Source organism: Macrosteles quadrilineatus, unplaced genomic scaffold (genome assembly GCF_028750875.1).
Source record: "Macrosteles quadrilineatus isolate MER2022 unplaced genomic scaffold, UCM_ALF_1.0 Scaffold_2__2_contigs__length_208266976, whole genome shotgun sequence".
NCBI lineage: Eukaryota > Metazoa > Arthropoda > Insecta > Hemiptera > Cicadellidae > Macrosteles > Macrosteles quadrilineatus.
In genome coordinates this window covers 54,470,974-54,615,152 of record NW_026542595.1, presented here as the reverse complement: position 1 = coordinate 54,615,152, position 144,179 = coordinate 54,470,974, and the positions used below count along the sequence as shown (strand labels likewise).

Sequence of the window (144,179 nt, the reverse complement as noted above, 5' to 3'; positions counted from 1 at the left end):
AACTAAATGTCTACCTGACGAAGCTACAATAAGTAGATTTTGATGTTCCTGTTTGATAGTTTGACAATGGTGTTTTCACCTGAGTGATGAAGAGTTAACATCCAACATGGAATCTGATGGTGAACTCCCGACAAGAAAAAGGAAGAGGAAGGAAAGGGTGATTGTCCTGCCTGGAGAAGAGTCATCGCCTTCGTCAAGTGATGAGGATATGACTCGTGTCAACAAGTACCCTCGTCCACCACTGCCCTCAACACCCCTGCAATCGCCACGTACGACTACTAGGATGCAATCTCCTGCTTCGGAGCAACAGCTTCCCAGTGGGGATTCTACTTCTCGGAAGACTCCTAGGGTTTTGTCTTCCTCCCAGTCTGCTTCAAGTTAAGTCCATAAAGCCAGGGAGCTTTTTTAAGTGCTATATGTTTATATTTAATAATATTAGGGAAATTATATTATTCATGTAATTCTACATTAGCAAAATAAAAGCAGCAGCATAGGCTTAGAAATCCTGTATTGATGACACAAATTAGTAAAGTTCTTTCGGTTCTTACGTTGGGCGGCCGAGCCATCACTAAAGTAGAAAATCTTCTTTAAATTCGGCATGAAGTCTTGCTTAATAAACTCTATTACTTTCTTTTGAAATACATGAACAAGTACTGTATTATGGATCAAACAATGTGAGATAAATACAAAACTTTTGTGGGTCAAAATGTCTTTGTTGCCACACGAGTAGACTGTAGCCATTGAATTATTCCAATGGAAACTTTGAGCTTCGTCCTGAAGCACGAATGAGTAATTTTCTAAAAAGTCACATTGCACAATCACTTCATCTTCACTTAGAGCGGATTTATTTTCAGAATAAAACATTGACTGTTGTTTAGCAATGAAGTCATGCATTTTCAGTTGAACAAGCTGTTTGCTCAATTCCTGTACAAACTCCTCAGTTGGTTTAGTTAATGTTTCAAATGTACAGCAGTCAACAGTTAGCATCTCTGAACATGCTAACATCTGGACAATAATTACAATTATTCAAAAAACATGACTGGTTTGGAGGATTACACATTATTTTTGGAAGACACTCTTTGTACGTTTTCAGTGGTTGAACAATCCCTAAAATTAAAACTTTGTTTCAGTTGGCACCAACCATCATCAGTTTAACATTCTGGTGTACCGTGCATACACAGACAGCATGTGTTCCACTTGGTCCAGCTATTATACAATTTTTGGTCTTAACTCAACAAATTTGGAAAACCTACCTTTAAATCCGGTGTGTTTGATTTAAACAACTGATTTTCTTCTCGCAGGTTTAATAATATAAGTCTTTTTCGGACATTGATAGGGTTACCTTCAGAGCTCTTTCCCATGGACACGTAGTCTTTCTTGCCTGGCATTAATCTACTAATCTCATCGCTGCAGTAAAAGCTGTCTCTTGAGGAAGTGTTCTACCAGGCTTGGAATCTGGAGTGGACAGTATTCCCTTTTCTTCTAGGCTATTTACTTTTTGGATTTTCTGGCTAAGTTATTGCTTACACCAAATTCACTTTCAACTCGCGCACATTACCAACTATTGGGTAATGAAGTCAATATCAGAAACCTTTCACTTTTGTTGGCTATTTTAAACTTTTCCTTGAATTGGTCAATTAGTTCCAATTCTGTATTTTCATTACCACATTATTTTTTGTTTGAATCACCTTGGCCAAGAAAAAAGGGTTTGCACTTAATTTTTCCTACTTTTTCTGTACAATATTTCATTGAACTGTCACATTTCTTCTTTACCACAGGTGATTCTCCTATTGAAGTTAAAGAGGCATTCAATTTATTTAATCCTTCGTCAACATCCATAACAATTGTGTCCTCTTCATCTTCTTTGCCTGCACTTTCTTCTTCTGCATGAATTTAATCCAGCATAGCTTGTCTTTCTTTGCCTAGTTTAACTCGACATGATGTGCAAATTTTCATACCTTCTTCCATATTGTAATCTTTGAAGTCTGTCATCCATGAGCTGATTGCCCTTAGGTCTTTATTTATCCAATGAGATTTATTCTTAAATGGGTTGCAACAAAACGTAGACCACTTTTTATCCATTATTAAAAAGCAACCACTCTTGCTAAATTTTTTGCCAGAAAATATATACCGGAAATTAAAAAAAAAACACTACAAAACAATATAAAATAACTGAAAATTTTCTATTATCAAACTAATAATTTAAAAACACTTTAAACAATACACATTAAGCGATTTCAAATGTGTACTGCTGCACTTTTCCAACACAACTAAAATTAACAGGATGGAAGATAAAACTAGATCAAGTTACTACTTGTCTGTCTGACTCATAGCTCACTTCCTGTGGCTACTACTAAGCCTTTCTTCCAGTCTTTATCAGTGTTTTAAAATATAAGCTAGATACTAAAAAATAACTTACCTTACATTATTAAAATAATTTTAGCCACTGCTCACGGCAAAGGCACATGCAATGGCCTAGGAGGGACAGTCAACCGGCTTGCAGCAAAAGCAAGCTTGCAAAGACCGTTTAATGAACAGATTATGACCCCTTTACAACTGTTTCTTTGGAGTGAAGAAAATATCCCGAGAATTAATGTAACTATTGCACGAACGAGGATTATTCAGAAGAAGAATCTTTTTTTGAAATTTCAACTGAAAGAAGCTTAACAATTAAAGGTACACACCAGTTTCATACTTTCATTCCTCACAGTTCGACTAAAATGAAGTGCAGATATTTTCCTGTTGTGACAACTTTTGCATAGAATAAATTGTTGAAGGAGGTAAAAGATAGTCAATAGATAAAATTTCAGGTTATGTTACTTGTGAATATGGTCGGCGCTGGTGGCTAGTGTCCTATCAAATAAGGACGATTATAGTGAAGATGTGGAATTAACATTTTTATGTCCTTCTGGTCCTGCTCCCTCATTTGTTTTTTTCACGCAAGCCAGATAAAAGAGAACTTTAAACAAATATTAACTCGAGTGAACCCGAACACAGCTACAGGAAGAACGTATGTAATTTCCCGTAACGAAACTATTGCAGCAACAATGAATTCCATCTTCTTATATACAGGGTGGTTATAAATTATTGTACACATTTTAAGATTGAATAAATAAATAACCAATTAACTTAAATGGAAATTGTGTTATTAAATAGCAAATTTAAAACAGTTTTATTACCAATGAAGGACAAAAATATTACTGTTACTCATACTTTTACAAGGAAACTAAACTAATTCCACGTGCTGTCCGAGGTTTGCACGCAAAGTTTGTAGTTTAAATTCAACCTCACACCAGGTGTTTCTGAGCATTGCTGGAGTTATGCTTCCAATAACCTCTCGAACTCTATTCTTGAGTTCCTCGAACTTTTTTGGCGAAGACTCTGTCCTTGACATAGCTCCACAAAAAAAGTCTAAGGGTGTAATGTCTGGGGAACGTGGAGGCCAAGGAATTGGACCATCCCGTCCAATCCAACGACCAGGAAACGTGTTATTTAGGTAGTCACGTACTATCTTACCCAGTGTGGAGGGGCACCATCTTGCTGCCAGTAAACATTTGGTTGTATATGCTCAATTTGCGGTATTGCACAAAGTTCAAGCATGTCGAGGTATACCTCTTTAGTGACTGTCGGTTCTGCGAAGAAAAAATTATACCAAGTAATACAGAATAAAACACATACAAGAACCAATAACCTAACTTTAAACATACCCCCCCCCCATGACCAAGAACAATCATACCCCCCACAAATACATCATCACCTTACATCATCAATGACATCATCATGTACAATCCTCCCCCCCATCACCAATATTCTCTTTAACTCTCTCTCTCTCAACAAACCCTCCCCCCCCAATTCTTTATCTCATTCTCTCTCTCTCTCTCACTCCCCTGCCCTCAATTCTCTCTCTCTCTCTCTCTCTTTCAATAACTCCCTGCCCCCTTAACTCTCAATCACATGTACCCCTCATCTCACAAATACCAAAACACTCACACCTAAATGAAAATTTTCAATTTAATTTTAATTCTCCATAAAATTATCTCCTATCATAACTACTGAGATAATTCGAACATGGTTTTGCGAAGTAGAAACATCATTAAAATCTAATTATGGTTTAAATGTATTCAAAGCAATTGTCCAAGACCCAAAAAGAGTGTTTAACATTGACGAGACAGCCCTATTCTTGTGCCCAAAAGGAAGGACTATTTTAGGTCGGCGTGGGAATTCTACATTTAATTTTTCAAAAAAAAAACCAAAAAAAAACAAAAAAAAATCATGCGTCACAACGACAATATGCGTTAATGCTCAAGGAGACATCATCAACCCCTGTATTATTTTTCCTTATAAGCGCCTGCCAGCAGCTATACAAAGAAATGCCCCCCAAAACTGGGGATTGGGTATTACAGACAACGAATGCATGACAGGAGAGGCATTTTATGAATTCATTAGCAATGTTTTTTTATCAACACTTGATTGACACAAATGTTTCACTGCCATTGTTAATTTTCCTTGACGGCCATAACGATCCATCTGCATGAATTTTGTGTGAAAAATCAAATCATATTGGTGACATTACCGCCAAATGCTACACACTTGCTGCAACCACTTGATGTGGCTGTATTCCGGCCCTTAAAAGTTAGATGGAAAAATATTGTCCGAGACTGGAAAATTGATAAAGCAGCTATACAAAGTGGAAGTGACCAAAGAAAACTTCTGTCTTTTCTTACAAGAGGCACTGTTTACTAAACAATTACAAAAATCCATTGTATCGGGGTTTAAAATTACGGGGCTCCTTCCATTTGACTAAAATGAAGTCAAGTATGGAAAACTTAGTCAGAGACAAACTCTACCTACCCACCAACAGACAGCAAGCCAAGAACCCTCCATGAACACTTATGTACACTTAGAATCTAAAATTAATGAGGATATTCTTATTAAGTTTCATCAAACAATGTTAAAAACAAGTGACTGGAAAGGTCCGAAAGAGGCTTCAATGTTGTTCCAAGTTTGGAAAGCAATCAAAGAAGAGAACAATCTGAAAGTCAATATGGACATCAATATGGAAGTTTCTCTTGGAGATAATCAATTTGCTCAAAGCCTCAAACAAGATTTTCTTCTCAGTGGGTTAGATCAAGAGGTTGAATTTACTGTAGATGATCCCCAAGAAATAACTTAAGAAGGAGAGGTCTTTGGAACTGGTTTAGATAGCATTGAAAAAGAGGAAAATTACAGTGACTACAGTAAGTTGATCGCAGAAGCAGAAATCATATTTACAGATGAATTTACCAATACAATGGAACATCACCTAAATATTGGAAATCAGGAAAATGAGCTCATCAAAGATCTGCAAGAAACTGCACCAAGATCCTTAAACACAGCTATACGTTCGCCTCTAAAAGACCAAAATCATGATACAACTGAACCACCCAATTCCGCCAAAGATTTTGACCATTAACGATTGCAAAGAGTCAACATCTACCTCAACTACAACGTTTATTCCGCAACTCAGTACATAGTCAGGCATGACACGTGAAAAGCCTTCACATGTGAGGAATATCTTCCACAATACTCACTTTTGGCCGGGTGAAAAGAAGGGTATGACTAAAAGAAGACCAGCAGTGAAAATACCAAGCGTGCTAACATAAAAAACGTGGAAAAAATATTGTGACGCAAGAAAAAACGAGAAGAAAATGAAAGAAGACGAAAAAATTATGAAGAGAATCGAGCGAGAATCAAAGAAAGAAAAAAATAACAGTAGAAACTGTAAAGTGGGGTCTAAAGATGACAAAGACTGGATTTGTGCACGGTGCAGGGAGAGTTACAACAATGAAAAGAAATAGAAAATACAAAAAAAATTGATTTAATGTGATGTGTGCAAACGGACACTGTACTATAAATGTATTCCAAAAGTGTACCTAGAGTCTTGGTACATTACTGACGAAATAATGGACAACAGAGCAATAGATTTTTAATCTCACATATGCATTGAAGATGATTTTTTGTAAAAATTAACATTTTAAAATTTGTACTGACAGGCAGAAATATTATTCTACTATTGTAAATTGATCCGTCTAGGCCTAGTTACTTTATATTGTAGGGCTAACTCAAAATTTTCTGTTATTGTTTCGGGCTATGCCTAGGCCATTCTATGTTACATGAAACTTAAATTAGTTTTTTTTTATATAAATTAATTTTGTCCACTTTTATATGCATCTTGTTTCTTATATAAATAGCCCTTACCCATAGGTGGTAATGAGAATGCTCATAGATGGTACATAAGTGCCCACAAGACGTATGTTTGAAAATTTTTTTCATATACCTATAGTTAATATTAAATCTTATTTATGATGAAATTGCATTAAATTTATTATTAGATTAAGTGGAAATGTATATTATTCCAGAATAAATTACTTTTAATGAATATAATCTACACAGGAAATTGGTATTATTGACTTAAAAGTGAACGTTGCCACTAATGTGTCCACAGGTAGTACATTCACCCTATTGGGACTTTCTTTTTTTAATCTCTTAAATATGTTTAAAGTTCGTCAAAGTCCTTAAGTCTGTTCGAGCAGACAGGTTTGTGTTTTTTTTTGTTTTTTTTTTTGTTTTTGTTAATTCGGACTCTATTGGATTTAGGGTAGGCTAGGCCTATCTTCTACTAACCTTGTCTGTGTGACTACTTAGTTTACTAGTTGTCTAGTTAAGTAAAGGAAACTGGAAAGTGTCATTATCAGGACAATTGGACAGAAAAAGAACTGGATTTTCTGGATACGACCAGGGAAAGACAAATTCCACGCTTTTTGTTCCTTTTGTAATAAAGAATTTGACATTTCTCATTCCGGAATAAATTGTGTGAAACCCCATGCAAAGGGGAAAAAACATAAAATTTATTCTAAACTCTGACAAATGGCAAACAAAGTTATCTACATTCATTCTCAGTTAACAAAGACGCTAAAGGGCCTACAAACATTGCCAGTGAAAGTAGGCCTACTTATGAAGAGAGGCCTAGTAGGGGAGACCGGGACTGGTTGTCACAAGCGTTGTAGTTCCTCTAGTTTCAAGTAGAATGTGCCGATTTGTGCTTCAGCCTATGCAGCATCCTTCCGTTGTTTGTTCAAAGTAGTAACAGACCCTTAAGTAAACATGTGGTTGTGTTGTGTCCAAAAATAATTTTTTCGACTGGCTGAGAAGTTTTTCTTCGTTGACATATTACAATACTGTACTGTAGTACTTAAGTCATTTGTTTATTGCTAAGGTGTTTATGAAAGCTCACATTTAGAGGTATATTTATGTGTGTTAGTCACATGTGACAAGCAACCCCATATTCGTAGACTATTTTTATTTTTGGAGAAAAAAATATGCAAAGGTCTGTCTATTTAAACTTAAGAAATATTTTCAAAGAATGCTATGAACACAAAACACTCCAAATCCATTCCTAAAAACATTCTCAAAGGAAACGAAATAAATAAATAATAGGTGCGCAAAAAAACACAAAAAATCAAGGCGGACGAAGGTTCTGAAAGTGAAGAAGACGACTCATGTTTTTGTATATGTTTGGACTCCTTGTGCTTGCACAGATGGATAAAAAATGTTGTCTGTTGAAAATGTGGAAGCTTTGTTGATGCAGATAGTGAATGACGACCCGACCTTAATAAAATGGACAGAATATGTTAATTTTTCAATAATTCTTCTATGAATACTTCTAGCTACTTACAGTGTTCATAAAATGTATTTGTACTTAATAAATATTATAGCAAAAAAAAATATTTTGTTAATTTGACTTTGACAACAATTTTCTCATATAAAATTTATGTGACAACCAACCCCAAGTTGTGAGACAACCAACCCCGACCCAGGGGCTTGTTGTCACACTTGCAAAAATATATAAAATATTTTTTGTTATATACTTTAAATCACAATAACGTTTTGAAAATTGAAGCAAATGTACACAAAAAGGTAAAAATGTAAATGGGATAAAGTTCAACTCATTTACTTAAGTAGAAAAAAATTTAAAAATTTAAATTTAAAAATTGTGACAACCAGTCCCGGTCTCCCCTACATCGAGTGATACAGACTGTAGGCCTATGGTCCTTCTGGAGGTGTAATAGAGGTGGATCAAAATAGGTCTACTACAGGAAAACTTTCTGAAGGATTTTTAGTAAGTGACGCTGTAGCCAAAGTGAAATACTTGACGATTAAATGCCTGATATTTCCCACGTAGACCAACTATAATTTTAATACGCTACATGAAACAAAATGGAGAGCCTGTTGAACGATTTCTCAAGTTTTTGCCACATATTGGACATAAGGCTCTTGACATGTTTAACTCTGTGATAGACACTCTGGAACGTTACGGTCTGGACATACAAAAGTGCCGCGGGCAATCCTACGATAACGCTTTGAACATGTCTGGAATATATTCAGGACTACAGGCTAGAATTCTTGACGTCAGTCCACTTGCATCATATATCCCGTGTGCAGGACACTCTCTAAACCTAGTTGGGACTCACACCGTAGATTCTTGTATTGAGACGGTGTCACTATTTACTCTGCTTCAAGAGCTGTATATTTTTTATTCTAGCTCTACACATAGATGGGCGGTGTTAAATAATTGCAAAAACACAACACTAACAACCAAAAGCCTTTCCACAACAAGATGGTCTGCTAGACATGACGCTTTAAGAGCCTTACAAGAATAATGGCCTGCAATCAGAGCTCTAGAAATATTGGAAAGTGACACAGATCAGAAGGCTTACACTCGAGCAGAAGCTAAAGGCCTACTAAGCAGATTGGACCCTTTGGAAACAGCTATAATGGTAAAGTTATGAGGTACTATTCTTTTCAGGCTCCATAAGGTTAACAAATATGTGCAAAATGAAGACACTGATGCATTGGCCGTAACAGAAGTTTTCAACTCAATGATATCTTTCTTTGAATAGCTCAGAAATCAGTTTGATGTTTATGAAAACAAAGAACTTGATGTTAGTGAAACCAAAGTTTATGAGCTGGATAACAGATGTAAGAAAACAAGAAAACTTCAAGATGATGAGACTCGAGATGGCGAAGTTTTCTTTACTACTGGAAGAGACAGCTTTAGAGTTAACACATTTATTACGATAATTGATCAAGTTATCAACAAGAACTTATAGCAAGAATGCATTTCTATGAGGAATTTGGGTACTTTCCTGTTAACGGGAACATTCATTATTATCGATGATTTTTTCTCGATATATCGATGTTTTTGTTTTCCGATCCAATACAAATTGACAACAACTAACTGATCTTTTTTAGGCTAAAATTTTCTATTATATGGATTAAGAAATGATACTGTTTCTAAGCTAACCTAACTTAACCAACCAAACTTGCTGTACCATTTAAAAATTCCGTTTGGGTTTGAATATAAAAGGCAAGTTATAAACACGGAATTTTTAAATGTTACAGCAAGTTTGGTTAGTTATGTTAGGTTATTTGATTTAGAACAGTTTCATTTCATTAATGTTTGATGATACTGAACAATATTTTTCACAGTTGTCAGCTGATAAGTTTCAATTTGTTAATATCGATATATCGAGAAAAAAATCATCGATAATGATGAATGTTCCTTTTCAGGAAAGTACCGGAATGTGTTAAAAGGTTTGTTGCAATAATCAAACTCTCAGATCTCGCGACAGATGAAATTGAAGTTCAGGTTAACAAACTTCTCAGTGTATTTGAAAACTATTTAGAGCCGGGAATCTTTGATGAACTTGTCCACCTGAGGTCGCACATGTCAACAAACAAAATCCTACTAATATTATAAATGAGAAAGTTTGGATGTTTGTGACAAGTGAACGTGAAAAATACTGGTCGGATTGGGCTGAAATTTGGCATGATGATAGCTCACATTCCCGATTAACATATAGGCATATTCTTATTTCAAAAATCCTTTCGGGCTCCGCACCAGTGGCTCTGGAGTTTCCCATGTTAACCTTATGAGAAATGGAATTATTGAATCTTAACAGCTGTTTTAATTAAACAAGTTGGTTCTGTTCTATGATGTTCAATAGCATTAAAGTTACAAGGATTACCAACAGGGTGCAGCACTATTATTTCATTTACATTTATGACAACAGCTAATTTGCAACCAAAAGGTGAGTGAGCGTAGCGAACGAACTTCAACTTGGAGGCGAGTGAACGTAGCGAACGAGCTAACCTGAAGGCAAGTGAGCGCAGCGAACGAGCTCCAAACTAAAGGTGAGTGAGCGTAGCGAACAAACTTCAACCAGGGCGTGATTGAGCCATGCGAACGAGATAATCTTGAAAATTAAGAAATTAAACGGGGCAAAGCCCGCGGGTTACAGCTAGTAGAAAATAAAAATGAAAAACCTATGTCTTTGTACAAGTGGATCATAGGAAACAAATTGGAAGATATCTATCCAAATGTTTAAATTTGGCTAAGAATGTTTATTTGTACTCCAGTAACAACAACGCATTAGCCGAGAGGTAAGTCAAACAATAACAAACCGTTTACTTTATATTACATTTTCAATGCCTCAGATTTTAATCTAAACTAAAATAACATAAACATATATTAAACAAAGTCTACTTTGTCAGCTTCTTGGTATCACAGTTTTTCATGGGCAAGTAAGATTCCAAAAATTACTCTAACTTTTTAATACTAACTTTTAATACTACTGTCAGCTTCTTGGTATCACAGTTTTTCATGGGCAAGTAAGATTCCAAATATTACTCTAACTTTTTAATACTGTACTAACTTTTAATACTTCATCTTTTATGAATCTTTAATCACTTCATAAAATTTAATACTCTACTTTTTGATTGCTTTGTTTTCTGTATAATGTTTTTCATAAGTGTCACAATTTAGTTGCATTTATAGGTCATTTTCCTGCTTAAGGAGGATCAAGGAATACCATACGTCAAACATGACCCAAACAACGCTCAACTCTCTAGCTCTCCTCAATATTAAAAATGATGTAGCCAAAACATTGGATTTCACCAACACCATCCAATCGTTTGCCTGGGCCAAAGCCAGGAAGAGGAAATTTATTTTAAACGATGTTAAAAGTTATTTCGTCAGTAAATACAGTGTTGTGTTAATAAATGTACTTAATTATACAGTGTTGTTTGTGTTAATTAAGTAGTGTGTTTTATTTTTCAACATAACCTTTTCTGTAAGTATTTCCTTTTCACACATTTTGGAAATTCACTGTTATTGACTGATTGATTTAAATAATTTTCTTGCTAATGAATGTGTAAGATCACTGTAAACCTAAATAATAATCAAGATATTTGTAATCTCCCACACAATTTTTTTGTTTTGCCGGAAAGGTAGGGCGCACCATTTAATATGCCGAGAAATGGCATAGGGCGTAAATAGTTGCTAATCCGGGCCTGGTTTTTGGTCTGTCTTAAACTATTGTACACTGTTTTGAGTCAGATGTTCTCTCCAAAGAGCTCCAGAGCGAAAGACTGGACATCTCTAGGGTTTTTGTAAAGGTCAAAGCAGTGATAGACTATTTTAAACTTGTAAGGAATGACGATGGATTTTCTCAGAAATGTGAAGAAACAGAAGAACTATGCAAGGAATATGCCACCCCAAAAAGCTTGAAAATATTAACTTGTCTCAGTCTACATTCCATCATCTAACACCCGAACAATCCTTTAAGACTGAAGTTTACTTTGCTGGGCTAGACACAGTGATCACAAACCTACAATCACATTTCTCAAAGAATAATTACGACAAAATCAACAGTATTGCTCAACTTCTATTCAATTGGAACACCATTAACAACAATACTGTTTTACAAGTCCAAAAGTTATATAACTTATCCTCAAGCTTCACTTCTCAGCTCAAGTTTTTCGTTTTTTTTTCGTTTTTTCACAGCTACAGTAAGAATTATTTCGTCAAAACGTTAGAAATATCACATTCGTGGCCTATCGCAATCGCAAGTGCCAAAAGGTCATTTTTGACGCTACGAAGACTCAAGACATACCTAAGAAGCACAAAGAGGGAAGAACGATTAAATGGACTTGCACTGATGGCTATTGAACAGGAGATTACATCTAAATACATGCAAGAAGAAAAACTGAATGTCTTAGTGTTCAACTATCTCTAGGGTTTGTATGAGCTAATCTAATTAGATTATGAGTATACCTTAAAACTCTAAATCTGCCCCATTACCCCATACTGACTAGATTGAGAAATCCCTAATTGACAAAGCACTTAAATCGCTTGGTGTCTTTTAAATTCAAATAATCATTTGATGGTTATATTGTAAACTAATACGGCACCATTTTATCCATGTATACTTTATTAATAATGTATACCTAATTTTGGTAATTTAGGATAGTGTACGGGTCAACACCACTTTGCCTGGTTGACCCGGACACTTTTATTTATTTATTTTTTCTATTGTATGATAGGTAAAGAGGGAAGTTTATACAGGAATAGGATAAATGAAACACGCTAAATCGAATGGTGATTGTTTCGTTTTAATATCTTAACCTATAACTGAGCAGTGGCCCAAAAACCATAAAATAGTGTTCGGGTCAAGACGTGATTACGGTATTAATTATGTAGAAAATGTTCAATTTTCCAAAGTAACTGAAAGAATGCTTATGCTCCATTAACTTAATATGCTCCCTTGTTATTAAACAAGCTTATATAATCTGGTTATTGTGAAAATATACACTTTTAAAAGTATAAAATATCATTTTATTTTGCAACCATTCAGCAAAAATACTGGTATAATATTAATTTTCTCGAAATATATTATTGGTTTTTAACTTTTGGAATATAGGCTTCTGCATATATGGGTCATTTGCAAAAAGTTTGACCATTTGCTGTCCGAGCTAATTATTATTTTTTTCTTATTTGCTACGCACCATAAAGCTTTCTTTAGATCTATTCATTAGGCCTACAAAATACCTTTGGCTACTAATTTAGCCCACATTGAACTTAAAGTCATTTCTTAATCATCATTCTTAACTTGTGTTTTATTTGTGTCTTATGAGGTAAGTCTTTATCTTAATCTGCGGAAACTGCAACATTTTCTCGACCAAAGCAAAATTATATGTTTAAGGAGTTAGTGGCAAAAAAGGGCTCAGTAAATTGAAAGAAGCCAGGTGTTCTGATTCTGCTTTAGAATAAGAAATCTGTTCATGAGTCATCTCTTAAAAATTTACATCCAACACCAGTTGAATATATTCAATGTTAATAATATAATGTTACTTTTTTTAGGAGAGAAACGACTGAGGAGGACGAAGACTGCATCCCATAAATGGCTCATGGACTCAATCTTTAGATAATCTTTAAGTCTTTAAAACTCATTGTTATTTTTAAGTGCAAAGATCTAATGAAAAATTTTCAAATACATACATGTTGGAGTATAATGCTGAATATTGATTAAGGCCTACACATTTGCTAATGAGGTAATTTTTCAAATACCTATAAGATAAACATTAACAAAATTAAATATTTTGTAATGGATGATAAATTTAACAGCAGTATTACCTTGCTGACTAAAATAGAAGAAAACTCACAAAAAATAATTCTTTTACCAACAAAGGAGCTAGTAGACCTAATAATCCTGTGTTAAATCGTGCATTGTCTTTTGATTTTGTCACTAAGGTAGGCCTAAGATTTATAGGCCCTATAAAAAATCCCTAAAATGCTGGCCTAAAGCCATCTTTACAAACAGTTTCAATAGAAATTAGTTAATTTAACAATCAATCAATATCGTTATATTTTAAAAATTTAATTAACCTCAATTACAAATTGTGTAACAATCCGTAAAATTGTCTGATAATAGGTATGATCGAGATTCATGTTAATATTAGACTAATATGTATTTGATTATTTTCATTTTGTTTGACGGTTTGAATAGCACGGAAATAACAAAATAAGTTTTTTTTTTAATTATAAAAGTGTCTATTGTAATTGAGTACCTAATCTTACATAGACTGCAGAATTATAGGGTCCTCAACCATTTCAGTAAGAAGTAATCATGCTCAACTATAACCATGGTTTAGGCCTTATAAAATTAATGAGTCTTGCCATTGATTTCAGTAGTAGGAAAGAGTGGAAGTTGTGATAAGATAATGGCAGTATTTGTCTGATTGGAAAGTTTAAGTCAAGAGTGGCCCTTTAAAATCATTTTCTACAAAAGAGTTGTATAAATGGAAATAACAAACAATCGTCATGTACCAATAATGTAAAAAAATCAGCATACAAATTTTATTTTTTGGAAAATCCATCGATAAATTCTTTTCTCTCAAGTAAAAAGGTATATATATTTAACGAGTTATTCACGTAAAATACAAAAAACTATGGATACAAAAACGTTACTGTATTTTAATTTGAGAAAATGTGAAAGACGTAAAAGTGGGTCGTCTTCGCAAGCTCAAACAACCAATACATTCTGGAACAGCACTGGCCAGGTTCTGAACCAGTACTGGCCAGGTTCTGGAACAGTACTGGCGAAGTTCTGGAACAGTACTGGCGAGGTTCTGAACCAGTACTGGCCGGGTTCTGGAACAGTACTGGCCGGGTTCTGGTTCTGGCCCAGGTTCTTGCCAATTCTAGAACCTGGCCAGTAACTGGATTGTTTTCACTAGGGAAGTTTGTGTCTGCCGCCAAACGCAACACACATACTACAACCTCTAGATGTGGCATTTTTTAGGCCCCTAAAGGGGGCGTGGAGGCAAATTCTCCTTGAGTGGAAGTTGGGGGCAGACAGGAGGCTATCTAATCTTCCGAAGCACTTGTTCCCCGATCTGCTAAAAAAGCTGTGTGAGGCGATTTCACCCAATCAAGGCAAAAATCTAAAGTCTGGTTTCTACAACTGTGAGATTTGTCCCCTGAATCCCGCACAAGTATTAAAGAAGATGGTAGTGCAGAAGCAGGGAGACGAAGTTCCAGAGTCGCCGACCAAGAAACCCAAAGAGAGAAACTGGGTAGGAGAAACTGTCATTGATTTCCTGTCCAACTTGCGTCATTCTCCTCATCAAAACCAAGCTAAGATGAAGAAAAAAGTCAATGTTCCTTCTGGTTTTAGCATCTCCACCCAGGACATTGAGGCCGAGAGGGTTGATGACCCAGGACCATCGACTAGTGACCAACATACCGGCACTTCAAAGAAGCGGGCTCAATGTGTCCCAGGGAAAAAGAAGAGGAGGAGACTAATTTCGTCGTCAAGTGAGGAGGGACATTTGTCTTTGATAGACTCATCTTATGAGTTTCAGATGTCAGGACCTGAAGGTCCGCCACAAAATGATGGTGAGCTGGTCTTCAAGGACCCTTGTGCAGGAGATTGGTTCCTCGTAAAGTTTGCGAAAAAAAAGAACCCAAAATACTTCGTGGGGCAAGTGGAGGATGTTGTTGCTGAAGACTTTTTGTTAACTTTGTAGGAAAAGAGACAACTTTCCTTGTACAATACTTTCCTTGTACTTTCTTTGTAGGACTTTGCGAGGGGTTTGTTTTTAAATGGGCAGAGCCCGAAGATAAATGTGTGGTGGACTACGATCAAGTGGTTAGAAATCTGGGACTGCCAACTTTCAACTACAAAAATGATCGCTTGGTGTCTTTTAAATTCAAATAATCATTTGATGGTTATATTGTAAACTAATACGGCACCATTTTATCCATGTATACTTTACCATTTTTTGTACAATACAGTGTGATTTGTTCATACACTGTGTTATTACTCTATGCTCTCCCCCCTCCTACCCCTCCCCTAACTCTAAATTATTTTCCAAAGTGATTCATATTGTACGAAGGTTGTTTTTTTTCAACCTCCGATCGCTCTGTGCAGACGCTACGCGGGAGGCAGAAGGCGGACATGCGCCATAGGCGATTGCGCAACTCTTCCACTACACCTGTCGCCATTGTTGACATTCGCGCGTCAGTTGGCGTTATGCTACAGCCACATAAACATGGCTGCCACCATTGATGCTCCCGCCAAGTGCGAATTGCGAAGTGTTATTCGTTTTCTACAGGCTGAAGGCCATAGTGCTGCAGAAATCCATCGGAGAATGAGTTGTGTGTATGGGGAACACTTTATGAGTGATGGTGTTGTGCGTGAATGGTGTCGAAAGTTTAAAGACGGCCGTAATGATGTGCACGATGAAGGGGGACAAGGACGCAAATCTGTCATTTCAGATGACCTGGTTCAACGTGTTGACAGAATGGTGAAAGGTAACCACAGATTCGCCATTACTGCTTTGTCTTTGGAATTTCCCGATGTTTCAAGGTCTGTTTTGTACTCTATTGTTACTGAACGGTTAGGCTACAGAAAACTTTGTGCACGTGATGTCCCAAAAATGTTGACGGATGGTCACAAAACTCGACGAATGGCGTCAGCTTTGGAGTTTCTTGAGCGTTACCATGATGACGGAGACGACTTTTTGAAATCGATCGTGACTGGGGATGAAACTTGGATTCAGTACGACACACCGGAAACAAAACGACAATCACAACGATGGATGCATTCAAATTCGCCAAACAAACCAAAAAAAATTAAGCAAACCTTTAACAACAGAAAGGCCATGGCTACTGTGTTTTGGGACCAAAAAGATGTGTTGCTTGTGGAATTCATGGAACCACAATCACTGCAGCTGTTTATTGTGAAACTTTACGACGTTTGCGTAGAGCCATTCAGAACAAACTAAGAGGAATGCTGACTTCCGGAGATGTTTTGATAAATGACAATGCCCGTCCACACACTGCTGGAGCAACTCAACAGCTTCTCGACCAATTTGGATGGGGCATTTTCGATCATCCGCCATACAGTCCTGACCTTGCACCCAGCGACTTTCACCTTTTTCCTCATCTGAAGACGTGGCTTGGTGGGAAGCGTTTTCAAAACAATGCGGAGCTCCAAACCAACGTCAAGGACTACCTAAATGCGGTGGCGGCAACCTTCTATGAGGACTGAGGAGGGCATACAAAAGCTTGTCCACAGATACGACAAATGTCTGAATCTCTATGGCGATTATGTCGAAAAGTAGCCGTAAGTGTACCTTTCTTTTGGTAATAAATGTATTATTTTATATGGACTTGTCTTTTATTTATAGCCTATCGCAGGTTGAAAAAAACAACTCTCATAGTAAACAAGTTGCTGATTACAATTACGTGTCCAAATGCGGACTGTAAAGGTTAGTTTTTAAGTTATAACGTAATTTAGGATAGTGTACGGGTCAACACCACTTTGCCTGGTTGACCCGGACACTTTTATTTATTTATTTTTTCTATTGTATGATAGGTAAAGAGGGAAGTTTATACAGGAATAGGATAAATGAAACACGCTAAATCGAATGGTGATTGTTTCGTTTTAATATCTTAACCTATAACTGAGCAGTGGCCCAAAAACCATAAAATAGTGTTCGGGTCAAGACGTGATTACGGTATTAATTATGTAGAAAGACCAAGGCAGGCAATAAATTATAACAATTGTTTCTTGGCATGAATGGCAGATAATTAAACAGAATAAATCAAAGACTGTTGCAGGGAATAATGTTGTTAAAGAAGTGAAAACTACGTTTAAGGTTAAAATTTATGATACCCTTTCTTTGTTTTCCCATTTGATATGGGATTCACAAGTTCAACTTGGAATTTTTTTGAAGTTTCACATGGAAAGGGAGCACCTGACGGCGTTGGCGGCTCACTCAAAAGAGCCAGGCCAAAAAAATTCCGTTAAGTCAGATCGAGTGTCAAAAAAATGCTCATTTGTTTTTATTTATGTGAAGGGGATTGTCCATTCAGAATTTGTTCCACCGGGCCAGACAGTAAATCAAGTGTTTTATCTTGAAGTCTTGAGAAGACTACGGAACAGCATCCGTCGCAAAAGACCAGATTTGTCGCAAACAGGGGACTGTTTTTTTTTTCACCACGACAACGCGCCTGCGCAAACGGCAATCTCTGTCGCCCAGTTTTTGGCCAAAAATGGCATGGTTACGCTACCACACGCACCCTACTCACCAGATCTGGCTCCGTGCGACATCTTTTTATTTCCACGGATGAAAAGGGGCATGAAAGGTCTCACATTTGACAGCGTGGATGATGTCAAGAAAAAAAACTACGGAGGAACTGGCAGCCATCACTGAAGAGGAGTTCCGAGCATGTTTCGAACAGTGGAAACAACGATGGGATAAGTGTATAAAGTGCAGTGGAGAGTACTTTGAAGGTGATAAGGTTGTTTTGTAAATAAAAAAATAAATATATTTATATTTTAAACAAAATTCCGGTTATTTTTGGGTACTTCCTCGTATGAATTTGACAAGAAAGTACAGTCGAACCTTGTTAGTACGAACCTCTATGACCTCTATAAGACGAATTTATCATAATCTTAACCTCCAGAGTACGTAGTTTTCAAAACAAACAGAAGCTTGTCTCAACATGAAACCCCCACCCATCCCTCTTCCTTCCTCAGTCATTGTTTGGAGAAACCTTGGAGCGAGGAGAAACCTCTATAAGAAGAATACCATTAAACCTCGATTAAAACGACCCTCTTTATTAAGAATACCTCTATAGTACGAATTTTTCCCGTACCCCTTGAAATTCGTCTTATAGAGGTTCAACTTGATGTATTCGAGAATGGTATAGGCTATTGTTTGCGACCTGAAAGACAGTTTAGTTTTTCATAATTATTATAGGCCTATTGTTTAGTTTACTATTCTTTAAAATGTTTCACTTAAATAGGCCTCTTTGTATTTGTATAATTGTAAGATTTGTTTTATTTCCAGTATTGTATTTTAGAGGTTCTAAAATTGTATGGCCATATCATTTGTGACCTGAATAGACAGTTTTTTTCATACTTATGATATTGTTAGGTACTGTTCAGTAGCATTTCTGCATTACAATTTTTTTATTAGCCTGTACAACAAACACATTTATATTAAGATACCTATATGTTTCAGTCATTACATTCCTTGAACACATTTTGGAACCTTGCCTCATGAGTGTTACTTTAGATCAAGAGTGTTACCGCTACTCATGAGTGTTACTTGTTCAATGAAACCAATTATATTTGGCAAAATGTTATTCCTAAAATCTGACAAAATTTTAAATTATGCAACCAGACCCATACCTTCACTCTGAAGCAACATTTATTGAATTACAAATTGTTTGGTATCAATAACGGGGAACTAGGTTGATTCTTTTTTTTTGTTTAAGTAACACTCTCGAGTTAAAACGGGTTTTTTTCCTAGTATTTATTAAAACATTTTTAATTAATGCATAAAATAAAAAATCAATACTAATATACATGTTTTTTAGACTTTAAAGTTATTTGAGCCTATTACACAAAGGTTAAGAAAAATTAAAATGGTAGTAACACTCATGAGAAATTCAGACGTAGGGGAGAGTTGCCGATATTGGACCGGTGCCTTGAATGGACCACCTTAATTTCTGGAAATGTAGGGAATTTAGAGTTTATAATGTTGGTCACACTGACTGTCCTAGGGTGGGAGAAAGTTCCGCGCCTACGCTTGGCATTGTGTAACGTCTGTGTGTTGAGTTACAGTAAATGTGTTTTTTTTAGTAGTTTTTTGTCTTTGTTTTATCTGGCGACTACATCTTTGGATGGTAAGTATCTTCATCATCAGTTATATCCTTTAAAACTGCAATAATCATGCTATATTTAGGGTTACTAACTTAGAAATTATGTCGAACGGTTTGTATTTAAGGTTAGGTTTTCTTAGCCCATGCGTAGTTGCCGATATTGGACCGCCACTGTGATGGGTCCAATAAATAATAAAATAAATAATAATAATAGTAATAATCGAACATAAAATAATAAATTAATTATCGGAACGGTACGGTAATTAAACCAATTATCAATATTAAATTCAATAATGGGCGCTCAGTTAGGAACATGGTGGTTAAATTAGAGTCAAATGGTTTTTTTTAAAAAGGAAATAGTAAATATTCCAAGATGGCTAGGTGAAAGCCCTGTTTGTCGCTGACCAAGACGAAGGGCGGGGTTAGACACACATCGGTGTTCTGCGCATGCGCACCCGGGTTGAGATTTGAGAACTACTGAAACGTTTTTGGGCTCCAAAACGGAACTTTCCGTTTTCATGGTGTTCTCCTATTACTGGGTTGAGTAACCGACGCGCAAGCTCGGTAACGAGACACTTCTTCTCTGTTCTTCGTAGACGTCGGACCTAAGTTAGTTCTTTTACCAACTTTTGTCTAAAATTCACTTGATTATCATCTGCCGGAGGTTTAATACCTGTAGTTTGGTCCGGTTTATATACCAAGTGATTGGACTGTGCTAGTGACGGTGCAACCATCGTTCTATAGTCACATTCGTTCGAGGTGATGATTGGTTAGGCCGGACGACGCCATGACACCCACACGACCATCAGACATGTGGATGCCACGCTCATCTACCTAGACGCGGCAAGTGACCATCTACCTACATTGCAGGCTGGACATCTCATCTCACCTCTAAGACTAAGCTAAGTGTCTATACTCAAACTTAGTGGTTATAGCTGATTAAATTAATCTATAGCCTAATGTAAATTTAATTTATTACTAATGATGTAACTTAACTTAACTTCATCTTCAACAACCAAATTATAATAACAGATTTTCTTTTGAAAATTAGCCTATTTAAACATGTCTGGTTTAGTTTAAATTAAATTAATAAAACAATCTTTTATGTGCTGATAATTCTTCTTTATTTTATAACAACGAAGTAAGCCCCACCAATTGAGAAAATTAACCCTGAGATAAGAGAAAGGCTCTTCTAGCCTATAGTGAAATTTAATTAAATTAGTTAAATAGGTAACTGGTGTAATTGACTGTGTGAAGGCATAACATTAGTCATCCATTAATACAAGGAAAGAAATTGCACCGTTACAAAATGGCGCTCCAACTAGTGGCAATAATTTATTTATAAAATTATAAAAGAACCCTGATGATTGAAATTAATTTGTAAAATCTTGATGATTAAAGTAAAAGGTGTAGCCTAAATCCTTATTAAAATAAAAATTGGTGATAATTTTGCTCAAAGAATTTTGTAAAATGAAGAGTAGAAAATGTACGTACTTAATTAGGCCTAATTATAAGTTAGCTAGAATATATGTTAGCTATAGTTTAACGGCATACTTACATGGATAGTGTAGAATCAGACTCATCAGATGACAATGTCCCGTTAGTAAAATTGATTGTTAGTAAATTAAAAATGAATGAGGATGAGCAAGAGAAAGTGTGTTTAGGCCTAGATGAGGAAATAGGAAATCAAGTAGATGATGTTGAGCATGTAAAAATGGGGGGTGATGATGTTGAACATGTAGAAATGGGGGGTGATGATGTTGAGCATATAGGAATGAGGGGTGATGATGTTGAACATGTAGGAATGGGGGGTAACAATGTATTAAATGAAAATAAAAGTAAGCAACCTGAGTTAGCGGATATCATGATAATGATGCAGAGTTAAATGGGGCAGATGGGAAATATGAAAAATGAATTAAAAGGGGAAATGATAAGAGTTAAAAAAAGGAAGTTGGGGAACAGATAGGGAATCTTGAAAGAAAGGTAGACCAGTATAGGGAGACAATGTCGTTAAGGGTAACAAATGTAGAAAATAGGGTAGAAGTTAATGAAACTAGTATTAAATGTTTAAATTTGGCTATCAATGAAGTTGTTTTAAATAATGAAAAAACAATAGAACAGATTAAAAATGTAGGGTTAGTTGTAAATAAAATAGAAGTAAACCAAAAGGAACTTAATGATAATGAAATGCGGGTCAATGAAAAAATAGCTCAAGTACAGGAAGCAATAACGAAACAAGTAGAAGCAAACAATGTTAAGATGGGGAGTGATATAAAGTCAATTAATGAAGAATGCGTGAACTTTAAATCTAAGTTCGAAACTGAACAACACGCTTGGAAGATTTCATTTAAACAACAGGTTGATGAGCAGTTAAAACAGGAAATCAGTAGTGTTAATAGCGAAATGTCTAGTACTTTTCAAAGCTTAAATAACAGGATGGTTAGTAAATAACCAACTATCAAATGAAATTGAAAAGATAAGAGATGATGTTGAACTCTCAAGAACTAGAGATAAGGGTAATTTAATGGGGGAAAACAAGCTAAGCAAAGGTGTAGTGAATGCAGAGGCATATTTAATAGATTTCTATGGTGAAAATGATAGTAAGACAAATCCTATGTATTTTTTGAAATTTGTGCAAAAGTTTAGGGAGGTATCCACTAACAATTGGGAAACCGATAAGTTAGTAATTTTGCAACATCTAAAAGGTTCCGCAAATGACTGGGCAAGGGAAGTTATGTTAAGTATTGAAAACTATAAGGAATTAGAGGATAGTTTTAAAAGGAAATTTTGGAATAAATCATGTCAGCGTAAATACGAGAATGAATTGTTCGGAGAAGGATATTTTAAGTTAGGGAGAACTGACCTTGTGAGATATGTTTTAAGATTTTTTGAAATAAATTCGTACATGGATAGGCCACTGAACGTTGTAGAGTTCATAAGGGAAATAGCTAGACATTTGCCACAAACTATCGGATTGGTGTTGACAACTGCTAGGGACATAACATCAAAGGATGAGCTAGTTGAGTTGTTAAAACAGGTTGATGGGGTTACTGAGAATCAAGGGGAAAGTATTGCAAGTAGAAGAGATAATAATGAACATTATCTAGCAAACAAAGAGAAAGGTAACAATAGTTACAATAGCCAAAATAATGACAGAAATAATCATAGGCCAAGTTACAATAGCCATGGTAATGGCAGGGGTAATTACAAACCATATTATAAGAGAACTGAGAAGGTAAACTCAAATACCGGTGACTTTAAAGGTAATAAGTCAAGTCAAGGTGAGGGTAACCGATCATTTCAAGAAGTAAGAAGTAATAATAACAAGTGAGACAGGCTAGCGAGCGATTGCCAAGAACAACACTTAATAAACCATGGTAGGGTTTTTAGAACTAATGATAGGCCTAAGGTATGGGATGAAATTAATACCCCGCAAATCGAAGGATTTCAGGTACTATCTGACAGCTATGGTGTCAGAATGGGAAGCAAGATTCTTGGTAATAAAGTTAGACGCTCGCCGCTCGGAAAAAAATTCTATTAACTATTGTGTGAGTGGAAATAAGATAGAGGATTTAAGTGAGATGTTGGATAACAAACCATGCGATATGTTGTATAATGTAATTGTTTGGATAGGTACCAACAATATTTTAAGAGGTGACAGTTTTGAATACATGTGCGGAAAGTACAGGGAGTTATTAAGTAAATTAATTAAGCTGAAAAAGAATATTTTACTGATAGAGTTACCGATACTTGCCAAATTATTTGAACAGAATAAGGAACATTTGGAGTTTATACATGAAATGAATGCATTTTAAGATCGTTTGACGGACTAAATAAGATTAAGGTATTACAGGTTAATGACTTACTGTTTAAAAATGGTATTGTTATGGAAGAGCTTTATGAGAAAGAAATCGTGTTAGGAAATCGTGTTTTAGTAGACAAAATACATCTAAATAAAAAAGGGCTTGAGTTAGTGAAAAACAGAATTGTTGAATTCATAATGGAGAAAAGAAAATGTATGTTGTCAACGAAAGCTAGTGCAGATGAGGTATTGGTAAATCACAATCAATTGTTAGGAAACAAAGAAATGAGGGATGAGTTACTTTGTGAAGACAATTTCAACAATCCAGTTAATAATAAAGTAGGGGCACTGCTACCGTACATTGAATTAAGAATAGGGCAAGAAATGGTTAAATGTTTAGTCGATGCAGGTTCTCAGGCTACTTTAATTTCTCATGATGTTTATGACAAAATTAAAGAGACTGCAAATGTAAACATACCAGAATTACCGGTGACAAATGTGTCAATACAGGGCGTGACTGGGGTTAAATCTAAGAAAATAAACAAGCAAGTCTACTTACCTTGTAAAATCGATGAATTTGCATTTGACATGCCATGTTTTGTAATACATGACATACCTATTACAATCATTTTAGGCTGTGACTTTTTGGAGGAACACAAAGCGAATTTAGACTTTGAAAATAGGTTCTTACGTCTTAGTCATGATAGGAAAGTGATAAAAATTAAGTTAATTGAAGAAGCAGAATCTAGTAAAGTATATGGTATTAAAGTAATTTGCTGTAATTACCTGAAGACAAAAGATTCTATTGACCAACTGGTATATGTGGAAAATCAATTGAGGGATACAAATATATTGATAAACTCGATCAATCAGGATGAAAGCTTACAATTTAGAACTGTAAATTTAGAACAAGATGACAAGATAGGTTATTTACTTGAGGAGATAGCCGAAAGAAATCCGGAAGTAAGTGATAGAGACCTTAGTAGATTGAACGATATTTTGAATGAAAACAAAAGTGTTTTTTCAGACAAACCTGGGCTAATTAGAGGTTTTGAAGCTAAAATCATTTTAACTAATCCTGATCCATTTGTTGGGAAAAGTTATCCAATACCATTTAATAAGAGAAGAGAAGTTCAACAGGAAATAAACAATTTAATAAAAAATGACATCCTTGAAAAATCAGATAGTCCATATAATAACAGTTTAGTAGCAGTTACTAAAAAAGATGGATCCACTAGAATATGTATAGATAGTAGACGTATCAATCGATACATTGTAGGTGATTGTTAGCGTACTGAGAAAATAGAAGTAATATTACAACGATTCGCCGGGACTAAATATATGACATCTATTGATTTAACTCAAGGTTTTTTGCAAGTAAAGCTTAATAAGGACTCACGTAAATATGTCAGCTTTGTTTTCCAGGGCATGAACCTAGCTTATAAAAGATTGCCTTTTGGTTTAAAAACTTCGTCTGCCATATTTATTAAGGCCATGTCACATATTTTTAAATCAGACTTTGATCATTTTTTGATTTGCTATGTTGATGATTTAATCATATTTTCGCCTACGTTAAATGAACACCTGACACATATACAACTAATACTAAATAGATTGAGAGAGTATGGGGCTACAGTTAAACTCAGTAAATCACAGTTTCTTAGATCAGAAGTAAACTTTTTAGGTTATATCATTTCAACAGAGGGAATTAAGATGGATCCAGAGAAGGTTGAAAAAATCGCAAACGTGAAAGAACCTAGGAATCTAAAAGAATTACAAATCTTTGAAGGTATCTAAAAGAATCATGCAATCGAAGACGATAGGAATGATGTTCAAAACTTAAAACGAACTTTCTGTTTACATGATGGGTTACTGTTCCAGAATAGTAAAGACGACGATGAGAATTGGAGGGTATGCATACCATAAAATAAAATACATAGTTTAGTAGATTTTACGCATAGGAAATATGGACATTTTGGTGGGCATAAGATTTATCTTATTTTAAGAGAGTTTTGTGTTTTCAAGCAGATGGAAAACGTAATTAAGAGTCAACTAAAAAAGTGTGAGGTTTGTCAAAAAACAAAGCATAGTAATCAAAGACAGGTGGGAAATCTGTTATCAGTAACTGCAGAAGAACCTTTACAGTTAGTGAGTATCGATCTAATTGGTGAACTTCCATCATCAAAATTTGGGACACGTCATATACTATATATTATAGATATATTTAGCAAGTATGTAAAGTTGTATGCGATAAGAACCGCAAATACAGTTACAATTTTGAGGAAAATTCAAAACTATGAACAAAACATAGGAAAAATTCAATGTATTTTAAGTGACCATGGCACACAATTTACATCTAAGAAATGGTACAGTGGTTTGGATGAACTAGACATTAAGTATATACATTCATCAGTATATTCACCGCAATGTAACCCGATTGAAAGATACAATCGCGAAATTAATCGCTTATGTAGATTGTATTGTTCAGAAAAACATACTAAATGGGCAGAGTACTTGCCTCAGGTAGAATATTGTTTAAACTATTCAATCAATAGTGTAACAGAACAGGCCCCATATACACTCATGTTTGGAAAGAAATGTGAAGGAATTCTGGATAAGTTATTAAGTTTCCCAGCAAAACAGTATGACCACGATAAAATAGTAATATTAACCAGGGAAAGGGTAAAAAATAAACTACAAAAAAGAAAAACCAATTTTAATAAAAAGATAAAAGCTATGAGTTTTGAAGTTGGAAATAAAGTTTTAGTAAGAACCCATTACTTATCAGACAAGTTAGGTAAAAAGATAAAAAAGTATTTTCAGCTTTATGAAGGACCGTATGTAGTAACCAAAATAAAATGGGAAAATGCTTATGAGGTAGAAGACCACAATTACAGGTAAAATAAGGGGTGTATATAATGTAAGGCAGTTGAAGAAATTCCATGAATAATGTAAATACAGATGCAATGCCTTTGATGTAAATATTTTCAAAAAATGTATTATATTATCAATATATATAATAAGATAAAAGGTTTGAATATCAGTAGGGTGATGTATCATGTAGTTGCTCTAATTAATGTTATGATACATATTTCTAAATATTAAATAAAGACGTAGTAGTTATGAAAACTGCTCATCAACGTCGCGATTAATAAGTTGAGTAAAAAAAGAACACATTTAAACAAGACGAAACATTGTTTGCTCAAATCTTGAGTTAGAATAATAGTAGGAAGAACTTGAGAATTCTACAACAAGATCAACAAAGAAGTAGATGAATGGGTACGACAATGTACAATGTAGAATAGAAAGGGGAATGATAATTATCAATAAAAAAAAAATAAATAAAATAAAAAAAACATGTGTTGTATATAACAAACCTGAGAATAGGTAGGTAGTTTTAAGGAATATTATAAATTAGAGTGATTTTTGTTATTGTTGATTTTATATGATATCACTATAGGAACAAGGATTTCTTCCGGTTCAGGGTACAATCCATTGTCTTTATTCTGCTCTTAGGTGTTTATATGTTATGTTAGGGTTTAAGCTATTTCATGTCACTATAGTAATGGGTACTATGTGTGTTCAGATATTGGGCGAGAAGCGGCACACAGAGACAGCACAGAGACACAGACAGAGTGTAGTGACAGTGTGCAGTGCAGTGAAGGACGCATTAAAGGACGCCCAAGGGATGGTAACATGTTAAACGCAGTGAGGTATGAAATGTTAAGTGATTTTTCTAAAAGGTTGTATAAAACCTAGTGAAACGAACAATGGACTTATGTTTGCATAATGATGGACTAATTCTGCAAAACAATTTTTATTGTTGCAAAATAGTTATGATATTGTGTTGTTTTCAAGTACGGTAGTCATTTAATAAGGCGATAGGGTCTATTACTGTTTTTTTTTGTAGCTGAATTGTCAATTTCATATATATATATAAGTAGATATATTCATGTCACTTCTGGGCCAAAAACGGAGCCACTCAAAAATTAAATGAATTTTCCTATTTTTCTATACAATATGCTATATTTTTACCCTTTTAGGTCAATTTCTAACATTTTCATATTTTTCTAGAAAAAGTATATAATTTTGATGAAATTTTCACGAATGTCTATATTTTCCATAAAATTTACTACAAAACAAAATGTTTTTAAAAACAAGTAAAAATTCTAAAAAAAATTATTAAAATTTTCTAAATATTTTATTTAAATTATTGTTTTTTGTAAATAATATTTTTCTTATTTGAGTTATTCAAAATCTGTTAAAAGTATTAAATTTCTCAGAAAATTCTAATGATATTTGATGTATTACAAGTCCATATTTCATTTTAAATAATTTTATACTTAAACATGAAATGTTATCAAAAATGATAATCTTAAGATAAAAAGATAAGTCTTGATTAAAATTGAAAATAAATGTCACCAATGAATAGCTTGTTAAAAATTAATGCTATTTAATATATTATACATTTCTGTATGATTAAAGATAATGTAAAAATCAACAAAAACAAATTGCGTTGTAAATATAATCTTATTGAAGGAATATTAGTCTATGGCCTAATTTGTTTGGTCAATCTTTTTATGAAAATAAGTGATTGAATAAAATAATAACTAATTGAATGTTAGTAAAATGCAGTGTGGATTAAAATAATTATTTTGATTTATTTAAACTAATCGAAAAGTATTTTATAATTAATGCTTAAAATGTATAATCAATGGTTAAATAGTTAGCTAATGAAACTAGCCGATTGAACAAAAAAGTGTCAAGTTAGCAAAAATCTCGTCATTAGCTATCATAATGGGTGTGGCTCTGTCGACTGGCTGATTTTCTATGTATATTCTCATTTTGTTTTATGAAGAAATATTTAAAATAAGAGTTTATTGATGGTAAAAGTTTATTATTTATTGATTGAAGATGAAAGAAGATTAACTATGAAAATTGTGAAACTATCGTGTTGTGAAGTGAAATGTGTTTGAAGTGTTCATCACCATATTTGGATTGTTCAAGTGTTTTTAACTAATATTTTAATAAGTAAAAGTGATTTATTGAACTATTTATAGACTATTTTTATTGTTTGCAATCATAACTTGTTTATAAAACAATCAGAATTTTCAAGGTCAAGTGACTGCTGCTTTGTTTGATAGTTTTTTGCCAAACTATATGACATTCAAGGACAGTGTGCTTCTAAAGCACGCTTTGATAAATCTGAATCTGAATTGTACAGTAAATATTTTGTGTAGAAAAATTTAAGTGACTGCGCTGTTTTATTTGACAGTTTTTTTTTTTTTTTTTGCTAAACCAAATGATGTTTAACGAAAGCGTGCATTGAATGCACGCTTTGATAAATCTGAAATGTTTAGTAAATATTATTTGTTTATGTTTGTGTGAGTTATTTTGAATTCCTATTCAGTAATTTAACTGTTAATATCGAATGTTTCAACTTATTATTCGATTGTTAGTATCGAATGAAATTATTTGAAATATATTGTATGTTATAACTTGAGTGTTTTTAAACCAATCTTAACCAAATTTGAAACATACACTCATTGAATATTAAAGAATGTTTTTGACTTATGTTAAGGGTAGTTTCATCCCTTATTTTGTATTTTATTTATAAAAATGTAAAAAATTATTGAATAATTCTAAAACTTAAAAATTATGAAAAGTTATGTTTAAAATCAATGTTTTTACTAAAATTTTCCAATTTAGGGTGAACTACCCTTAAACTAAAAACCTTAATAACTTCTTTGTTTTTAAAGATATTTTTATGAAATTTGGTATGATATATCTATAAGGTAAGTACAAATTTATTAAATAATAAAATTTAAAATATTCATTTCTTGTGATCTTGAAAATCAAAAATTTTTATTTATTAATATTTTTTTTATGAAACAAATTTTAAATTAACAATAGTAGTCTCATTATTCATAAAATATAATAATATTTTGAAAAATATGTCAAAAAGTAGTAAATAAATGGTGGTTTTATAACAATTTTATTTGATCTCAGTTATATCATTTTTAATTACATTATACTCTAATAATCTTTCAGACACAACAACTACATAGCAATTAGTTTTACTAGCAACAGTTATATCATAATCAAAATCCATATTTATTATTATATCATTTTTCGATCCTGAAATATTTACAGTAGTTTTTGTAGTATCAATCACATACAATGGTCTATTTTCAATGAATTCTGTTGGATCATAATACATTTCACTATTGTTATAATAAACCTTTTTATAATCTTGATACATTTGATATACAATTCTAAATTTTCCATTATTTATATCTAGATTTATTAATTCATCAGGATAATAGTGACCATTTAATTTTACTCTAATATTTTTAATATACATACTATCAAATTTTGAAGTGTCATATAATTGATCATTAGTTCTACCTTTTTGAAAACCAATTATTATAAATTTTGGATTATAGATGTTTCGATAAATATTTGTTATATCAAAACTAACTGTTTTCCAGTTATTGTCTTTTGTTCAATACATTGCCGATGATTAAAGTGAAATAGTATTTTTTCTTTTTTAGTTATTTCATTAATATATTGAATTTTACTTGTAGTTTTATACTCAATTATTGGAACTCTAATAAAAAAGTCATCAATAATTATTTTTCCAGCACTTGGTAATGTAGTATCATCAAAAGTTCCATCAACTTTTTTAGTTTTCCATCTAAAAATGGCATCATTATCTTCAGATCTAACAAAACATATATTGAATCCTCCTTTGTATATTGGAACATTAACATTTTCAAAGAAACCTAATCCAAAATGTGATAGATTACCCACAGCTTCAAATGTTTTTTTGAAATCTGATTGAAATCCATTACAGATGTTAGATACTGCTTCTGTTTTTGAATAAGTAACAGTACCTTTTATTGTACTTAATTGTCCAGGATATTCGATTTCCTCAATTAATTTATTATGTTTTCTAATTTCAATTTTTGAAAATAAGAATGGTACAAAATTATTAATCAACTTTACATTATCTGTAGCACCATAGTCTCTATCATCAGATTTTTTTAATGATCCTGAAATATAAAATTGAAATTTAGATGTACAAAATCCATCACCAAAATCAATATTAAATTCAGTTTTTTTGTTAGGTTCATTCAAATGTAGTTTAGATAATGGATAAAAAATTTTATATTCAGCTCTTTCAATTTCATAAGAATTAGCCATTTATTAAGGAAAAAATTTATAAACTCAAAGTTTTTAAAAACCAGTAAAATTTTTGTAATAAAGAATAGTTGTATAAATCTTTTTGGAATAATTTAATCAATCTCGTCATAATCCATTTTTTCTTAAAACTGTTCAATATTCAGTGCATGATCTATGATGAATTTTGCTGATATATTTTGATATTGTAACACTATTTCCCAATCCAAATCATTTTTATATTTATCAATAAAATCTTCATCAAAATTTTGATACTTACAAACCAAATTAATATAAGCATTAAGTTGATAATTAATAAACTCATCAATAAATTGTATACTTAATGTTTGATATTGTGCAATTTTTTCCCAATTTAGTTTATTTTGAAACAATCTGATCATATCTTCATTCAATTCATATTTTTCTGAAATAATATTCCAATCTTCATTGGTCAACATAAATTGGTTTCTGATAATAAAAAGATCAAATGAGTTATAGTTTGCCATTTATTAGGAAGAAATTTTTGCAAAACAACTTTTCTTTGAATTACATATACAACATTTTGCTTTAATCATATTTTTATTTTTTAATTTTATTGCTTGAATGTCTTTAGAATTGGTTTTTTGTTTACATTTAAGACAGTAAATTAACTCCATTTATATAGTAAAAATTATTCATCTTCTTGGTTTTCTGTATTAAGTTTATCTTCTAATGTAAAACTTGCTATTTGTGCTAATCCAGTAGTTACTAATCTTATCACTTCAGCAAGTTTACCTTCAAGTTGTTTTTCTAAATCTTCAACATATGTTTTTAGATTAAATAATGAATTAACCAATTCATTTAAATCCTGTTTAGTTTTTGAATGATCATTACCAATCTTAATAATAGAATTTAAAACTTCATTTAACTCAGATTTTATAACAACATCATAATCATTAATACTTGGTTTTACATTAACAATTCTTCTAGAATTAATACTTAAATAATTTTTAGATAAACTAATAGCATTAACCAAATTATTAGTTTTCTTAATATGGTTTTTTAAATCCTTATTAATATCATTAAAAATGGAATTTAATTTTGAATTAATATAATCATTTTTTACTTCAATTAAATCTTTTTTCTGTCTACCAAATAGATCAAATATATTTAATGAATCCATATTTATTAAGAATTAATTTATTGATTATGTTATCAAATCTTGTATTTTTATTCAACTCATTTAATACAAAAACACACAAATGACCACATACAGGTGGATCATCATAATTTTGAATTTGTGAATCATTAAAAAATATATTGTCTTTTCCTAAATATTTAACAATTTCCTTAAAAGGTTTATTAACAATTTTTCCATAAGAATCAAAGTAATGTTTAATTTTATCTTTTTTATAATAACATATCCAATGAGTTCCATTACCAGAAAGAGAATCTAAATTGACTACACCACATTCAAATTTATTAACAGTTTTTGGAAGCATGTCTCTCATAAAAACACCTCTAAAATTCTTAATATTTTGACATAATTTTTCTAAATCAGCTAAAGTCAATGGGTTGAAATTTTTTTCTTAACATATTTTAATGTTTTTTCATCTAATCCAGATCCTTTTACATTAGCTAATTCTTGATCTAACCAATTTATAAATTCTCTAAATTTTGGAATAACATTGCCTTTTACTACTTTAGCTCCTCTTCTAATTTTTGGTGTTAAACTATTTATGCCAGGAATATAATCAGCAACATTTAATATTTCATTTAATAAACCACCATCTTTTATTTGTTTAAGTTGATTATAAGAAAATTCAAGTCTTAATCCAGTATTTAATTGTTTATGTTTTTCTAATTTATTCAATTGTCTTTTAGTTAATAATAATACATCATTACCATTTTTAAATTGATCTATTTCAAATTGTATAGTCAAATTTTTATTTTTCTTAAAAGCAGATTTAATTTTAGATTTTTGATAATCAGTTAAATTTACCTTAACTTTCTCCAGTTATATAGGTTAAAATTTTAATCCTATTTCTAATCCCATTCCAAATTTTCTTTTTAACCACATAGCACCTGATGTTGGTAAAGCAACTAATCTTTCACCTATATCATGATCACTAGATGTTGCTATATCCCATGCTTTATCTTGTAATATTTTATCAGCAATATCATTTCTAGATTCTGTATCTTTATGATCTCTATAAAATATATCATGTTCTTTAGCAGCTTTATCTAAATCATTTATTCCAGGATCACCTCTTTTTAATCTTTTTTGTAGCTTAGTTCCAGGTCCTAGATATTGAAAACCAGGTACATGCAATTCAAATGGTAAATTATTTATAAAATCATTTAATAATCCTGAACCTATAATTGGTAATGTTATAGTTGGCAATATTCTTTTTAAATATTTTATACCATCTGGTTTTTCAATCAATTCATCTAATTTGGTTGAAATAAAATCCTTAATAGCCCTTTTTTCATTGATAAAGTTATTATTTCCAGCTTTTTCTTGAGCATATATATAATTGATTATACTTTCCAATTTGTTTAAATCATCAATATATCTGTATTCAATTTTATTTTCTGTATATTTTCTAATACCAGATCCTTCAATATTTCCTTTAGAATCCCAAATAAATTTAATCAAATTCATATATTTATTACCTTTACTTGATTTTGGTTTTCTAGTACTTGGATCATTATTTTTATAAATTGAATCTGTTTCCCATAAAATTTTTGAGTAATTATTTAAATCATCTTGACTATATAAATTATCATCTGGTTTGTCTTTATATGTCAATAATCTCCATAAACCTTGAGTGCCAGTATATGTTTTACCATTAACAAGTAAATTATCATTATCAATTACTGTTATTTTATCACCAATCATAAATGATTTTTTATGTTTATCCCAATACAAACCAAATTTATCATCTTTTGCTCTAGGTAAATATTTTTGTGCAATTGGACCAATGATTTTATTTAATATTTGAGGTGAAACAATATTTGGATCTATAAATGTTGATTCTTCTTCAATAATTTGTTCTCTTATTGGTCTAAATGGAGTACTTGAAGGTAACATAAATTCTTCTTCAGATTGTGGTATTGACATATTAGCAAATTGATTAACAATAGGTACTAAATCCATTAAATTTTTATTTTCATTTAAAACATCACCAATTTTATTTTCTACTTTACCAATTGCAGATGTTATTGGTTCATATGCTTTTTGTTTAATTTGTTTATAATTTTCATCAATTTTAATTTGATTTTTAAATTCTTTTATTAATTTTTTTTCAATTTCATCTAACTTCTTAGCCTTGTCGACAGTTATGTTATCCATTTATTAAAAGAAAAAATATGTTAACATAAACATAAATGATGTTAACACAAACATAAACCATGTTAACATAAACATAAATGATGTAAACATAAACATAAACCATGTTAACATAAACATAAACTATGTCGATTAAGCACAATCAACACTACACTAATGATTAATATAAATAAAACAAAAATAATAAGTAAATCTAAAATTAAACACAAACACATCATTTTTTATTTTCTGTAAATTTAATAAGAAAAATAAACACTAAAGATAAGGCAAATATTATTATAACAAATAGTTTATCAACAATTAAATCAAGCATACACCACATTTATTTAGAAGAAAATTTTATATTAGAAAACTTATTCATATATTTTCCTTCATTTGTTTTTAATATCAAATTCATAGTTAAAAATCCATAATTTTCTTTCCAACAATCATTACAAATATCCTTAAATTCATTAAATGACATATCAGAACCTACAAAATGATCAAAAATTTCTTTTATATAATGATTATTTTGCTTAAAAATACATAACATATTTAAATTATTCCTTATTAATTTAATGTCAACTTTTGAATAACATTGTGAAAGATAAATACATGATATGTTTTTATGTCTACCCATTACAAAATACTCTTTTATTTTATCTTGATTTTCTAAAATACAATCATCAAAAACAATTAATGAATTTGGTTTACAATCATTTAATGAAATTATATCTTCACATGAACCAAAGAAATTTGCAACTTTTTTGTTAATGTTCATTTCAATATTTTTAAATCTATGTTGTAGTTTTATATATGCAGGCTGCTCTAATGATTTACTAAAAACATATAAATTTGTGTATGGTATCAATCTTTTATAGATGAAATTTAATAGTAATGTTGTTTTACCAGAACCACTTGATCCTATTATTAACAATCTAATTGGTTGATTATTCTTGATTTTTTCATCATATGTATCAAATTTTATCTTATTTTTTTCCTTTAAAAATTTTTCCATTTAAATAAGATGAAATTATTTAAAATTATAGGAAATTCTTCAAAGATTGAACTAAGATTAGAACATCCAATTCATTTGGATGGAAATTATAGTATTGGTCTTTGTGGATTTTATTCAGATAATTTTATATTAAATGTACCAAATGATTATAAAAATGTATATGGTTTTAGTATTATTGATGAAAACAAAACAATTGATCAATATTTTAATATAAAGAAAGGATATTATACCTTAGAAGACATAAAAAAATTATTTACAAAAAGTTTAACAGAATTTAAAAATAAATATGATAAATTTAATGAAAATGAATTTTTATTAGAAAACAATGGTCCTTTTATTGTAATAAAATCACCTGTTAAAATTATAGTCACAGCTTTTATAATTGATCTATTAGGGTTAAAAGATGAAATGATTGAACCAAATGTATTAATAAAAGGAATAAAATTACCAAAATTAAGACCTTTTGATGTTATTGAAATCCATTGTAATTTAGTTGAACCTAGCATTGAAAATCATAAAGATCATTCACATTTACATAGAGAATCTGAAATTTTATATTCTTTCTTTCCAAATATTGAATATGGTTTAAAGATTAGTGAAAAACCAAATGAAATTGATTATGTTCCTTTAAAAAATATAAATAAAATTCAAAATATTAAAATTACTATTCAAGATAATGAAGGAAATTTATTGAATAATGAAAATGTAAGATCGATTGTGTATTTAAAATTAAAAAAAGAATCTTCTATACAAAATTAATTATTATAAATGGAAACAACAATTGATATATTATGGAATTTATTAAGATGTAAGTCACTAACATTGCAACGCGTTTAATTAATTAAAAAAACAAGTTTATAAAGGTTTATTTAAGGTTTAATTATCAAATAAACTATTAGATTTTATAGAATTTATTAAATATTTGACGCGTCGTAAAAATCTCGACGCGTCAATAAATGATAAAAAAATGAGTTTATAAAGGTTTAATTATCAAATAAACTATTAAAAAATATGAAATTTATTAAAATTATTAAAGTTTTTATATAATAAAAATCATGATGTAGTTTAATTGATTAAAAAAACAAGTTTATAAAGGTTTATTTAAGGTTTAATTATCAAATAAACTATTAGATTTTATAGAATTTATTAAATATTTGACGCGTCGTAAAAATCTCGACGCGTCAATAAATGATAAAAAATGAGTTTATAAAGGTTTAGTTATCAAATAAACTATTAAAAAATATGAAATTTATTAAAATTATTAAAGTTTTTTATATCATAAAAATCATGATGTAGTTTAATTGATTAAAAAAACAAGTTTATAAAGGTTTATTTAAGGTTTAATTATCAAATAAACTATTAGATTTTATAGAATTTATTAAATATTTGACGCGACATAAAAATCTCGACGCGTCAATAAATGATAAAAAATGAGTTTATAAAGGTTTAATTATCAAATAAACTATTAAAAAATATGAAATTTATTAAAATTATTAAAGTTTTTTATATCATAAAAATCATGATGTAGTTTAATTGATTAAAAAAACAAGTTTATAAAGGTTTTAAAACTAAATAATATAGAGTTTGAAGAAATAAATTATAAAAATGATAAATGTAAATTATATAGTTCTATTAAAAATGATATAAAACAACTTAATAAAAGAGAAAGAATTTAATAAATTGGAAAAAAGTAATATACCTATAAATTGTAATAATTCAACTATAAATATTACATATTAATTATATTTTGATCATTTTCTTTAAAACTATCTTTAACATATTTTAAAACTATATGTAAAAATGGCATGATACAAAAATTAAATGTTAAGTGATAAACATAATATTGGTTGTACTTAAAAAGATAAACTAAATGTTTATTTGATATTTTTGTTTTATATAAATATAATTTTTGATCATTTTTACTATTTATTAATTCTTTTGGTATAATTATTATTTCCATTTATTAAAAATATTTTTTAATAAATTCTTTAATTTTAGTTCTATATGGTTTTAAATTTATATCTTCTTTATTCTGATATATATTATAATTTTTATATCTAAATAAAAATATTTTACCATAAGTCATATTTGGATATAAATATATTATTTGGTTATCATTTATATTTAAAATTTCTTTTGGTATAATTAATGCATGTGGTTGATCGCTCATTTAGTAATATTTTTATGTCCCCAAGGTAATGTATCTACTCTATTTTCACATACAAATCTTTTATTATCTTTATTACTTAAAGCTAATTTGTTAATTCTCACTGTGTATAATTCATGTTTAAAACTTCTAATACATGTCATCTCTCTATATTGTTCCACATCATCAAACAAACATTTCTTAAAATCATTCATATTAATTGACTTATTTACAACACTTTTCTTGATTCCTTTACATTAAACTGGATTTTTCTTATCAAACTCATAACTGTATAGCTTTGATCTTAATCCACAATATTCTTCTAAAATTTCACCGTTTAATTCATCTTTAAATTTTCCAATTACTTTTTTATTCTTTTTATTAAAACATTCATGATCTTTCTTATAATCACTTGTATCGAAATCATTTATATTTTCTTTAATAATTTTATAAGGATCTTTCTTTAATTCCACAAAGTAACTATCAGTGTCCATATATAATCGTTTTATATTTGGATCAAATTTCTTCAACTTTTCATAATAAAATTCATACATCAATAGCTTTGATAATTCCAAAACTGAAAATCCTATATAAATTGGTTTATCAAATTTTACTTTTTCTTTAATCATGTGAGAAGCAATACAATCGGTATCAAATATCTTAAATGTTTTAAAGTTTGGGTTTTTAGCTAGTTTTAATGAATATTCTTCATTACCTAATTTTATATCACATCTATTCCTTACATTTTCCATTGTTTTACCAAATACAGAATTATTCATTAACTTAAAGAAGTCTTTTTCAAAGTCTGATTTTGATTGAGCTCTTAATTTTGTATTCAATTGAATATATTTTTTCATATAATTGTCTTGATCAAATGCAATCACTCTATTGACTCTTTTTAATTTTAATCCTTTTTTTAAGTAATATTTTAAGTTTCTTGAATGAACCACATAGTCTTTTTTATTAAATAATGTAGTACAAAGCTTATTATTATAATGTTCAGGAGCTAAAGGTAAATCCTTGTGATTATCATGTAATTCCTTTGGATATTCTAAATCAACATCTAAAATATAACCATAATCAGCATTTTTATCTAATTCTAAAATTGTTTCTATCCATTCATCTGTTGTATATACATGGGGATTCATCCATTTAATATCTTTATATGGTAGTTTTTGACTTAAGGCCCATCCATATAAATTGTTCGCATCTAAATATAACATATAATTTTCACGTTTATTAGGATCATAATTTTTGGTATATTTGTTATTTGCTTTACAATACCTTGTAACACATTGAGAAATTCCACCTCTTATACCTTTTTCAATCATCAAATACATATCATAATCGCTTATCAATTCTAATTCTATTTTTGTTAATTTTAACATAGAGTCCCATGCTAATGATGGTGATGTTAAATAATGTGCAGGATCTAATTGATAGTTCTTTAAACAAACTGATCTAAAATTTTCAAATATATCAGCTAATAGCATCACATCTTGAATATTGTATAAATCAGAATAATTTCCTAATGTTTTAACTTTTAATTTGTTCCAAACTTTTAGATAATGTTTATAGTCTTCATCACTTAATTTTCATCAGTTAAAGAACTATAAAACTGTGCTTTATCTAATATTTTATCATAATTTAATTTTTTAATATCATCTATAAACTCATAAGGAAATATACCTTTAGAAGATAATATTTCAAATGTTTCATCATCTTTTTCAATTATATCAATGTTCTTTATAAATTTAGTCAAGTGTTTAAATTCTTTCAGATTTTTAGCTAACTTATCAATTGATGAGGCCATAAATCTAAACGTATCTACAAATGAGAATTTTACAAATTTTCTAGGTTTATCATCTTCAAATTCATAACCATATCCTGAATTAACTGAATAATTTATATATTTTTCATCAGTATTTGCTATTAAATCAATTTTACCATATTTTTTAGCTAATTCTTTAATAAACAAATGTGTATCATAGTTTGAACTATTATGACAAAACACAGGTATATTTTGTGGAAATTTTAGATTTAAATTACAACTTGAATGTGCTGCACCTCTAAATTTTCCTGTTAAATGACAGTGATCTCTTACTTTTCGTCTTGTGTCATTATCAAAACCAATAGTTTCACAAATATGACAAACACTTGCTTTATGATATTCAATTTCTTCATTTTTAGTTAAACTCATAGGCTTTCTGTTTTTCCAATTATATTTTTTAGCTATATACTTTGAAATCTCATCTAAGTATTCAAATAATTTATTTGGTACATTTTTCAACTCTTCATCTGTTTTTGCTCTATAACAAATTGGTTTATATATTTTATTAGTCACTCTAGAAACTAAATAAATTGTGAATCCATAAGGTATATGTTTCTGAATTTTATTTGTATACGAGTTATTTGGATTATTTTCACAAGTATTAATCTTTTTCAGAATGCTTTCAAAATCCATATAAACTACATAAGGATGTTCAAGTTTTTTATAATAATTTTCAAATTTAACAGTTTCACCAGGAAATGGCATAATTGGTCGACAAGGTTCAAGAGATTTACAAATTATTAAATGTTCACTTAAATCTTTGTTTTTGTAAAAATGTGTTAAACATCTTCTACAAATGAATTTCTTATGTCTATTACTTTTTGTTAATTGAGTAGAAACAAATTTACTTAAATCTGTTATCAAAACATAATGTGAATTATTATCATTTTTTATATACAATAGATCAATATCTAATCTCGCATTGTAATTTTCAGATATTTGTAATGGAACGATCTTTTTATCTTCATCAAATCTGTATACATTAATTGACATGGATAGATAATTATATTTAGAATCAAATGATCTTTTTTCAAATAATTTTATATCTTTTAAACTCATTGGATAATCAAATTCTTTAAAAATTTCATCATTCAAGTAATTTTTATATTGTTTTACTCTATGTGGATGATCAAACTTTTTATCTTCATATTTATCAATAGCACATCTAATTGCATAAATAAAACAATGTTCATCTTTATTTTTGAAATTTATACAACACTTTTTATTTTTTATTTCAATTGGTTATTCAACATATGTACCACCATTTAATGAATTATGTTTACTTAGTTTTAAATTTAAATCTAAACATCTTTTTAATGACCAACCAGATCCTTTTGATGGTTGATTTAAATTTTCTCTTAATATTAATTTTTTGAATTGATCATCAATAAATTCATCAATGTTTAATATATCTGAACTTCTTAAAGGATAATACATTTGGGTTTTTTGACTATCACCATTTACTAATTGTCTTTCATATTCACAAGATAATGATAACTGACCTCTTTTATTTTTAAATTCTTGTTTTTCAATCAATTTTTTAATTTCATTTCTTTGTGATTCTAAATATTCAGATATATCTAAATCATCATTTGAATTTGTTAAATAATACTCTTGAAAATAACCTTTGAATGATGACACTTCCTGAATATTTATTACATTCTCCTTTGGAATTGGTTTATTTTTTAAATGATCAGTTAATAATCCAATCAATTCTTTTCTAGTTTTATCTTTTACTTTAATACCATTTTTAATTGATAGATTTTGAATAAATTTTAATGATCTATATTTTAGATTATTAGGATTTTGTTTGATATTATTTAATCTTTTAATTAGTTCATCTCTATTTAAATTGTCAACATTTCTAACAGATAATTTGTTAGCAATTTCTTTTAATTTTTCACTGTTAAATAGTGAATAATTTGTTGGATCATATGACTTCTTTAATTCTTTTAATTGATCTAAATTTTCGTTTTGATAATCAACTATTTTATTTTGTTTACACCAAAGTTTTAAGTTATTAACTTCAGTTTCATATTTAGTTTTATTTTCAAAATGTTTCTTTGAATTATAATGTCTATTATAATTTTTAGATAATATATTCTTATTACAATAAGGGCATAATATATTTTTATTTGTACGCTCCATTTATTAGGGGAAAAATTTGCACGATTTATTAAGAATAATTTTATTTGAAAATAATTGTTGTTGTAAAATATGAATATTAAGATAAATATTTATGTATTAATTCAAAAATTATAAAGTATTTTAAATAAAACTTAAACTTTTTTAAAACCAGCAATTTTTTTAAATAATACTTTCAAAAATTAATATTATTTTTATGAATTTTCTAATTTATTTATGTTTTTATTATGAATTTTAGTTTGTAAATGTTTTTGAAGATAACTAAGCTATTTTAAATCTCTACCACATTCACAATGGGTTGTGACTCTCTTCATTTTTCTAACACATTCAATACAAATTGCAAATTTTTTATCTTTACTATAATAATATTTGTGAAAATTTTCCATATCTTTTGTTTCCTTACAATTCAAACATACTTTTTCACTTTTTTCTTCTACTATAATATTATCATATAACTTTTTTCTATAAATTAAATCACATTCTTTACAATATGAAAGTAATCCATCTTTATATTTTTTATTTTTATAAAAATTATTAATATTTTTTAATTGTTTACACTTTGAACATTCCTTCTCCATTTATATAGTATAAAATTTTACAAATTAGTTTTCTTCAATTCGTAATCATAAAAACTACCAAGTATATCTTCATCATTCAAGTCTTTAATACTATATGTAACAGGATTTGTATTATTAATTCTGGAAACAAGAAATATTTCTCTTGACCAATTGTTTTTATATTTATTTGAAAAAGTTGATTTCTTGTTTCCTATTCTAACTCTATCATTTATTTTAAATTTAGATTTTGCAATTATTTTTGGTGGGATATATTTAAAAACTGTATCTAATAAATCATTTTCATTTTCTTTATTTACATCAATTGGTTTCATTTTAATTGTTGAATGATATGAATTATTATATTCTTTAACTATTTTTTGAAGAATATCAATCCATCTAAAATTTTTATTAATTTCAAATAGAACTTTCATTTTTTCATTTTGAGTCCTGTTATATCTTTCAATAATACTTGATTTTTCTTCATTTTCTGTATGATACAATTTAATATTATACTTTTTTAAAAGTCCATTAAATTCTTTATTTATAAATTCTAGTCCTTTATCTGTATGTAATAAGTTTGGTGATTTATGACCAATTTTTATTGCATCTTTTATAATTTGTTCAAATGCTATAGATACACATTTTGCATCTTTTTTCTTTAAAGGTTTTGACCAAACATATTTAGAAAATGTATCAATAACATTCAACATATATTTATAACCATCATTTTCTTTTTCATAATTTTTCATAATGATTAAATCAGCTGCCCATAAATCATCAATACCTAATGTAACTATCTTTCTTTTTGGAAATTTTTTTCTTATTAGAGCATGAATTTCTTTAGCTTCAATTATTTGATCTTTTTTATTTAATTCCTTTTTTATTATTGGTTTAATTTCCTTTTTAATTATTTTACTTTTATTTGTTTTACATATTGAACACTTCGTAGCAATTCTAAACAAACCATTCTTCATTTCAACAATTTCTGGATTAATATTTTTAGTTTTCTTCTTACATTTATGACACTGAATAAGTTCTTCCATTTAGATATAATTATTTTATATATAAATGGATATATGTTATAGATGTCATAATTTTAATAACTTTACAATTATTAAAAATTGTATAGGATGTAATATATGTAAAATAATTATTTCTGAAAAAAAATATTAATAGACGAAAAAATAAGAACAAACATCTTATAAATATTTTAAGAGAATTTAATCATTTTCAACCATATCGTACACAACAATTAATCAATGAAATCTATACATTATGTATTTTAGACAATAGTTTTGAAATAACACCTAAAAATATAAAATTATTCTTAAAACAAAGAAATTATACAAACTGGATATTTTACTATCAATTCTTAAACAAAATATTCAATATTGATTTTGAATTAAATTTTGAAGATAAAAGAAATATTACAGTAATTTTTAATGCATATTTCAGTTTTACAAAAAGAAATATATCATTTAAGAAACTATTACCAATGATTTTTAAACTTTTAGAATTGAATTTTTATATAAAACCAGAATTTGATGATATTTTTTTTAAATTCCTAAAACATCTATCAACTTTAAATGATCCATGCATAATATATCAACATAATGGTTTTTCTGATAACATAAGTGATACATCAGATATTATTGAAAAAATAGAATATTCATCTATCACACAACAGTTCTAACAAACTGTTGTGTGATATTTAAAATTCTTTTCATATATTTTCAATTATTAACTGTTTAAAATTGTTATAATTATTTTTGTAATAAATGGATCTATTAGAAGAGATTAATAATATTGGAGAATGTAAATTCAAAGAATATAAACCAATAAAAAGTTTAGAATTGAATACAAAATAAAAAATAGAAAAATTTGAAAAAGTTAAAGATAAATATGGACCAACAGTTATTGTTGAATTAGAAAAATGTAAAGTTCATTTGCCTCATAGATTTATTAATATATTTGATGAAAAAACAATTAAAGAATTAAATAAAAAAGATTTAAACTTAATTATTACTGAAATTAAAACATTCAAAGATAAAGAAACTGTTTTAGTTAAATTTGTATAAAAACTACTCATTAAATTTTAAAATTTTACTTGTTTTTAAAAACATTTTGTTTTGTAGTCAATTTTATGTAAAATATAGACATATTCATAAAAATTTCATCAAAATTATATACTTTTTCTAGAAAAATATGAAAATGTTAGAAATTGACCTAAAAGGGTAAAAATATAGCATATTGTATAGAAAAATAGGAAAATTCATTTAATTTTTGAGTGGCTCCGTTTTTGGCCCAGAAGTGACATGAATATATCTACTTATATATATTATACTGTGTATAGATGTAAGAATATTGTATGTATCTGAATATTTTAAAATTGTTGTAATAGATGAAAGATGAGATGTTGAAAAAATTTCGAAAAAAATGAGTTGACATTTTTTGTTCTAAATTTTGGGGGGTATCTGTGATGGGTCCAATAAATAATAAAATAAATAATAATAATAATAGTAATAATCGAACATAAATTAAAAAATAATTATCGGAACGGTACGGTAATTAAACCAATTCAATATTAAATTCAATAATGGGCGCTCAGTTAGGAACATGGTGGTTAAATTAGAGTCAAATGGTTTATTTTTAAAAAGGAAATAGTAAATATTCCAAGATGGCTAGGTGAAAGCCCTGTTTGTCGCTGACCAAGACGAAGGGCGGGGTTAGACACAAATCGGTGTTCTGCGCATGCGCACCCGGGTTGAGATTTGAGAACTACTGAAACGTTTTTGGGCTCCAAAACGGAACTTTTCCGTTTTCATGGTGTTCTCCTATTACTGGGTTGAGTAACCGACGCGCAAGCTCGGTAACGAGACACTTCTTCTCTGTTCTTCGTAGACGTCGGACCTAAGTTAGTTCTTTTACCAACTTTTGTCTAAAATTCACTTGATTATCATCTGCCGGAGGTTTAATACCTGTAGTTTGGTCCGGTTTATATACCAAGTGATTGGACTGTGCTAGTGACGGTGCAACCATCGTTCTATAGTCACATTCGTTCGAGGTGATGATTGGTTAGGCCGGACGACGCCATGACACCCACACGACCATCAGACATGTGGATGCCACGCTCATCTACCTAGACGCGGCAAGTGACCATCTACCTACATTGCAGGCTGGACATCTCATCTCACCTCTAAGACTAAGCTAAGTGTCTATACTCAAACTTAGTGGTTATAGCTGATTAAATTAATCTATAGCCTAATGTAAATTTAATTTATTACTAATGATGTAACTTAACTTAACTTCATCTTCAACAACCAAATTATAATAACAGATTTTCTTTTGTAAATTAGCCTATTTAAACATGTCTGGTTTAGTTTAAATTAAATTAATAAAACAATCTTTTATGTGCTGATAATTCTTCTTTATTTTATAACAACGAAGTAAGCCCCACCAATTGACAAAATTAACCCTGAGATAAGAGAAAGGCTCTTCTAGCCTATAGTGAAATTTAATTAAATTAGTTAAATAGGTAACTGGTGTAATTGACTGTGTGAAGGCATAACATTAGTCATCCATTAATACAAGGAAAGAAATTGCACCGTTACAAAATGGCGCTCCAACTAGTGGCAATAATTTATTTATAAAATTATAAAAGAACCCTGATGATTGAAATTAATTTGTAAAATCTTGATGATTAAAGTAAAAGGTGTAGCCTAAATCCTTATTAAAATAAAAATTGGTGATAATTTTGCTCAAAGAATTTTGTAAAATGAAGAGTAGAAAATGTACGTACTTAATTAGGCCTAATTATAAGTTAGCTAGAATATATGTTAGCTATAGTTTAACGGCATACTTACATGGATAGTGTAGAATCAGACTCATCAGATGACAATGTCCCGTTAGTAAAATTGATTGTTAGTAAATTAAAAATGAATGAGGATGAGCAAGAGAAAGTGTGTTTAGGCCTAGATGAGGAAATAGGAAATCAAGTAGATGATGTTGAGCATGTAAAAATGGGGGGTGATGATGTTGAACATGTAGAAATGGGGGGTGATGATGTTGAGCATGTAGGAATGAGGGGTGATGATGTTGAACATGTAGGAATGGGGGGTAACAATGTATTAAATGAAAATAAAAGTAAGCAACCTGAGTTAGCGGATATCATGATAATGATGCAGAGTTAAATGGGGCAGATGGGAAATATGAAAAATGAATTAAAAGGGGAAATGATAAGAGTTAAAAAAGGAAGTTGGGGAACAGATAGGGAATCTTGAAAGAAAGGTAGACCAGTATAGGGAGACAATGTCGTTAAGGGTAACAAATGTAGAAAATAGGGTAGAAGTTAATGAAACTAGTATTAAATGTTTAAATTTGGCTATCAATGAAGTTGTTTTAAATAATGAAAAAACAATAGAACAGATTAAAAATGTAGGGTTAGTTGTAAATAAAATAGAAGTAAACCAAAAGGAACTTAATGATAATGAAATGCGGGTCAATGAAAAAATAGCTCAAGTACAGGAAGCAATAACGAAACAAGTAGAAGCAAACAATGTTAAGATGGGGAGTGATATAAAGTCAATTAATGAAGAATGCGTGAACTTTAAATCTAAGTTCGAAACTGAACAACACGCTTGGAAGATTTCATTTAAACAACAGGTTGATGAGCAGTTAAAACAGGAAATCAGTAGTGTTAATAGCGAAATGTCTAGTACTTTTCAAAGCTTAAATAACAGGATAGTTAGTAAATAACCACCTATCAAATGAAATTGAAAAGATAAGAGATGATGTTGAACTCTCAAGAACTAGAGATAAGGGTAATTTAATGGGGGAAAACAAGCTAAGCAAAGGTGTAGTGAATGCAGAGGCATATTTAATAGATTTCTATGGTGAAAATGATAGTAAGACAAATCCTATGTATTTTTTGAAATTTGTGCAAAAGTTTAGGGAGGTATCCACTAACAATTGGGAAACCGATAAGTTAGTAATTTTGCAACATCTAAAAGGTTCTGCAAATGACTGGGCAAGGGAAGTTATGTTAAGTATTGAAAACTATAAGGAATTTGAGGATAGTTTTAAAAGGAAATTTTGGAATAAATCATGTCAGCGTAAATACGAGAATGAATTGTTCGGAGAAGGATATTTTAAGTTAGGGAGAACTGACCTTGTGAGATATGTTTTAAGATTTTTTGAAATAAATTCGTACATGGATAGGCCACTGAACGTTGTAGAGTCAATTCAGAGATGCTCTTGCACCAAGATATGGGAAAACTCCTATACACCTACCCTCTTCATGTGATGGCTGTGGAAAAAACTTCAAAATGGAACATGCCCTTAACTGTCGCACAGGAGGGTTGATAATAAGAAGACATAATGAGGTAAGGGATACAATTGGAAGTTTGATGGAGCTTACATGGGGAAACTGTGTTCGAGAACCAATGATCTCTGAGCAAGGGTCATTGGATGCTGCAGCTCTGAAAGCAGACTTTGCTTGTAGGGGTGTATGGGAGGTTCAGATGGAAGCATTATTCGATGTACGTGTCTTTGACACTGATGCTCCATCGTACTTGAACCTCCCATACGAAAAAGTTTTGGAAAATGCGGAAAGAGAGAAGAAGAGAAAATATTTAACGATAACAGAAACAAGAAATGCTTCTTTCACCCCACTAGTCACGTCTGTGGATGGAATGCTAGGGAAAGAATTTCAGACCTTGCTCAGAGCAATGGCAGAACGCCTAACAGAAAAATGGAAGAAACCTTACAGTTTAGTGATGAACTGGATAAGGGTAAAAACCATCTGTGCGACATTAAGGGCCAGCAGCATGTGTCTAAGGAGGACAAGAAAGAAGTGGAGGACCTTTAGAGAGTTTGAAGATGGGGCTGGGGTGCCAGCATTTTATTAATTTATATAGCAAATGTTTATTGTTTCCCATATTCAAATTGTATTATTACCTCACTGGAGTAAAAAGGAAGAGTAAAATTAAAAAGGAACCCAAAAATTCCAAGCTAAAGCACAATGAAAACAATTGGTACTGCTTGATTTGTGAAGAGAGTGTTCAAGAAGATATGATATTGTGCTTAAAATGTTCTTCTTGGGTACATACACGCTGTGCAGGTGTTAGTAATGCAGTAAACAAGTACTTCTGTCCAAAATGCCGCAGTTAATAATTTCAAATGTACTGTCCATGAAATATGGACTTTTTGATTAATTTTTGCAATACATAAACATTATTGGTTTTATATTTCATACAAATGAGTTTTTTGTTTTGATTGCATATTTTACACTTTATAACTTTATTTCAAGTCTCTTGCTTTGAACACTTTTGTATAGTATAGACCTAAATAAAGTGTTTTCTTGAATTCGATTTTGGTCAATGGTCCGATTAAGGAACCTGGTCCAAAATAGGAAACTCACTGGTCCAATCTAGGATACCAGTTTCCTAAATCGGACCATTGACAAGGTGTTTGATAATAATTTTTCCCTTCTCTGTTTACATATGTACAGACCTGGAAATGTGTATATTACTAGTAAACCCTCAAATGTTTAAGATGAACTCGTTCCTAAAGAAATTTAGCTAAGGAATGTATTTAAAAAAAATTAAACTGAGCAAACGGTCAAATATCGGCAACCCTGCCCTACATCTTTAAAAAAGTAAAAAAATGCATATAGTAAAACGTTAAACTCACGTAAAATATGAAGATTCGTATACAAGACTAGTTGGGGAGTAACATAAAAGAGCTAAATAATAAAAAATCTAGAAAATTTAAATTCCAATTTAAATTTTAAACACTTTTAAATGGTCAAACTTTTTGCAAATGACCAATATACAAAACAAACTGAAACAAAAATTACCATGTAAAATTTAAATACACTTATTTTACGATACCTAATAACTTAAATAATGCATTGTATGTTTTCATACAGTATTACATACATTAACTTTAACTGAACTAATTGTTATTAAATTGTATTCATAAGCTGATATTTTCTATTATGAGAGCTGCAAAGGGGTGGGCTTTGTATATTCTCTATGACTATGGCCAATGCTAATTTTAAATGCATTGTTTTTTGCGGTAAATATAACAAAACGTTCTTCAAAAGTCACGTCTCCAAAATCAAAAAGAAAATTTTAATGGTAAAATGTAATGGGTCCCTCAAATTTACCTTAAAAGTTGTAAAAAACACTCAACTGTTTACCATGTATATTTCATAGGATTTAAGGCTTACAGCCTTTTAACCCAAACCCACCTTTTTACTCCGGATGGTGTCATACATGTGACCCCCCCCCCCCAAATCTATGGTTCTCGTGACGCCTCTGACAAAGACAATTTCCAAAATTCCAATCAGGGAAGTCTTTTTTTATCACCATTAACCACAGGACCAAAGCTACCTTAATACTGTTAACCAGTATTTGGGTCATTTCACGCTATAGGGTCAAAATGCCTTCCCCTTGAAAGTTTTACAACTTAATAAGTTTAAATCATGAAACAATCTTTTTATAGCTATTTTTAAACACTAGTAGTTGATGAATCAGAGAAGAAACCCCCATTTTTTAATAGGTTAATTATTTAAAAATGTAAAAAAAATTTTAAAATATCATTCCCTCACCTTTCCCCACCAGTATCCTGACCTATTTAAGTAAACATTGAATAAAAACTTGCATTAAGAAAACAGGTTGATTGCTGATATTTAATTCTTAGCATAGTAAATTTTACTATTGTTAAGTTAAAATATTGTTGTATACATCAATATAATATAAAATTTTGATTAATAGGCTTTCCCCTTCTTAAACTGTCATTCCCTCACTGGGTGATTTCACTTCCAAATAAATCCACTAGAGTGAACTGTCATTCAATATTTAGGAGGGAAAAGGCAGCCTTGTTCTCCTTCTTCAGTTTGTTTGTTGTTTAGAACTCCCTCTTCATGATGAACATAAGTTGTGATTGTTTAAAGTTTTGAAGACAGGGCAGTGTTTTTAATCTACATCATTCCCTCATCTGCAACTATTAAAAGGTGAGTATTGCTAAAATATATTAATACTTCTTCATTTGTGTGTCAAATGTTACAAGTTTTAAAGATCATGTTGCTATGACAGTAGGCCTAACCTATAACCTCAAAAACTCATTTTTGTGAAGATTCATCATTCCCTCACCATCATTCCCTCACTGTGAGGGAATGATGACATTGTGAGGGAATGACTTATATATTTAAAAAACATGTTAAATCTTATGAAATTAACAATCGATTGTCTTTATGAGAATTAGCCTACTACTTATTTAATAGTATTTACTTAAGCATTTTGTAGGGTGAATAGTTATTTTTTTTACTTATAATAACTAAAATAATACCATTGAGCCTTGAATTTGTTATTAATATAAAATGTATTGAGTCAACAGTCAACATTACAATAAGATAACAGACAATTTGATCTTAAACTTTATTGTAAATTTTTAATAGTGTATTCCAGTCAATTATATGCAGCTTTTGGGTTTCAGGTTGGTTGGAACCCAGCAACTATTCTTAAAATCATGGCTAAAACAAAACTGACGAGTGAAGAAGCACGTTTGAAAAAAAGAGAATATTAAAAAGAGAAGAGAACTTTTGAAAAAAAAAATAATCCTGAAAAGCTCCGAGAGAATTAAAAAGGAAAATATTTAAACAAAAAGGCCAAAAAGCAGGTGAAATCACAAATGACCAACAGAGAACATCGAATAAAGAAAAAACAGTGGAAGAAAAATTCAAGGGCCTACAGAAAGAAACTCCAAGAAAATATTGTTTTAGAACAACACTTAGAAGACAATACTCCTCCTGAATCAGAAGATGGTGTAGAAGAAAGAAGTATAGAGAACTCTTTAACACGAAAGGCATTGGGAAGGAAAAGAATTAGAAGAGATAGAACAAAGCTATTCAGAGAAAACCAAAGACTTAAAGGAGAGATAACATTAGTCAGAGCTTGCGCTGAAAGGTACAAGAAAAGGTACCAGACATTAAAAAGAAAAAGTGAGAAGTCTCCTAAAACCCCCAAGAGCAAAGTTGCAAAACTGATTGGCAATGAAAAAGTTTCACCTGCTGTACGAAAGAAGCTTCTTTTCGGTGAAGTATTAAATGAAGAACTGAAGGAGAGTTACAACTCTATCAAACAATCTCAAAGAGGGAGAAAAATGTTCTACTCAATCATCAAAGGAAAGATTTGGAAAAAATACAGATTGATAAACCAAGCTAATGGTAACTTTTTAAGATACAAAGGCTTGAAAAAAGCTGCTTTAAAAGTATATCTTGAACAAGATTCTTACGTATTAAAGTGTAAAAAACGTGAAAATTATATCAAAGATGAAAAAGTATCTGCAATAAGGAAGTTTTATGAAAGGGACCACAACTCAATGCTCCTTCCTGGGAAAAAAGATTGCTAGACCAAAAATAAGGTTAAAGTACAAAAACGATTACTGTACGAGACACAAAAAGTGTTGTATGCAAAATTTCTTTCTGAGGTTGAGTTTTACGTAAGCTTCTCAAAGTTTGTGCAGCTTAAGCCTTTGAAATAAAACGACCAATTACAGAAGAATCACTTGAAGTTGAAGAAGCACAAGAAGATGCTATGTTTGAGATGCTAGGAGATAAGTCCATGAATGTTCATGAGGGTCAAACCGTAGGTGAGTAATTCAAGAGAAAATATTGCATAGCTTACTGAGCTATAATGATTTTGTAGTACTGTAACAACAATTAACTTTCGTCATAATAATGCAAAATTTCAAAATGCATCCGTATGTTTCGCATATTTAAATTTAAATCCATTTATGACCAAATATAATAGATTTTGCCCAATTATTAAAAAACAATTATATTTTCTAAACCATGCCAACATACTAGCTACAGTTTTAAAGGAGCTTTAACTAAAGACCTGATCAAAATTGTTTTATGTTCTAATACATGTATTTAAGTTATTTCCACATAGACCAAAGGTAAAAAATGTCAAGGGCTTATTTTTGTTACAGATCCAGCAGATATAAAAGCTGGAATTTTTATTTTGGCCAAAGTGAAAGACAACAGCAAGTCAAGCAATCATTACAAGTACGTGGCTGTTTGTAATGATGAGTTGGATGATAACGGTGAAATGGAAGTGATGTTTTTAAAAAGTTTGTGAAATAATACAACTTTTAAAACTGTTGAAAATGACATTGCTTTGATACATTACACAGACATTCTCTGCATTTTGCCTCCACCAAACCTTGTTGTCAGTGGGGACAGGATTTCTTATAAATTTGACCAATCAGTACAAGTTATTGAAAAATAATATGTTTGTTACCCTAAAGCTTTATCACAAATAATAATTAAACTATTATTGCACTAACCATGTGAGTTTTATTAAAACCGATGTCAACCTAATTCCCTCAATCTGTCCTTCCCTCACGCATCATACCCTCACATTTTCAAAACTGAAAATATATTATTTTGAGTAAATAAAAAAAGATTGATCTCTGCCTCTTTAACCCTTTCAGTGAATAATTCATCTTTATTCTTTTGTAAGACTTTTTTGTTTGCCTTTTAATTCCATTACCTGTTGTTGAATTTTAACTGTCATCTTGTTACTCTTTTATTAATTAAGCTAATTTTGAATAATAACACAATAAGAAAATATATAAGAAAGATAAATCCTGATATTTGTAGTAAACATTAAATAAAACTTAGTTTTTGTTGTAATTTTCCTGGTTTTCCTATAAATTTTTATGTTCTGATAGCATTATTTGAAACCAAAATCTCATAAAATCAAAAGACATATAGTTTACAATGTAATATTGAATTTAACCTTGATTTAGTTGGACGAGGTTATCGTAATATAGCCAATTTAGGGAAACTAATGTTTTGCAGCAAAACCTCAGGAACACATTTATGATCACTGTTGTGTTTAAACTAAAAGATTTCATCGAAATAGTCCGTGACTAACTGGTGCTGCTACCTAGTAACGCATTGAACAACCATCTGTAGCGCTATCTGTTCGCAATCGGTGGCGTCAGCTTTAATACCGGGTTTTGACTCCTCAGTCTTCAAGCACAGATAGCCGAGAAGGCTAGGGCGTGTGTCACTTGGCCAGTGGCATTCGTCTGCTCGGGTTCGAAACCCGTCCTGTGTGGCAAATAATTGGCGACCTGTGTGTTTGTAGCGATATACTACAACCACTGGGGCATAGTGAGGTGTTCTTAATCCTAGGTTTAGACATACACCTCGAAACATCGGATTGGGCGAATCTTTTAGCTAAGTGGTTGTTAGTGTATCCTATGATCATGCAGGTCACCAATGGCCGTTTTGCTATTTTTCTTTAAATAACCTTCCTCTCTATATCCCTTAGAGATCTTTTAAAACAACGATATATCGTTTCATAGCACTGAAAGGGTTAATAATCTTAAAGGGAAATATTTAATTGATTTTTTGGAAGTATTAAACCACACAAATTTTCATAATTATATAAAAAAAAAATTTGTCTCCAAATTGTTCCTATAGCGTAAAACGACCCATTTATTCACAAACAATTATATGTTTACTGCCTTTCGCAGAGTTAAACCTATGCAGTAATTTGAATGATTTATTAAACATAACATCAACAAACTGTTTTTTACACAAAGATATGGCGCACAGGGATATCTATTCTGACACATAGATAATATATTTCTTAATTTGTTTAGATATTAGAATAATTTGTTTTATATTATTGAGCTTTTTAGGGGCTTATGTCCCCACAAGCCACTAGTTTGTACATAAGATCTTAAGAGACAAAAAAAATAAAGCTTGTTAAACGCAATAGAGGCATCCATATGTGAAGGAGTGTTTCAAAATCATTAGGACAGAAAGCAGGGTTAACATTTTTACATAAAATATCACCTCTAAAGGACAAGAGGGACATATACAGAAGTTAAAATAGGTAAAAGAAACTTGAGTTTTATGTTTTTTTATAAACACGTGGCATAACCTCTGAAAAGACTAAAAAATCCAAGCTTGTTAAAAACAATAGAGACATCCATATGTGAAGGGGTGTTTCAAAATCGTTAGAACTTGGCTAAAATACCTACTTTGTATGGTCGCCATTTCATAGAACAGTATTAACAGTATTAAGTTGTATGTTTTTTTTATAAACACGTGGCATAACCTCTGAAAAGACTAAAACATCCAAGCTTGTTAAAAACTATAGAGACATCCATATGTGAAGGGGTGTTTCAAAATCGTTAGAACAGAAAGCAGGGTTAACATTTTTACATAAGATATCACCTCTAAAGGACAAGAGGGACATATACTGAAGTTAAAATAGGTAACAGAAACTTGAGTTTTATGTTTTTTTTTAAACTCGTGGCATAACCTCTGAAAAGACTAAAAAATCCAAGCTTGTTAAAAACAATAGAGACATCCATATGTGAAGGGGTGTTTCAAAATCGTTAGAGCAGAAAGCAGGGTTAACATTTTTACATAAGATATCACCTCTAAAGGACAAGAGGGACATATACAGAAGTTAAAATAGGTAACAGAAACTTGAGTTTTATGTTTTTTTATAAACACGTGGCATAACCTCTGTAAAGAATAAAAAATCCAAGCTTTTTAAAAACAATAGAGGCATCCATAGGTGAAGGGGTTTTTCAAAATCATTAGGTCAGAAGCCAGTGTTAAATCTTTTACATAAGATATCACCTCTAAAGGACAAGAGGGACATATACAGAAGTTAAAATAGGTAACAGAAACTTAATTTTTATGTTTTTATATAAACACTTGACGTAACCTCTGAAGAGACTAAAAATTTGAAGCTTGTTAAAACCAATAGAGAAACATCCATATGAGAAGGGGTGTTTCAAAATTATCATGAAAGTTTAACCAAAGGCTTGTGATTGACATTTGTAGCCTAAATAAGATATTACCTCTAAAAGACAAGAGGGACATATACAAAAGTAAAAATTATTTTAAGTATTCCATCAAAATAATTATAACAGAAATTAAGTTTTATGTTTGTAAATAAACTTGGGACATCAACTCTGAAGAGACTAAAAAATTGAAGTATGTTAAAAACTATGGAGAGGCATCCATATTAGGCCCCGTTTATGCACCAAGAGCGGGAGCGGTAGCGACAGCGGGAGCGATTTCTAACACCATTGAGTTAAATGGGGCTGTTTAGGCACCAAGAGCGACAGCGATAGCGGTTGACCTCCCGCTGCGGTTTCTAATTCGCCCGCTGTGTAGTTAGAAATCGCAGCGGTTGCTTGGGCGCAAGCCAGGGCTGCCAACTTGACCCACGCGCACGTGCACTTAGGACAAATAGTTGTGTTACTTATTTTGCAGAGTTTGAGTTGGCAAGACTGTGCCCCCCTTCCATTCTCCTTTAACCAACCGCTACCGCTATCGCTCTTCGTGCATAAACAGGCCCATTCACAGCGGGAGCGGGCCCGCTATCGCCCCGCTCCCGCTCTTGGTGCATAAACGGGGCCTTAGAAGGGGCGTTTCAAAATTGTCACAACAGTTAACCAATGACTTGTAAGATACCCCCTCTAAAGGAAAAGAGGGACACACTAGTTAAAACATTATGAATCAAAGTAATTAGGTATTACAGAAACTTAAGTTTTATGCTTGTAGATACGGGCTTAACTTATCACTTTTGGAGAGAACTTACAAATTAAAGTATGTTAAAAACAATTTTTAAATTTAATACTGGATACAAATTTTAACTAGAGATCAATTGGGTAAGATATATAAATGTTTCATAACTATTTTTACACGAGATAATGTGAGTTAAGAAAAAACTCTGACGGAAAGAAAACGTGTAGCTTTAGCTATAGGGTTATTTAGATTAGGCCTATAATTTATTAAAAACATGGTTAGCGATGGTGGTGAAATTCTTTCTCCTTCTGTAACAAAAGAAAACGCCAATTATTAACAATTCAATTTAAATTAGACTAAGTTGTTATATTAATGATTAAATTCTTAGGTCAATTTTAGGATGAGGAAGGCTAGGCCTATAAAACATAAACATTAACAAGATAAATTACACTAACTTCGGTCAAAAAGGGTGGCTTTTGGTCATAACATGTATATTTAGCAGTGTTTTATGGAAGCCAATGACAAGGAGGAATTTCTTGGTGGACATCGTCAAAGACCTTGCTCGGAGCAGTGATTTCGCACCAGTATCTGGGCCCCTCCGGTGACTCGTCACACATGCTTCAACAAATAGCAAAAACAAATCCAATAGAGTATGTGGATTTTTTCCCAGGAAGGCTACTTATTGGTGTCCTCGTTGCAACTGTGGTATCCATAAGGAGTGTTTCCATAACATTTTTGGAGGCCCTTTCAGGCTCAGAATAAAAATAAGAGCACACATCCCCAGTAAATAACTGGTTTCTGGCCGTGTATACATTTCAGTTTTTTTTATTTTGGTAAAATTTGGTACAAACCTGTAAACCTATGATTATTTAAACGAGTTTGCGAACTAGCATGTTTGCACTATGGGAACAGGGGTTTTATGGGGATAAAAATTGGCTGTTCCAATTTTTGACCCTAAAAACATAAAATTTAGCAACTTCTTTCCAAACTATTTTGTAGAGCTTAAAAAAACAAATAAAAGTACCCAGTAATTGGCAAATTCTTGTAATTGGTACCTACTATTACAATACAGGGTGTCCCGTAACTCTCTGGACACTTGTATATAGCGTTATTCCTTAGGTCAAGACAAACACATTTCACCATAGGAACATGGGTCTGTGGTGTCTAGTTTACCGACTGTCGGTATTTATGTGTTTTTTACAAAAAAACTAATAACTCCTAAACGGTTTGAGATACAGCTTTGATATTTTGCAAAAATGTTAATCTAAGACCTATTATCGTTAGAAATTATACTAAAAAATCATTAACCGTTTCAAAATGGCGGCCATTTAAAATATTTGATGCCAAATTTCACGAAAACCGTTAACTTTACAAAAACATTGCAAGAGACAAAAAAGTTTGTAAATTTTATGTAGTTTTCAATGATACCTAATTTGTTAAGATTGGATAAATAATAACAGAGAAATGTCTTCTTTTCTAAACGCATGACCACTTTTCTCCATTTAAACAATGTTAAACAACGTAAAAGGAGTATTAGCATTGTTTAAATGGAGAAAAGTGGTCATACATTTAGAAAACAACACGTTTCTCTGTTATTATTTATCCAATCTTAACAAATCAGGTATCATTGAAAACTACATAAAATTTACAAACTTTTTTGTCTCTTGCAATTTTTTTGTTAAGTTAACGGTTTTCGTGAAATTTGGCATCAAATATTTTAAATGGCCGCCATTTTGAAACGGTTAATGATTTTTTAGTATAATTTCTAACGATAATAGGTCTTGATAAGATTAACATTTTTGCAAAATATCAAAGCTGTATCTCAAACCGTTTAGGAGTTATTAGTTTTTTTGTAAAAAACACATAAATACCGACAGTCGGTAAACTAGACACCACAGACCCATGTTCCTATGGTGAAATGTGTTTGTCTTGACCTAAGGAATAACGCTATATACAAGTGTCCAGAGAGTTACGGGACACCCTGTATAATGGGTATAATAAGGTTTGTATTTGCATTTATACTCTGTGGCCTTTGTAAGTGTTTTTTGGGACACTTTTTTCCAACTGCAGCATCAGTCAGCCATTTACAGTTCTCAGTTTGGATGGAAAAAATTCTACCAAGTTATTCTACACCATTTTCGTCAAAAACTATAGTTCGCCTGTTAAGGTAAGCATAACTTTGTTCTTCCGTAGTTTACTTATTTATTTCACTATCATTTTCTTATTAATATCACTGGATTCTACATTAAATTCTTTATACTAACAATATGTCTTTATAACTTAACCTTTAAATTTTAGGAGGAGAAAGCTTTGTGCCAATTACTAGAAAGCAGAATGTGCTTTTCCCCAGTAATTGGCAGTTTGTGCCATTTACTAGAAACCACCCAAAATTGTAATTGGCATCATGAATTTGTTACCTTAAAAGTGCCAACTTGTCTAGGCTAGGTGAGGTAGGTTAACTTTAAAACCTTAAGGCCTAGTAAATAGCTTATTAATATTTATTTTAATACATGTTTTTTTTTTCTTTCTAGGAGCCAAAATGAGTCCGCCGCCGAAGAAAAGGCCGAAATTCCTTTATAGTGAAACTAATATGATGCTGGCTGTAGAGGCAGTGAAGAAGGGGGAGTCAGGATTTTCAACCAGCAAAAGATATCAAGTATACCAAGATCAACATTAATGAACAAAGTAGAAGGCAAGAGTCCACTTGGAAGGAAGATGGGTCCGGCACCAATTTTCGGGGAGGAGGGAGAATAGATGTTAGTGAATTGGATTAAAGCACGAGGATTTCCAGTATGGAAAGAGGATATTATAAGGTCAGTCCAGCAAATCATAAAAGAAATGAATTTGCCTAACAACTTTAAAGATGGAAAGCCAGGAAAAAATGGCTTAGCCTCTTTCTTAAACGCCATCCGGACATTGGGTCTCAAGACAGTTGAAAAATTGAGCCAGGTCAGGGCTAATGTGACAGAAGCCGGAATAAAAAACTGGTTCCAAGAAGTTGACAAATACCTAGAAAGTGAAGGTTTTAAAGAAATTCTAAATGAACCGTCCCGTATTTTCAATGCCGATGAAACGGCTTTTCAGTTATGCCCAAAAAGCAACAAAGTCATAGGCATAAAAGGGCAGAACAATGTGGTTGAAGTAGTGAATGGGCCTGAGAAAGAGAGTGTTACTCTATTAGTTAATGTAAGTGCAGATGGTACAGTAGCTCCATCCATGGTTGTGTTCCCAGGTCAATGACTTCCCCAAGGATACGGACATTGCTCACGTTTAACATACTACCTGAGCAGGTTTTGTGAAGAGAACAAAATTATCCTTAAATAGCATTGCACCCAAACTCGACACATGTGTTACAGCCACTTGACGTATCTGTGTTCAGACCGTTGAAACATGGCTGGGCACAGCTAGTTCATGATTGGCAAATAACCCACCCTGGGGAACGTCTCACTAAGTTTAATTTTTCATTCCTGGTGAAAAAAGCAATGGATGAAACAGTTAAAGATAAAACTGTTCAAAATGGGTTCAAAAAGTGTGGATTGTACCCATATGACGCCGAAACCGTTGACTACACAAAAGTGGACATCTTCATTGTTATAGACACACAGAAGAAAGCAGAAATCACGATTTCTAAATCACATTCTGGTGTAAAGGACAAATCTGAGTGTAGTTCTAGGCCTAAACAATTCATTGATGTTTTAGAGTCCTTCATTAATCCAGAACAACTGAACGAGTTTAAGAAAACGTACGAAAAATTTACACCAGTGTGGATGGGAGAAGAAAGATCCCAGGACTTGTATGTTATTTGGAAGAAAGCAACTGATCAATCAAAATCTGCTGTAAATATTACGGAAAAACAAATCATTTCTGAAGATGACAAATCTGAAAGTTTAGTGGATGACCCCGGCATTCCTAGCAGTTTGTGTGTAATGGAAAATGCATACTGTGATGTACCTGATCATGTTCCACCCACAACGCAAGTAGCTATAAAGTTCAGCATTCTTCACCGGGTTCTTCTACAGAAAACATCTGTGGAGAAGTCCTTGAAATCCATCAGCCCTCAACATCAGGCACTGCGAATTTTGGAGTCCAGCATGATTCACCAGTTTCTAGTGACGGATCTAAACCAGTTCCCGAAAAAATGCTAAAGGCCATATCCCCTGCAACTAATGGAAAGGGAGTGCCTTCACCTTTTAAGAAACATTTATTTTGGCCAGGAACACCTAAGAAAGCCGCAAAAAGACGTAGTACTGTCCGTATGCCAAGTGTGGTATCATTGAAAAAATGGCAGGAATATGAAGAGAATAAAAGGAATGAGAAGTAAAAGAAAGAAAAGGAAAAAGAAGAAAGGAAACAGAAAAGAGAGCTGTTGAAACAAGAAAAATGCAAGACTAAACAAGGAGGAAGAAAGCGAAAACAAATAAATGATGAAGAAGAAGACTGGAAGTGTAAGGTTTGTAACGAGCGATATTCGTCTGAACTGATAAGAAAATTTAGGAAAAAATGGATAGAATGTGACCAATGCAAAGGACAATACCACTATAACTGTCTGCCCAAAAAACACCTAGATCAATACGGACTGGATGAAGATGACGACGATGATGATGAAGTTGCCTTTGTCTGCCACACATGTGTTGAAGGCGAAGAAAGCAACTTAGCAGACTACTTAGAAGATGAGGAAGAAGATGATATGTAGTGCCTATTTACAGTTTTACTTTCAAAAGTTGTTGATAAATCAAGCCTAGGCATATATAGATGTATTTTCAACATTATTATTTTGCCAAAGACACTGTGCCAAAGACTAGGTTTCTGAGTGCCAATTACTTAAGACATATGCCAATTACTGTGCAATGTGTTTTTTTTTTTTACTTTTAATAAAATTTAAATTCAAGTTAAGGTTTATTTGTTAAATAAATTATCCAACCACAATCATAGTAAGTTTTTGAGTAATCCCTCATTTCTTATTTTTTTATCACTAAAATAAACTTTGCAGAAATTTTTAACCCTCCGAGTGTCCCTTGTTTTGGCCTTAATGTCTGCCTATTTTTTGCTCATTTGCAAGGTTTTATTAAAACGGATCTGAGAAGCTTAAAAACAATGTTAATTATACTGTTCTATATACCATTTTGTTTGGAAAATCATGGGCTTCAATATTATATATAAAACATAAGGAACATTTGTTAAAAAAAAAAATATTTTGGAAAATTTTCAAAAAAAAAAAAAAAAAGTTTGCGCTCAATGAAATTGTATAAATTATAGGCCTATAAATATTTGGAAATAACCACTTTGTTCTAAATTTTATGAGGATTACAAATATATAATCATATAGTGAGGTAAGTTATCAAATAAATAAGTTATGAGTGAAAAACAGATTTCAGTACATAGTGTTTAGCTAAGAATGCATAGCCTAACCATAGCTAGGAATCTGGCTGATAATTTACATCAATATCACTACCTACTTCTTCAGGATCATCAACCAGCCCTTCAAAATCACTGAAATCTTCTTATAATGCACCACGTATATCACTACTTTTGATTTTTAACACTAAAACAATGATAAACGTAATAAAACACATCAGTCATCGGCCCGAGGTTAACCAAGATGTTTACAAATACGCACATCAGCTGTCTGCTACAATATTTTCGGAACTAAAATGAAAAGCGCTTAGAGACAGACCTCCGGAGTAAGCTCTGAATCTGTCAAATAAAACGATAGGTACCTAACTCGATCCAGTTCAATCCGATTTTGTCAGTCATAGAGCCTTCGCCGTAAACAGTGTTTGTGAGTCGCTGCAGCGACACAAAACACTACACCAAGTGTGTTCAAATAACACTCGGAGGGTTAAACGTAAAGTTTTAACAACACTGCCAATTACTGGGTAGTTTCCTAGGCTAATTTGGTACCTATATTGAGGTGTTGACAGTACATCGATGGTAAGCGTAAATTTTACCATCGATGAATGACCTAAGTTATTGATGCTCATCCCTAATGGGTATCTACAGGGATCGTAAATTAACAAAACTAACTAACTTAAAGGCAAATCATCAAAATTAAATCCAAATTGCCTAGGCTACAACCAAATTGGTATGTGCCTTACTAGGCTGAATTGAACTGTTCATTCCTTAGTCCATAAGCTTAAACGGCGACGGTGCATTTAGACCTAGACCTAAGCTTGGCTTATGACCTAAACACAAACAAAGGTTCCTAATTCCAACGTGAAAAGTGAAATTTCTTCTCCATCTCAAGTTCCAAGGACTCTTCTAGCTAAGATCAGCTCCGATCCGACTGCCACCAAACCATAATAATTAACTTACCATTACCCATTACCGCATTACCTACCGACCAACCAAGACAAAGACCCACGCCCAAAAAAACACTCTCAGATCATCTTCGACATCTTCTTTCTTAGACTGTTACACTGTTTACTCTACTCGACGATCACACATGTAGCACCCTACCTAAGAACCTAAGGGACTATGTTTACTATGCTACTATGCTATAACCTAAAACCTAACCTCTTCTCTTCTCTTACTCTTGCTAACTTTCCACACAGACACAGAAAAGACTCAGTCTTCCTCCCTCCGCTCCGTCGCAGAGTCAAGGCAGTGTTGCCACCCTGGACCTGTGACAATTCCCCATCTGACTAAGAAAAAATCCCCAGCTAAAGCAAAAATCCTCCAATAATCCGCCAAGTCATAAAATCTATAGAAAGTCCCCAATTTTCCTCCATCCATCATCCAAACTCTACAAAAATCCCATTTAACTACCAAATATCCCGAATTCATACCTATCTATGCCATATTATGTGGGTAAAAATTCACTCTCCGTGATTATATTACACTATGACATACATATTTTATTATTCACTCCATATTAAATGTGCTGACGAGGAAAAATCGCCATTTTATCCCCAGGACCCCAGCTAAAGCAAAATTCCTCCAATTTTCCGCCAAGCCATAAAAATCTAAAGAAAATCCCCAACTCTCCTCCATCCAACTGGCAAATTCTATAAACATCCCCTTTTAACTACCGGTACCATGGTACCAATGATACAAGCGTCTACAGCCTGACTGATCACTTATTGCAAACGAAAAAAACTGGCCCATGAAGAAGAAGAACCATCTTGTTGATGACTGCGGTCTGTCGTCTGTTACTTAGCAGCGTAAACAAAGTCAAACAGACCACCCACTGAGCTAAAATTATAACAGACCACCAGATATAACATAACCTCAACCCTCAAAGCCAACTAATATTTTGTTGAATATTATTTCACCTTGAATCCTATTATGTTATATAAATATAAGCTATTTTTAATTTTGACGTTATTATTTATCTTATTGTTCTTTAAATTATTGCTACACCATTTGTTACTTTGATTTCCAAATTAGTAAGTTAGGTTCTTAACAAACTACACACGTTCATACTTTCTTGGATATGAGGGTTAGAGGATTAATCTAGTTTAAACCTACCAGGATAGTATAATCATAGTATAATTTTATGTTAACAAACCAAATTTAATTCTGATTAGATTAAACCAATGGCAAATCTATAACACTAGTCCTAATGTGTTGAATTGAATTGTCCTCTATGCTAGGCTTGGCTAGGAAATAGGAACTGAATGGGTTGTAATAATTAAGTAGGCTAATCACTGTTTTAAGTAAATTTGGGTTTCTTAACTGGGCTATGCTAATATCGATTGATGCTTCATGCGAATTTTTCACCATCAGCAGGTTTGGTTGGTTAGGTTAGGTTATGATAGTTTAATTTTATAATAGATATTTAAAAGTATCGATTATTGATCAATATTTTGAATTCGATAGTTTCAATCGATATTAGCATAGCCCAGTTAAGAAACTGTACCCGTAAATTTAATTTGGCGTAAATGTTCCGTCATCAAAGCTACGAAAATGTCCCATTAAGTATATACCCCAGTGGTATCTACGTTTTGATTTGATAGCTGGATTTTCCCCAGTGGTATCTACAAAAATCAATACAACACAAATTCTCAACTTAAAATTACAAATTTTTGAAGTAGATTGGAAAACGTTGCCTCTTGTATTCACTTCACTGGAATTGGGGGTTGTAATTACTATTGTCATTAATTTATTGTTTATACTTCCATACTTACATTACATTTCAAGTATTTAAATTTAACCTTTTAGCGAATTTCCCATATAGGGAATAAGCTATTACCGTAGTACTCATGATAAGACCTGGACCCGGGATTGATTTTTTTTTTTCGTTTTGAGGTCCCTAGAGGCCAAAAATAGCATCCGTTCAAATTCATATATATATATATATATATTTATATATATATTTATATATATATATATATATATATATATATGTGTCCGTTAGCGCGATAACTCGAGCAAAAATGATCCGATTTTGATGAAATTTGGTACAAACGTGTAACCCTACATTTATTCGAACGAGTTCGCGAACCAGCATGATCGGACCATGGGAACGGGGGTTTATGGGGGCTTTTATGGGGTAAAAATGGGTTTTTCCCATTTTTGACCCAAAAAACTTAAATTTTTGCAATTTCTTTCCAAACTATTTTGTAGAGCTTAAAAAAACAAATAATTTAGTATATTGAAGCGTTATAATGCGCCTAATAGTTACGGAGAAAATTCAAAAAAATTGTAAATTTAAAATTCCTATGTTATTCTTATGGAGGATAAGTAAACTGTTAATTGTAGTTTGCTTTATTAACATATTTTGCCCAAATTTAGAAAATGTTTTTATTTCTTACTAACTATTAACATTTTACATAAAAAAAAACACTTTAACCCTCCCTGTTGCAGCAAACCTAAGTATGTGTTAAACTGATTTGATTTAAATAGGGAATAAATGTAATATTTTTAAGGAGACATTTTAGTGTAGATCCAATTAGGCAAATGGAAATTCGCTTAGTCTGCAGGTTTGCTGCGGCGGGGGTATTTTATTTTATGTTTGAAAGGAAATACAAGGTGGTGTGTTGCTAGCCTACTTAGTGGTTAGTGTCTTCGACTTCAGAGCAAGAATGACAGGTTCGATTTCTGACACATCCACAACATTTGATGGGTTTGGACCACTTTACCTTGAATGTTTTTGTGATTAGCTCTCCTACAAAATGCCTCTGGTAACAGTGACAAGAAAGAAGATAACAATTTAGAAATTCATTCCAACTGCAATTTTTGTGTATGGCGACCACGGCCACTATTAGAGTGATTAGGTCATAACAAACAGTTTACAAGTACATTCTTTTCTTCTTCTTCGATGATTTCTTTTCGATTTATCGATATTTTGTTTTACTTCACAATCCGTATTCCTTCTGTTTTTTAATATCTTCAAACGCATTTAAATTACAAATTAAGAACTAACCTTGTTTAGGCAAAAATAATAGCCCATAGGCCTATATTGGAGTAGGAAATGAAACTAACTTCTAAACTAACATAACATAACTAACCAAACTTGCTGTAGGCTAAGTTACCATTTCAAAATTCCGTTTTGATAACAGAAAATGCATATGGGGAATAGGCTATCAAACGGGGCTAACGGAAAGTTGAAATGTTACAGCAAGTTTGGTTTGTTAGGATAGTTTAAGAGTTTTATTTCATTACAATATTTTTTTGTTGCACTTTACTTTAGGTCCTACACTCATTCGAATGAAAATATAGATTATTCTATTGTTTCATTCGATATATCGTTTAGTTAGTTAGGTTAGGTTAACCTTACCTAACTAACCAAACGATATATCGAATGAAAAAATCGATTAATCAATATACTTATCGATCGATCTGTTGGCACAAACAACCGAATGAAAATATCGACTGATACCCTGTATCCATTATTCGATATATCGTTTGGTTAGTTAGGTAATGTTAACCTAAACTAACTAAGTTAACCAAACGATATACCGTATCGAATAAAACAATAGAATAATCAATATTTTCGTTCGGGGTACACTTCCAAATCTGTTGGCACAAACAACCGAATGAAAATATCCATTGATAGGCTATATCGATTATTCGATGTATCGTTTGTTTAGGTACGGTAGGTAAGGTTAACCTAACCTAACTAACCAAACGATATATCGAATTAAACAATCGAATAATCAAAATTACTCATTTGGTTGTTTGTGCCAACAGATACGGAAGTCTTCCCAAAAATCGTATTACAATCTCTCAACAGTTTCATCCATTGCACTTTCATTGTAACTTATGTAGCCTGCATTCATGTAAGTTAAATAGCATTGCCTATGGTGAAAGACTCAACAGCCATTTTAAATGTTTAGATCTTTGCTATGGAGTGTAAAAGAATGCTAAGGACCAAGAATTCATAGGCTTGGCCGGGAGTTTAACCATGATAGACATAGGCCTAATGTCTTATTTTTAATTATCATTAAGAATAATTATCATGTAAAAATTGAGTAGGCATAGGCATACACTAAAAAACATTAAAGAGGCAAAATTACAAAAGGATAAAAGTACATTTTTATAAAGTTTAGTAAACATGCTATTTATTCACAGAAATGGATTTTAATCTATGCAGTCAAAATGTATAACACTACCAACAAGATTAATATTTTACAAAAGACTACACAATAGGATAACAAAACGTAAATATCACAATATCTACATGTCCAGCGATCATAAATAAATATCACAAGAAAAAGAACTTCTTTTGAATCATTACATGGAAACAAAATGAATAATTGCAAAGAAATATACAAAATCAAAATACTACACTAACTTTTGATGTAATGGAAACAAACAGCTAAACCAAAACAACACAGCCGACAGCCAGAACGATACGGATACGTCACGTCATAAAATCAAGCAGACAAAATTTGTTTCTTCTTCTTCAGTGGCTCCTGGCCAGTTTTTTTTTCGTTTGCAATAAGTGATCAGTCAGGCTGTAGACGCTTGTACCAATGATTAAAATATATTATTTAAACATACATACATTCACTCCATATGAAATGTATAGTAACTACTACAGTACTATATAGAAGTAGGTAGGATTGGGACTGATAACATTTTCAGATTTCCTTCTTAAATGATTCCCCCTCAGTTAAAGGTTGTTCTATTGATCACTGACTTTCTACTCCTCATTATTAGTTTTATAATCATACATTTATAATAGCCTATATTACAAAATGAGTCATGTTGTATATTCCTACTAAATCTCAGGACAATATTGTTAACAAAGTGTTTGCATAATCTATTCTGCCATTCCGCGGTTTTATTTGTCTGAAATCCCTCTTTAACTATATTAACCTTATTCCTGACTCAAAACATTGTGCTCAAAATCACAATTCTCCAATAAATTCGATAACATTTCAGTAATCCGCAAAAATCCTTCAACAGACACAATCCACCAAAAAAATCCCCAAGGCTTAGAAAAATCCCCAAAAGTGGCAACACTGGTCGAGAGTCAGTACTTTTTCCGATTTCATTTGTTTTTTCAGTTTCCGTTTGTTAAGAAGAATAAGAACAATCAAGTTTGGCTCTTTTGTTGGCAACATCGAACACAACTATATAAGGCACATTCTACAGGCACCATGGTTCGTGTAGAATGGGCCTTAGAACCTTAGATTAGAATCTTTGGATGACGTTCAGATTTGATTCACTGGATGGCCCCCACAGTTGGATACCATACGTCCAGTCTGCAACATTTGTGAAGCTATCACAGGGTTTTCATGATATGCTATAATGCGCAGTATCACCAGCAAAGATTGCAAATTCGACATTAGGATTTTCAGGGAGGTCCGCCGTAAACAATGTGTAGAGAACGGGTCCCAATACACTTCATATTGGGAAACTCCTGCTTGAATTTCGTGAAGTGGGGTAACAATGTCACCTAATTTTACTCTGAAGTGTCGATGGAAAAGGTAAGACCTCATGAGAATGAAAAATGTGTGGGGAAGATTAAGTTTTAGTTTGTAGAGTAAACCAGGATGCCAAACTTTGTCAAACGCTTGACTCACGTCAATGAACACAGCAGAAGAAAACTTCTTGGTCTCGATATCCTCTTTGATAACATCCACCACCCGTTGAACCTGCTCAATGGCAGAATGTTCTTGCCGAAATCAAAATTAATGATTAGGAATTAAGTTCGATTCATCAATCACAAAACGAAGGCGCTTTAAAAGTCTTTCAAAAACCTTTGAGGCAATGAGCCTTTGTAGGGGAGGAGACTGATAGGTCGGTACGAACTAACTTGATTTGGTGGTTTTCCATACATTGACGTACGTATCCCGTCAACAACTCGGTGAACCATAGCATAAACATGAAGAGACGGAATCCCAATCACCTCAAAATCTTATGTATGCTTTTAAAGAGGGATTTCCTAAAGGAGAGGATTTTATAGGAAATATGGTTTTGAAATTGAGATATTATTCTCGGCCAGGGGCCCATCAGGCCTAACTTAACTTTTTGGTTTATTAATTTATTGTTGTTGACAGTGCTTTACAGCTATTTCCAATGCTTCAAAGTTACTTTGTTATTGCATGGAATTTACTTATTGTTCATCATACCTAGCACAGATGGTTGGGCCAACGTTGGCCAACTGTGGGACAGTTGGTCGATGGTTGGTTGGAGCTTCCACAACCAACCATTCGTTGTCCAACTGTATATCTCGTAGTTAGGCCAACCAATATTTACAACACTGTGGACCAACATTGGTTCATTGTTAATGAAATAAATTAATATGCATTGCTGGGTATCATACATCAAGCCAACCGTTGTCCAACAGTTTTTCACTCTGTTGGACCAACAAAAGATACTTTTGTTGGACCAACGATGGTCCATAGTTGAGTTTACACGACTTTTATTCTCTGGATCTAGCTTTCACAACATAATTATAATAATAATGCAAATATTTTTTTAATTAATATTCTTTAACTTATATTTGCAACAATTTAAGGGGAAAGAGTAATTAATCATATAACAGTCAATTATAATAGTATTAATAATCTATATTCAAATACCAGTATCCTCTCTAACTCCCCCCCCCCCAAAAAAAAACTACTTATGATGCCTTAACAGATTAACAGAATCATATTATACTGTGTAGTATCAAAAATGTTTTAAGTATTGCGACCATTGCAACTGTCGGCTACTCTTTCACCATTTGAAAACTCTCAATATCATCAATCACAGATAGCTCAGTGGTAAGGTAAGTGCTCATAAGTCGAAGGACCCGGTCTGGGCCAAAAAATTTTGTTCTAGCTTTTTTTCAAAATTTGTTTTTATGATCTATTTAATCAATTTACTCAACTAATAATTATGCTTTTCATACGAAATCTTTATTATTTTGTGTGAAATAAAACGGTTGGTTGGATATCAGTTGTGTTATGGTGAGTTGCCCATCAGTATTTTTGGATGGTTGGGCCATTGTTGGACAATGGTTGGTTGGAAAACAGTTTAAAGAGGTGACATTTCTACCGTTGGCCAACTGTGTGGCTCCACAATTTATCAACGTTGGCCCAACCATCTGTGCTACATGGGTATTTTTATAGGATTGTAAAGTAAATAAATAAAATAATACATGTTTTACCTTTACGAGTATAAAATGAGCTCTTAGGGCATTTAAAAAAATCAAGCTCCTATGGTACCGATGGCATCTATCCTGTGTTCTTGTAGGAGGGTGGGTACCAGCTGATACTCCCCTTGGTGCGTCGATATTAGTAGATAGACGATCAATAAAGGATAGGGTCCTTGTAAGCCATCCTTTGCAGCCAAACCAACATGCCAATCAGAAATAAAAGTCGTGCGAAACCGCCCTGCATGCACTGGTTTGTAAGATTGAAAATGCTATCTCGAACAAGGTAATAGCGGTGGCTGAAATTTTTTTATATAGAAGGAGCTTCTGATAACACTAGTACTCGCTCTATTGTATCAAAGCTGATGGTGTCAAGGAATGTGGAAAGCACTGTTGTGAGGTGGGGAAGGCAACATACTTGAAAGTAGGGGAGCGCAAGCATCATCTTGTGGGTCGGTGAGAGAGTCCAAGGCCCAAAGAGAGTGTACACAGAGTGGCGTCTTGTCACCAAATCTGTCGAATCTGGGGGTTGACGATCTCCTTTCCGAGCTCAATACACAGGGAATGTACGCTCAAGGATATGCTGGCGACATTTTTGTCCTAATAAGAGGAAAACTTTTTAACACTTACCTTGAACTCATGCAGAGGGCATTGTCATAGTGGAAAGTGGTGTAACCAGGATTGTCTGAGGGTCAATCCAATCCAATGAATACCGTAATGGTACCATTTACAAGGAAGAGAAATTTTGATATTACTAGAGTACCAACTCTCTTTGGTAATCAGATCCAGGTTAAGAGGAAGTTCAAGTACCTAGGAACAAGGCCGGACGACAAGCACGCCTGGAACAGCCATTTGTCACATGTAACGCAACGCTATCAGACCACACTTATGATGATGAGACGGGCTGTGGGGAAGACATGGGGTCTCACCTTACAATAATGACTAACTGGCTATACACTAGGGTTGCAAGAACAATGATGGTGTATGGCTCGATAGTCTGGTGGACCAATGTAATGTAAACTACCGCTGTAAAGAGACTACAAAAGTTCCAGCGAGTGGCATGCCTTAGCACCACAGGAGCCATTAGAGGTAGGTACTCCAACTTCAGGCCTGGAAGTATTGCTAAACCTTCCACCTCTCGACATTATTGTGAAAGGGGAGGCAGGGATGGCATCCTTCAGAATGGGTTGTAGTGGCAACTGGAAGTATGCTTCCAGTGAGCATTAAGGATTGTGGACTCAGTGCAGATAGACACCTTGGAAATGTTACCAGACAGAATGGTGAAAATCACAGATCTAGAAAAGCCATACAATGTCATCATTGTTGACAGGGCTGCCTGGGATAAAGGTAAACCTGAATACATGAAAAGGGGGATCACTTGGTATACTCGAAAAAGCCAACAGGCACTGGGGCTGGAATATATGGAGTCAGACCCAAGGTGCAGTCATGCGTAAGCCTGGGGAAATTGGCTACCTCTGCATTTCAGACTGAAGTGGTTGTCCTGTCCAAGTGTGCAAGAGTGTGTTTGGAGCGTGGTCTGACAGGCCACAACATATGCATGAATTCGGACAGCAAAGCAGCACTAATGGCACTTGACAGTTTTGACTTTACCTCTTAGGCAGTATGGGACTGTCATCAGGCTATGAAAGCCCTGGGAGAGAACAAGGTTATCCTTAGTTGGGTTCCAGGGCACAAAGGTATTGCTGATGGCAACGAGGAAGGTGACGAGTGGGCAAATAAAGGAGCTGAAAGCCCGATCATGGGTCCACATCAGACGTGTGACATTGCTTACAACACAGCACAGAGAGATGTTCACCAAAGGATGGGCATAGAACATCGAGGAGGAGACAGCCTTCCACGTGATATCTATATGCCCAGCCCTACAATGTCTGCGTGAGAGATCCCTTGGCCTACTGTAAATCAAATGGCAGAACAGGAAAACATACTTAACAGGATCTCATGGTTCACTAAGAACCTGGGATTTGACGAACTGACGGAGAATAAGGAACCGTGAATGAGGATGAGCAATAAGCTGTTAGCTGCGAAGCAATCCCATGGTCTGCTTATAAGCCTGGCCAAGGCCGCCTTTAACTTCAGGCCGCGGCCGACGAAGTAGCTACGTCGAAAGTAGGGTTGTAACAACTGTTTTGTTTGGAAGCAGCTAATGGTATTTGTGTATATTTACAAGAGCCTAGTCGCTGGACTATGAAAATATTGACTTGCTTTATATGCGCAGATATAGGATATAGATTTTCAATTCATATTGTTTTGACTTTCAATTCTGTATGTTTTATTTTCAATATTTTAATAAATTTATGTTCATAAATTTAAATTTAAAACAATTAAGTGCGATTTAATGAGCTGATGTCACCTGTCTGCCATGTTATCTTATGGAACGTATGAAAGTAAACGCCCCTACTTGCCACGTTGCCAATTCTACCAGGCCGCGGCCTGGCTCTCTTAAAATACCCCCGCCGCAGCAAACCTGCAGACTAAGCGAATTTCAACTTGTCTGATTACATTTTTACTAACATATTTCCATAAATAAGACCTTTAAGACATATTTATTGCCTTTTTCAAATAACATTAGATTTCACGAGTACTTAGGTTTGCTGCTACGGGGAAGGTAAAAAGTGTTTGCCAAGTTTTATCAATATATATCCATAAACAAGTAAACTACAACAATTTTCATTTTCTCCATAAGAATAACATGGGAATTTTAATTTACACTACTTTTGAATTTTCTCCGTGACAGTCAGGCATACAACAGCGCTTCAATATACTAAATTATTTCTTATTTAAGCTCTACAAAACGGTTTAAAAAGAAATTGCAGTTTTTTTTTGTTTTTAGGGTAAAAAAACGCCATTTTTACCCCATAAAACCCCATATAAACCACTGTTCCCGTGGTCCGATTATGCTGGATCGCGAACTCGTTCGAATAAACATAGGTTTACACGTTTGTACCAAATTTCATCAAAATCGGATCATTTTTGCTTGAGTTATCGCGCTAACAGACACACACACACACACACACATATATATATAAATAAATAAATAAATATATATATATATATATATCCTACTAATATTATAAATGAGAAAGTTTGGATGTATGGATGTATGGATGTATGTTTGTGACAAGTGAACGCGAAAAATACTGGTCGGATTGGGCTGAAATTTGGCATGATGATAGCTCACATTCCCGATTAACATATAGGCATATTCTTATTTCAAAAATCCTTTCGGGCTCCGCCCCAGTGGCTCTGGAGTTTCCCGTGTTAACCTTATGAGAAATGGAATTATTGAATCTTAACAGCTGTTTCAATTAATTAAACAAGTTGGTTCTGTTCTATGATGTTCAATGGCATTAAAGTTACAAGGATTACCAAAAGGGTGCAGCAATATTATTTCTTTTACATTTATGACAACAGCTAATTTGCAACCAAAAGGTGAGTGAGCGTAGCGAACGAACTTCAACCTAAAGGCGAGTTAGCGTAGCGAACGAGCTAACCTGAAGGCAAGTGAGCGCAGCGAACGAGCTCCAACCTAAAGGTGAGTGAGCGTAGCGAACAAACTTCAACCAGGACGTGATTGAGCCATGCGAACGAGATAATCTTGAAAATTAAGAAGTTAAACGGGGCAAAGCCCGCGGGTTACAGCTAGTATATATATATGAATTTGAACGGATGGTGTTTTTGGCCCCTAGGAACCTCAAAATGAACAAATAAATCGGTCCCGGGTCCAGGTCTTACCATGAGTACTACCATGGTGAAACATTCCTTTTTTCCTTCCACCATGGAGTACGGTAATAGCTTATTCCCTATATAGGAAATTCGCTAAAAGGGCTTGGCAGATTATAGTTATTTGTGCAACTAGTGAGAAAAGTGATCAATTGACTCACTCGAGAGAAATCCTTACTCACGAGCCGTAGGCGAGTGAGGAATGGTTTCTCGAGTGAGACAATTGTACTTTGAACTCTAGTTGCACATTATACTTTTCCTACAGTTACCATAAAAAAAAAACAAATGAATTGGTGAAGAAACATAGCCTATTTTTACACAGAAGTGAACTTTTAATATAACATTTAATGTGAAGTGACAAATACAACAGTACAACAGCTGACCAGCTGATTTACAGCCAGTGCTGCCAACGTATTTCGCGCGCATACGACGTTGCCTGCATGTTACGCGCTCACTATTTCGTACCTTCACGTTGAAAATCTGGAGTGAGACAAAGTAATTAGAGTGAGACAATGTTAACATTGTCTCACTGATGAGCGAATTGGCCACTTTGCTTTCTCAAATCAGTGAGAGAACATGTACATTGTTAGGTAACTGTAGGAAAAAATATTACCTTCACCTGACAAAAAAAGTGAATCGTTAAAATACACCACATGTGAACAATAACCAATTTTTCAATAGAATTGTTATTTTGGTCACTGTTAGTCTTTAAATGTGATTTATTTTGTATTTTTTGACTTATTCTGAAACAATAGTTGTTACACTGAGAATTGGTTCATAGATAAGGACTTTTTTTAATTTTTTCACAATACATCAAAGCATAATCAAGATTTTGATAATGAAGCTCATGAAGCATCAAGTCAAAGCTAACAAATTAACTTCCACTGGATATAGTACTATTACTTATTTTTTAAGCAATTCTTGTTACTCCATGGTATAGCTGATTGAATGACGTTTTAGCAGAAGAAAAGTCAGGCAGGAGATTGGAGAAAGCGTAGCGTCCGTCAGCAGCAAGCAGGACACCAAGTGTATTGACTCCCACTGTGACGAATTTTGTATTTCCAAGTAATTGCTTCCTGAACTCTTGCGATCTAACTCAAATTACATTATACTTGATTTTGTTATGTGTACATTTCTATTCTAATTCTGTGTGATATACTAATCTGAGCTTTTGGACTATTCAACATGGATGATCTCCCAAGTGAATACGATGTTATTGTCATTGGTACTGGTAAGTTTAGGATTAGTTTTATATATTTACCAAGCTAGTTAACGAGTTAACCTGAGATCACAAGAACTATAGAGATATTACACTCCTCTATCTTTGGGGGCTCTCTTAGGGAATTTCTACAAAGAGAAGTAAGATTACTAATTTTCGTAGTTTTCATTCCAAGACCTAGGGCAGGGAACACCATGAATACTTGAACAGACTTGGTGTGGATCATAAACATAATAAAAACAAATGAAAGTTATTTGGATAATTAGTGGGAAAAGTGGCACTTTGCTGCACACGAGAGAATTGTTTACGCACTACCGGTAGCTGTAGGCGAGTTTGGAAAGTTTCTTAAGTGCAGCAAAGGCAGTTTGCACTCACTTTAGTTACACATTAAATTCCTCCTACAGTTTCTATAAAGCATATAAATAATTAGTATTTCAAACACTGTACACCATGTTCTTAGGTAAGGTTAAATCCAAACATTGAATGAAGTGGGAAACGCTAAACACCAGCTAACTTAAAGTTAATTGTAGTCGTAATATTTAAGCGTTGCCAACTTATTTTCAAGCGTTCTTGTATTGCGTGCCTAATAAAATCACACTGTTTTGTGCTGTTTGTTGGAATACTGGTTTGCGGCAAAAGTAAAAAGTGTGCGGCAAAAGTAAGTAGATGCAGCAAGCAACTTTCTGTGCTATAATCAGTGCAAGGAAGGCCACTTTGTCAGGAGACTGTAGGGAACTTTATTTAAAATTGCTTAAATGGAACTGCCTAAACATATGTTAACCCTTCCCAGACGGCCTATTGTATACTTACAGACAACAAAATTATTTTATTTAGGTTAAATAAAAACTAAGTAAATAATATTTTTTTTATATCTATAATTTATAGAATGTTGTACCGGTACCTAAATATAATCTGTGCAGCACTTTTATCCAAAATATTTTTTTATAGGCCTAGGCCTACTTTTTTTATATTTTTTTAACTCTTTTTCATAATAACAATTTTTTTTAAATTAAATTTCTTATTTTTCTTGAAAAACTTTCCTATTAGCCTACATCGGTTGAAGGTATAATTTAATAAAATGACGTTTTTAGAAATGATTAAGTTAATGATGTTATAACTTAGACAATCAACTATAACAATAACTGACATAATAATCAGCGGATATATCCGCCTACCGTCCGTAGAGCCCAAATATATAGCGGATATATCCACCTACCATCCGCTACGCACAAAATGCTAACGGATATATTCCTCTATAGCTAGTCCTGGAAGGGTTGATGCTATTGTAGGCCTACTAGGATTCGGGCCAGCAATGTCATTTGTTTTTGTTTATGAACCATACCGGCTGTTCAAGTATTCGTAGGGAACACTATAATATTTCATTTTAACTTCTCTAAAAACAAAATCAACTTAAGTTATAAGTCAACTTACATTAAACAAGTGTCTTATTTTTGTCTTAGTGTTTCAACAAAAGTTCTTTTGTTGAAAAATTTGTTGCATAGCCTACTACGTCTCAACCGATAAGTTAGTCAGCCCTATGTTTATGATTTCTTTTTTCTATTGTCTACGGCTGTAGCATTTTTAACAGAGATACATAAACAGTATTTTTGCTAGACTTCCGCAGAGCACCTACGATATAGGCTATTATCGGATAAATAACGATATATATATCGAAACTTGTTCTGTTTGATATAGCCTAGCCTACCGATTAAAATTTGTTTCTATTGTAGGCCTAACCATCGATTTCAAAATTGGTTTGTTTACTGGTACGTTTTTATTGGTATTTAATAAACTAAAAAACCTACAAACCATTTCTTCCATTTTTAATCTTTAATATTTGTGTAAACTAAGGAATACATTTTTTTAAATTTTATTTTTAATTGTTATCATAACGGTTTAACTAAAATCATTTCAATATTATAATATTGAACCAGATAACCAGATAAATATTTATATTTTTATCAGTTAACTTATTCATCTGATGGTATATCGTACAGTACAGTACTGCGGAAGTGTACCCGAAAGCAGTCTACGAATTTTAAAAGGCCTTTCTTATATTTTTAGGGAGTTTTCTATATTTTTTGGAAAAATTATTCCGTATGGCTACAATGGTTAAAAATTTAATTTTGATAGGACTATGTCTACCTAAACTTTCTGTTTTTCCACGCTGAATCGAAAAATGCAATATAATTTTGTCAATTCCTAAGTGACCGTACAATTTAATTAATAACAAACTTAAGTTGAGTAACTTCGTTGTGTAATCCAGATAGTGGTGGTTTGGGCGAGTCCAAGCTCTAGCAGCGACTAATAGGCTACATGAAGGGGAGGAAGATTTGTGGAGTGGAAACAGCTGTTATTTGTTTACATTCGTTGTTAAAGAAACAAAACCACACACGACGACATGAAAACAAAATCTTAATAGGCTATCAGTTACCTAACAACGATTTGATTTGTAAAAACAAACAGACTTCGATGCCGTTTCGAAAATACAGTAGACCTAATACAACAATTGTTTGTTGTGTATTAATACATAAACTATTAAAAACATTAAAAAATGTAATCTATATTCGTAAAATACAAGGAATAGATGCTACGTCACTGCCACTTCAATAACAACAGGATTGTCCTCACCTCAACCCTCAATGTCTGTTAACTAGTGCCATAGTGCATAAACCCGCAGTACCTAAAAAGTGAAAACGTGCCATAGTGCATAATATCAAAGTGCTTTAAAAGGGAAATCTTGCCATAGTGCATAAATAGTTTAAGCATTTTTGAAATTTGTTATTTTGTTGTATTTCACCCACTATTTCAATTGTGCAAAAACAGTCTGGAGGTAACATAAATTAACAAGTCCGGTTCATTATAACCTAAACTTTTCCTTGATGTAACCTAACTTCAAAACACTTAATACAGTCACGAATACACTTTATAAAACCCGTCCTATCTTCCCCACATGCCTAAATAACTTAAGGGCTGATTAACTTAGTTTGCAAACGGATCTTTCTGAACGATTCGTTCAGAACAAATTGATTCCTTTGCGCATTAAGTCGAGTATAAACAGCTGTTTGCTCTCCTCAGTTCACATACGGACCTGTCCAGACCACCATATTACCACCAGTACCGCTCAATGAACCTTAGATTCGTCATTTTAACTGAGCCACTTAGGAATCTCCTGACAAAAACTGATTGAATTTTCGGATTCAGCATGCAAAAAACTGTAAGTAAACATACCAAAACTACATTTTTTACCATTTTAGATATACGGAATGGTTGCACTTTTTTGGCCTTTTTACTTAAGGAATGACTAGGCTACTAAGTTGTTAAGGGATGTCCATATGGCGACATAAATTTGGCTCAGCTTAAGTTAATAATTTAAGCCTTAATTACCTTGATTGCCAGAATTAGCTAGATTGTTTCTACAACCAACTGTTTCAGTTTAACTTATGTACAATGTCTCTAGTGATTTGTTGAAGTTGATAAGAACAATAATAAATCTCAGGCTCCCTATGGAACTGTAGCCTTCCCAAAGTTTGAGTAAGCGAGGTTCGAGCTATGAAGGTGCTGTATCGAAAATTTGAGATACCGAGGTTTTAAGATACTGACAGTTATGTTAGTTCAGTTGGATTTTCATGTCTCAACAGGAATCTAAACAAAGCTGACTTGTATTGTAAAGCAATACTTTGAGTTTTTGGGGCACATCGTGATAACATCGACTTATGAAGATAATAAAACTTTGAGTCAGTAAGGCTCGGGAAAATTTGAGTCATACCTAGAGGTTGAGTATTACTGGTAAAACCTGTTCAAATTCAATTTATTGGGGTTAAATATTTAAAACCTTTGACTTATAAAGGTACTTTTAACATGCGATTTCAAGAGGATTTGAAACAAAATTAGAGATATTTGAGATACCAGTCTCAAGTTTCAAGCTGTAACAGTCCTACCGGTAGCCTACTGTATTACCAGCTGTGATGTATCCTACATCATTGTTGCATTATTTTTTACAAAAACTCATTTATTGTCAGGCTGTGTAGTATCATTGACTATTGGATACAGAAGAAGACATCCCATCTATATGGATCAGCTGTCGCCAATTTTTTACTAAAAAAGAATGTAGTTGTGTGAGCCAGTCACAGATTGCGCTAAAACTCTATTTTGTACCTTATTTTTTTTTTACGGTACTGACATAGTTGCTGGGTCACAACAGTTGCTATAGCTCATAATAAGTCATTCCATCAGTTTGACTTGGTAAAAACCATCATGTAATCGGCTGAAATCAGTAATTAGATCAGCGCAATCTGTAGGTGACTCACATCAACTAAGACAAATTTTATAAAAAAACTGGCTACAATTTTAACATGGGGATGGAATGTCTAGTTGTTGTATTAATAGTCAAAGGTAGTATTTTAGGTAGCAAAGAAATACCTAATGAGTTAGAGCTGAGCAAGGCCAACGGAAGTCAGCCACAGCCTGCATCCGTTACTTTCTGGACAGTCCTCATAATTTATAATGATATATTCACCCATCATATAAGCTTAATAGCTTATTCCCTAAATGGGAAATATGCTAAAATGAGGATAGGTTCTTTGAGTAGGTATCTAGATGTACTGGCACAAAGAAGACCTAATTACGTTATTAGTTTTACCTTTAAAGTAGCTGTTTCAGTCCAGGTCTTAGAATTGAAAAGATTCACATAACAGCATTGTTTACTCACTTAACAGCATCGTTATTTTACTTACCAACTCAGGTAATGGACCAATGGGGGTCAAGGATTGAGAGAGAAGAAGTAAAATTGTAATGCATTTTCTAACATCAACTAATCAGCTGTTTAGACCAATTTAATTGTTAATGAGTGGTGGATTAGTGTTTGGTACAATGATTCCTTGCATCACTGTCAGTGGCAATGAGAGGTTATAAACAAAAACATAACCTCTTTTAGAAGTTACGAGTAGTGATTGTTAGTAATTAAAAAACTGTCTTATGTAAAGTAGTGTACGCAACTTGCGTAGATAGCCTTAATGACACACATTAGAAGTTTTAAGGCACTCGCCAAGGCTTGTACATTAAATTTTCTTTTTGTGTCGTTAACAATATCTTCACGGGATCATTGTGTAAACATTACAAAAGTTTTTATCTTTACAAATAAAACCACAAGTATTTATTGTCAATAAATTTACTACGGTAATTATTGTAGCCTAATCAAAATATTTTTTATTTACAGGGATGACTGAGTCAATTGTAGCTGCAGCTGCTAGTCGTGTTGGTAAAAGGGTACTTCATCTTGATTGGTAATTTCACTACCCTATTGCATCTGAGACTAATCCTAAAATATCTCCTTAAATCTTACTAGAAGCTTAGCTATGATAGTGTTAGTGTACATTGTACCAATATGTCAAACAATTGACAAGAATGCAACAATAAGCAAATCCCTAATCTACCAAATCAATCAATAATAGTTTTGATCCATACCATGTGATTGCGTAACATAGATATCTACAACTGTTTACAACAGCTGATTTTTACTCCCTAGGAACTAAAAGAAGGATTTTACTAACTAGGGAGTAAAAATGCTACTTTAGAACCGCAAGGTGTGAATAAAAAAGCACCTGTTTTAACCGTAGTACGATGTAAAAACCATACCATTACGGCCAGTGCTGTTTAATGCCTGTGATTAATACAGCAGAACTATATTCTGAACTTTTATGATAAATAATAAGTTGTGTTGAACAAGGGGGCACTCCAACAGTGACATAGCCATAGGGGAGTCTGGTCCCTCCCTTCATGTACTAAATCCTTATATATGTATATACGTGAAGGTGATTTCTACGAAACACTACAGCCGTTATAATGGACGGATTTTTACAAACAATGTGTCAAAATTAAGTATATTTTGTGTAGACCCCCTTTCACCAATTCCTGTAATAAAAGTCCCCGGGCATTTCCCCACCATTAAAATCCCAATGTATTTCTTATGAAGAAAATGTACTAACCCAGCTGTTTATGCTTTGTTCTGCTATTTAACTAAATTTGTTTATTATGAAGATTTGTTTCTTGGCGCCATGTGGTCAATGAATTAGACTTTTGCATATATTTAAAATGCAATTCACTATAAAACATTAAGAAATCAGCATTTAAATAATCAATTAGTTCCGTTGAACTTTGCCTATGTTTCCTGGTAAGTGTGTTGAAACTGTTTCTTATAGTAGATTAAAAAACCGAATTATTCTTTTCTGCATTCTCACCCCGTAGCAAAGCAGTTACAAATTATAGTTCGGCCGCTTAGAAAACGACCTGCGCGCTAATGCTAAACCAATACTGGAGGAGGTCGTTTTCTAAGCGGCCGACCTATAGTAAGCCAAATGGTTAATCAGATTCAGATGTATATAAAGCCTATACAGAAAAAGAAAGTTAATTCTTAAAAATGTAATAATTTCATATTATTTTATTGTACTAAAATACAAAACTTTCACCTTAGGTGTTGTATATCTTTTGTTCCAACTATAACCTTTAACCTCATTTTTAACTTATTCTAGTAGGCCTACTATGAAAATTACATCCTCTGAAACTGTTACAGCATTCAAAGTTAAAGTTAGTTAAACTGTATTAGTTACTGTTAATTGTTATTTTTTATTGGTAAATAACTTTATTATTGTTTAAAAAGAAATCAGTAACTTGTTGGTAAACTTAGTGACGATTTCTTATGATGATTTACCCCACCACCCTTCCACGTCCCTGAGAGGGGACTTTTATTGATATACGTAGTTTTTATACCTTTTTTTATTAATGTATGCATAAAATTACATTGTTCTTGCTCTGTAAATTTTGTTTTCTCTTTTAAATTGTATAAATTTTAATAATAATATTGTGTGTTTCAGTAATGAATACTATGGAGGAATGTGGGCAGCATTCAATTTCGATGGACTTCAAAAATGGTTAGCAGAATGTCAAAACAAATCAAGTGAACTAGAACATGAGAGCACTGACAATTTGTTGAAAGAAGGTGAAAGTCTGGTCAAAGCTGGTAGTCAGTTTGCAACTGTTTTCAACATCGAGGAGAAATGGTTAATACCTGAGTAAGTTTTTATTAACAATGACTATGCACTAGCATAACTAGATTTTTATACAGTATACTAGGTATAAGTATATAAGTATACTATATATCCAATGTTAATTTTTAATTAATTATAAACTTAATTAATGAATTATAACTTAGAAAGTATTATGGTGATATTAACATTTTCAGTTTGCTTTTATTATCAATCAATTTGATACCCACTTATATTTTATAGAAGTAAAACCACTCAGGACTTTCTATACCATCGATAGATCGCAGCTAAACCAGTGGGTTTGCTCTTTTCATGTCATGACTTGCCAATAAATGTTCAGTACTATAACTGCATGTAGTCCTCTCCAAACTCATAAATTGGCTACCTTAATATGTGTATGACATTTGAATCAACCTTTAAACAAACGCAAACCTTCTCCAGCTTTGCAGTGCTTTGGCAGTATTTGAGTTTGCAGACGCAAGATGTTTTCGCTATTCCTATTTAAAACAACAACATGCTAAAATCATAAAAATTTACATTAAACTTAACTCTGTTATGGTAAAAATCACTATGTGTTCATCTTTCTGCTCAAAGATAAAGATAACAAAAGCAGTTGGTAGTGTTAACATCTTTTTTGACATTTGTTGTTTTTATAGTGATGAGTTGTCTTTGTAAGTAAGGTACCATGTTTAAATACTTCAATCTAATGTTCCTTAAGAAAGACATTAAAGAATATACCCTGTACCTTTTTTAGAGTTTTACAAGAAAAAGATGGGGAACCGCAACCATCAAAAGACACACAGACTGAAGGCAATTGTGATCTAGCCAAAGAGGAACATGAAGGTGGCTTAGAAAAGGGTGAAAAAGAATCGTCTGAAAGTGAAAAGGACAAGGATTCATCACAGTCTAAGTGTTGGAGCCAAAACAAACTAAAAACATTGTACAGGAAATTCAATTTGGATCTTGCTCCCAAGGTAAATAAAATGTAAATTTATTAGTGAGTAGGTATGAAATAAAATTTTTAGGGTTTCAAAATTTTTAACTTAATCGTACCTCTCAAACCCAGTGTCAAGCAAATTTTTGTTTGCCTAAATAAAAAAAAAAAAACGCCAAATAAACCAGATCAATACAAATCCTTCTTCTCCTATGTCTAGATTACGCACGATTACGTGCGTCAGGTTCGCTAGTATATTAAACAAGCAAACTAATAATAATCTACAGTATAAACAAGAATAACATTAGAATTAAAAATGTAGGCATACCGTTTTTTTTTTTTTTTATTATTATTTTCTTGTTAAGACTACACGTACAATGCTGATCAAGAAGTTATTTTTATTTTCTCCGTAACCTTTAATCCTACAACGCTTCAACATACACATTTTTTTGTTTAAAGCTCTACCCAATGTTTGCTATGATAATTGGGCATTTTTTTGTTGTACGGATAAAAATTTGAGAATAAAAAAAATTACAACCCCATAACTCTCCTAGACCTAAATAACCTAAAGTTCCCATGACCCGATCTTACTGGTTTGCGTACACATTAGGGTGTATTAAAAGCCCTACTCGTTCTTGGCGAGTTTAATTAAAATTGGACCTAAATTAATCGAGTTATTGTGTACAAGGATACATATTTATTTTAAATATACATTTTAACTAATAGTGTTTTTGGCCTTTGGGGACAAAATTAACAAGTAAATCGGTCCTGGGTCTAGGTTTTGCCGTGCCACTTACACTATTAGGTTCTTCTGAATAATGAAATTAACTAAAAATACTCAATATTAGAATTTTTCAAAAAAATGTTTAAATCTAGTTGTCTGTTGATAATTAGAGAAGTAGTTAAAGTCTGAATGCAGACTTTACATTTTGAATTGTTTCAAAACAAAATGATCACCTTCGGGTCTCGGCAGAGTTGCCCACTCCCCCCAAGGTCAAGGGTGCATACCCCCACCCCTAACATTTAATGCTGCCCTTTTTTTACCCTCCCCCCCCCAAAAATAGCCACCTATCACCTTCCTACAACAAAACCAGAATATCCAGGATTGTCTAACGTAAAAAAATAATACAACTAACAGGTAGGCCTACTGAGTGTTTATTAATTATTAGGAACATTCGTTTTCCAAATTAAAAAAAAATATGAAAGCATGAACATCCCTGCAGATGCTAAAAAATCATGAATGTTTTATCACACAATCTTCTCAGACACTAAACGATTGCAAGAATAAAACTTTGTAAATCAAGCTACTTGCACATCTCCAATATCAATGACCCAAAAATTGTTTCTAGCCCGAATCTATCTCTCGGGCCAACTATTGGCCCTGCCCGACCTGATCTCGGGGATCCGCAGACCCTTAACAATTATGAAAATTAATTCTAGCTTTTTATTGTTTAACATGTCATTTAGTTTTTCTTAAAGACTTACAGTATTTTAAAACATCCGTCTTTTATCATTTCCAGCTTCTGTATGCCAGAGGATCACTTGTAGAGCTTTTAATTTCTTCCAACATCGCTCGATATGCAGAATTCCGAAGTGTATCTCGAGTATTGACGTACATTAATGACAAGCTTGAAACTGTCCCATGCTCTCGAGCTGATGTCTTCTCTACAAAAGAAATCTCAGTCGTTGAAAAACGAATGCTGATGCAACTGCTCACGTTATGTCATGAGTATGCTAAAGATCCAGACAATAAGGAATTTCAAGGTCAGTGTCATTTATTCAATGTTACTTGTGTATTGTAATTATACAGTAGAATCTTTGAATATTGGATTCAGAATTGAAAGGCATGCTTTCAGGCAAATAAATATGGTACGTAGTTTTGTTGGTTTTGACAATCTTGTAGCCTATACCAAGGTAATGTCACAAGTTTTGTAGGGTTAAATCAATTGCAATGACCACATTAAGTTCTGTCTCTTCAGGTTGTTGGTTTTAGTATTTTCCTGTATGTGGCATGTATGACTAAACCTTACCTGATGTGCTCATTGATCAAATTCAAAGCATACGTAAACATTCATCAACTAAAGCCCCATGGGTAAATTGTATTCTACTTAAGCTCTGGTTTACTTTGTCTCATGCTGATTCATAATACCATTTACACTGTTATAGTATTTTTAGATTGCTTCTTTTTTTCCCCTTAAATCCTGTATCTTTTTATTGAAGTATAGGCCTAGCATGAAAGCCCAAACAAAAACTGACAAATCTACTGCCTAGTTTAAAAACCGTAAAGAACCTACCACATTCTCTGTAAACATAAGAAGTTGTTAAACTTAACTTAGGTAATATAACTAATATGGATGTTGTTTTAGGGTTTGAGAATAAGACGTTTGTGGAGTACTTGGATTCCAAGAAGCTGACAACCAACTTGCGTCATTACGTGCTGTACGCCATCGCAATGTCCACCAACTCAACACCATGCATGGAGGGTGTGGAGCGGACTCAACGCTTCCTTACAAGCCTGGGACGTTACGGCAACACTCCCTTCCTTTGGCCTATGTATGGCAGTGGAGAACTCCCCCAATGCTTTTGTAGGTTAGTAAATATAAGTTTCTAGAGGCAGATGTAAGCATAAGCTTTATGGCGCCAGCAGTCAATTCCCAGCCTACAGCATATTAATTTTATTTATTTCCAAAAATTACAAATTTACAAAACTCATATAACTTAGCTACAAAAGCCATTTATGGTTTGTCTCCAGCAATTATTATAATTTTTGTTATTTCACAGTGCCTTTTTATTCAATCAGTCTTTTCTTGTTCATTCGGTCTTTTGTTATTATATCAGTCTTTTCTTATTCAATCAGTCTTTTGTTTCCCTTGTGTTTCTGTAAATAAACTATATCATGACACAGAATACAATATTATACCAAAATAAATAACAAACCAATCATAAAATTTAAAGTAGTCAGTTTTTAACAATTATTGATAAATAATGAAAAAAGTAACAATAATAAACATATATACTCCCAGCATCTCACAACTCAACATCTGGTGATTGCTGTGTATGTTTGATCCGCAGGACAGCATCACCTGAAGAGAGCAGCCAACTCTGTGATAGTCACCCAGGGTGGGGAGGTCCTCATTGTGCTGGTATTGTGTCAGGCTCCCAGCGTCTCACAACTCAACATCTGGTGATTGCTGTGTATGTTTGATCCGCAGGACAGCATCACCTGAAGAGAGCAGCCAACTCTGTGATAGTCACCCAGGGTGGGGAGGTCCTCATTGTGCTGGTATTGTGTCAGGCTCCCAGCGTCTCACAACTCAACATCTGGTGATTGCTGTGTATGTTTGATCCGCAGGACAGCATCACCTGAAGAGAGCAGCAAACTCTGTGATAGTCGCCCAGGGTGGGAAGAGACCATTGTGCTGGTATTGTGTCAGGCTCCCAGCGTCTCACAACTCAACATCTGGTGATAGCTGTGTATGTTTGATCCGCAGGACAGCATCACCTGAAGAGAGAAGCCAACTCTGTGATAGTCACCCAGGGTGGGGAGAGACGTCCTCATTGTGCTGGTATTGTGTCAGGCTCCCAGCGTCTCACAACTCAACATCTGGTGATTGCTGTGTATGTTTGATCTGCAAGACAGCATCACCTGAAGAGAGAAGCCAACTCTGTGATAGTCACCCAGGGTGGGGAGGTCCTCATTGTGCTGGTATTGTGTCAGGCTCCCAGTGTCTCACAACTCAACATCTGGTGATTGCTGTGTATGTTTGATCCGCAGGACAGCATCACCTGAATAGAGAAGCCAACTCTGTGATAGTCACCCAGGGTGGGGAGGTCCTCATTGTGCTGGTATTGTGTCAGGCTCCCAGTGTCTCACAACTCAACATCTGGTGATTGCTGTGTATGTTTGATCCCAGGACAGCATCACCTGAAGAGAGAAGCCAACTCTGTGATAGTCACCCAGGGTGGGGAGGTCCTCATTGTGCTGGTATTGTGTCAGGCTCCCAGCGTCTCACAACTACACATCTGGTGATTGCTGTGTATGTTTGATCTGCAAGACAGCATCACCTGAAGAGAGAAGCCAACTCTGTGATAGTCACCCAGGGTGGGGAGGTCCTCATTGTGCTGGTATTGTGTCAGGCTCCCAGTGTCTCACAACTCAACATCTGGTGATTGCTGTGTATGTTTGATCCGCAGGACAGCATCACCTGAAGAGAGCAGCCAACTCTGTGATAGTCACCCAGGGTGGGGAGAGACGTCCTCATTGTGCTGGTATTGTGTGAGGCTCCCAGTGTCTCACAACTCAACATCTGGTGATTGCTGTGTATGTTTGATCCGCAGGACAGCATCACCTGAAGAGAGCAGCCAACTCTGTGATAGTCATCCAGGGTGGGGAGAGACGTCCTCATTGTGCTGGTATTGTGTGAGGCTCCCAGTGTCTCACAACTCAACATCTGGTGATTGCTGTGTATGTTTGATCTGCAAGACAGCATCACCTGAAGAGAGAAGCCAACTCTGTGATAGTCACCCAGGGTGGGGAGAGACGTCCTCATTGTGCTGGTATTGTGTGAGGCTCCCAGCGTCTCACAACTACACATCTGGTGATTGCTGTGTATGTTTGATCTGCAAGACAGCATCACCTGAAGAGAGAAGCCAACTCTGTGATAGTCACCCAGGGTGGGGAGGTCCTCATTGTGCTGGTATTGTGTCAGGCTCCCAGTGTCTCACAACTCAACATCTGGTGATTGCTGTGTATGTTTGATCCGCAGGACAGCATCACCTGAAGAGAGCAGCCAACTCTGTGATAGTCACCCAGGGTGGGGAGAGACGTCCTCATTGTGCTGGTATTGTGTGAGGCTCCCAGTGTCTCACAACTCAACATCTGGTGATTGCTGTGTATGTTTGATCCGCAGGACAGCATCACCTGAAGAGAGCAGCCAACTCTGTGATAGTCACCCAGGGTGGGGAGAGACGTCCTCATTGTGCTGGTATTGTGTGAGGCTCCCAGTGTCTCACAACTCAACATCTGGTGATTGCTGTGTATGTTTGATCTGCAAGACAGCATCACCTGAAGAGAGAAGCCAACTCTGTGATAGTCGCCCGGGGTGGGGAGGTCCTCATTGTGCTGGTATTGTGTCAGGCTCCCAGTGTCTCACAACTCAACATCTGGTGATTGCTATGTATGTTTGATCCACAGGACAGCATCACCTGAAGAGAGCAGCCAACTCTGTGATAGTCACCTAGGGTGGGGAGGTCCTCATTGTGCTGGTATTGTGTCAGGCTCCCAGTGTCTCACAACTCAACATCTGGTGATTGCTGTGTATGTTTGATCAGCATGACAGCATCACCTGGAGAGAGCAGCCAACTCTGTGATAGTCACCCAAGGTGGGGAGGTCCTCATTGTGCTGGTATTGTGTCAGGCTCCCAGCGTCTCACAACTCAACATCTGGTGATTGCTGTGTATGTTTGATCCGCAGGACAGCATCACCTGAAGAGAGCAGCCAACTCTGTGATAGTCACCCAGGGTGGGGAGGTCCTCATTGTGCTGGTATTGTGTCAGGCTCCCAGCGTCTCACAACTCAACATCTGGTGATTGCTGTGTATGTTTGATCCGCAGGACAGCATCACCTGAAGAGAGCAGCCAACTCTGTGATAGTCACCCAGGGTGGGGAGGTCCTCATTGTGCTGGTATTGTGTCAGGCTCCCAGCGTCTCACAACTCAACATCTGGTGATTGCTGTGTATGTTTGATCCGCAGGACAGCATCACCTGAAGAGAGCAGCAAACTCTGTGATAGTCGCCCAGGGTGGGAAGAGACCATTGTGCTGGTATTGTGTCAGGCTCCCAGCGTCTCACAACTCAACATCTGGTGATAGCTGTGTATGTTTGATCCGCAGGACAGCATAACCTGAAGAGAGCAGCCAACTCTGTGATAGTCACCCAGGGTGGGGAGAGACGTCCTCATTGTGCTGGTATTGTGTCAGGCTCCCAGCGTCTCACAATTCAACATCTGGTGATTGCTGTGTATGTTTGATCTGCAAGACAGCATCACCTGAAGAGAGAAGCCAACTCTGTGATAGTCACCCAGGGTGGGGAGGTCCTCATTGTGCTGGTATTGTGTCAGGCTCCCAGTGTCTCACAACTCAACATCTGGTGATTGCTGTGTATGTTTGATCCGCAGGACAGCATCACCTGAAGAGAGAAGCCAACTCTGTGATAGTCACCCAGGGTGGGGAGGTCCTCATTGTGCTGGTATTGTGTCAGGCTCCCAGTGTCTCACAACTCAACATCTGGTGATTGCTGTGTATGTTTGATCCGCAGGACAGCATCACCTGAAGAGAGAAGCCAACTCTGTGATAGTCACCCAGGGTGGGGAGGTCCTCATTGTGCTGGTATTGTGTCAGGCTCCCAGCGTCTCACAACTCAACATCTGGTGATTGCTGTGTATGTTTGATCTGCAAGACAGCATCACCTGAAGAGAGAAGCCAACTCTGTGATAGTCACCCAGGGTGGGGAGGTCCTCATTGTGCTGGTATTGTGTCAGGCTCCCAGTGTCTCAAAACTCAACATCTGGTGATTGCTGTGTATGTTTGATCCGCAGGACAGCATCACCTGAAGAGAGCAGCCATCTCTGTGATAGTCACCCAGGGTGGGGAGAGACGTCCTCATTGTGCTGGTATTGTGTGAGGCTCCCAGTGTCTCACAACTCAACATCTGGTGATTGCTGTGTATGTTTGATCCGCAGGACAGCATCACCTGAAGAGAGAAGCCAACTCTGTGATAGTCACCCAGGGTGGGGAGAGACGTCCTCATTGTGCTGGTATTGTGTGAGGCTCCCAGTGTCTCACAACTCAACATCTGGTGATTGCTGTGTATGTTTGATCTGCAAGACAGCATCACCTGAAGAGAGCAGCCAACTCTGTGATAGTCACCCAGGGTGGGGAGGTCCTCATTGTGCTGGTATTGTGTCAGGCTCCCAGCGTCTCACAACTCAACATCTGGTGATTGCTGTATATGTTTGATCCGCATGACAGCATCACCTGGAGAGAGCAGCCAACTCTGTGATAGTCACCCAAGGTGGGGAGGTCCTCATTGTGCTGGTATTGTGTCAGGCTCCCAGCGTCTCACAACTCAACATCTGGTGATTGCTGTGTATGTTTGATCCGCAGGACAGCATCACCTGAAGAGAGCAGCCAACTCTGTGATAGTCACCCAAGGTGGGGAGGTCCTCATTGTGCTGGTATTGTGTCAGGCTCCCAGTGTCTCACAACTCAACATCTGGTGATTGCTGTGTATGTTTGATCCGCAGGACAGCATCACCTGAAGAGAGCAGCCAACTCTGTGATAGTCACCCAGGGTGGGGAGGTCCTCATTGTGCTGGTATTGTGTCAGGCTCCCAGCGTCTCACAACTCAACATCTGGTGATTGCTGTGTATGTTTGATCCTCAGGTTGTGTGCTGTGTTTGGTGGAGTGTATCACCTGAAGAGAGCAGCCAACTCTGTGATAGTCGCCCAGGGTGGGGAGGGAGGCCCTCATTGTGCGGGTATTGTGTCAGGCTCCCAGCGTCTTACCACTCAACATCTGGTGATTGCTGTGCATGTTTGATCCTCTGGTTGTGTGCTGTGTTTGGTGGAGTGTATCACCTGAAGAGAGCAGCCAACTCTGTGATAGTCGCTAAGGGTGGGGAGGGAGGTCCTCATTGTGCTGGTATTGTGTCAGGCTCCCAGCGTCTTACCACTCAACATCTTGGTGATTGCTGTGTATGTTTGATCCTCAGGTTGTGTGATGTGTTTGGTGGAGTGTATCACCTGAAGAGAGCAGCCAACTCTGTGATAGTCGCTAAGGGTGGGGAGGGAGGTCCTCATTGTGCTGGTATTGTGTCAGGCTCCCAGCGTCTTACCACTCAACATCTGGTGATTGCTGTGTATGTTTGATCCTCAGGTTGTGTGCTGTGTTTGGTGGAGTGTATCACCTGAAGAGAGCAGCCAACTCTGTGATAGTCGCTAAGGGTGGGGAGGGAGGTCCTCATTGTGCTGGTATTGTGTCAGGCTCCCAGCGTCTTACCACTCAACATCTTGGTGATTGCTGTGTATGTTTGATCCTCAGGTTGTGTGATGTGTTTGGTGGAGTGTATCACCTGAAGAGAGCAGCCAACTCTGTGATAGTCGCTAAGGGTGGGGAGGGAGGTCCTCATTGTGCTGGTATTGTGTCAGGCTCCCAGCGTCTTACCACTCAACATCTTGGTGATTGCTGTGTATGTTTGATCCTCAGGTTGTGTGCTGTGTTTGGTGGAGTGTATCACCTGAAGAGAGCAGCCAACTCTGTGATAGTCGCCCAGGGTGGGGAGGGAGGTCCTCATTGTGCGGGTATTGTGTCAGGTTCCCAGCGTCTCACTACTCAACATCTGGTGATTGCTGTGTCTGATGCACCCAAGTCCTTTCTCAAGTCTGCTCCTACGGGGGGCCTATCTCGAGGCATCTTCATTACTGACAGGTATCTATTGAGGAAATTAACAGTAAATAATTTGGGTGCTTCATTAACTATTTACATACCAGCATATGATTTTTGCAGTACCCTTCTTGGCAAAACGTTCAGAGAGAATCTTTACAATGAGACCATGAGACTATAGAGATTGTAATAGTGACCGTCTGCATAGCATCTCCGTGCCATCATCATACGTTCAGCCTTAGTGGCGTCGTTAATATACAAAAACACAAACTGTCACACGCGACGTACACATACATAAACATAAACGGGGGTTTTTGACTAAACAGGCCTGTTGATTACACATATCCGCACTCGAGCACAATAGGGAACTTATTTTAAATGACAAACTACAATTCAAATCACACGCAATTTTCAATAGTATTTTAAAACAGAAGAAGGATTCAAGACCAAGAGGGCAAAGTACAAATGATAATGCCGCTGCTGACACGACACCGCAAGATGACTCCAGTCAGCTACTTGCTCGAGTGCGGATATGTGTAATCAACAGGCCTGTTTAGTTAAATGTTTATGTTTATGTATGTGTACGTCGCGTGTGACAGTTTGTGTTTTTGTATATTAACGACGCCACTAAGGCTGAACGTCTGATGATGGCACGGAGATGCTGAAACGGCCGTAACAATGGTACAACTACTATGAGTTGATTAACGAAGGTAACTCTATTTATTGATTTAGTCACAAGATCAGCTCAGGGGCTAAACATATGGATTTTGATTGATATTGATTGAAAAATGTCCATGACATTGTATTTCCAGACAATAGTTAAAACTGTATCTTCATTTCCTATTGTCTTCCTTTTACAAAGGAAATTTGTTAAAGCCGACAGTAGTTTACATTTTTTTACTTGTAAAACAGATAAAATTTTCCTTGATAGGGGTTGATAGCAAATGTGGAAGTCACTAGCCTCAACTATTTTTTAAACAACCTAAACATATTTTCAACATTAAAATTCACTTGGGACTTATCTAAGCTGAAAAATGGTTAAATCTCTACATCTGTCTACACCAAACCCACCAACCACCAACAGTACCTACACTACAACAACTGCCATCCCAACAACACCAAACGCTCCCTGCCATACAGTCGTGCTCTAAGAGGGAAACGATTTAACTCGGACGAGAAAAGTCTTTAAAATTTACAATAAACAACTCCAAACTGCTTTGGAAGGTATAGGATACCCGACACAAAAAGTCTCTTCGCAGATAATGCCAAAAATGCCAATGATAGTCCACCAAAGCAAACCAAAACCACCAACGTCAACCTGGTGACTACATACCATCCAAGTCTCAATAGGCTTATTACCTTTTGAAAACCAGTTACAACATGCTTTGAAGTTCCAGCCAGACCAAAGAACTCTTTCAAAAACCCCCACCATAGTCTGCAGACAACCAGCTAATCTAAAAAAAACATCCCAAGTTATTCAACCTGTCCGTTGTATCACCTTTAAGACTGCCCCCAAGTCCCTACCCATGCAATGAAATAAATGCAAATGAAGTAAATGCAAGACCTTTGGCATCAACATTCCATCTGCAAACCTTTACCAGCACATCCTACATAACAACAAAGAGTACGAAATAAAGGACCACATAACATGCAATAGTGAAAACCTTATCCACCAGCTACAGTGTAAACTCTGTAAAGCCTATGATTATAATAGGCCTAACCAAAAAAAACCCCTAAGAAAAAGAATGAATAGACATAGACAGGATGTCAAAACCAACAAATACAAACCCATTGCCATACATGCAGCAAACTATAACATAGATTATGATACATGTTTTACCACAAAAGCCATCAAATCCCTCCCCAAAGACCAATAACACAGTTCCCAACTCAGAACGTGGGAACTAGCCTACCAATACATTAGTGACTCCGGAAACCCTCCTGACCATAGATAATCCACCCACCCCTTTCCACAGCTAGCTTCCTATTTTTTTACTGAGCTTTAAATAAAATCAACCTACCATGTGAATATATGAGTGTGTGTATACAGGGTGATCAACTCAAGGAAGCCACCATTGGGATATCGGAAACGGTAAGAATTAGAGAAAACTTTAAATGGGGGACATTCCTTTATTTTTTGTGGCAGTTAAAAATATGATTTTAGTTTTTTGAAATTCAGCCGCCATTTTCCAAAATGGCGGCCAACTTTGAAATTTCTTATGGAACACCCCATATTTTATCATGTTTTCGGATAACACAGGCAATTTAAAAACTTTTTTATTCGTGAAATTTTTTCGATAAACCCACTTGTTTAGGAGCTACATGATGTAAAATGTACACCGGAAGTCATTTTTCTATAGGCTGTAACTCCTAAACGAGTGGGTTTATCGAACAAATTTCAAGAATAAAAAAGTTTTTAAATTGCCTGTTCTATCCGAAAACATGATAAAATATGGGGTGTTCCATAAGAAATTTCAAAGTTGGCCGCCATTTTGGAAAATGGTGGCTGAATTTCTAAAGACTAAAATCATATTTTTAACTGCCACAAAAAATAAAGGAATGTCCCCCATTTAAAGTATTCTCTAATTCTTACCGTTTCCGATATCCCAATGGTGGCCTCCTTGAGTTAATCACCCTGTATAGATGTACAAAGCAACAGGAATTTTTGTGGAACTTTTGAATTTGAACATTTAACAGCCAGTCTTCTTTCTTCTCTCTTCTGATGAAGTCCCTAACATGGACAAAATATTAAGTTTTACTGTTTTGTGTTATGTGTTTTGTGTGTGTTACCAAAGCTAATCTGGACTCTATCTACCAGGTAAACTAGCTGATCCCTATCCTTGTACATAATAATCCTTATTGTTGAATCAAAGTCATTGTCAACAATTGTGTCACCGTGACTTGTATAAACTGACAAAACTTTATTATCACAGACTGCCATCATCGGGATGATCTGATTGTCAACTGTTGGGAAGTCAAGTCACCCCCAGGATGGCACTCTGCATTGAGGCCAAAACTTAAATGTTTTGTCGAGTTTGACACAGTCGTCGCCCTACAAAATACAATTTGCTTATTCCCAACAAAGAAATTTTCATATTCCAACAAACACTACCATAAAACTGTATTTTGTAACAGGTCAATCCTGACTGGAAGCAAGGAGTCTTTGACTTTGCTTCAGTTTCCTCCTCAAGACGGCAATGGAGAACTTGTTACTGTCATCGAAGTGGGGCCTTCTACCAACGCCTGTCCATCTGGTCTTTGTAAGTCAATAAACAAATAAAACTGTTTAGGTGATAATGGATTGTAAATTTGTTATACTTTTATCTGAAATGGCGAATTAATTGTACAAAGGTACCCTAGGTATTTAAGCCAAGTGTAACGAGTTATTTTCCCTAGGGGGGTATATTTTTGCTATTTGGCCGCGCACCGATTGTTGAGGTGAACGAGCGGCGGCGGCGAAGCTACCTAGCGCCCTTTGACCCGGCTTATCAGTACCGATAAGCCTGGGATATCCTAGTTTCTCAGGATAGCCTAGGACGGACATTCTAGTCGTGGATCCCGTGCAGTGAACAGCTAGTTAGCGTGTGTCTAGTGAGACGTCCAGTGGTGTACGTGACAGTGGTGTCGGAGTATGCTGGTGGTGTGATCGCGCCGAGTGTTGGTGTAAGTTGGGTACTGACCCACTTGTGGTGAGTGGACGACTTGATATTATTAGTTTGATAATATTAATATCTGGTTTTATTGCGAGGTTTAGAGTTGTAACCGTGCTGGTCAAAGCCTGACGGTAGTTAGGATTTATATTAGTCAGGAATAATATTAAAGTGTATTCCTGACGGTTCTGGGCAGGTGCTAGAGCGCAAATAATATAATTTAATTGACTGTAGTAGATATTATTTTGCGTTGTACCTAGAGTTAGTTATATTACTAATAACTCTGAGGCCCGACAAACCTAGGCTGCACGATTTAGCGTGCGTAGTTGGAAGCACGAGGCCAGTAGGCTAGTAGCTAGTTTTATTAGCCTATTAACAGAAGCCCAGCTAAGTAACATAAAGTTGGTAGTAGCAGTAGCAGTAGTAGGGTTGTTATTGTTTATTCATTTGATTATTTTAATTTAACCTGAACAGCTTGTTTGGTAGTCCAACACGTTATCTTGGTAGCTTGGATAGCGGAGTACCGGCTATCAGATAATATATTTATCTAGTGTTTGGAACGTAGTTAATATTTATTTATCTGCTACAAAGTAGCTCAATATTTTAATAGTGCAATTGCCATTTAGTTTTGCTTGTTTGGCTTGGTATTTATTGAGACCAGCTACTAGTGGTGTAGTCACTCTACCTATAGTGTACTTGTATATTATTATGTGGTACGATTATTGAGTGAACTGTTTGATTCTTAGCTTGGGCATTAGAGTTGTGTGTTGGATTATAGTGGCCTAGTAGACCCCGCCTGGTGATAACACGCGTTGTGGTTTTTATTGGCAAGTCGTCGTGTAACTCACCGTGGTTTAGGCACTCTGGGCTTAACTATTGGATAGTTAGGACGAAGCCCGAGTTGCGTAGTCAGCAACGACCCCCTAGGAGTGTGGAGAATCGGCGTAGGCCTGGTAGTGATTATTGCACGTTTGTTTTGGTGACTTGTTTTTGACTTGTTCACAGTGCCCGTGTATGAGCCAGTCCTATACCGGTTAGACCCGGCTATTGGCCTAGTGGTTTCCCTGACCTTATCGCAGACCCTGGAACTTTACCCAGCCATTGTAGGCTGAGCTATCCCCGGCAAACGGTTGCGACCGACTGCACTTTTAATATATTTTTCCAGTGCAGAAATCAGCGTCGCACAAGTATAAATGGGGATAAGTGGCGCGATCCTGTAGTCTTGTTACTGACTAAGGCCGACATGTTCCTTGGCCAGGGCTGATAATTAATAGCCCATACAGCAAATTGCAACCAAGGGTTCACAGTTTATAGTGGAATCCGAACCATATTTTTGCCTTCTATCTAATTATTCTGAGGTCTAATTATCAGTGTAGTACTGCAAATAGTTGTAGTACTCACTAGTGCAGACTTTAATCCACACTTGGGAGTAACGCATCCACAGATCATGCCTATAAATATCCACAATTGGTGACCTCCAACTAGCTGGATTTCAGGACGACGCCATGTTCCCAGTCATTTTATTAAATTTCATTAATTAATTTGAGGGAAGAGTGCAAGGGAGGACTTGGTTAGTGCTGTATCAACACTACTGCACACCAAACCTTGTGAAGGAGTTTGTAGATCATTGTATGAAATGTTTGTGTTTGGCAGTTGTTGTACACATGACTTGTCGCCAAGTGAAGAGTGCAAGGGAGGACTTGGCTAGTGCTGTATCAACACTACTGCACACCAAACCTTGTGAAGGAGTTTGTAGATCATTGTATGAAATGTTTGTGTTTGGCAGTTGTTGTACACATGACTTGTCGCCAAGTGAAGAGTGCAAGGGAGGACTTGGTTAGTGCTGTATCAACACTACTGCACACCAAACCTTGTGAAGGAGTTTGTAGATCATTGTATGAAATGTTTGTGTTTGGCAGTTGTTGTACACATGACTTGTCGCCAAGTGAAGAGTGCAAGGGAGGACTTGGTTAGTGCTGTATCAACACTACTGCACACCAAACCTTGTGAAGGAGTTTGTAGATCATTGTATGAAATGTTTGTGTTTGGCAGGTGTTGTACACATGACTTGTCGCCAAGTGAAGAGTGCAAGGGAGGACTTGGCTAGTGCTGTATCAACACTACTGCACACCGAACCTTGTGAAGGAGTTTGTAGATCATTGTATGAAATGTTTGTGTTTGGCAGTTGTTGTACACATGACTTGTCGCCAAGTGAAGAGTGCAAGGGAGGACTTGGCTAGTGCTGTATCAACACTACTGCACACCGAACCTTGTGAAGGAGTTTGTAGATCATTGTATGAAATGTTTGTGTTTGGCAGTTGTTGTACACATGACTTGTCGCCAAGTGAAGAGTGCAAGGGAGGACTTGGCTAGTGCTGTATCAACACTACTGCACACCGAACCTTGTGAAGGAGTTTATAGATCCGATACCCAATCTCAGGCCTCTCAGAAGAATGTAAGTTTTATAAAATACATTTATAAAAAAAAAATTCATTGTTTGTCTCTCATACTTCCAGTTACATTAGAGAGTTGAAGCTTAGTTCAGTGAACTGTATAAAGCATTGTAAAAACACAAAAAAGGTATTAAATACCCTTTGGTATTTATACCAGTTATGACATGGGAACAAAATTAGTGTAAAGAGTAGACCTACCGTTAACACAGTTGGCTTTAAAAGTCATAACTCAATAACAGCCGAACGGATTTTTACGTTTGAGGTGTCAAATTAAAGGTATATTGACTTAGATGTGCAAATATGTCTCAGAATATTAAAAAAATGTATGACTTAAGTAGAGTTAAGGGCTGACATTTCGGGACAGTGGCGCTATCCGTCGACATTGGAACAAACTCAATTCACTTTGTTTACAACTAAACTTATGGGCATGGTTTGAAGGTTAACCACAGACTGCAGGACTTATTACTTCCAGAGCAAAGCCCAAATTTATATTTTTATTTAAATATCTGTTTACTTAGTCTGGTTCATAAATAAAGTATTTCGTAGCAAGACTTGACAGCAAATTGTTTGTAATAGTTGTAGTGTAGTTTTCTGTTGATTGGCGAACCTTCGTGTTTTATTTAAATTTAAAATTAAATGCCCCTATAAGACAAAGAACTGTGAGTGGCCGGAGGGAACGCGAACGTGACCGCTTGCAACACCCTCCCAATGGAACATTTGACAGATACTGAGTGGCAGTACTAGACCACCGTGGTGATACATCCAACCTCGGACAAATGAACGTTAAATGTTTACATTGTGATGGAAAAATTTTTAGCTGGTCGAGTCAGTTCAATTTTTACTCTTTGTTGCGATAAGGAAAGGTACGTTTACCACATTTGCAGAATTCGCCATACTTTAAGGAATTTATAGGAAACTCCCAATCTGAAAACAGGAGTGCGTGACTTAGACTCAGAAATTATTCGGATAACATTGGTCGACTCAATTCAGTTTTTGTTGAGGTCAGCTCCAAAGCTCATTTAGATGAGAGGGTCACGCATGAGATCTACAATTTCAAGATCAATGGCATGTTTTACCACCAAGTAAGTCCTCTCATTTCTTAAGAAGGTTGGGCACTTAAATACAAACAGATTTATATGTACGACATATTTTGAAACTGGAACCCAACAGTGTATGAAACAAAATGCAGACGAAAAATGTAATAAAAATCTTATGCGGGAAATCGCGTCACACATTGAAAACCCCAACCAATTTGACCAAACTTTTAACCCTAGGACTGCCTTCCGCCGTTTGACGGCCGTTCGGACATTTTTTATCAAACGGTTTTTACTTAATGAAAATAATCCAGAAGCGTAATAATTTTGATATCGTTGGCAAGCTCCGAAGAGTCAAATGAGATTCATAAGTGACTCTTTGATTGAGGTCTAGCTGTTTATGTTTTTGTTCTTTAATCTTTTATTAAAAGTTGCAGTTTTGCTTGATATTAAACAACGAGGTTTTTTTAACAGAGAGCTTACAGGTGACCATGGGATTGCATCGCAGCTGGAACAGCTTATTGTGCACCCTCATTCACAGGTCCTTGGTGAACCACAAGATCCTTTTGACTATGGTAACCGTCGATAGGCCAAGGGATCTCATACGCAGACCTTGTAGGGCTGGGCACATAAATATAACATGGAAGGCTGTCTCCTCCTCCTCACCACATTTCCTACATAAGAGGCTTTCAACTTTAGTTCCCATCTTGTGTAGATGTCCGAGGAATATCCAATGGCCGCTGATGAAGCCAACCACCTTCTGTAAGGTCTTCCTATTCAGCCCAAGGGCATCTGCCCCTATCACACCAGTAGGTGTCTGCAGCATTCTCATTGACTGTACGTTGCCATTATCATTTCCAGGAATTGTCCGTCAGGGTTTGAGTTACCCCCGACAACCGCCCAGTGGTCCATGTCAAGGTCATTCTGCAGCTTGAGGCCTTCTTGGTCATTGCCCCCGTTGAGGTGGGAACAAATGCTGATACCTTCATAGCTTTCACAAGGTCTCTGGCTGGGGCGAGCTGTAGCGAGATTTCCCCAAAGGGACTCAGCTCCTAAACTTGCTTGACCAGCCAATCCTTTGTGGCTGTGTTAGCACAGCCAACCACCAATGCTCCGCCTTCAAGATGGCAGCTGCTTATCCTGACTTATTTGCCACAAATGGCCCACCTGGACAGCTCACCCTTGATTTTGTTGGCTTCATCCTCCGTCCGTTACCTGTCCGGGTGTTCAGATCTGGCGATGGCCATCTCCTCCGCGGACAGTGTCTCCGAATAGGTGGGTGCCGGTGCTCTCTATGAAACACCCTAGCCCTCTCCCTCTTTCGTCCTCGTCTTCTTTTTCTCGCCCAGACATCCTCATGTGTCAGGTGCTCTTGCCCCCTCTTTCCACCTTCTTCCTGGAGGCTTCACTAGAGTCAGCTTTGGGTGTGCCGCCCTTGCCCTGCTTTTTTCCCAGCATCCTGGTTCCCGGAGGAACTGGCTTTGCAGGGAGCAGGGTTTTTGGATAGCACCTTTTCGCCTTTGGCTAAAGCATCCGCTATCCTCCTTCTTCGCAACTCGCCCCTGGAAAGTATTTTTTTCCGTTCCTTCCGGTTTCCGCGAGCTTGTCATCATCGTCAGATTTCAGTAGATCTTCCTCCTCCATTGGGGTCAGATGGTCTATGTTGTTCCCATGAATACCGGGTATCTAAGGTCCACCTCCCCAGCGACCCGATTAGAGAGGTAAGGGGTACATACGACTGGGTTCCCCCTGGTTCCCAGAAGGCTCCGTTAAGACACTGAATATTAGGCCCCCAGTGCCACGAGACTCTCAGCACGGATCACATTACACCTTAGTCTAGGGCCCCCCTCACTTGGTTCTATAGGTGGACAAACACCCAGTGGCAGAAGGTAGCTCTCCGCAGCTAACAAGTGAGAGTTGAAGTGTGTGGCCAATCTGCCGAACCAGCCCCGCATGAGAGGCTTGGCCGGAACGGCGCGAAAGTTTCTCTCACTCCCTAATCCCCCATATCTTCCTAAACAACAGGTTATCTAATCCTCTTTTAAAAGTCATGCTCTTAGAGAACTGGGAGTGTGTCGGAAAAATAATACTAAAAATTGTCTGTAAGGTGGGAAAAACTTCTTTGTAACCATCAGCTGCATGTAGTTTATCATTAGATGTCATGTCCTTCAAGTTTATGTATCAGTTTGTTAGCTATTGAGGGCAAAAATATTAGAAATAATAAACAGGAAAATCTTTTATACACCTCACACATTGAAATTGGCTAATGTACGAGGTTTGTTTTATAGTAAGAGTTGTTTTTGCGTATAGCTACATAGTTTGCGTGGATGCCGCAATGCGGCTCCTTACCATTTACTGGCATCATTTTTTAACAGAATGACACAATTTGCAACTCTGTAGCTTACTTGTACCCTTCGCTGTGTGTTTTAACTTAAATTATAGAATGTCCTGCCACACGTTTTTTTGGTTACAAGAAAAATATCTAATGCACATACAAGACACGCACCAAATGACCAAATTCATTGCCAAATGACTGAAGGGAAATAAAAATTCTCATGTTAAATAAATAAAGTGTTTTAGTTTTTTTTATTAGGTATATACAGTATATAGATAAAATTTTACAAAATTGCTTATTTTATACTAAGTTATTAACATTTCAATAAAAAACACACTTTATTACCATCCCTGTACCAGCAAACATAACATAAGTACTCTTTAAAATGTATGTTAGGCTAATTAAATAGGAAAATAATCTGACAATTTTAAGGGGATATTTTTTTGAAAATTCAACCAGATAAATAAACATTTTTTTAGTCTGCATGTTTGCAGTGGAGGGTGTATAATTTATAATTCACGTCTGTTAGCCTACAAGTTGTATCTATTGTTTCTATAATCCAAAACAGGATGAAGACAAGGATGTAGAAGGCACTGATATCAGCCAAGCAGTGATTCAGCCTGTCAAACCTCAGCTACTTTGGTCTCTCTACTTCAACTGTCCAGAAACCTCCAGTTGTGATCTATCAGCGGATGTTCCAAGTAATGTACACCTTTGCTCGGGTCCTGATCTTGATTTGGACTTTGAAGTTGCTGTGAAACAGGTAATCTGTCATAACTTGTACTATTATGCTTTGAATTAATGTACTGGTTGGTTAGCACTAAAAGATAAAAAATATGAAAAATTATAAAGCATCTGGTGAAGATCAAATTTATGCAGAAATGTGGAAGTATACGGGCAAATCGACAAAAACATCTCTACATATGATATTACAAAATATCTGGATAACCGAGAAATTCCCAGAGCATTGGACCACAGCCAAAATCAATCCACTTCACAAGAAAGGAGATAAGAGCAACCCGGATAACTATAAAGGAATTTCACTTTTGGATTGCACATATAAGATTTTTTCAAAAATTTTATACAATTAAGGAACAACTTGAACAAAAATTGAACAACTTGATAATGAACTAGGAGAATACCAAGGAGGCTTCAGACCTTGGAGGAGCTGTGCAGAACAAATAATTACGCTGAAATTGATTATGGATTACTACAGAAAACGAAACAAACTTCTTTCAATAACATTTGTAGATTTTAAGAAAGCTTACGATTCCATCCATAAACCATCATTGTTAAAGATTCTCAGATATTTCGGACTCCATCCAAAATTAATAAAACTTATAGAACTTACCTTGACAAATACCTTCAATAAAATTAAATTTAGAGGAGAAATATCAGAACCTATCCTGGTCAAAACTGGTTTGAGACAGGGAGATGGCCTTTCACCACTTCTTTTTAACTGTGCACTTGAATACATTATGAGGGAATGGCTTAAAACAAACCCAAAAAATATTACTGTTGGAACAAAAAAAGATGACATAAAGTTAAACTGTTTAGGATTTGCTGACGATCTGGCTCTTCTAATAACATCCAAGAAACCAAGCAACAAATAAAATCACTTCAGGAAATAGCCCAGAGCATAGGTCTAAAAATTTATTTTGAGAAAACTGAAATAATGTTAACAAAACATTGCATTGAACAGAACATTGCATCAAAATTGTAGAAAATTTCAAATACTTAGGTGAAGTTATAACATACAATCTTAAAGAAAATCCATCATGGCAAAATAGAATTAATAAATTGATCAGTATGCAACATATTACTAAAAACACATACAACAAAAAAATGCCTATCAATAGCAACAAAATTGAAAAACTACAAAGCAGTTATACTTCCACAAATAACATATGCATGTGAAACTATGTTTAAAACAGCTAACACTGTAGCAAAAGCAATGGATAAAATACTAAAAATAGAAAGAAGAATCATCAGAACATGTATAAACAAAAAATATCAAAAAGATGGAGTTTGGAGACTGGCCTCAAATAAAACTGTATATAAGGAAATGAGCCATTATTAAGTATAATTAAAAAGAAAAGAATTTCATTCATTGGTCATCTTTTAAGGACACCGGAAAATAGAATAAGCAAGAAAATAATTGACAAGTTGTGGAATAGCAAAAGTGACTTTAGGTTGAGAAGGTTGAAAATGTCATTAGAAGATTTGGAAAATAAGTCAGAGGCGCTTGCAGTACTCAAAGACAAAAATATCATCCTGCCAATAGGAGCAAACAATCAGAGACAAGGAAGAGTGGTTTCGGAAGAAGAAAGAAAACAACGGTTGGAAAGAATGAAGAAGTATTGGGCGGACAAGAAGAAGAGACAGATTTAAAAAGAATCTAACCATTATATTGACTTAAGTGGTCCAATGCTGGACATAAAATAATAATAATAATACTGGTTGGTTATAAAGTCCCTTCCCCCTAGGATTTTTCTACATTTTTTCAAATATCAATCCCAGACCACTTCCAAACATTGTTGGATGGTAAGTATTTCATTTTGACAAGGTGGTCATTTCCGGTCGCAATTTTGGATTCGCCATATTGGATGCAAAATATTTTTTTAAATGTAAAAATGGGTTTGTGACCCATTATTTCGAACTATTTTTTTACCCTGATTACAATGCCACAAACAGTTTTTAATAATCTTGATCCATTACAAAGTTATGAGGGCTTTTTATAACTTTATTTTTTGCCCATTTTAACATTGTCCATTTACAAACTAAGACCATAATCTCAAAATAGTGCTAGATTAAGATAAGTATACACCACCAGTCATTGTCGACCTATTTTCACTTGGTTATGATGGATGTAATTTTTTTGGCCGCCATCTTGGATCTGCCATTTTGAAATGGGATAAATTATTTTAAATATGAAGGGGGTGTTGTGACCCATCATTTTGAATTACTTTTTTAAGCTGAACTTAATTCCACGATCCGTTTTTCATTTTTATATTTTGATTTTGAAGTACAGTATTGAAATTTTTAACAAAAATATTGCATAAAGAAAACTTGATAGGTAACAAAAAATGGATTGCTGCTGTTGCAGGTCCTTACCACTATGCAACAATTAGTCTTGTTGTAGTAGCCAATAAGAGTGTGAGTGAAAATTAATGCTCCCGCCAAGTTAGAAATCACTTTCTGTTATTTAAAGTGTCAACCCCAATTGATGTTCTGTTCTGAAGGCCAGTTGACAACCGTAAATGGAACCGTGTTTGGTGGTAGAAAATATTCGTATGAGGTGGAGAAAATTTGGTTCTCATTTTTTGCCCAATGTGAAGATATTTTGTCCAGCAAACCCCGCTACAGTAAAATGTACATACATGTATGTTGTTTATTAGGCAAAGGATATTTTCAAGAAGATGTACCCAGACTGTGAGTTTCTGCCCCGAGCTCCAGACCCAGAAGAAATAGTGCTAGATGATGACACAGAGCCCGGCCCCGCCTTCATAGACAACAAGGCGGAGTCTGACACCCCCGCCCCCGCTGAGTAGCCTTTATAACTGGTGTTGATTCTTTACTATTTATATTTTGTAGTTAACAATGTGAAAACTTTATTTAAACATCAAGAAATTTCTATTGTGCTGCATGTTAAACAACGCGGTACTTAAAAGTATGATTGTGTGTTGATGGTTAAGATATTCCACTTTAATCTACAACTATGTATTCAAATATATAATTGCTTTTTTATTTACCTAGAATTTAAGCTTTGCATTTTTGCAAGGATCAAGGTTAATGAAAGCTGCTTATTGCTCCAATTTGTTTTTAGCGTTAGTTTTTACTTTTCACATTATTTCTGTATTATAGTTGTAAATGGTAATATTATTTATGTATTACCACTATAATTGCTATTTTATCAAATATAGTTAATTAATTAAGTTAAACTCAAACGATGATTTCCAAAAATAGACATATTGTTACTAATCTCATAAGTAATAATCGTTCTGTAATTTGGAATTAGGCCTACTTTAACCTTGTACTGAATGTTTCAGAAATTAATTCACATTCATCTCCTTTTTCTCGGTTCGTGTTTATAGCCTAGTAAATGGAGATTGTGTAGTACAGTATTTTCAAAATAAGTATTCATTTTATTTTTTTTCTTAAATGGACTTGTAGTTTTTTGGCCTTGTGCCTTTTATATTGCGATATTGAGCAAAAGTAAATAATTAATTGTGTAAATCTTATCATTATAAACATTACTATAATTTGATATTGTAAATAATGAAGTAAATTTGTCTAGTTAACTCGGATTTCCAAATATTCTGAAACATTAAGAGTTACAAGTAAATTCCCAAATTAGAAATAATTTTAACTAGGTACATTTTTAAAAATCCAAACTTTTTTTAGTTGTCAAATATAGAAATGTATTGATAGTATATTAATAGTAGGTAACAACCAGTAAAACATTCTGTGTTTTTTTTGGAAATCTAAAACTAAACTAAAAATGCAATCTTTCAAATAGGCTGTAGTTTTACTGATCAATTTTTGTATATCATATTGGCAAACTGACTTGTATACATATATTTTAAAAATATTAATAAAAGTACTATAATGCCAATTGTTTTTACCAATTGTCTTTCGTAGTAATATTTTTGTTCAAAAAACATTATCAGATATTGTTAATAGTTTTATGCTGAAGTCTTATTTTATATGCACAGATGCACCTTTTTAGCTGAATTGCTATCAAATACATTCCCAAAAAAATTGTATCTTGGAAAGCAGGTTATAAAATTTATATAGTAAATTAGTTTAGTATTTTTGTTAAATTGTGTTGGAACATTCCCCAATAGTTTACACTTGATGAAATGTAGTCAAGGATTCAGGATCTCAGAAAATTTGTTTACACTAGTCAAAGATTGGGGTTGGAATTTTTGTGTTTGTGGATATATTTTATTGGGTCATACTTTCTGGCTGTTTATTGTAAAAAATAAGTATTTACGTTACATCTTTTTTTAGTTTTTTTTTTTTATATTTTTGTTCCTATTTTTATATGTTATTAAAGAGTGTGCTGTAAACCAAATACTGTGATGATAAAGTTAAATTAACATGTTGTATGTTTACTGATTTATATTTTGTGAAACTGAAGCTTGGTGACTGGTAAGCCTCAAAGTCTAGCTTCAACCTCACTGCTTTGCTTAGTGGCCAGAAATAGAACATTGTGTTTGTCTGATGCTCCAATATATTATTATTTAACTGAAAACTGTTTTTACTCATTCCTTGGTGACTATTAGTAAGTTATTCATGTTTATAGTCTTTCCTAGGAAATTTTCTCATGGTGGTAGTATAATATCTAACAAAAACCACTATGTGGTAATTCTTTCCCCGCCAAGTCAGCAATCCAAGAAAGATAAGAAATCATTCCTTTTCCCGCCAAGAAAAGCAATGTAATGTATGGCTTGTTAAATACTTCAAAACATTAATGACATCTTTGCAATGGCAAAAGTTTACTGTTAATTTATTTTCTGTAGTATAACTACATAATTTTGTTGGTTTCTACTTTAATTTTTTATTTTTAAAATCAACAAGTGTTGGCAGCTTGGCGGCAGACTTTTGCTTGGTTTTTTCATTAATGTTGCGTTCGAGGATAGTTTCATAAATCAACTTCTCTAATTAATTAGTCCAACTAACTAAGTATTGTAATTTCGAGGTACAGTAATCAGTAAATATAAAACCATCACCATTATGATTTTGATTTGATGAAATGTGGCACAAATATGGTCAAATTTTGTAAAATAAGCTCTCACCTAGCAATGTACTTATGGGAGAGATACTTGCTCAATGAAACTAGTTTTATGGTATTTTTTAAAGTGATCGAGCAAAAGTCTGCAAGTTGCCAAACTTAGTGATTTTAAAAATAAAAGTAAAAACCAACAAAATGATGTAATTTTACTACAGAAAATAAATTAACAGTAAACTTTTGCCATTGCAAAGATGTCATTAATGTTTTGAAATATTTAACAAGCCATACATTACATTGTTTTTCTTGGCGGAAAAAGCAATGATTTATTATCTTTTTGGGATTGCTGACTTAGCGGGGAAAGTGTTACCGTACCACTTAGTGGTTTTTGTTAGATTTTATTTATTTTTGTAGAAAATTAACAGTTAAAATAAAAGTCCTCTTTTCTCAGAAAAAAATTAAAATAAATTTTATTTGTAACAAAGTAATTCTGTTAAAACAAACTGAGCTGATGGAATTTAACTACAATTGATTACTGCTGCTTCTACTGTTCTGTTAATGGTTAATGGTTCTGGCATGTACAAATTGTTTGAACCAATGGGCCATCTTTGCTTTGCTATGTGTTCATCATTGGATGCTGTATAAAATATGTTTGCATCTGGTGGCCTACTTAGCACCAATTTATAATTGACTTAAAATTCGGGCAAAAATTAACAATTTTAAAGTTTATTTTTTTATTTTTTGTAGGGTTATATTTAATTTTTTTGGAAAATGTGTATAAAAGACATATCCTTCCAATATAAAGAATAAAAGAAGCCATCTCTTGTAATGTAAGCATTTTATTGAAATAAATTAAAGGGTAATTTAGTTAAATTAAAAATAATTAAAAACAGTTTGGGTGAAATATATAGTACAACTACATCTCATTTCTTTCATTTAAATAATATTTTTTGTGTAGAACTAATTTCTACATTTTTGGTCTTATCTGCTTTAAACCGATTAAAAACTTTTTGACACACGTACCAAAATTACTATTTAACAAACCCCCTGGGCTTAAACTCAGTTTCAAATTGCTACGTTTGAAGTTTTTGAAAACACGTGTTAAACGTGTAGTCAACAGGCGGTTTTTTCTATTTCTGATTTTGTCAAGAACATTTTTTATTTTACACTAAACACACACTTTGCAACTGCATTAAATTAATCTAGTCATCATCTATTACCGTAATATAGGTTCTGTGTCTGGGGCTGTAAATTCATCAATGTTCATCTTGAACAACATAAAATGCGTTGGTGTTACATAAGTGTTCTGATAATTAAACCTGTACATCTAAAGACTAGTGTAAATTGAGCCCTTATTATAGAAGTAAAAATGTAATCAAACAGTTTAGGTTGGTTAGAAATAGCATAAGGCAAAACTAATATTGAAAAACTCATTCATCCTAAATTTACATATCACTTTTTAATTGCTTGTTTTCCCGATTGTTTTATTTGTTTTACTGTATCAAAACATAACACAAACCTTAGTACTATAGTTCGGCCGCTTAGAAAGCGACCTCCTCTAGCATTGGTTTAGCATTAGCGCGCAGGTCGTTTTCTAAGCGGCCGAACCATAGTACTACGTTTCAAGTTCCTAGGTTTCATATGTTTTGATAAGTAGTATTAAACTGTTAAAAATGACGAGCTGCTGTACCAGTGTACCATGGGTACACTGCATTTTTCAATGGAAAGTATCGGGGAATATCACTGCTCTAAGTAATTGTATATAGTAAGTAGATCAAATCATTCGGTATGCCTGAAAAAAAAACTTTATAAAAGTTTTAAAATAATTATCAGCTCTTCCTATGAATTTGTCTAACATTTAAATTAATTGAGATTTAATCGCAGCTGGTCCTTCTTTTGTTTTAATTTTAATCCCTTGTTATTTAAATGGGCCAAAATCGTACTTTGAGGGCTTGCCAAGGGTTTATGGGTCAACGCACCGACTTGAGACCCTCAAAAGGCACATCTACAAGTTAAGGGCTTTCAAACAACATAAAAAACATTAAAATTGAGCCAGTGGTTTGGGCTGTAGGTCCGTCAACATTCAAGGAGAAGGAGAACACGGAAAATTTGTGAATTTTCAAACTAGTTTTTCTTGGCTCAAACACAACCGTTTTTCAAATTCTTTTTAATTATTTTGTTGAGAATGAGTGCCCCTATCCAGTAGATGAATAATTATTTTAATAGCTTTTGTTTCTTCAGAGCTATAGACGAGTAAAAAGCCACTTTGTCACGTCATGTATATATACACTTCTGCAGCAGCTGTGTACCGCTGGGGGACTTGCAGAACACTACCACGTTCCTTAATTTCTCCTTTTGTCAGTGTATTGTATTACATAGGTACTTTATTTATGATTATATACTATCTACACAAATTAATTGTTCAGCTATATAAACCCCTGCAAAGCTTAATTAATCTCTCTGCATTTAATCTTTTATTTTTGTTTTTTTACACAATAAATAATTTATTTTCTTTGAATAGTTACCAAGCAAAACGTTTTTCATTTTGTAAACGATTTCAGAAGCTAGGTTTCTATATTGCTTTCCACAATATTAATAGAATTGTGTTATCACATCAACATTCAGACTGGAGTCAGAGACTATGATGCTTTTATTGTGTTAGATGGTTTAGTAAATATTTTTTACTAGTAGGCCTACTTAATAGAAACACCGGTTTATTTCTTCGAAGTTCAAGTTATTTTAGTTAATTTAATCACTTAACAACAGCTTATTTTATCAATAAGATAGACAAATAAACAAGGAAATAGTACGGCATTCTCATACCTATATAGATACATAGGTACCTAAAACTCACTTCTCGCGTCTATATTTTACACGAATCATTGTCTTATTCTTAAAGTTTTTTACAAATCTAAGTTCATATTCGTGAAAATGTTTTGAGAATTGTTTTAAGATGTCTTATTTGACCGAAGAATAGCAGGAAGCCATTGTTGCTTAAGCGGCGGATCACTTACAATCTTAGAACACTGTACGTATTATCATAGAGTACCTGGGGACCGAGCTTTGCTCGGGGAAATCATTAGTTTACTCTGAAAGCAGTCTTAGTATTGCAGATAGCCTACATAATCCATTCCCAAACTCCACACTGCTTGTCTTTACTTATTCCTTCAGCACTCCCTACGTCGTGGACCTGTTTTTCTCTCTTCCCATTGCATGTTAGGATTGCAGATACATTAATGTAATTGCCACAGACAGTTCCCACACTCTGCACTGCTAGCCTTACTACTTCCTTCACCACTTCCTACGAAGCGGAGCTGTTTTCCTCCATTCCCATTGCATTTATAAAGATTGCAGATACCTTAATCTAATCAGTTATATCAGGTCATAAACAGTTCCCCACTCCGGACAGCTCGACTTGACTACTTCCTTCACCACTTCCTTAATCAACCATCAGACACGCAGACAGTCTGGTCCGAGAAAATCGGTCTGCAGACAGCCCCACACACGATAAGACAAGTGCCAGACGCCAGACCAGACGGTCTGGTCTGGAGGTCTGGTCTGGTAGTGTGTGGGGGGCTTTACTGTTTCCTTGTTATTTAATTCAACCAACATGGTTGCTTAGCAACCCATAAGACTAATGTTAAAAAAATGTGACTTTCAGTTTCGTTTTTCTACGTAATTAGATTTTTGTTGGCAGTTTTAACTGCATGAAACTCGTTTTTAGGCCAAAAAATAACTATTTACAAGATTTGAAGAAAATCGTCGGAGCCGTTTTCGAGGTCTTTCTGCAAGCAAGCAAGCAAGCAAGCATGCATACAAGCAAACATTGCTCGTATTAGAGTATAGGATAAAACATACTCCATTAGTAGATTTCTCATCCTTATGGAACAGCTGAAGACAATTTTATTGTTAGTTCTTGTACGGTTTATATAGAGGTCGTGTTTTGTTTACGATTTGTTTCCCGTTATTACAGCCATTTACAACCTCATCTTTTAACCAAATAATACGATCTAATCATAAACATTAACTTGTCCCCTAGTTATATAACCAAACAGTAAAGCACAGATCAAGAAATTAACCCTAAAATAATAGAAACAAAGTTTCGTCGACACTAGCGCCCATGTGTCACATACATGAACTAGACACGAAAATCGTGCTTCAAAATTTACAATGGGATGAGAAGTCTACTTGTGTTGGTTAGTCTATGATATTATTAATTTTTAATTAAGCTATCGTAATTAATTTTGCATCCAGGCACATCACATCTATCTGGCATGCTGTAGTAACAAGTTCAATGTAATTACTAATGTAATGATTAAGGGTAGTAGAAACGCGATTATGTACGTAGAGTACGCGACTCCTCCATTCACTGTAATGGTAAGACGACCGCGCACCAAGACACGGATGCAACGTTGCCACTTTTCGCTCGCCGCGGCCTTGTATTAGAGGTGGCTGTGATTACCCCCCCCCCGTAATACCCCGTTACTATGGTCCATCAATTATGCTGGTTAGCGAACTCATTCAAGTCTATCCCGCCTTACACCTTTAAACCAAATTTGAACGAATGGTGTTTTTGGCCTCTATGGGGATATTAAAATAAAAAGTTAATCGGCCTCGGGCCTAGGTTTAACGTGCCACCTACGTAAATGACTAATTTTGAAATGAAATGAAATTAAATGAAATGCTTTATTGTCGTTAAAACTGAGTACAAAGTTCATGACAATCGTCAAAAGAAAAAGAAAACAATCTATTGACTTCCCTATAAGGAAATTCGCTAAAACGGGGGAAAAATTTCTTAACAAAATGTAGTGCAACCCACCATTGCTGTAAAAATTATGGTTCAAGAGTTATTGCAACTTTTGTGATTTTCCCTATAAAATAGCATAGTTAACCCACGATAAAGGTAAACGTTGTTGGGAGAAATGATGTGTCAGATTGTCGATAATGTTTATTTATTTTGATATTTGTTGGATCTATGTCATTAGTTCTAGAATTTTGGACCATTAATAACTGATTTTGAAACAAAATATTATAATCAATGTCAATAGTCACTTTGATAAAAGCCTCATTATTGATTATTACCATGGTGAAATCCTTGGCCTGCCAATGTCGCCTTTAAGTTTGTACTCCATGTCATGTCTATGACTTGCTGTTTGAGTTTGAAACCTTAACCTTAAACTGTGCTGTGTCTGTTCTGTGTGTGTGTAGTTGTCTGTTCTCACGTTCTCAGAACACGGTGTTCTGTATCTGTGCGTTTGTTATCGGTTTCGGTGACGACCAAGCCAAAGAAAGCTGAAGTAAGTCCAGAAGTGTTGGATTAATAAAATATTTATCATGGTAAGTAATATAATACTTTAATAGCTATATTCATAAATAATAAGACGATTTTCTCCCCTCATATCATGTTTACTTCACATTTATCATAAGCTCCGTTTTAGTAGCCTAGAATCTAATTCTCTTGAACATAGGCCTTAGGCCTAATAATTTGTAGAGTCCGGTGACAAAGATAAAGAAGTGTTATTGTATTGTTATTATTCTTGGCAGGTAATTTACTTCATTATTTATAATTGAAAGAAATATTACTGAATGTTAGGTGAATTTTCAAACAATGTGTAGACTTAAGGAGCTAGGTGTCTTCTTACCTAGGCCTAGCTCATACTAAAGCATTCTGCCTCCTACACAACAAATTACTCCTGAGTATTTTCATGTATTAAGTTAAGTACCCTTTTATGGGTACTTACAGTTTCTTAACTGGGCTACCTACCCTAATACCGATTGAAAATATCAATGGCCTAATAAAAAACTTTTATATTTTTTAGTTTTTACAGAAAGGCCTAGTCTATCTAGCCAACTTAGGCTATACAGTTATAAGGCTCTAAACTAGACCTTAACTAGGATTGCTTTCACAGTAGTGAAAGCCTAGAGCGTAGCCCAGGTTTGCCACCCGTCCCGATTCTGCTGGGACAGTCCCGATTTCGGTTCCTTATGCTCACATTTAAGCCTATGTTAATCCGGGGGTTGGGGGCCATGTCCCGATTTTTCCCTAACCTAAGGTGGCAACTCTGGCATAGCCAGTTAGTCTATGATCGTGTTTTATGGTTTTTACTTAATAAAGTAATCATTAAATCAAATGCTTATAGGCCCTAAGTTAGATAGAATACAAAATATTCAACTATTTCATCAATTAATTTAACTTATCAGTTATCAGCTCTGCAAATATCAGGCAGTTTTTGAGAGTGAATTCTGAAATTTTCCTTAATATGACACTTGACACATTGATATTGATGCGAATTATGTATTTTCTTATAAGACGAAAACTCACTTATATAGGGGAACCCAATAGAATTTTAATATTGCAGATACTAACTGCCAATAACGGTTACCGGTACCACACTCCTCACTACTCGCCTTTACCACTTCCTTAACCACTTCCAACGTCGTGGACCTGTTTCCTTTCCTTCTTATAGCATTTTAGCATTTTACATTAATCTAACTGCCATAGACAGTTCCCACGAACAAACTTCAACCAGGACGTGATTGAGCCATGTGAACGAGCTCACTTATAAAGTTAAACGGGGCAAAGCCCGCGGGTACAGCTAGTGTTTTATAAAGTTTGCATTGAAATTGATCCCAAAGAGCTTCACTTCGCTCTGCTCAACTAATCAAACATGCTGATTATGAAAATATTGAATGAAGATTTAAATAATCAAATCAATATTTTCAATCGATATTAGGGTAGCCCAGTTAAGAAACTTTACCCCATTTTATTTTTAACTACTTCTGGGCACAATATTGTGATGTGATGTTCTGAGACTCATATCATAGACAATTAGAATAAATATGTACCGTTATTCATCCGTTAATACATTGTCGGTTCTCTGCGGAAGTGTACTTATATAGACAGCCAAGCAAGGTTCTGCTACGCCGCTAGAGCGTGCTCTGTGTTCGATTCGCTGCATCGCTTGATTTAAGAGACAATATTTACCTTGTTGGCGGGCTATTCAAATGGTTTGAATGATTTAAAAAAATAATTTTCCTTGAATCTAATAGCTTCTCCAATGGTGTGAGAATAGTCATTTAGTCCTCAATGCCAAAAAACCCAACTTATCCTTTTTGTAACATTATATATAATCAGCAAACCAAGAAAGCCGAAAGAATATTTAACTTACTGTTGAGCGAAAATGAGATTCATTCCTGAGGTTAAGTTCCATGGTGTGATCCGTGTTGAAAATCTCAACCACCACAAACATATCTATAATTTCACACACAAAAATTAGTAGGTATTTTCATGCTTCGGATGCTTAGCCATACACTTAATTCTGAAGTCCTGCTACAGTAGACCTTCAATAGTTCGACACTCAATAGTTTGACACTCCTTGTAGTTCGACACGGGCTTAAGAGCTATTTTGTCAAGTAATATTTAATGGTTACTATTGTGATGTAAGCTGACATAAACATTAGGCCTAATTTGTTATTTATTGTTGACTTGAGACTTAACTAAGAAGAAGAAGAAGAAAGAAGAAACATGCTTTATTTTTCAAAAAAAAACATTGACTACATCACATAAAAGCATAAATCAACAATGGTTATAAAACCGTCTGTTGTGGTTGGCACAAAACGACATTCTTTTAGTAAAAATAATAACAATCTCTAAAGTATAAAAAATAAAAAGCTACTTGAGACTTAACTAATGAACTGAAATTGTTAAGCTTTTTAGTTTTTTTATAAATTCGGGTGATTTCTATTTAAGACTGGTGTTTTTACTTTCCTGTATATTAAACTTCATTTACTCCTTATAGTTCAACATTTCTATAGTTCGACATCCCTTAAGTCCACTAAGTGTCAAAGTATCGAGGTTCTGCTTATATACCCATATTTAATTCTATGCTGTCCCAGTCTGGGATAGTGAAACTCAAAAGACTAAGTTTCTTTTTCAACGTCAATTGAAGGCCATCCGCACTGTATTTTTCCCTCCTACTTAAATGTCAATCCTACAGTAGGCCTACAGAAACTTTAAACAAATTCTGAATTCTCAACTTTCTATTCATGTAGGCTACATTTTTGAAACATTATCCTTCACTAATAAAAATAAATCTTCTTTTTATTAGCAACTTAACAACAGATATCCATTTAGTAATTCTTCCGTATTGTCTTTGTGAACTACTTCTCTTTAAATAAAACTCTGCTTTTAACAAAAATAATTCCTTGTATTTTTACTGACAAAAATCACAAAACTTAATACATTACAACAAGTAAACAAAACATTATAAAAACAATAAACCATATGTTATGATTTACTTAAAAACCTTTTGTTCATTTGCAGACTAAATAAAAAATTATTTCAATATTCCCCCTTTTTGTTTAGGCTGAAAATCACAAACAAACACCAATCTTACTACACAGTATTTTAAAACGTCCAGGTTTCAGAGGTTTTGTTAGTATGTCAGCTATTTGATTCTCTGACGATACTCTTGTAACTTTTATAGTTCCATCAAGTACTTTCTCACGAACAAAAAAATGCCTCACTTCAATGTGCTTTGTTCTTTTATGAAACTCAGGATTTTTCGATAAACGAACAGCTGCCTCATTATCAACATAAATAATGGGCTTCTCATTCATAGTTGTCAAACTTTTGAATATTCTATAAAGCCATACTGCTTCTCTAGTTGCTTCACTAGCTGCAACTATCTCTGCCTCTGTTGTTGATATGGCAATGGATGATTGTTTTTGACTCAGCCAAGTGACTGGTCCTCCCGCATAGAAGCTGATTACACCTGTAGTTGACCTTCTAGTTGCCATATCACCTGCAAAATCAGCATCGCTATATATGGTTAACTTTTGATTCTCAGGCTGCTTGTCATATTTTATTCTATAGTCCATTGTACCTTTTAAATAGCGCATAATTTGTTTCACCATATCCCAGTGTTCAGAAGTATGACAGTCCAAGAATCTTGAAACATATGAAATAGCAAATGCTATATCAGGTCTAGTTCCACAACATAAATACATTAATGCTCCAACAGCTTGCCTATAAGGAGCCTTTGTTGCCTCTGCCTTTAGTTCAACTTCTTTTCCTATCTGTAAGTTTTCCAAACCAATTGGAGTCCTTCCAGGGTTACAATCGTAGCCTACATGTTGAATTTCTCTAACAGTCTCTTTGTGTAGCCTGCTTGACTAAGAGTAATTGAACCATCTTGTTCCTTAAAAATTTCAAGTCCCAAGAAGTGTGAAGCATTCATGGTTTTGATCTTGAATTCCTTACCTACCATTTTGAAAAAAACATCTATTTCACATTCCGAGGTAGCAGCTACTAAACCATCATCAACATATAAAATAACTATGACTTTTCCTTCACTCCCATTCTTATGAAAAAGGCATGGATCTTCTGTGCTACTATTAAAACCATTTTCTTTTAGACAATTGCTAAATTTTTCATTCCAACAACGTGACGCTTGTTTCAACCCATATAAACTTTTCTTCAACTTACAGTATTGACCAGACCCATCTTCAAAACCCTCTGGCTGTTTTATGTAAATTTCTTCTTCCAAATCACCATAAAGAAATGCAGTTGTGACATCAAATTGTTTTATAAACATGTTCTCGTTTGCTGCAATGCTTAACACTGATCTCACTGTCCCCATTCTAGCTACTGGACTAAAAATTTCATTAAAATCTTCACCTTCCTTTTGGTTAAATCCTTTAGCTACAAGTCTGGCTTTGAACCGATCCACCGAACCATCTGCATGTAATTTTATCTTATATACCCATTTACACGGCAACACCGATTTTCCTTCGGGTAAATCTGTCAATTCCCAGACATCTCTTTCTTTCAATGAGTTGATTTCATCTTGCATAGCACTTTTCCAATCAGAAGCATCAGAACTTGTAATTGCTTCTGTGAATGATTTTGGAGTAATATGATCCGAGCACATTACCTCTGCTAGTGCTACATAATCAGACAGTTTTAGTGGTTGTTTGATAGTACTCCTGTCCCTTAGATTAATAGAATAATCTTTTTGTGGTAACTCATTTTCTTCCCCAAAAGACTGATCCGACTTCTGCTTGATCTGAGAAGTTGAGCTGTCAATGTCTTTAATCTCTTCAGTCTGAGAACTTTTGTCACATGAGTTCCTTTCTTGATTGGAACAATTATCAATACCACGAGTGATTAAAGGAATCTCTTCAAAAACCACATCTCTTGATCTTATAAGCTTTTCATTTTTACCCCAAATCCTGTAGCCATTATCTTCAAACCCAATTAGAACTCCTTCCACAGCTTTTGAGTCCATCTTCCTTCTGTTCTCTTTGGGTACATGTACAAAACATTTGCAACCAACTATTCTCAACTGATTAATGTTTGGCTTCTTCCCATACCATAATTCATATGGTGACATCCCTTTTATCGTTGTTGGACCCGTTCTATTCAGAATGTAAACAGCTGTTGTGACTAACTCTGCCCACAGATTTTGAGGCATAGCTTCATGCTGTGAGTGGAACATACATCTAGCCATTTCTACTATTGTCCTGTTGTCCCGTTCACTTGAACCATTTTGTTGTGGTGTGTAAGGCATCGTGAATACTTGTCTTATACCTTTTTGATGGAATATGTTACTCACATCCTTATTCTTAAATTCACCTCCATTGTCACAAGAAAATTGCTTAACAACATGCCCTGCAGCTTCAACTTCGGCCAAAAATCTTTTGATAGCTGAGGCAACATCAGATTTTTCTTTAATACAATAGATATACCTAAATCGTGAAAAATCGTCTTTAAACAAAACAAAATACTTCGAACCTTGATATGATGGAACTTGGAAAGGACCACACACATCAGAATGTATGATTTCTCCAGGTACGCTGGAACGATGTCTTTCCCCGAAAGGCAGTCTATGCAATTTCCCATTCATACATCCTTGACAAATCCTATCGTCCAATCCAACCGAGACACCTAAATTTTGCTGAATTACTTCACTAACATGTTTCTTGTTCTGATGCCCAAATCTTTCATGATACAACTGAAGCAAGTTAGATTTATTCGTGCCTACAGTATATACCTCATTACAAACACGTTTCAATTTTAAGTTCAATTTAAATAGTCCACCATGCATCTCCCGGTAACCTCTCACAATCTCTTGTCCATTTACATAGAATTTACATCGATTTTTGTTGGACTCAAAAAAGCTATTAGAGTTTTTATCATGAGCAGACAACACTGAAAACAGGTTTTTCCTAACATTTGGTACGTACCAAACATTCGTCAGTGTAAAATTTCTTGTAACTCCCATGATGGTTGACTCACAAGCTATGTCACCCTTACCAATTGCCTCTAGTACTTGTCCTCCAGCACCAAGAATACCATGAGGCTCTGTAAACTTTTCAAACCTTAGGAAACTGTGCCCCATGTTCGTAACATGATTAGTTGCACCATTGTCAACAAACCAATCTTCACAGTTTTTCGAATGATTCAAAGATTTTTCTGAGAGCAAAAGACATTGATCATCTTCGACTGTATCAAAGTTTGAAACTTCTGTTGACTTACTATACATCCTCTTTTCTTGTTTTCTACAATATCTTGCTATGTGTCCAATTTCATTGCAGTTATAACAGACCATTTTTCTGCTGCCATCGGCTTTTCTTTGGTATCCTCTTGAACCCAAAGTTTCCACGGCAGGGGTTTCTTTTTTGTCATTTTTCTTATGATATCCTCTTGATACCAAAGCTTCCACTTCAGTATCTTCTTTTTCTTTTAAAGTTCTCTCAAAGGCACACAACTGCTCCGTTAAGTTTTCAATGTTCTTTTCTTGCTTGGACAGCAAAACCCAACTGGATCTAAAATTAAAATAATTATCGGGCAAAGTCCCCAAAACCTTACAGATGAGCAAAAATTCAGGCAAAGCAGTGATATGTTCATTCATAAGTTCTTTTTGCATATCATACCATATCTGTTTTAATTTACTCAGATGAGTAGATATATCATCACTTTCAAATTTCTTATACTGAAAGAACTGCAGACCAAGATCATATATTTTGTCTTCTGACCTCCCTTCAAAAATCTTATGAAGTTCAGCCCATACCTCTCTTGCTGTTTGGAATCGTAAAACCTTTTCTAGGTTAGTATCACTTAAGTTGGTTGTTATGATAATCAGAGCTGTACCATCTAACTTGTTATATTGAGCTAAATCTTCTTCATATTTTCGTTTTACCGCTACTGATGCTTCAGGCGGTACGATTAGGGGCTTGGTGATTTCACCTTCAACAACTTCCAATGCATTAGGTACAGTTCTTAACAATGCCTTTATTTTGTACTTCCATGCAGTCCAATTCTTCTTGCTTTCCAAAGGTGAAATATTTATCTTAGTAATATCCATTTTCCTTACAAGCAAATTTAATACATCATAAGATAAAGTGTGTCTGGGCCCATAACCATTGTCTTTGTGAACTACTTCTCTTTAAATAAAACTCTGCTTTTAACAAAAATAATTCCTTGTATTTTTACTGACAAAAATCACAAAACTTAATACATTACAACAAGTAAACAAAACATTATAAAAACAATAAACCATATGTTATGATTTACTTAAAAACCTTTTGTTCATTTGCAGACTAAATAAAAAATTATTTCAATATTCCGACCTTGCAATTCCTAATCACTCAACATCATTCATCCAAAAGATTTTTCAATACAATTCCGTCAAGCTTTTTAATGACCTTTCTCCTTCTCTAAAGACTGAACAGGATTTAAATGAATGTCAGAAAAGCCTAAAGAGTTTTTGGCTGAATAATGCCTTCTGCAGCGTGCTCGTGAATTTCTTTGGCCTAAAACTGGTAGTGTAAATACAGTAGCATAGTTGTTAGTTTCTCTAGGCCTACCTATGTTTTTGACTGTAGCTAATGCATTTTTTGCTTATTTGGTTGAATATTGGGCTTATGACTTATAACTCGCAAGCCATAATCTTTTTTTGATTCAAACATGTTTTACACTCAGTCCGTATGCATTTGTTTTCACTTCACCTACTTAATAACATTGATTGAGACTTAGCGGGACAGAAATTTAAAACATTCTTACTAGGCCTACCAGAATTGAGCAAACAAAGGAAGAATCTTAGGCCTCCAAAAGTTAAACGTAACTTACCTTGTCCGTCTTCAGTCTATCTTTACAGTAGTCTACCCTAGTCAGAGGAATACAGGATCAGGTATTAAACCCATGCCCATATGGTCAGGAGCTAATATGATTTAATGACTTATTAATTACCCTATAATACTACTTCTAGCAGAATTCCCGTCAACTTAAACTTATGTTTTAATTTTTAGTAAGTTTTTAAGCTAGACATCAAAGTTTCTTGCGAGTAACTATCTGTAGTCAAAGGTTAAAATAAATATCGTCAATTTTAAACTTAGTTATATTTGCTTATATTAATGTTGACCTTCTTGTCTTAAGTAGGCCTGATATAATTTCTCTGTCTTATTTGAACTAATTAACTATATACTTAGGCAACTTAGTACTGTAACAAAATTTGTCATTCATTAAAAACACTTTTTCTCTAATTAGGAGCCATCATGGAACTTGATCTACTGTCACATGTCAAAACCCATCAAACTGAAAAGAGGCAGGTTTAGTATAATTTTAATGAATTCCTATAGCTTGCCATTGAAAAAGTAGGTAAAGTTACCGTCCCTCATTCAGAGATATATTAAGTCTTATCAGAAATAAAACATGTAGGCTACTCCCTTGTGTTGGTTAATCTATGGTCTTATCAAATCCTTGTTTTTCTACAAAAATAAAATTGTAAATCTATGATAAAAGATTTTTTTATAGAGATTACAGATATTAACATTCATTATTTGTTATTTTTCAGTTCCGAAACCAATATGACAGTGATGTCACGGTATGGAGTCCACAGGGTCGTTTGCATCAAGTTGAGTATGCCATGGAGGCAGTTAAACTTGGTTCTGCTACAGTAGGATTGAAAAACAAGACCCATGCTTTAATAATAGCATTAAAGAGAGCAACATCTGAACTTTCAGCTCACCAGAAAAAAATTATCCCAATAGATAGTCATATTGGAGTCAGTATTGCTGGCCTGACGGCAGATGCACGTGTTTTGAGGTAAGTTAATGGGTTTTTATGACTAAGCTTATATTTAAATACTGTCAGATACTTTGAAATGTGGGGCTACTATGAACGAAAAGTAAAAAAAAGATGTTGACTCTATGTAACACACATTAAATATGTCAAATCCTGCATCTAATACACATTTTCTAATTCCTTGCTTTATTTACTTTAAGAATATATCATATCATATATCAAATTTAGTGCAATATTGTTTTAAACATTTTTAAAAAGATATTAACTGAGACCTCGTTTTTTCCTTAAAAAACGAATCCTTAGTTACCTCAGGTAATTGGGTTGATATTCATGTCTCTTAAAAAAATTCAAACACAAAAAAATGTTTGGTACAGAGAAAGGTGCTGATCCGCCATCATCTGCTCATGAGTAGTGGTGAAATATGCCTCTAAAAAATAGATTTATCACTATTTCATAGGGCAAATCATTAGCTCATATGAGAAGGGAGCTGAGGTAAAATTCCTAAGGAACCAGGGAAATAATAAGTTCATCTGGCCCCCTCAGGAAGATTTTGACAACATAGCATACAGTGATGTGGTACAAGTTCTCCACGAACCGTCAATGATATCTTCACGAGGATCAGGTTTATTTACCTTCTATGCTGACCTCAGCAACTTCAGTATCATGTCAAAGAAATAAAAAGAGAAAAGAAAGAAAAAACTGTAAATATTGTAAATATATTAGTCGTTTTTAGTAAAGTTTAGACGCTCTTTTGGCGTCGGTTTTTGTGGTGTTTTTGAAGACACTTAAGAGCACTTTAAAAATATTGAACAATTATTTTTCACTCTAATATTCATTAATAACTTAATTAAGAAGAAGCGTAAGCTATCAGGCCTCAGGAAGAACTAGAAACAAATACACTGATAGAGGAGTAAATCACAAATATTTCGGCGAGTTGTTTCAATTTTTACTTTGTAAACATTTTAATAGGCCTATTTAATATTTTTCAATATTTTTTGGATGTATTTGTTCGTTGAAACCCAAGCTTTTTTATGGTATATCAATGAAGCCCCTAGGTTTAACAGTACCAGAGACATAAAAGGTTAAAGTTTATGTTCATAGAAGCTCCATCCACTTCCATGTTCTTACTTTGAACAGTCTCAAAAATATTTTTTATTTTTATCTATAACATCAAAATTTGTTTACAATGGATAAGTTATAGATAACATCCATCCACATAATATGGCGCAAGAATTAAATCTTTTGTAGGCCTATGTATAGTTTTTAAGTTATAAAAAAATCAAAATTTTTGTAACAAAGTAACCTTATCCACAAGAAAAACGAAAATACAAATGCATAGGCCAACTTAGGTATGGTGCTATAATGGGCAAAAAATGCTCTTTGTTTTAAAGTGCAAAAATTGAAGAAATATACTGCACTTTTTATAACACAATGATGTAAATTGCAAACATGCTTTTATTGTACTCTGATATGCCTTAGCCTTGTATAACAATATTTATTCACCGTTTTTAGTAGTCGGGAAAAACAGAAAAATCTGGAATTAGTATTGAATTTCAAAATTTTCTTGAAAAGCCAGGATTTAGTCTTATTTTGTTGACACAGTTGGGAATTTTATTGACCATGTATAATCTAATCAAATGTCCACTTAATGCTTGAAACATATTTTAAAGGATGTGTCTATTATCGTAACTGATTCTAGATAGGTACCACCGATAGTTGGATATTGGTATTGGGAATTGATCATCTAAAGTCAATACCGATTACCGACGTGCCTGTGAAGATCACGCAATCAAAAATTACCACTTTTCCTAGGTCCATGGGTGATTACAATAACGTTTTTGTGACCCCGGAAGACAAAGATGATGTGTAAATGACAGCAGGGGAGTTAATCTTAATTTGCTGCAATTGCGGAAGTCGACAATATGTCCATACGCCCGCAGGAGATGTGTGTGATTCTACTGCGAAAACAGAAGGCGGCGATAATAGTTCCATTGCTGCGGGGATATTCTAGATTTTGCCGTGACCAAGGGAGACCACAATGATGTCCACACAACCATGGGAGGCAATCAGACTTTTTCTGCGATCATAGAAGACGACGGTGATGTTTCTGTTACCGCAAGCATATTCACGATTTCCCGTGCATTGATGATGTCTACACGACTGTAGGAGATGATCAGAATTGGGCTGCAATCGTGGGAGGCAACGATGATGTCCACACAACCGCGATATATAATCAGTATTTTCTCTCGATAGCGGGAGACGACGATGATGTCCACATGACCGCGGGAGACGATCAGAATTGTGTTACAAATTGTAGACGTTGATAATATCCACACGACCGCGGGAGGTGATAAGAATTTTGCTTTCATCGCAAGAGACAATGATATGAACTGCGTGTGAGAATCAGAAGTTTGCTGCAATAGAGGAAGACGATGATAGCTTCCATGACTGTGGGAGGCGATGAAAATGTGTACAAGACCACAGAAAATGATCAGAATTTCGCTGCGATTCTGGAAGATCACGATAATATTCACACAACCCTGGTAGGAGTTCATGATTTTGAGGGGTCTCAAAAGACGATTGTTATGCTTTATACTAAAGATTAATGTACATTGGCCTACGGTAAAACACGATGTGCGTGCACGTATCTTGAGTATAAATAGACTATGTTGTCGTCCTCACCGTCTCGTCTCCATTGTTTGACCTTTGTACTTGTTTGGACCTTCACTTCTTATCTATTGTTCTTAGTATTATTATGGCTACTTTACATCTCCCTCCGACTTATAAAAGAAAACTTAATCTTCTCAAAAAATAAAAACTTGTTAGGTTACTTCACCTTTTTTAAGACAATTCCCTTCCAATATTAAATAAAACAACAAAATACTGACATACTGAAATACTCATCTTCCTGGAAGGGAACATCTATCTTCTTTTTTATAGATTTAATTTATCAGGTGCTTTTCAAGTCCTTTGGAACCGCCTGATGGCTTTGGGACCGCCTAATGGATTCTGTGTCTTCACCTTGTTGAGATTGTCCATCATTGAACTTTTTGATTTGATGATTGTCTTGGACTAATTAACTCTGCTTGAGGTTTAGGTGGCGATATAGTTGGTAAAGGTCTAAGTGGTGATTTGATTGAAAACCTATCCTAGTTGTTGAAAAATTAGTCTTGAAAAAGTCCGGAATTAGTCTTGAATTTTAAAATGGAAATAAACTGTAATTTTTAAATAGACACCCTGTAATTTTTGTGTGAAATAATTGTCATCATTGTAATAAAGTTTTGTATAGATAAGCGTTATCAGAAAATTGAGATCTCCATCAAGCTCTGGTCGCAGCTAAGTGAGTTCAAATCTTAGACCAACGTCATGTTCCTTACTTTATCCTTATGTATTATGTGACTATTGTCATGGTATTAGTTAACGTTGTGAAATAAAATGTACAATCCCACCAAGTATAAATAGTGTTCTGCGATTAAATTTTCGTTGTCTCAGTAGGCAACCGCTATCGATGTTCTTTGATTTTTCATGCAGGGCCGCTTTTATAAATGGGCCGGAGGATGCGGGGTAGAGAAAAATTCCTCACAATATAGGTGGAGAGGGGTGCAATTATCTATCTGTTTGGATGGAGTAAAGTGTTTGAATGTAGAAAATCCACGCAAAGGGTCAATGTTGTTTGGATGTGGTCTTAAACATTTTCATGATATTTTACACGCTGTAGGCCAACTGCAACCCTTCACCATAGCAGCCATTCACGTGAAGCAGTGGCCATATTTAGGGTACCGGTAATTACGCATGCTGATCGTGCTGTGTCTGAACGAGAGAGAGTGTGTGTCAAACAATTGGTGGGCATCTCTATAAGACTATGAATTACTAAGTTCATCTAAAACAAATTAAAACGATCAACCTCAATAATTTATTGTAATATTGATTTAGTTTTTAAAACCTCTACATTATTAGGTCTTTGATCTCATTGTTTGTCTTCAGCCGCTACATGCGCACAGAGTGTTTGAACTACAAATACAGCCATGATGATTTAATGCCTGTATCTCGCCTTCTTGCCAATGTGGGGAACAAGATGCAAGTGTGTACTCAGCGGTACGACCGCCGACCATTTGGGGTGGGACTTTTGGTTGCTGGCTATGATGTAAGTCTTACTTTTAATATTGTATTCAACTTTACTTTTAAAATGAACAATATTTTTGATGAAGTCATTTACATTTTCATGTCAGCTCACATCCAGAAAATCACATACTTAGCTTGAACGCTTCACCTTTTACTATGTTAAATATTTACTTTCGCAAAGTGTACCATTTGACCTGTGGTTAACTTACATCAGTTTAAATTTTTTTAAGGGATAGAGTTCATCAAGCTTGCCTGAGACAGTTAGAGTTCATGGGCCAACAACGCACAAGAAAAGGTTGCATAACACAACACTTATTTTATGTTATAAGCGATACTGTGATAGTAAATCGTCATGTGTTCTTTTAGAGTAAAATCTGTCCCTAAAACTCGACACTAATTTCTCACGAAAGCTAGCTGAACTCATTCCCTTTACAAAAAATCCCAATCAGCTACTTGGCTTCCCTTAAAAATGTAACTGTGATTTTATTACAAAAATGCGAAGGATTATATGTTTTACTTTTACCGTATTAATACATGAGGCAGAATATAATATTTTGATTTCAAATTTAAACAGCACACTGTTTAAGCATCCTTTTGTTACTACGTTCAAAAAATTTAGGCGGTTTTAGGGGAAGCAATTCCATATCCTACACCTGACCCTACCTTAGAAACAACAGCACAACAGCTGAGGTTCAGCAAAATGTCATCGGCTGCATAACATTAACATAACCTAAGTATCTGAGTAAACAACTACTGCACCGAGGAGCTAATGAACTACTCTAAAGATTGTATTACAACTGAGTTTGCAAGTTAGACATAATATAGCACACATTGCCCTTAATGTAAAAAACTGACTTTCTTTCATTTACCATTGCTAAAAAGGTATTGTATACAATACCTAGTAAAAAGTAAGTATTAAGTATTATTTGACCTATTGGGGTAATTTTTTAATTTGCATTTCTCGACTATGAGTAGGTAAGGTGAGGAAAATTCTCACTGACCACTAACTACGTTCCCTTTGGACATTAAGATTGGCCTGTCAAGATATGTAATTATTTGACCACTTAATAAAGGGTGTCCCAGTAAGAACGCCGGATTTGAGGAGCGTCTTATCCTTATCTGTATTTCAATAGGAATTCCCAAATTATCAGCGATGTTATCAGTATTAGGTCCCATTTGTAGTCATGAATCGCTACACGACGGAACAACGCGTACAGTCATAGTTAAAGTGCACTACAAGTACGGAAGCTGCGCACGTTTTACGGCCGGGACAATGCACCAAATGAGCCATCTGTCCGAAGATTGATTTATAAGTTCGAATAAATTGGCTCAGTTCTATTTTGGGGATATTTAAAGTCGCTTGTTTTCGCCAATAACCCTCAAACAATCCAAGACTTGAATGAGGAAATGATTCGTGCCATTAATGGAATTCAACAGGAAGTGTGTGAAAAAGTGATGGAAAACTTTGTCAAGAGATGTCAAACTTGTCAGTATTCAGCAGGTTGGCACTTAGAAGACATAATACTCAATTACTAATCGGAGATACTACGCTTTAAGATTCATGTTTCATATTGTAAATTTGGCGAGAAAATATATGGTTTGTTAACGTTTCAAATCCGGCGTTCTTATTGGGACACCCTTTAGTTATTGAAAAAAATTCTATTTATGTAGTTTACCTATAGATACAATATTTCCACTTGCCAACAAACTTTTGGATAGCCTATTTAATGTATTTAAACGTTAATTTCTTGAGGCATAAAATAAAAAATCTATTAGGACCTTTAACGAGTCCCTTATTTTGCCACTCTATATATAGAGTAATAGACTAAAATGTCTTTTTGTGGCTTAAACTTTCATAATAATGTTGTAATCACTGTAAGGACCTTCATCCTTACATAATGATGATGATTTGTTAAAATCACAAGTTAATTTTGTGATAAAATCATCACACACACTGATGTCTTTGGCAAAATTGAATCAGTCTTTCTTACATTTTGTTACAGTGTTTTAGTGAACTTACCCCTACATGGAAGTAGCTAATTACTGTAGGTGGCATGGAAGACCTAGATCTGGGACTGACTTCATTTTTCAGTCCCTGAAGCCAAAAACATTATTTAAAGTAGTCATATTTATTTATACTATTTCTCAGTAATTTGGGTGTATGAATTGAATTTATATGATCAATGGTATTCATCCAAATTTACTTTTCTTTTGAACTGTATTATGCAATTTGCCTGTATACTGTGTAGATGGTTTGTTATGATCATACATTACGACTCTTTGTTTAAATTTTTGAAAAAACCATCATGGATATGCCTACAAAACTTGCCAAACCCACTACCAACTGACTGATATTGACCTGGTTAATGTTATAAATACTAAAATTTTATTGATATTTTTTTCTTAAAAAAAATTATCCCAGAAAAAGTGCATAGAATTTTCTACATTTTCAAAGTGTGCTTTTCATGATTCTTGGAATACTTAACATGGATAGTAAGCACGCCATAGCGTGTTGGGTGTTTGAAATAACGTCTACACTGTAGTGCTTGGGCTGTTGACAAGGCCTTTATCTCTTTAAGATTACTATACTGTACACACTATATACACTCAAGGCTATAAAGGAAGGTGTGTGCATCGCGAGGCGTACACTCGTCCAGTTTGTGCAGCTACTTCACGTACGAGTGTCCCTAGTGCGCTGCTCACATAAACTGCTTGCTGAATGTGTTTTTTAGTTTACCAAACATGTTTTGTTATCATTTGCCGATTTACAAAACATTTTGAAACATAATTACTGCTTTGCTAACATAGAAAAGAGTTGAAAAAATAACTAAGATGATTTCAACTAAATACAATGCATGACAATTTACATTTAGTTTGAGACTAGTTTTACAGACAAACTTTTGGTTTTGGAGTTTATACATTTTACACACAACATTACATTTGAAAGAAAGTGACTTACATTTTCTATAAATAGTGTTCAACTTTTAAGATGCCAAGAAAGTAACGGTTTATTTAAATCATAAACGAGGTAAAGTTGGCGTTGTTAACACCTCCTAGGTATAAAGTATAAAGTAGATCTGCTAATCTTAACCTGTTACAAAGAGTATCAAATGAATGTTACATAAATAGTTTAATATTTTTGTGAAGAAATTTTTTTAACCTAATATTTGGTAAAAATTGCATGGCCGGTATTCTTTTTAGATCTTAGCTTTTGTCAATTTCTTGATGGCTTTCCTCAACGTAAGAGTTTGTATGATAAAACACAGTAAATTTCATTGCATAAAGAAAACCATTTTAGACTAGGAAATCCCAACTTACTTCCTCTTATGTTATGCCAGGGGTATTAGACAATTTTAGTGCAATTTAGTTACAGTAGACTCTTGATAATTCGAAATTGGTGGGCCAAGCATATAAATTTGAATTATCAAGAGTTTTGAATTATCAAGAGTTCGATTTATCGGGAGAAAAATAAACCATTCGAATTACAGAGAGTTCATTTTTTAATATTTACAAAGGTACAGCACGTTACAATAAAACATCATACTGTACCGTATTTTAGTACACTTTTAAACAATCAACGGCTTATTTTTCAGTTACTTTAGTTGCAAAGAAGTCTGTTATTTAGCGCTATATATTTCGCCAATAGCTGAACTATCAGCTGTCGACAACGTTTGTGCTCAAGGAGATGTCGCGCAATCTAGAGATCGGATTGCCAACTTAGAAAAACAAGTCAGTGAACTAACTCAGACTACTGCTCTAACTAAACAAACATCAAAACGTCCAACACTAGCCTACCATAGGAACAGGATGTACTGTACTGTATAGTTTCCTGTTATAACAGGAAGAGATCACTTCGAATTATAGAGTGTTTTGCCGACTAAACTTCGAATTACTGCGTGACTTTGATTTATAGAGTGTTTTTTCGACAAAACTTCGAATTACAGCATGACTTCGAATTATAGAGTGTTAACCGACGAAACTTCGAATTACTGCGTGTTACAAATTGACCTGCCCTCTATTTGGACTTTGAAATACCGATTGTATCAAAATGCATGGTAAAAATTTGAAATATTGAGAGATTCTCTAGGGACTGAGCCTTCATTTTGAATTATCGAAAGTTTTGAATTATCAAGTGTTTGAATTACCAAGAGTGGACTGTATTAGCAAATTTCCCAATTCATGGGTAAGTAGCTATGCTACTACCATAGGTGGCACGGTAAGACCTAGGCTAGGACCGATTTACTTTTTCATTTTGATGTCCCCAGAGGCCAAAAACACTATTCGTTTAAAATATTATATATGTTTATATATAATATGTGTGTCCATTATTGTGTTGATAACTTGAGTAATTTTTTTCTGATTTTGATCAAATTTGGCTTGAAGTTTTAGGGCGGAATAAACTTCAAAGAGTTTAAACAGCAGGATCGGACAATGGAAATGAGGTTTTATGGGTAAAAAATTTGGTTTTTCTTATTTTCAACCCTCAAAACATACAATTTCCTACTTTCTCTCTACTATTTTGAGGAGCTTAAGAAACGAATCATTCCAATTACATCTGCTTCTTCTATATTGTAGTGTTTTTGCGCCGTTACTACACGGCACTCCTAGCAGTTGGCGCCTTAACATATGCTAACCGCAGCACTGCTGTCGGTCTATATTTATTCTATTTGTCTATGATATTACTCTAGAACTGGCAGATTTTGATGAACACTGTTATTTTTAGGATCAAGGACCTCATATCTACCAGACTTGTCCATCAGCAAACTTCTTTGACTGCAAGGCAATGGCTATCGGGTCTCGTTCTCAGAGTGCTCGCACCTACCTTGAGAAGAATCTAGACAAGTTCCCTGGATGTGACACAGAAGAACTGCTCAAACATGGCCTACGCGCTCTTCGGGACACTCTGCCTAATGAAGTTGATCTGAACACAAAGGTATTAGCTTACATGCATCGTGCCATAGAAAATATGTACCATCCAAACCCAAAGAAAATGGGCTCGCTGACAAACACTTGAAGCATATAGCTGGGTCTGGACAGTGTAGTGTATTCAAATCTGCACTACAGCAAGCGAAAGTCCTTTCACGAAGATAAGAATCCTTCAGTGCAATCTTGAGCGATCCAGGACGGCTGACGCACTTCTATGTCAGCTTGCCCTAGAACACGATGTCGACGCGCTCTTAGTCAGCGAACAGTACCAGTACCGTGATAGGGACCCATCTTTTTGGTTCCCTGATAGTCTTGGTACTGCTGCATTCTGGGCGCGTAATGCAGCGAAAGTACAAGTACGGGGTCACGCGAAGGGCCGAGGTTTCGTTTGGGTTCGGTGCCGGGATGTCACTTACTTTAGTGTCTACCTCACTCCCAACGAGGCCATCCGTGAATTTCGTGAGAAGATAGACCGCCTGGAAGAGAACGTGCGCAATACCACAGGACACGTCGTCGTGGGTGGGGATTTTAATGCTAGGGCTGTCGAGTGGGGAATGACCCTCACCAATTCCCGGGGCAAGTACATTCTGGACTTTGCTGCCAGAGCCGGACTCGTTGTCGTCAACGAGGGAAACACGCCAACTTTCCGGCGCCCTGGGATGCGGGGAACGATCCCAGACATAACCCTTGCATCTGAGTCCCTTTTGCCAAGGATCAGAGCCTGGAGAGTTCTGGAGGATTACACGGGCAGTGACCACCAGTACATTATTTTTGATGTCCTGGATAGTCATCAGAGACAAGTAGCCGCGTTTCGTCAAGTGCCCGTTCGATGGAATATTAAAAAATTGGACGTGGCAAAATTCAATGAAGCCATCTTACGAGGAGCACCGGTGGTTCCCCCCGCAACTAGCGTGGCTCATGCAGAGGTGTTAGTTACATCCATGATGGGACTAATCGTCTCCGCTTGCGATGAGTCTATGCCTCGCGGAAGATCCCGGTGCAACAAGCGACCTGTGTACTGGTGGACTGCCGAGATTGCGGAATTGCGTCGGTCAGCATTGAGAGCCAGAAGACTTGCTACCAGGGCCAGAGAACCTGTAGACAGACGTCGTAAGTCGGATGCTTACAGAGTGGCTAGGAGGTCTCTTCGTCGAGCCATCAACCGGAGTAAACGTAGTTGCTGGGAGACATTAAGGGACGATATCGATTCCAATCCGTGGGGCTTGGGTTACAAACTGGTAACCAAGAAACTTGGCACCCGCTCTCCACCTTCCGTCATGGATGGGGCCACTATGGAGAAGATAGTCGAGTCCCTTTTCCCGGCTCACACGTTGCGCCCACTGCGGGATTTCGGAAGGGTGGATGACGTACCACTTTTCAGTCTTGGAGAGGTGGAGGCGGCCGTCCTATCCCTGAAGAACAATAAGGCTCCTGGACCCGATGGGGTACCCGGCGAAGTTCTCAAAAAGGTTTTGACTATTAACCCCTTGATCCTTTTGCGCATGTACAATGCCTGCCTAGTCGAAGGAGTTTTCCCTTCGTGCTGGAAAACAGCTAGGCTTGTGCTTGTTGGGAAGGGGAAGGGAGACCCAGACCTGCCATCCTCTTACAGACCTCTGTGTATGTTGGATACGGCTGGAAAAGTCCTCGAGAAGTTGATACGTTCCCGACTGAATTCAGCCGTGGTCGCTGCGGGGGACCTGTCCCCTCGGCAGTATGGATTCAGGATGGGGCGATCTACGGTTGACGCTGTTGAAGAGGTGAAGCAAGCCGTGATGAGAGCTGAGGATTTTAACCACTACTCTCGAAGGGTTGTGCTGCTCGTCACTCTCGATGTGCGAAACGCATTTAATTCGGCGAGGTGGTGCGATATGCTGGATGCTCTGGAGAACACCTTCCACGTCCCGGCATACCTCATGCGTATCATAGAGGATTATCTCCGGTTCCGCCTCCTCTTGTATGACACTACAGAGGGCCCACGGACGATGAGTGTCACTTCCGGTGCTGCCCAAGGTTCCATACTCGGCCCGGACCTCTGGAATGTCGCGTATGACAGCCTCCTGAGGTCTGAAATGCCTGAGGAAACTGTTTTGGTTGGGTACGCGGACGACGTTGCAGTTTTGATAGCTGCACGTAGCGTTGAGCTGGCTCAGCTAAAGCTGAACCGAGTTATGTGTACTATAAACGCATGGATGACAGACCACGGTCTCTCGCTTGCTTTGAGCAAAACTGAGATCGTGATATTAACAAAAAAACGGATTGACACCATCGTGCCGTTGAGGGTAGGGGCCGTTGAAGTCCAGACCGTTCGTTCTGCCAAGTACCTTGGGATTATGGTTGACAGCAAGCTTAGCTGGCAGGATCAGATTTTCCGTACGGCGGACAAGGCCGCTAGGGTGGTCTCCTCTCTTAGCCGGTTGATGGCCAATGTCGGAGGGCCTCGGTCCAGCCGTAGAAGGCTGTTAATGTCTTCTGTCCAGTCCGTACTCTTGTACGGTGCTGAGGTGGGGGCAGACGCTCTAAATAAGGAGGTATATAGGATGCGGCTTGCCCGAGTGCAGCGTCAGGCAGCACTAAGAGTTGCATCCGCCTACCGAACAGTGTCCGAACCCGCCGTCCTGGTGGTTGCTGGAGTCATCCCCGTCAAACTTTTGGCGGCGGAGAGAAAAGCAATTTATCAGCGCCGTGGGGAGGACCAGGCACGAACAGAGGAACGCACCCGCACCTACCAGCTGTGGCAAGAGAGCTGGGAACAGGAGACTCGGGGACGCTGGACCAGGCGACTGATAAAGCAAGTCCAACCTTGGGTTAATCGGCGGTGCGGAGAGGTGGACTTCTACCTCACCCAATTTCTGACGGGTCACGGCTTTTTCCGGTCGTACCTGTTCAGGATGGGCAAAGCCGTGTCACCCGATTGCATATACTGCCCAGGCATTCCCGATGACGTGGAACATACCTTTTTCCACTGCCAGCGTTGGGAAAGGCCCCGCCTGGAGGCTCAACAGTTAGTAGGACTGCTGTCGGTGGACACGGTCATACCGATGATGACGGAGGGTGAGGACAATTGGACCTGTGTGTCACATTACATCCAGGGCATTCTCCGCGCCAAGAAGCTCGACCTTGACCGGGATGCGGTGTAGGTCATAAAGTATCCAAATGCCATAAACGGTGAGAGCCCTGAGGGCTTAGGTAACATGTTGGTCTGACTTGAAGTAATGTGACAAACAATTCCAGGTCTGTGTCCAACAGAGTAGAGGGGGTTTTTTAGTGAGTAGTCTGCGATAGATTCAGGAGTCTCACACTACAGGCTGGCTACCTGTGTGCGTAAAAGCATTTTCCCTCCTCTCCCTTAAAAAAAAAAAAAAAAACCTGCGTAGTGATAAAAAATGTGTTGTTTGTCTTACTGAATTTTTTGGCCTGAGTCTCTGGTACTTCTCAAATAAATATCCTAATTGGGCACGATGTAGTGCCATGTCAGTTGTAGCCAGACTATGCGTGAGTTTTTTAGTGAAAACCATGAATCATCAATAGTCTAGTTAACGCTGCACTGGAGGAAAAATTAACGTTTTGATCTTTGATTTTCCTGCAATCAGTTATAAGGACGCAAGTATACCCTTCACATACACAGGGTGACAATTAAGTCTTAAGACGACTTTATAACTTAAAAACAAAAAGAGATATCACAACCAAATTTGTCAAATCATTACTGGTAATAGTAATCTACTTTTTGGTGTACATGGTGATCCGATGTCACCTATGGGCGATGCCCCATAGGGAGTAAGTTGACAATATTAAAGGTAAGCAAAGGTTGATATGTACATTAACTTAAAGGTCTTGTTAAACTAAAAACAATGCCGAAAACGGACCTCAAATGGACAAATGGAAAAATGGCAGCTGTTAAAGATTTCTTGAATCTGCCATTTTGAATATTCAAACGGCTGCCATTTTTTACTCAGTTGTTCTTTTGAGCTCAAATCTGTGGCATTGTATTCTACAAAGAAAGACCTTTAAATCGATGTGCATATTGACCTATGCAAACGTTTATAATTAATTCTCTTCCGTCTTCTAGCAGACGGACCTGAGGAGGTAGCGTATAATAGCATTGCAATTTCAATGCATCTTTGAACAGTTGTAATTTTTGACTCGGCTGTCCATTTAAGGTCTAGTTTGCGGTATTGCTTTTAGTTCAACAAAACCTTTAAAAATGCCTTAAAAATTATTTACTTGTGAATTATGAGACTGTGAATGTCTTAACTTATTATTATTGCTTATTGTAAAATCAGATATCTAATGTACTTCCTTGACATAGCAATACAATGTAGCATTTTATGTAGAACTGGTACCTGCAGCATTAATGTTATTTTAATTTTATTTTGCAAAAATATGTGTGTGTGACTTTAGTTAACTCTGAAACTAGTTTTGTTAATTAATGCATTTTAACCCTTGTATTCTGTTATTTAGAACGTTGCTATTGCCCTGGTTGGAGAAAAAACACCTCTTAGAATCTTTGATGAGGAGGAAACTGGCCGATACCTGGCTCTCATCGAGGGAGAGGAGCGACGTGGTGGTGCCCCCGCTGACGACCCCCCTGCTCCTCCTCCGGGCCCCCCTGACGCGGGGGAAGAGTCCCAGGATCCCCGGGTATCTGTAGCCATGGACACAGAATAGATGCCTTCTCTAATCCTTTCCCCTACCTGGAGATCCTAAACCACAAGTTTTGGCCGTGGTTGCAGATAGCTGAATTTTTGGTCATTTTCAACAATAATTTATTCTATCATTGTTTATTGTGTTTCTAATAATTTTTATTTGCAACCACGGCCAAAATAAAAAATATTTGCATATGCATTTTAAATTAATAAAATTGGTTTTTTGGTAATTGAAGTATTATTTTTTTAACCTAAACTAAACAATACCATGAACTGTACAAAGAAAATATATTGAACAATATAAAATACTAGTGTACCTGTTGTTCGAAATCGAGCAATTGTCAAGTTACCGGTATTATACAGAAGTTATTTTAAAACTACAGTAATAACAGTCATAATTTTCGATGAGTTTAAAAGACCCGACTAAATGCTTACATAACTAATTGAAATACTCACGCTATTTAATAGCGCTTTCAAATAATAAACTCTTCTTGTAAAAATATTTTAGGACCCGGCCTTATATTTTTGTGTTTTCTACAAATGTTTCCCGACTTAAAGCTTTTACCAGTGAGTAAACATTTCTTGCATGTATTTATTTGATCTGACTTTATGTATGTTTACTTTACCACTGTGACAACATGATGTGTTAGTCCAGGCAAATTAGATCAAATTTAGGGTGTGCTGCCCAAAAAATCGTCTAAAGCTGGAAAGTGTTTTAATACCTTTTGGGGGTCCCAAATAAGACTCCTGTGAGTTTGCGACGGATTCTGACGTCTGCTTAAGTTTTGGGAGTCGAAAAACTATGAAAATTTTGCACTTATTTCAGTTTTTCGCTTATAACTCCTAAATAACGAATCCTAAGGAAAATGTTGTTCGAAGATGTCTTTTAGTGCATTAAATTCCGCGTCGATTGATGTTAAATACGTCGAAATCGGCCGAGCTGTTTAGCCGCTGTAGCTTTTCAAAGTTGGGATATTTTCATCAACATGGCCAAAAGGTTGATTATTTGACCAGTTTTCGGCTTACAACTCCTAAACGACGCATGCTATACAAAAATGCACTTGTAGTTAGTTTGGGAAACACAAAATTCTGCGTATAATGTTTTTTTTTATTAATTAATAACGGCAATTGATTGTTACTTACTTCGTATGGTCGCCATTTCATTGAAAAAAGTATCAAAGTTAAAGTTGGGAAATTTTACTAAAATTGGTAACAACATAGATCCTGTCCTTAAATGGATTATGAATTATTATATAGTGGTTTATTCCATGATGGTCATCCAGAGGTTTATCTAATAAGGTGTGATGAGAGTAAGACACCCTATGTAATTTTAAGTCCAATATTGTTGTCTGAGGTTCCGAAAATTCTAGGATTCATATCCCAACCACCCATTATCACAGAAAACGTACTACTATAACCATAGTTATAGTAGTACAAGGTTATAGTAGTACGTTTTCTGTGCCATTATATACGATCTATCCCTGTATTCATCTTTCAGTTTTTGGCTTACATCTCCTAACGCATGCTATAAAAAAAGTTCCTGTAGTACTTTCCTGTAGAGCATAAACGTCTGCGTAGAATGTTTTCCAATTCATTAAGATCGGCTTCACCATTTAACCGCTATTGATTGTTAACACTAGATCAGATGCTCGTCAAGTTTCCGAAGTTTAAAATCTTACCATTGAAATCTGGCAAACAAACAGCCTAATTACCAAAAACATAGGGGATATGGCAGTGAATCTATCCACTAGTGTGACGTCATGGATCATGCAGCATGGCCTATGAACAAGTAAGTGCTCATGAGAGCAACATCTAAAAATAGTAAATTGTCTTGCAAGTGAAATACCTTACATTCCTTGTACTCGGCTAAAACAAAAGTTGATGGTTTGGCTTGCTGACCACCCTTTTTACAGTTTGGATTATTTTTTTGCAGAACATAATTGTTATGGTAAAATTGTTATTCTTACTAAGTCCCTATAGTCAACTGTTACCTAGTCTTTCAATCACTTTGTTTAAGTATATTTTTTGTTTCTGTATATAGTTTTTTTTTTCAAATAATTTTTAACTATTTTTTTTGTCTTTGTTATATTTAGTGAAGATTCCATGTTATACTATCTATGGAATCTATGGCCCTTTTTGGCACTTTTTTTTATTAACGAGGTCTATTTTAACATCTGTTATTTAATGACCAATAAAGATTTATGATTTATGATTCATCTTACTGTGGATAGATTTTCCGAGATAGGGGAATCAATGATGGGGATCTAGCCCGATGGTTCGCTGGCAGGCCCATCGCAGTGAATGCTACCAGTCTACCCATCAAATTAAGGGATATTGTGGGATCACCTCTTCAACATATTATCAGCAAGTTGACAATATAAACTCCACGGATACGGTGGGATCAAAAAGAAATTCATCAAATGGTTCCAGTGTCACGACCCATTTACTGAAAATAGTTCGCTCATGTCAATCAGCTCAGCAGTTATCCCATATGATAGCATCAACGCGAGATATGTATAAAGCATAATGAAAAGGCACAGCTTGCAAGAAACTCGTAAATAGGCAAGCCTATAATGGCCATAAACTGTGCAGAATAAAAGGAAGTGGTGACCTTAATTGCGAGCTGTGATGGCACCAGCAAAGATTAAAGAAGAATTTGCCCCCCTCAGTCAGCACGTAATATTCCACATTAAATCCAAGCCTCATTTTTGAATCATACTTTGGATTAAAAATAGGTCCGCACCCACTAGCGCAGTTTGATGAAGAAAGCGTGATGTAGAAAAGTCAAAAATCTATTCATGTAGCCTAAAACTACTCATGCTGTTTACTCCAATCAATGTAGATCTCACTGTGTTCTGACGGGTTACAAAGCTTGGCGAAGTTGCAGAAGCAGGTTGGCCCTATACATGGTTGGGAGCAGAAAATATCCAAATCAAGTGAGGGTTGGTCTCTTCTAGAAGACACTTTCAACTAATTTTGACATTGATTCTAACAAAAGGGGCTGCTCATCCACCAATCCTTTAGAGCTCATTTAAAAGTGTACTTAATTCAGAGAGATAGGTATGGAAAATTAACGCCAATGGGTTAACTCCCATCACTACGGTTAATCCACCGGTTCGACAAGAACTTCTCAACTCCGTCTACCTATCTCGACTATCGTGTACATGTTAAAAAACGTTTACATTATCTTGCTCCTTTTGAAATGCAGAGATATAATGCACTATTGTCTGAAAGACTTGCAAGGGGCACGATTATCTCAATTCTATATCTGACGAAAAAGATGGATGGTACCGAATGTCACCATTTGTGGCAAGACCAATAAGAGCAAAGAATGAATTCTTAAGATTCCAATGATGAGAAGTAGAAACGTTATATGGTAAAATCTACAAAAACTCCCAATCTTTTTTTAATAGGCTAAATACATAGTAAAACTATGTACATTTGTCCCATTATCATATTTCGCTTACTAAGCTAAAAATAACATTTTTGCTATATTTAATAAATTCTTTCTCGTTGTAATATCTTATTATATATTAGAATCGCTTAACACCATTTTGGGGTGTCCATAGATGGGATCGTATAAATGGGAGCTTAGGACGAATCCTAGAATTTTTGTTACCCCAGATAACAATATTAGATTTAAAATTACATAGGGGGTCTTGCTACCCTTCCCTTCACACATTCTTGGATAAACCTCTGGATGATAACCATGGAATAAACCACTATCTAGTAATTCATAATCATAATTGTACGCCGAATTTTGTGTTTTTCCAAACTAACTACAGGTGCATTTTTGTATAGCATGCGTCGTTTAGGAGTTGTAAGCCGAAAACTGGTCAAATAATCAACCTTTTGGCCATGTTGATGAAAATATCCCAACTTTGAAAAGCTACAGCGGCTAAACAGCTCGGCCGATTTCGACGTATTTAACATCAATCGACGCGGAATTTAATGCACTAAAAGACATCTTCGAACAACATTTTCCTTAGGATTCGTTATTTAGGAGTTATAAGCGAAAAACTGAAAAAAGTGCAAAATTTTCATAGTTTTTCGACTCCCAAAACTTAAGCAGACGTCAGAATCCGTCGCAAACTCACAGGAGTCTTATTTGGGACCCCCAAAAGGTATTAAAACACTTTCCAGCTTTAGACGATTTTTTGGGGAGCATATGTCTAATTTGCCTGGGCTATGTATATACTTTATGGTTTTTTTACTTCCAAATAAGTCGCTTAGCGTAACTGGCAAAAATGATTCATCTCCCCAAGTGATTGTGTACCTGGATTCCGTACTGTGAGACCAAGCCTCTCCTCTACTCTTCTCATACGTATAAGAAGATTTCCTATTAATTGTCTCCTCCTCCTGTTTTCAAGATTTCTCCTTTAAACTCAAGAAATTTTCTGTTCTTCCAACAAAACTGATTGACTGTTTAGATTTGTCTATAACCTCCTAAATATTACAGACATCAATATTTACTACCAAAAAGTTGGTTAGTTTATTTTTATATATAGCTGTTTTTGTTTTTAAATTACTTTTCAATGTAATTCTTATGGGGAAAATGAGACCTTTGAGAGCATCTCGTGCCCTTAAGAGTCTTCATCACCCTGCGTTTTGGGGATATGGCCTTGGGGGGGAAGGTGTTGTAGACGGGAGGGTAGCATGGGGTCATTATGCACGCCATTATGAAAACATCTTAAACACACAACTACTAAATAGACATGTCAGTGATTCATCTGCCGCCTGAGCCAAGTTTTGTAAAAGGCTAGTAGCGAAGTAGCCTCTGACAAAACATGTCAATTTCGTCCCCCGTTTCGGAGGCCGTTTTTCAACAGATGTTCTTCAAAGTTGGTATCAATGTAGTTGAATAGTTATATTAGAGCTCTTAAACCTTAAAAGGTTGAAAATGGAAAAAATAATTAATTTTTTTAAGTGTTTAAAAGTGACTCAATTTACGTTACTTTAAGATTTTTCTGTACTTATACTATTGATTTTCTTGGATTACAATCACCCACTGCAGTTGTGATTTTTTTACTTTACACTTTACATAATCGCCATTGAAGGTGTATTGACATAATCGTCAATGAGTGGAAACCTTGTTTGTAAGCTATTGACGACGATCATTAAGTGTCCCAGCCATATACAGCACTGATTCAAGGTCTTTTTTCTGGTTATCAAAACTCAAGAACAATTTTATACACAATGAATTTCTGGTTCCTGACCTGGATGATGCCTAGTTATTTAATTTCATTTACGGTTACACTATGATATTGCACTTGCGATTAATTAAATCCATCATGTAAGAAAAACGTTTTTAATCTCACTTGTTTTGGATTTGCTTTCAAAACGTGATTTGAAATGGTTGCGGTATTAGTAAACAACATTTGTAAACATATCAGTGACAGCTAGAAAAAATTATCTTGATCCGAACAGCTGTTCGTCATTTCATAGACGATTATGTGATAAAAATTGAAAGAAAATTTGACAAAAACCGCACAAAACTGCATTTTTGAACGTCCGTAATTTTATTTACAAAGTAGTGAGGCCATATTTTAATCGCTAAAGACACTCTCGCCAATCCTGTGAATAAATTAAAATGACTTGGATCTTGATAGGTACTTCACGAAGAAGATTGCGTAAAATGCCATCTTGAGTGTTACAGACAGACAGACAGAAATAGAGATAACTTGTTTCTGCTTCTTTAATGTATAAAAAGTAAAAATAGCATAAATATAGCCTATATAGTTCTGAGCAATGTACGGACAAAACTCTAATTTTATTTATATAGATACACAAAGAACATGTGTTGAATAAAGTAAAATGAAAACTCTAAACACATACAAATTTTGCCAGTATCATCAAAAAGGTACATGCATGAAACACAAGAAAAAAATCGTAAGATTTTACAACATGGTGCAGAGTGTAGACTACTTCCTTTATGTTGTAGTATCCAAACTCAACCACAGAAAGAAATATAGCTATCTCTGGTTAAAATCCATGCTTCAATTTAAAAGTCTTTATTTTGAGTTAATAAAAAATGTCAAAGAAACAAGTGGAACATTACCTGCAGGTTATCAGAACATGTGCTTAAATTATAACTATTTAAAGAAGGACATCAATAATGTATGTAAGGTTCAAAACACGGTTGTGGTCCACCTTGTCATTTTAGAACATTCTATTAAAGGTGATGAAATTCCTTAAATAGCTGTAAAAGAGGTAGTTGCTGGACCTTGACCAACCTACAGGAGTAGCAACCTGCCTCGTCCAAATAGCAATAGCATATACATACAGGGTGTTCTGCAAAAGGATGACAAAACTTTGAGTTTCAATACAACTCGTCTGAAAAGGAAAAATATCCAATACACTCCTTTTATTTTCTGTGAAAGTAAGACTTTTATCTAAAAAAAAAAATTATCTCAAATGCAACATATTTTTCTTTTACACGTGGATATTTTTAAATTTCAAAATCAACTACGTATTTCCAAAGAAGTTAACATCTTTGACTGACTCTCAGTAGCTAAGCTAGAGAGCAAAGATTACAGAAACTGTGTAAGGATATCTGGATTTCTATTTGTAAAACCAGGTCTTTCTTTTCATACTCTTTTTTAAACGCATGAGATCACCAATAATCCTGTTTTCATATTATATTTCTTTTAAAGCCTTTGCATTTTCAATTTTCCCAAATAAAACTGCTACTGAATACCAAAAAACTTACTCTGTCTATCACATCGATATTTAAATGCACAAAAAACTGAATAGCCGGCTATTCGAAGATCGCTGGATGACGAGATTGCCAAGATGAGTGTGGGACCGAGCAATCATCAAGAGTGATATTCTCCCTGCTCATAAACAGCTGATAATCATACTCAATATTTAATGTTATATTGTTGTAACAATGGTTTTAATGTAAGCATCAGAACACACGTTTTAAAGTAGGGGGAAGTAGGGTTTATATGTATGTCTACTGTGTATTTACTTCTATTATTCAATAAACTTACCTCATGGTAATTAGAAGTTATTTTCTGTTGAAATCCTAACCCTAACAATGTTCTCACAAGGTGCTAGTCAAAGCTGAACTAATAAAGCAATTGGCATTCTTAGGTAATTACATTCGTACTTACGTTCATATTTTTTTATTTGGAGGGTAAAAGGAAAAAAAATCACTAACTAAACCTTCTTGTAAAATTGGATGTCCCCATTGTTCTTAGGGAATTTTCCCCGGCACGGTTACCCAGGGCCACTTAACTTTTTTTCATTTTGATGTCCCCAGAGGCCAAAAACATTATTCATTCAGTATTAAAAATATGTGTGTGTCCGAGAACACGATGGACATAAACAAGGGCAATATTGTGGTTTGATTTTGATTTTGATTTTTATTTTTGGCATGTGTGTGGAGAGCTGAATAAATTATTTCCTGAACCTACGGAGCATGATCGGACTTTAAGAATGGGGTAGTATGAGATTAATATTGGTTTCCTCATTTTACCCTCAGAATAAAAATTGCTGCAATTCTTTTTCAATGTGGAGCTTAAAAACAAAAAAATATTAAGTATTTTTAGGTGTTTTTGACCTCTTAATGGTTAAAAAATAAAATATTTGATAAAGGTACATTTTAAAATCCGTATGATCAAGAATCAAGAATTGTTATTCATCATTAAGCGCTATGTACATTACATGCAATGGATGAACGTCATTTAACAGTAGCCTAAAGTTTACAGGCAATAAGGGTAAATATAAATATAAACAATTAAGTGCAGTGTATACATGCAAAGTATCACAGTCATCTATATATATAAAAGGTAAAGCCCTCACTGACTGACTCACTCACTCATCACTAATTCTCCCACTTCCCATTTACCTAGGAGGCTGAAATTTGGTAACTGATTCTTTAGGCATTAAATAGGAAAACTAAGTTGTTTTTATTCTGATCGGGCTCCGTCCCAGTGGCTCTGGAGTTTCCCGTGTTAACCTTATGAGTACTCATATTTAAATGGAATTAATGACTCTTAACAGCTGTTTCAATTAAACAAGTTGGTTCTGTTCTATGATGTGCAATAGCATTAAAGTTACAAGGATTACCAACAGGGTGCAGCACTGTTATTTTTTTTTTAATTTATGACAACAGCTAATTTGCAACCAAAAGGTGAGTGAGCGTAGCTAACGAACTTCAACCTGGAGGCGAGTAAGCGTAGCGAACGAGCTAACCTGAAGGCAAGTGAGCGCAGTGAACGAGCTCCAACCTAAAGGTGAGTGAGCGTAGCGAACGAACTTCAACTAGGACGTGATTGAGCCATGCGAACACGCTCACTTATGAAGTAAAACGGGGCAAAGCCTGCGGGTACAGCTAGTATTAAAAATAAAATACTGAAGGTTATAAAAAACATGCAAAGACTAGAGCAAACATGTGAAAACAGGTGCACTGTGTATACAATACATGCAGTGTGTTTTCAATAAATTAGTAAAAACAAAGCAGGGGAAAGAAAAGAGTATACAATTTAAAATACAATGCTAGCAAACAGACAGATAAATAACTTATAAAACAACTCAGCCCTTGGCTATATCACAGACAGACAGAATTTAAAATTAGTGAAAGACACATTACAGAAACAGGCTACTTGTTAAGTAATTAATATATACATAGTGTGATGCTGGGATTGTGATTTACTCAAACGAACATAAGGCTGATTGAGTGAGGACATGCTTCTAGTGCAATAACCATGCACACTACTTCTGAGTGGATACTCATGCAGATGTTGCTTAACATGCAATAGGCAAACATAAATATACTGGTTAATCACTGCCAAGATTTCTTCGCTGACAAAGAGAGGTTTACAGTGTGCTTTAAAAGCTGAGTGTGTGATTATACGCATTGCCTTTTTTTGTAAGCGCAAGACTTTATCAATACTGTGGCCATTCCCCCATAGACGAATGCCATAAGAAATTATTCCATTAAACAAAGCATAATACACATTTTTCAGGTAGACTTTAGGGATCAGCTTCTTTAAATGCCACAAAAGAGAAATCACTCTAGATAGTCTGGTACAAACATTCTGTAGGTAAGTTTGGTGTGTCAACAGTAATACCTAAGAGCTTAACGACAGAATCTACAACTACATCAGATTGAACATCAAACTGGCACAAGGAAAAACATATTTGTTGGTTTTTATTGGGTATTCAAAAGGAGGCCATTAGCTTCAAACCAGATTGTGCCATCTGCCATCACATCAGACATAATGTTACAGAGCTCAGCAATATTGTTACCTGAACAGAAAAAGGTAGTGTCATCAGCAAATATGACTTTGTTACAACTAATATTTACAGGAAGGTCATTAATTAAAACAAGGAACAGAAAAGGGCCCAGAACCGATCCCTGAGGTACACCACTTTTGACTACCGCTACCTCTGAGAGACTGTTTTAAAAACAAACTTGTTGCCTGCGGTTTGCCAGATAATTTCTAAAATACCCCCGTTGCAGCAAACCTGCATACTAAGCGAATTTCCATTTACCCTGCTTGATTTCTACTAAAATATTACCTATAAATTTTCAGATTTATTTCCTATTTAAATAACATTAATTTTAGTGAGTAGTTAGGTTTGCTGCTACGGGGAAGATGTTGAGGTGTGTTTTTTCAATTGAAATATTGATAGCTTAGTATGAAATAAGCCAAATTGCCAAATTTGATTAAAATATATCCATAAACAAGCAAACTAGAACAGTTTATTTATTCTCCATAAGAATAACATGGGAATTTTAAATTTACAATTTTTTTAATTTTCTCCGTAGTCAATTAACATTCAAAAAAACTTCAATATACTAAATTATTTGTTTTTTTAAGCTCTTCAAAATGGTCTAGAGATAAATTCAGAAATTTAAAGTTTTCAGTGTCAAAAATGAGAAAAACCCATTTTTACCCCATAAAACCCCCCATAAACCCCTGATCCCATGGTCCGATTATGCTGGTTCGCGAACTCGTTCGAATAAATGTAGGTTTACACGTTTGTACCAAATTTCATCAAAATCGGATCAATTTTGCTCGAGTTATCGCGCTAACGGACACATAAATAAATATATATATATATGTATATATATATATATGTGTGTATATATATATATATGAATTTGAACGGATGGTGTTTTTGGCCTCTGGGGACCTCAAAACGAAAAAGTAAATCGGTCCCGGGTCTAGGTCTTACCATGAGACCTACGGTAATAGCTTATTCCCTATATGGGAAATTCGCTAAAAACTTAGCTCCACGCCACTTACAACATAATACAGTAATTTATTGAGAAGGATCTCATGAGACACACAGTCAAACGCCTTAGTCAGATCACATAAGGTGGTCAGGGTACTACGGTGGTTTTCAAAGCTATCGAACATGAAACACACATAAAACAGTTTTACACTTTACAAGAAAATGAACCAAAAAGAAACAAACATAAGGGACAAGACGCCTCAAACAAGCTGGACGGGACCAAGAACTATAAAATTGTCTTCAGTTGATCCATAAGGAATCTGTAATCTTTATATAAAAGAGTATGTTTTAATCTATGATCAACAACATTGAATTTTTAGGTACGACCTTTTAAGATGATTTTTTGTATATGACCTATTAAAGATTTTCTTATTTTGTAACCTTTGTTTAGTGTTAGTAATGTAAACAAAAATTTCAGTGTATTTATGACCACTTATTTTATTATCTTCACACATGTGATGTAGTTCTACTTTGAAAGTTATAGTACTTCCTACACTTTTTATCATGGTCACTGAGTCGGAAATTACATTCTGAGTTCATTATTTTGACTGTACAGTACCTTGTTTTAGTCATCCTTATAGTAGCTATAAATGTTTATAAACCTCTTTTTTATAAACCTGTATGTCGGGTATTTTGCTCGAGGTAGGCTAAGGTTGCTTCGCGGTCGCAACGGTAGGCCTACTTGGAACAGCACGTTTCTTACAGTCATTAAAGCGTGTTGTAATTGTAGAGCAATTGATAGAGCAGATTAGTTCCCGGTAAGGCCAACAGTGCTCAGGTAGGGATATTTAGTAGACACTTGTCGCAATTGGCACTCCTGACAATGCAACTAAATGTTGCATTATGTCGAGAAAACAGAGGTGAGACGGCCAACTCTGATATCCATGAAATAGAACATTATTTTATCTTCTAC

The 144,179-nt window shown here is 34.7% G+C and overlaps 2 protein-coding genes across 2 annotated transcripts; both read left to right on the top strand.

Moving 5' to 3' along the window:
• The first annotated feature begins 73,372 nt into the window (after positions 1 to 73,372).
• On the top strand, positions 73,373 to 104,761 carry LOC128985666 (rab proteins geranylgeranyltransferase component A-like). The gene is made up of 11 exons (XM_054405428.1): positions 73,373 to 73,622; positions 78,829 to 78,895; positions 80,483 to 80,680; positions 81,408 to 81,627; positions 83,108 to 83,351; positions 83,954 to 84,176; positions 89,856 to 90,077; positions 93,168 to 93,292; positions 96,001 to 96,137; positions 100,073 to 100,267; positions 102,903 to 104,761. The coding sequence occupies exons 1-11, from the start codon at positions 73,577 to 73,579 to the stop codon at positions 103,053 to 103,055; spliced, it is 1,830 nt and encodes a 609-aa protein (XP_054261403.1). The 5' UTR covers positions 73,373 to 73,576; the 3' UTR covers positions 103,056 to 104,761.
• A 5,681-nt stretch (positions 104,762 to 110,442) lies between these two features.
• LOC128985665 (proteasome subunit alpha type-1-like) lies at positions 110,443 to 133,248 on the top strand. Its single transcript, XM_054405427.1, has 5 exons — positions 110,443 to 110,575; positions 119,095 to 119,345; positions 123,309 to 123,468; positions 128,170 to 128,379; positions 132,834 to 133,248. Exons 1-5 carry the CDS (start codon positions 110,573 to 110,575, stop codon positions 133,038 to 133,040), a joined length of 831 nt encoding a protein of 276 aa, XP_054261402.1. The 5' UTR covers positions 110,443 to 110,572; the 3' UTR covers positions 133,041 to 133,248.
• The last annotated feature ends 10,931 nt before the right edge of the window (positions 133,249 to 144,179 follow it).

Coding starts and splice junctions, on each gene's coding strand:
- LOC128985666 (XM_054405428.1), top strand. CDS start 73,577: ATGGATGATCTCCCAAGTGAATACGATGTTATTGTCATTGGTACTG. Junction 73,623..78,828: donor TGTTATTGTCATTGGTACTG/GTAAGTTTAGGA, acceptor TTTTATTTACAG/GGATGACTGAGTCAATTGTA. Junction 80,681..81,407: donor GAGAAATGGTTAATACCTGA/GTAAGTTTTTAT, acceptor TACCTTTTTTAG/AGTTTTACAAGAAAAAGATG.
- LOC128985665 (XM_054405427.1), top strand. Junction 119,346..123,308: donor GCAGATGCACGTGTTTTGAG/GTAAGTTAATGG, acceptor GTTTGTCTTCAG/CCGCTACATGCGCACAGAGT. Junction 128,380..132,833: donor AAGTTGATCTGAACACAAAG/GTATTAGCTTAC, acceptor TCTGTTATTTAG/AACGTTGCTATTGCCCTGGT.